The following is a 144,179-nucleotide window of genomic DNA, read 5'->3' as shown; positions in this document are numbered from 1 at the left end:
GGGTTGACTCATCGCAGGCACAGTGCAGGGGCCTCCATACTTTTAGGGGCCCATGAAAATGGCCCACTGTCTTTTAAAAATTGGAAGAAAACGAGGGCATCCCTTTTAAGTCACATGATCTGGCTTTAAATCAGTCATACGCCCTTAAGTCACATGACCTGGCTTTAGGTCCGATCCCCCTAGAAAGGGGCGGGGGGAGGGAAGAGGAAGAGGCTCAGATGGGAAGGGATGGGAAGGGAACACTACCGTTTTTGCCTGCTCCATGTTCACGACCACAGCCGCGTTTTCCAGATGCCAATACGCACGCAGGCCTGTAGCTTAGAAACTGCAAGCCCAGGAGTCAAGCCCAGTATTTCTGGGCCGAGCCCCGCCTCCGGGGAAACAAAGGGCAGTCACACCGCAGGCTTCCTCTCAGGCTGCCCAACCACTGCGCCACCCGACCAAGCTGGAAGTGTCCCCATCGGGTGCTGAAGGTAGACCTCTGGGCCCTCTGTGAGGCGAGGCAGTTTGGGCCGGGGTAGAAGTTCCCGGTACCCAACCCCTCCTCTCTGGGCACGTCCCTGGGATTCCACCCGCCCCGGCTCCAGCTCCTTTCCCAGCCTGGAGGGCCGGCCCGAGAGGCTCTGCCGGCGCTCTGGCGCCCTCCAGTGACCATCTGCTCTAAGGCCCGCTCTCAGCCCTTCCCCCTCCCTCCCCAGCCCTTCCCTCTCCCTCCCTCCCCAGCCCTTCCCCCTCCCTCCCTCTCTCCCCAGCCCTTCCCCCTCCCTCCCTCCCTCCCCAGCCCTTCCCCCTCCCTCCCTCCCTCCCCAGCCCTTCCCCCTCCCTCCCTCCCTTCCCAGCCCTTCCCCCTCCCTCCCTCCCTTCCCAGCCCTTCCCCCTCCCTCCCTCCCCAGCCCTTCCCCCTCCCTCCCTCCCTCCCCAGCCCTTCCCCCTCCCTCCCTCCCTTCCCAGCCCTTCCCCCTCCCTCCCTCCCTTCCCAGCCCTTCCCCCTCCCTCCCTCCCTCCCCAGCCCTTCCCCCTCCCTCCCTCCCTCCCCAGCCCTTCCCCCTCCCTCCCTCCCTCCCCAGCCCTTCCCCCTCCCTCCCTCCCTTCCCAGCCCTTCCCCCTCCCTCCCTCCCCAGCCCTTCCCCCTCCCTCCCTCCCCAGCCCTTCCCCCTCCCTCCCTCCCCAGCCCTTCCCCCTCTCTCCCTCCCCAGCTCCGGGCAATCTGCTGCCTGATTGCTTCCTCATCTCCCTCCAAGCACAAAGAAGTGACCTGCAGAGGGGGGCATTTCTCTTTCAAAGCCTCCCAGGTCACTTGCCCCTCCCTAGCCCACCCCACTACTTTAAGTCAGTCAGCTTTAAATCAATCAGCATCCGCTGAAATCACATGAGCTGGCTTTAAATCAGTCAGTCACTATGGAGAACAGAATGGAGGTGCCCCAAAAAACTAAAAATAGAGTTGCCATGGGATCCGGCAGTGATACTCCTGGGCATATATCCAGGGAAAACTCTCATTCGAAATGTACGGCAGTGTTCACACCAGCACTAATTACAATAGCCAAGACATGGAAGCAACCTAAATACCCATCGACAGATGAATGGATAAAGAAGATGCGGTATACAACTAATATGGAATATTACTCAGCCATGAAAAAAGAACAAAATAACGCCATTTGCAGCAATGAGTGGACCTAGAGATTATCATATTAAGTGAAGTAAGTTAGACAAAGACAAACACCATATGGTATGACTTACATATAGAATCTAAAATATGACACTAAAAAACATTTACACGAAAAGAAACAAACTCATAGACATAGAGAACAAACTCAAGGTGAGCAAAGCGGAAAGGAGGGAGGGATAAATTAGGAGTTTGGGATTAGGAGATACAAATTATTATACATAATAAATAAACACAAGGTACTACTGTAGAAAAAAAACAGGAAGAAGGCCCCTCCCCCCAGTGTGTGTGCACACACACTCATATTCTCTCTCTCACACACATACACACACACTCACACACTAACGCCAGCCCAGGCACTGACTCTGAGGTCACAATGAACAGGCTGCAGAAAGCAATTTCACTGCCAGGCATTCTGATAATACAGTTATTGAAACCGCTAGCTGACATCAGTTAATGCAGTAACTAAGATAACTTGGCCTAAAAGCTTTGATTTAAAATTACCCTGGCATGTGTATACTGTCTAATTATTCTCTCCCATGATCTACCCTCTCATTAAAGTCAAATTTCTTTGTGAGAAATTCTACATTTTGCACCACGATTGGGAAGAAGCCACATGCACTCACCTGCTCATGACAGGGGTGGGCTATCAGAGGAGCTAAAGGGGAACGGCGTGTCCTGTCTTCCCAGGTGCGGGGAGATCCGTCTCTGCAACAAACCACACCCTCCTTCCCAGCTTTCCCTTAGGAAAGGACCGATGGAAATCTACTAAACCTGCATCAGCTGAGGACCCCAAACAACTAGGTGCCTAAGTGGGAGGGAGGTGCCCATGGGGCTGGAAGAGGCACCTCAAACTCAGAGAAAACTCAATAAGCTGGCATCCAATTCACTTCTCCACCGGTGAGAAAGCCCAGGCCGACCTGCTGGAGACAAAACACCAAGCCGATGGCAGCGGTGGGAATAGAAACTGTTTTCAGCGCAAAGCTGCTCTCGCTGCACCCGCCATCACGTCTCCTTCTAACTCACGGTTTCCTGGCACATCCCCACCTAGCAGAGCTCCAGGCGTGGTGTGTGGCTCCTGGCATGGAGATGCTGTTGGCTGGACCAGGCTTCTGAGGCCACGCTCCAGGGTGGCCCCTGGCTGTTGGGCGGTTCTCTTTCGTCTGCATCTCTAGCCAGCCGCCTGCCAGGCCCTCGGCCAATCTAGGATTCTGCGATGGGGTTGGGCACCTGACGAGGCTCACCTGTGGGAGGAGGGTCGTGGCCAAGGCTTCTGTTGGCAAGCTCTCGGCCAGTGTCTGAACAAACAGCATCCTTGCTGTGTGTGTAAACCCTCAGAGGTACCGTGATACTGTTTTTTAAACATAAGCCCCACTTGGCATATTTCGGAGATAAAGAAATTCCCCCATTAAAGTTCTGGGATGACATGCATTTAGAATGAGCAGGAAGACACAGTATGCTCACAGATGATCTATTACTTGGGGGACTTTAAAACTCTCACCAGAAATCATTCACCCTCTTCACCCTCTTGGGCATCAGCACAGGCAAGGCTTGGCTGCACTCTGTATTTATCCCTGTGATTTCTCTAGACTCTTTTCTTCCAGGAAGAATCTCTGGCCTCTGCAGGGACTGAGTGGTGACAGGTAACTCTGAGGCTGAAATGCTGGAATAAGAGAGACAAGGTCTGCAAACATTTGGATAGCTGGGGCAAAGGAGATTTCTCCGTGGAGAGGTGTAAACACAAGTACAGAGGCCTGGGCGTGGGGCTGGCATGAAAGGTGCCCTGACTGAGGATGAGAGGCCCGACTCAGGAGATGCCCTGAGGGGCCTTCTGCTGAGGGGCAGGGCAGTGAGTGCAGTTTCCGCCGGGAGGTGGGGAACACACGGGTCAGGCCCTTTTTCTGACCTATCCTGGGAAGCGGGTTAGATCCCGGCTGATAAGCCCAGGGCGGGTCTGGGACTGTGTGGCCTGGTCAGGAAAGGGTGGATCCTGGCAGTCCAGTGGTTGGGACTCCTCACTCTCACTTGGGTTCAATCCCTGGGCGGGGAACTAAGACCCCACATGCTGTGTGGGGTGAGGGTGGGGTGTGCAAAAAGAAAAAAAAAGGAAGGGGATATCCTGAGTTCCAGCAGAATCTTTGTGGGGAAGGTTCTTCACAGGAAGCCATTTCTCAGACACAGAGGGTGAGGAGATTTCTAGACCTTCGGGTCACCTTCAACATTGTTGAAAGGCAATGGGCTGTGGAGGGGACAGGAAGGGGAGACGCTCAGACCCTGGGCTGTAACAGGTTGGAAGGAAACACAAATGCATCTCAGGGGTCAGAGAGGCAGGACTGCTGCTGGCTGGTTGGGAAGTGCAGGCTGCGACCTCCCAGTAAAGTGAAGTGCATGCTCCCAGTTGGCAAGCCTGCAGAAGCCATTAAATTTGGAAAATCAAACTGAAATGGAGCCAAATAACCCATGACTTCTCCAAAAAATAGCTATAGAATAATTAATTGGAAACCACATGCAATCAAAAGACTGTAGACACAAACTTTACAATTTACACCAAAATTCACTAGAAATTGTTCACAAACACATTTAAAATGCAAAACGATAAAAACTGTTAGATGAAAACATAGAAGGAAATCTACATAAACTTGGGCTTGGTGAATTTTAACACAAAACCTCAATAGCCTATTCACAAAAGAAATAAAATTTTGAATGCGGACTTTAAAATTTTTAAACTATATGAAATATTCAGAAAACCGAAAGACAAGTCATAAATTGGGGGAAAAAAATTTGCAAAATGCATATCTGATAAAGAATTTGTACAACTATAAAGCAAACACCTTCATTACAAATGAGTGAAGATTTGAACAGACACCTGGCCAGAGAAGATATACAGACAATAAGTAAGTGGACAAAATCTGATCAGCATCGTATATACCATTAGAGAATGACAAATTAAAACAAGACAGGGGCTTCCCTGGTGGCTCAGCGGTCAAGAATCTGCCTGCCAATGCAGGGGATATGGGTTCAAGGCGTGGTCTGGGACGATCCCACAGGCTGTAGAGCAACTAAGTCTGTGTCCCGCAACTACTGAGCCTGTGCTCCAGAACGAGAGCAGCCACTGAAGCGAGAAGCTCACACCCCACAGCTAGAGAGTAGCTCCTGCTGCTGCTGCTCCTGCTGCTGAATTGCTTCAGTCGTGTCCGACTCTGTGCGACCCCACAGACGCCCCTGCTTGCTGCAAATAGAGAAAAGCCCACGCAGCCACGAAGACCCAGCACAGCAAAAAAAAAGGCACAACAATCTTAACAACAACAAGACAGCCCACCCCTACTAGGGCTGCTAACCTCCTCCCAAAATGACAAGATAAACTGGAGGAGGAGGAACAGCAGCAGCCCTCCTTCACTGCGGATGGGACTCGCATCCGGCCTCTTGAGACACAGGGTGGCAGTATCTTCCAAAGCCAAACAGGTCTCACACCTTGAGAGCCACCCTTCATGCGTCCAGTAATCATACAACTGCTTTGAAAAGCTGTATCCAAACAAAAACAAAGATGCTATTAGGCACAGAACGTCTTCTCATGTCTGAACCTTATAGCAAGCAGGATGTCTTCAGGAGACAATGCATAAGCAAATTGGGGTTCCTCCATGTGAAGGAGAGCAGAATATGACACCCGAAATATGGAATTTCAAGAGAACCTAAAGAGAGCTAAACCATTTTTTAAAAAGAAAATCCGTGTTGGAGTTTCACACTTACCAACCTCCAATGATAGCACACGGCAATACTGAATAAGACACTGTGATACTGGCATGAAGATAACACATATAGATGAATGGAACGGAATAGAGGTCCCAGAGATAAACCCGTTTGTCTCTGATGAATGGATGTCAGACTACAGGCAACAGCAATAAAGATGGGAGGAAGTGGGGGACTTCCCTGGCTGTCCAGTGGGGAAAACTCTGCACTTCCACCGTAGGGGCATGAGTTTGATCCCTGGTCAGGGAACTAAGATCCTGCATGCCACACAGCGCACCCCCCCCCCCCCCGCAAAAAAAAAGAAAGAAAAAAAATGGGGGAAATGGTGTTTTCCACAAATGGTGCTAAGTGATTGGCTATTCACAAGCAGAGGAATGAAACTGGACTCTTCATACCACACACAAGAAGTATCTCTAAACACACAGAAGTCTTAAATGAAAAAAGTAAAATTTCACTTAGTCCTTTGTATCCACGGGTTCCACGTCAATGGATTTAACTAATGCCAGGAGAAGGCAATGGCACCCCACTCCAGTACTCTTGCCTGTAAAATCCCATGGACAGAGGAGCCTGGTAGGCTGCAGTCCATGGGGTTGCAAAGAGTCGGACACAACTGAGCCACTTCACTTTGACTTTTCACTTTCATGCATTGGAGAAGGAAATGGCAACCCACTCCAGTATTCTTGTCTAGAGAATCCCATGGATGGGGGAGCATGGTGGGCTGCTCTCTATGGGGTCGCACAGAGTCGGGCATGACTGAAGCGACTTAGCAGCAGCAGCAGCAGTAGCAAAGCAAAAAATATTTTTTTAAAAATCAAAAAAGTAAAAAAAATAAATAAATAAAAATAAAAATCAAAAAAGTTTCAAAAGGAAAAACTTAAATTTACCACATGCCAGCAACTATTTACATAGCATTTACTTGTTTTACAACATTTATATAGCGTTTATATTGCATTAGTTCTTAAACATAATCTAGGAATGATTCAAAGTATACAGGAAGACGTGCCTAAGTTATTTGCAAAACTCGATTATTTTATATAAGAGATTTGAGCATCTGTAGATTTTGGTATCTGCAGGGTGTCCTGGAGCCAATCCCTCATGGATGCTGAAGGAAAACTGTGTAAAATCTCCAATAAGACATGGGGATAAATCTTCAGAATCTTGGATTTAGCAATGGTTTCTTCAATCTGACAGCAAAGCACCAGCAACCAAAGGAAAACAGCTTTCCTCAAAATCAAAAACCTTTTTTACATCAAAAGATGTAATTTAGAAAGTGGAATGACGGCTCACAGAATGGAGGAAAATAATTCCACATTATATGTCTGATGAATCTTTATCCAGTGTGTATCAAGGACTTTTACAACTCAACAAAGACAACCCAGTTTTAAATACGGACAAAGGATTAAATAGACTCTTCTCCATACAAGACATGCAAATGGTCAACAAGCAGATGAAAAGATATGATGGAAATGCAACTTACAATCACAAGGCAATAACTCCTTCACCCACGTTAAAATGAGTACAGGCAAGAAAATTAAAAATAACAGACGTTGGCAACAATGCAGACACACTGGAGCTTTTAAACCTTATTGTGGAAATGGAAAACAATGCAACCTGTGTTTACTCTATGAATATGCAACTGCCATATGGCCCAACAGCTCCACCCCTGGATGTAGAACCCAAAGAACTGAAAACAGATGTACCATCTATTGAAAGCAGCGTTGTTCACAATAGCCAAGAGAGATCAACCACGCTAATGCCCACCAATGGTTAAATGGGTAAGCGATACGAGGGCTGAGCCATGTTATTCTGCCAGAAAAAGAATCAAGTGAAATGACATCACCTCAGTCGAAAATAGTATGGCAGTTCCTCAAAAACTTCAACATAGAATTAACATATGATCCATCAACTCCACATGAGGGTATATACCTAAAAGATTGAAAGTAGGAATGATATGGGTACACCCATCTTTGTAGCAATATCAATCACAATAGCAAAAGGTGGAAGTGATCCAAGTGTCCATCAATCAATAAATACACAAAAAGCACTGAAAATTCAGCCTTAAAAACTAAAGAAATTCTGACACAAGCTACAACATATATGAAAAATGTTATGATTCCACTTAAACAAGGTATCCAGAGAAGTCAAATTCAAAGGCAGAAAGCAGAATGCAGTTGCCAGGGGCTGAGGGGAATTAGTATCTAATGGCTACAGAGTTACATTGGTGAAAACGGAAAAGATCCGAATATGGACGGTGAGGAAATTTGTACAACAGTGTGAGTGTGGTCAGTGCCATGGAAGTGTGCACTTACAGTGGTTTAAAGGGTAAATGTTGGTGCATTTAATCACAATAAGAAAGGAAGTACTAATACACGGTACAGTACAGAAAAGGCCACTTGCTGCTGCTAAGTCGCTTCAGTCGTGTCCGACTCTGTGCGACCCCACAGACGGCAGCCCACCGTGCTCCCCCGTCCCTGGGATTCTCCAGGCACGAACACTGGAGTGGGTTGCCATTTCCTTTTCCAATGAAAAGGCCACCCAGATCTTACTTATTTTGTGCACTTTCAATCCATCAAGGTTGCGATAATGAGGGAAAAGTATCATGATGGTTCCAGAAGAACAAACAGGATCAGAATGAAGAGAGACATTTCCCCAGAGCTGGGGCAGCTGGTGAAAGTTGCAGTGGGCCTGAAGATTGGATCACAATGTGAAACCACAATAATTTCCTTACATGAAGGCCTCGTATTGGTGCCCTGGAAGACTGTCCTCATTCTGGGTAAGGCACACTGGCATGTTTTGTGTGCAGTGGCAAGAGTCAGTACTTTGTACTGCCACTGAAGATTTCCTGTACATTTGAAATTCCTGGTAAATAAATTACCTTTCAAAACGATCGTGTCAATAAAAGGACAGAAAACAACAAGCTTTGCTATAGAGGCCAAGGCCTGCCCAGATCCTGCTCACCCAAAATGATGACGTCATTCACCTTTATATGATTTCACATATTTTAAAAGGGCACTGTGGGAAGATTATATCAGTAGTCACTGTGTCTTGGGTGTTGTGGACGAGTGGGATGTGGTAGAAACAGTTTTCCAGCTTTCCACATCAAATCACCAAAAAAATTTGTTAGGACCAATAAATGAATTCAGTAAAGCTGCAGGATACAAAATCAGTATACAAAAATCACTTGTAGTGTTTCTACACACTAACAATGAACTATCCGAGACAGAAATCCAGAAAACAATCCCATTTACAAAAACATCAAAAGAGCCAACTACCTAGGAATAAATTTAACCCAAGATGTGAAAGAGCTGCACATTGAAAACCTTAAGATGTCAATGAAGAAATCTGAAGACACAAATAAATGGAAAGATATTCTGTGCTCATGAATGGGAAGAATTAGTAATGCTAAAATGTCCATTCTACCCAAAACAGTATGCACATTCAATACAATTCCCACCAAAATTCCAATGGATTTTTTCACAGAAGCTGAACAAACAATCCTGACATTTGCATGGAACCATGTTGCTGCTGCTGCTGCTAAGTCGCGTCAGTCTGTCTGACTCTGTGTGACCCCCATAGACAACAGCCCACCAGGCTCCCCCATCCCTGGGATTCTCAGGCAAGAACACTGGAGTGGGTTGCCATTTCCTTCTCCAATGCATGAAAGTGAAAAGTGAAAGTGAAGTCACTCAGTCATGTCTGACTCTTAGCGACCCCATGGACTGCAGCCTACCGGGCTCCTCCGCCCATGGGATTTTCCAGGCAAGAGTACAGGAGTGGGCTGCCATCACCTTCTCTGGCATGGAACCATAAAGGACCCTAAACAGCCAAGACGATCTCGAGAAAGGAGAACAGCAGCTGGAGGAAACTCACGCATTGACTTGAAAACGCATTACGAAGTTACAGAAACCACACCCTGGAAACGGCACAAAGAGGAGCACACGGGCCAGAGGAATAGAGACCCCGGGAGAGGATCGCTGTGTTGGTGTCTCGGGGACATCTGGAGGAGTTTCTGACAGTGGGGACGCAATCTGTCCACCTTTTCCCTCCTTGGTAGAAATCGCCATGTGACATGAGCCTCTAAGAATCCTCCCTGAATTGGCACCTGCGGGAACCAGAGGTGAGATTCAAGCTGCCCTCACAGACAATAACACAAGTGTCACTTCAACAAGATAAATTTAGATGCTTTCATCGGGAATTCCCTGGCAGTCCAGTGGTTAGGACACTGCTTTCGCTGCCAGGGGTGTGGGTTCAATCCCTTGTCAGGGAAGTAAGATCTCATAAGCCCCTTGGCATGGTGAAAAGAAAAAACATGCTATTATTGCCCTCTATTCCAAACATGAAGAGGGGGAATGTCAGCAGGGCAGGGGCCTAGTGTTTAGAGCTGTCTGATTTGACTGGACCTGTTCATTTGCCCTCAACTGGCCTCACACCCATTTGAGTTACTGGCGATGACCAAACTGAATCCAGACTTGCCAGTAGGAAGGACATTGATGGAAACTTTCCTATTGCCTGTCTTTTGGTTTCTCTGCATCTGCTGGTCAGTAGGTTGTGTCACTCCCTATGGTGCCTGGGTATCAGATTTTTAATATAGTTATCACCAATTATGAGGATGAACAGAAATCAGCTATCCCATGAAATCTCTCTGAAACTGGAGGACAGTCACTTTATTTTCCCAGTTTAACAAGTCAATTAGTCACTACTCATTACTAACTAGCGCTGTTTTACCATCACACCAGGCGGTCAACTGAGATTTAACCATATTTATATTTATACTAGTTCTACTTCAAAGAGCCTCCTGGATCAATCAAACGTGTGAGCAATGTCGCCTCAGTGTGGAAATACTGGAAAGGCAGAATAAATTCAGTTTAATGTAATTGATATAAATCATTTCTTATAGGGTAAAGGTCTTCATGGTGAGGGCCAATAGTTGTCACCTAGTTAGAATATGTAATGCCAATCTGATCTCAAGATTGTGCTTGCTATATACACACATACCAACACAGGCACACTGGCGTGGACTCATACATGTGCACACGGTCAGACAGACCCTGGCTAAAGTTATCAATAGCTCAAGTTACCAAGGGCTTCCCTGGTGGCTCAGCTGGTAAAGAATCCGCCTGCAATGCGGGAGACCTGGGCTCCATCCCTGGGTTGGGAAGAGCCCCTGGAGAAGGGAAAGGCTGCCCACTCCAGTATTCTGGCCTGGAGAATTCCTGGACTGTACAGTTATGGGGTCCCAAAGAATTGGACATGACTGAGTGCCTTTCACTTTAAAGCCAGTGAACCCCACAATTATGAGCTAACGGTGCGTAAGGAGCTGCATCTGGGTTCAAATCCTGCCTCTGGCTGTGTGACAGCACTTCACCTCCCTGCATGGCTTTCCTCTGCTATTGAATAGCACCCACGACAGAAGGGTTAATGTGAGAATCAGATGGAATAGTGCCCGCTAAACTGATGCTTCTCAAACTCCAGAGCACACACGAATCACCAAACTTCCTGGGAATCGTGTTGCAAGGCTGATGCCGATTCAGATTCTCAAGTGGGGCTTGATGTTCTAAGTTCCTCGGTTATGCTGTTGGCCCACGGAACCAGACTTTGCATTGCAAGGCACAAACTGAAACTTCACAAAAGGGAAACCGAAACCACGATCCAGTGGTCCTGCCAGTCAAGGAGGAGAAGCAAGTTGAGCAAGGATTGTTTTTGGTGCTCAGTGTGAGCTTGGCATGAACTCAGTTCCCCTGGATGTGGAGACGATAACACGTAGGCTTCATTCTGCCCCCTCCTTAGCCTTAGCATGACTCAATTTCCCTTCTTCCACACAGGGTCATCCAGGGGCCATGGGAACCCACAGAGATGGGGAATCTCATACCTGGCAGAGTCCCGGCAAATCTCCCCCGCAGCCACCAAGGCCTTCAAATACTTGCTGGGCCGCTGGTGGTGGATGTAGTGTGGAGAACAACTGTTCCTGGGGTCCCCGTTCAAGGCAGTAGACTCTATAGCTACCTGGAAGGAGAGATAGGCAAATGAGTGGACTTAGAGTGAATGCATCTTACAGGAATTACAATCAGCTCTGAGAGACACACGCGGCCTGGTGGGAGGAAAAGCAGCATTTTACACACCTGCTGATAATATAAACAGAGTTAGAGAAGAAATTCATTACACCTTTAAAACTAGTTACTAGATCATACACTGTAAAGCAATTTTCCTCCAGTTAAAAAAAATTCTCTGACAGTCCAGTGGTTAGGACTCAATGCTTTGACTGCTGTGGGCCTGGGTTCAATACCTAGTCAGGGAACTAAGATCCTGTAAGCCCTGCTGCTGCTGCTGCTAAGTCGCTTCAGTCGTGTCCGACTCTGTGCAACCCCATAGACGGCAGCCCACCAGGCTCTGCCGTCCCTGGGATTCTCCAGGCAAGAACACTGGAGTGGGTTGCCATTTCCTTCTCCAATGCATGAAAGTGAAAAGTGAAAGTGAAGTCGCTCAGTCGTGTCCGACTCTTCGCGCCCCCATGGACTGCAGCCTACCAGGCTCCTCCGCCCATGGGATTTTCCAGGCAAGAGTACAGGAGTGGGGTGCCATCACCTTCTCAGGCAAGCCATGAGGCCTGGCCGAAAAACGAAAAATGAGCAAACAGAACACAACCAGTCACTAATTTACTCATCAGCTTGAGGTCACTTCTGTCATCTTCAGTCTCCCTCTCCCCCCATGCCCACTCATCTCTGTATCCAAAATGGAACTTGAGGCTGATGTTCGGGTAAGAAAGCCCAGCCGCTGCTGATCAACAGCGTCATCAGGCAGCAGAGCTAAGGGCAGAATATTGTAATGCACTAAGTCTTCTGTGCTCTCCAGGCAGGATGACTCCATCACTAGGGCCTAGATAAAAACCCCCTTAAAACTCAATTCTGTGTTAAAGATGTGTTCTGTGTAACAAAGCCATTGTTACTCTCACGAGTGGGCACTTGCAGAGAATAAGGTAAAGTGGTTATAAAATTTCTGCCAGAAGTAGCTCTGCGAAAGGCTCCATTTATGTAAAAACTCATGCCCATGCTGGAGAAGACGCCTGAATGCTATGGCATTGTCTGTGGCAAGTGGAGAAGAGAAACCTCTGGCCACGAAGTCGTCATTATCCTTTAATTTCTTAAATTTTTTCTCACCCCCAATATTATCATCATCTAAATAAAAGTTGACTCACTGGACACTTCTTAACAACAACAAAATGCCCAAGCCTTGGGGAGTGTTGCTAAAACAGAAAGGCATGTCTCTTCTGATTTTTAACATCATCACCATTTCAATAAAAGTTATCCCAGCAAACACAGCTCCAAAGAAAAGCTTATGTTTAGCGGTGGCAAGTGGAGAGAGAAGGTTGAGGTCTGGAGGTGCAGTGGGGAGGAGGGCCTTCTGGTCTGAGGGGTCAGGGACAATGTGGGGTGCAGGGCAGTCTGCAGAGGCCCATCCCTGGCGAGGGCAAAGGGGTCCCTGAAGCTCGTGCTGGGGTCAGCCTGGCTCACTCAGACAGGGAAGCAGATCAGGACTGGGGGTGAGACCCTGAGAAGGTGAGGAGAGAGCCCTCTTTCTCATTGGTTCTGTATCTAACCAATGAGGAACGCAGGCGGAAACTCCCAAGAGCAAAATCTGCACATAACCTATTTCATGCGGTAAGTGATGCTCTGAGGATAAAAAAACTATCTGAAGCCTGTCCACAGGGAGCCTTCAGGTGTTCACCCAACAGACTTTCCTGAGAGGTGCAGTCCCAGGTCCTGGGCTGGGGGCTCTGCGCACCCCGTCACAGGATCCTAGCTGGCCTCTGACAGCTAGATCCAGGCTTGGGGTGGCCCACTAAGTAAACCTGTGCTCTTTCCTCAGGAATGAAGTGAAACCAGGAGAAATCGTGAGAAGAGCAGCCGGTGCAAGATGGGGGCTCGTTTTCTGTGGTTCACCACCCAGAGCAGAGCCTGGGGTGGGAGCTGGGGATGAGCGGAATGAGGCTCACCTCAGATGGGGCTGCACCGACCCACTGCGCTCAGATGTTTTCACTTTTGCTCACCTTAAATGAAATCTCTGTGGTTAAGGCCAATGCACGAAGCTCATCACAGCTCCTACCAGCTACTGCAGAGGCCTTTGACTGATAATAAATGATACTGTAAGATAATAGATAATACACACTTTGGTAGACAAAATCTTTCAGAACCTGATACCCATGGAGCAAAAATATAGAGGGTTTTTGTTTTTTTTTAATGATGGGGGTGGGGTTTTATGGGTGGTTTCGTGGAGGCTCATGCAGAACTGAACTCAATTTGGGAATTTTACTTCTAGGCAAAGATAATTCAGGGTCACTCCCAAATATAAAGATGAGCAGAATGAACAAATAAGCCTCCTCCTCACCTCCCCCAGCACCCCATCTCCATGCCGCCGCCCCCACTCCCACTTCCCCCAAGTAGCTTCCCAGTTTGTCATCCCGGGAATCTGGAATAAAGTTTGGGAAAGAGGTGTTCCCTTCAAATCCAGGCACGTGCTCAGAACTCCTGAGTCCTGTTAATAAGTCCTCCCTGTAACAGTGACCTCTCCGATACATGCCTGTGCCTGGCCCAGTGCAGCCCTGCCCCCCTGCGCTCCCTCACCTTTCCGAGCTCTCACTGTGGCTCTGAAATGGTTGGAAACTGGCTTCACTGTTTAGGATTCCAGGGACACTCAGGCTGTAGGCTTCTCTCCCTGGAAGGGCCTGCAGTTTAAACCCTTGTCCACCAGGTGGCGCAAAGCCTCTTGTGTTGGTGTTTGGGTCAGGAATCTGCAGAGTGTTCTGAGACAAAAGGCCTGCCTTCTCCTACCAAGATGTATGTAACTCTCCAACTCAGGCATGCTCTGTAAGGAGACATCCAGCCCCCGCTTGAACACTTCCAGTGATGGGGCGCTCACTACCTCTCAGGGCAGAGTTAGTAGCAGGAGGGAGGGTGGAACTGCAGGCACCAGAAAGCTACCTGTTCAAGGATGTCACTTCTCCTTTCCCAGCCAGCCGGACAATGGTGTTTGCAATTCCTAGCTTCCCAGGCTCTTTCCTGGGAATAACTTAACTCCTTTTCTTATCACTTTATCTTTGAGTAGGTCACCAACTCGCTGAGCAGAGGCCCAGATGAGACCTGTGTGGGGCACATGCCTCCCTACCTTCGACCCATACCCTCAGCCGCTGATTAGGAATCAAAAGGACTGAGCTCCCTCAGTTCCCTGGTGACTTTAGTGAAGTCAAGCATCTGAGCCTAAGTTTCCATATCTGTAGAATAAGTAACAGCATTCTTTGCGCTACTGGCCGCATTTTGTGGAGAAACTTCAAATGAAATCATGTATTTACTTAACAACTATTTACTAAGTACCTACGATATACTACCCCATCATGGATCATAGTCTTGTCATGGTGAAGGGGCTTCATAACTCAGTGAAGCTATGAGCCATGCAGTGCAGGGCCACCCAAGACAGATGGGTCACAGTGAAGAGTTCTGACAAAATGTGGTCCACTGGAGAAGGGAGTGGCAAACCACTCCAGTATTCTTGCTGCTGGAACCCCATGAACAGCATGAAAAGGCAAAAAGATATGACACGCCCAGGGGAGATGAGCCCCGCAGGTCGGAGAATGTCCAATATACTACTAGAATGTCCAATATGCTAGAGCGGAGGGCTATTACTACAGATATTATTACAGCTCCAGAAAGAATGAAGCAGTTGGGACAAAGCAGGAGCGACGCCCAGCTGTGGATGTGTCCGGTGGTGAAAGCAAAGTCCGATGCTGGAAAGACAATACTGCATATGACCCTGGAATGTGAGGTCCATGAATCAAGGTAAATTGGACATGATCAAGCAGGAGATGGCAAGATTGAATATCGACATCCTAGGAATCAGTGAACTAAGTAAAGTGAAGTCGTTCAGTCGTGTCTGACTCTTTGTGACCCCGTGGACTGTAGCCCACCAGGCTCCTCTGTCCATGGGATTCTCCAGGCAAGAATATTGGAGTGGGTTGCCATTTCCTTCTCCAGGGGATCTTCCCGACCCAGGGATCGAACCCAGGTCTCCCACATTGCAGGCAGATGCTTTAACCTCTGAGCCACCATGGATGAGAGTGGGTGAACTTAATTCAGATGACCATTATATCTACCACTGTGGGCAAGTATCCCTTAGGAGAAATGGAGTAGCCCTCAGAGTCAACAAGAGTCTGAAATGCAGTACTTGGGTGCAAGCTCAAAAATGACAGAATGATCCTGGTTCATTTCCAGGCAAACCATTCAACATCACAGTAACCCAAGTCTACGCCCCAGTCATTGATGCTGAAGAAGCTGAAGCTGATTGGTTCTATGAAGACTTACAACACCTTCTAGAACTAACACCGAAAAAAAAAAAAAATAAGATGTCCTTTTCATCACAGGGGATTAGAATGCAAAAGTAGGAAGTCATGAGATACCTAAAATAACAGGCAAGTTTGTCCTTGGAGTACAAAAGGAAGCAGGGCAAAGGCTAACAGTTTTGTCAAGAGAACACGCTGGTCACAGAAAACACCCTTTTCCAACAACCCAAGAGACGACTCTACATGTGGACATCACCAGATGGTCAGTACCAAAAGCAGACTGATTATACTCTTTGCAGTCAAAGATGAAGACACTCTATACAGTCAGCAAAAACAAGACCTGGAGCTGATCGTGGCTTATATCATGAGCTCTTTATTGCAAAATTCAGGCTTAAATTGAAGAAAGTAGGGAAAACCCCTAGGCCATTCAGGTATGACCTAAATCAAATCCCTTATGATTATACAATGGAAGTGATAAATAGATTCAAGGGACTAGATCTGATAGACAGAGTGCCTGAAGAACTATGGACGGAGGTTCGAAACATTGTACAGGAGGCAGTGACCAAAATCATCCACAAGAAAAAGAAATGCAAGAAAGAAAAGTGGTTGTCTGAGGAAGAATAGCTGAGAAGAGAAGAATGAAAGGCAAGGGAGAAAGGGAAAGATATACCCAACTGACTACAGAATTCCTGAGAATAGTGAGGAGATAAGAAGGCCTTCTTAACTGAGCAATGCGAAGAAATACAGGAAAACAACACAATGAGAAACACCAAAGATTTCTTCAAGAAAATTGGAGAGATCAAGGGAATATTTCAAGCAAGGATGGGCATGAGAAATGGTATGGACCTAATAGAGGCAGAAGAGATTAAGAAGAGGTGGCAAGAATACACAGAAGAACTATACAAAAAGTTAATGACCTGGATAACCATGATGACGTGGTCACTTACCTAGAGGTGGACGCCCTGGAATGTGAAGTCCAGTGGGCTTTTGGAAGAATTTCTATGAACAAAGCTAGTGGAGGTGACAGAATTCCAGCTGAGCTATTTAAAATCCTAAAAGATTTGCTAAAATTTGTTGTAAGATTTGTAAAGTAAATTTTCTAAATTTGTTGTAAAATCCTAAAAGCTTTGTAAAGATTCGTTGATGTTAAAATTCTGCACTCAATATGTCAGCAAATTTGGAAAATTCAGCAGTGGTTACAGGCCTGAAAGAGGTCAGTTTTCATTCCAATCTCAAAGAAGGGCAATGTCAAAGAATGTTCAAACTACCGCACAATTGTGCTCATTTCACATACTAGCAAGTTTATGCTCAAAATCCTTCAAGCTAGGCTTCAGCAGTACTTGAACCAAGAAATTCCAGATGTACAAGTTGGGTTTCAAAGAAGCAGAGGAACCAGAGATCAAATTGCCAACATTCACTGGATCATGGAGAAAGCAAGGGAGTTCCAGAAAAACATGTATTTCTGTTTCATTAACTATGCTTAAGCCTTTGTCTGTGTGGATCACAATAAACTGTGGAAAATTCTTAAAGACACCTTACCTATCTCCTGAGAAACTGGTATGTGGGTCAAGAAGCAACAGTTAAAACTGGACATGGAACAACTGACTGGTTCAAAACTGGGAAAGGAGTATGATGAGGCTGTATACTGTCACCCTGCTTATTTAATTTATATGCAGAGTACATCATGTGAAATGCCAGACTAGGTGAATCACAAGCTAGAATCAAATTGCCAAGAGAAATATTAACAACCTCAGATATGAAGACGATACCACTCTAATGGCATAAAGTGAAGAGGAGCTAAAGAATCTCTTGATCAGGGTGAAAGAGGAGAGTGAAAAAGCTGGCTTACAACTCAACATTTAAAAAACTAAGATCATGGCATCCAGTCCCATCACTTCATAGCAAATAGGAAGGGAAAAAATGGAAGCAGTAACAAATTTTATTCTCTTGGGCTTCAAAATCATGGCAGATGGTAACTTATACTTGCTCCTTGGAAGAAAAGCTATGACAAACCTAGACAGCTATTAAAAAGCAGAGATATCACTTTGCTAACAAAAGTGTATATAGTCAGAGCTCTGGCTTTTCCAGTAGTTGTGTATGATGGACCATAAAGAGTTGGATCGTAAAGAAGGCTGAGCGCTGAAAAACTGATGCTTTCTAATTGTGGGGTTGGAGAAGGCTCTTGAGAGCCCCTTGAACTGAAAGGAGATCAAACTAGTCAATCCTAAAGGAAATCAACCCCGAATCTTCATTGGAAGGACTGTTGCTGAAGCTCCAATACTTTGACACCTTGATGCGTAGAGCTGACTTATTAGAACAAACCTTGATGCTGGGAAAGATCAAAGGCAGAAGGAGAAGGGGGCGGCAGAGGATGAGATGGTTGGATGGTATCACCGACTCAGTTCAGTTCAGTTCAGTCACTCAGCTGTGTCCGACTCTTTGCGACCCCATGAATCGCAGCATGCCAGGCCTCCCTGTCCATCACCAACTCCCAGAGTTCACTCAGACTCACGTCCATCGAGTCCATGATGCCATCCAGCCATCTCATCCTCCGTCGTCCCCTTCTCCTCCTGCCCCCAATCCCTCCCAGCATCACAGTCTTTCCAATGAGTCAACTCTTCGCATGAGGTGGCCAAAGTACTGGAGTTTCAGCTTCAGCATCATTCCCTCCAAAGAAATCCCAGGGCTGATCTCCCTCAGAATGGACTGGTTGGATCTCCTTGCAGTCCAAGGGACTCTCAAGAGTCTTCTCCAACACCACAGTTCAAAAGCATCAATTCTTCAGCGCTCAGCCTTCTTCACAGTCCAGCTCTCACATCCATACATGATCACCGACTCAACGGACATGAACTGGAGCAAACTCCAGGAGATAGTAGAGGACAGAGGAGCCTGGTGTGCTGCAGTCCACAGGGACGCAGAGAGTCGGACACAACTTAGCCACTGAACAACAACAATAACGATACCCGCAGCAGCAGCAGCAGGCATCGTTTTAGAGACCAAGGAGTACGGTGGCAGCCAAGACAGACAGGCAAGCGGGAAGCACAGCATATGATGTCAGATGGTGATAAGCGATACGAAGGCGAACAGAGTCAGGTGAGAGTTTATAAAACTGAGCCGCCAAAGGTATGAAACGCTTGTGAACGTAGAAGCACGTCATCAATGGCCTGCATCAGCTTTCCCCTGTAGACTACCTGTCCCCCTTCTATCTGACCTGCGGTTCCCACCCAGGAAAGTCATGTCTGAGATAGACAGTGTTGTTAGTCTCTGTTACGTGCAACCAAGTGCGATCCTAATGGATATGAATTATGTAGACAGGAAACCAGGAGACGATCAACATAGCACAGAGCTCTCCTTTTTCTACCTCCCTCCTCTGCCCATGGCGGAGCCGTAAGATAAGATCAAAGAGATCATCAAATCTACTGAACAGACCTCAGCACTCCAGGTTAGGCCCATCTAAGCATGCCAGCTCAAGGAAGTCCTGTGCATTGTCCACAGTGATCTGGTTGGAAAGCCCCAGAGTTCTAAATACAGCCCTTGAAATCCCAGCAAGTCTGATCAGGAAGGGATTTCCCCTGTCAGATGCTCGTCCACTTCAGCCAGTGACAGGCTCAGGTTCTGAACCCACGGCGTGGGATGAAGGTGTACATATCAGATTCCCGGGAAGCGAGCAGGCACAGGGAGGGAATCGCCAAGAGATTCTGAAGCAACTGACAAGGCACTTTTCTTCCCACCAGCCCTCAGGAGCATCAGAATCTGGCCCAGTTTAGGGATGGGGAAACTGAAATCCAAAATGTGGGGGGGAGCTTGAAGGTCTGGAATCTGGATTTCCTCCAGAACCCCCTCTCCAAGCTTTGGAATACACCATGTCAACTTGATCTCTCCACAGACTCTAAGGTGTTTTGGAATATTTCAAAAGTTATGTTTCCCTGGCTGAACAGCGAATAATTCACCAACCCAGGTCTCAATTGGTATCAGAAAGAGAAAAGGGACTTTGACAAAGCAGAAGATCTGAACTAACAGTGCAAGGCCCTCAAAGAAATAACAGAAACGGAAGCTTGGTGGTTCAACCACATCTGATTTTGAGCAAAATAATACAAATTATTTTATCCGACTCCACAGTGAGGAAGACATGCCCAGATGAAAACCCAGCTCCCTTTCAAAGGAAGCCAGGCCTGATGATTCTGCTCCTATTGTTTTTAGTTAAGGTAGCTACTATATCAGTTACACCCATAGTATATGAACTGAAATCTCAGTGGCTTAGCATGGCAAACATTTTGTTCTCTTTTTGACTATGTTTAGTTTTATTGAGATATAACTGACATACAACACAACAGAAGCTGAAGGTATACAGGATAATGGTGTGACTTACACATATTGTGAAATGATTATCACAATAGGTTCAGTGAATATCTGTCATTTCATATAGATACAAAATTATGAAGAGATAGAAAAAGACTTTTTCCCCTTGTGATGAGACTCAGCATTTACTCTCAACAGTTTCGCATATAACATACAGCAGTGTTCATCATATTTATCGTGCTGTACATTAACACCCCTGGTACTTATTTATCTTTTAACTGCAAGTTAGCACCTTTTTACTACCATCTTCCAATGCTTCCCCCACCCCCGACACACTGTGCCTCTGGTAACCAAAAATCTGATCTCTTTGTCTACAGCTTTGCTTGTCTGTTTCTGAAGTACAGCTGACCTACAACTGTATGTTAGCATAACACAGTCATTTGGTATTTCTGTACCTTTTGAAATGAGCATCAAGATAAGCCTATTTACCTTCTGTCACCATACAAAGATACTATGTAATTACTGACTATACTCCATGACTCATTTATTTGTAACTGGAAGTTTGTGCCTCTTAAATCCCCCTCACCTGTTTCTCTCCTCCCCCTAGCTCCCTCCCCCCGGCAGCCGCCTGCTTGTTCTCGGTTATCTGTGACTCTTAGTTTCTGCTTAGTTATGTTTGTTCATTTCTTTTGTTTTTTAGGTTCCACGTAAAAGTGAAATCATACAGTATTTGTCTTTTTCTGTCTGATTTGATCCACTTTTAGCATAATACCCTCTAGGTCCATCCATACTGTCACAAATGGCAAGATTCCATTCTTCTTTATGGCTGAGTAATATTCTGGTGTGTGGGGGGCATCACATCTTCTTTATATTCATCTGATGCTGGGCACTGCGGCTGATTCCTTATCATGGCTATGGTAAATAATGAATATCTTTCGCCATCCCCTTTCAGTCTGTTGTCTTTTAGATCTGAAGTGAATCTACTACAGGCAACATACTTATGAGTATTTTTTTGTTTCCATTCACCCACTGTATATGTCTTTTGATTGAAACATTTAGTCCGTTTACATAAGGTAACTATTACTAGGAACACATTTATTGTCATTTTAAAAACTGTATTGGGTTGTTTTTGTAGTTCTTTTTTCTTCCTCTCTTCTTTTGTTCTCTTCCCTTGTGATCTGATGACTATCTTCAGTGTTACGTTTGGATTCCTTTCTCTTTTTTGCGTTGGTATCTATTATAGATTTTTGGTTTTTATAAATCTATAATAAATATATTCATTTATAATAAATAGTTTTTATAAATCTATTTTTGGTTCTATAAATCTATTATAGATTTTACCATGAGGTTTATATATAACTATATACATAATTTTATGTATACACAGACAGGTTGTTTAGTCACTAAGTCATGTCCGACTCTTTGAGACTCCATGGACTGCAGCACACCAGGCTCCTCTGTCCTACACTATCTCTTGTAGTTTGCTTAAATTCATGTCCACTGAGTCAGTGACGCTATCTAACTATCTCATCCTCTGCTACCTCTGGGAGTATCAGACCACCTTACCTGTCTCCCGAGAAACCTGTATGTGTGTCAAGAAGCAGCAGTTAGAACGGGACATGGAGCAACTGACTGGTTCAAAACTGGGAAAGGAGTATGACAAGGCTGTATACTGTCACCCTGCTTATTTAACTTCTATGCAGAGTACATCATGCGAAATGGGCTAGGTGAATCACAAGCTGGAATCAAGATTGTTGGGAGAAATATCAACAACCTCAGATGAAGATGATATACCACTCTAATGACAGAAAGTGAAGAGGAACTAAAGAACCTCTTGATGAGCGTGAAAGAGGAGAATGAAAAAGCTGGCTTGAAATTCAACATTCAAAAAACCAAGATCATGGCATCCGGTCCAACAGCAGACAGAAGTGGGAAAAGTGGAAGCAGTGACAGATTTTATTTTCTTGGGCTCCAAAATCACTGTGGACAGTGACTGCAGCCATGAAATTGAAAGACACTTGCTCCTTGGAAGAAAAGCTATGACAAACCTAGAGAGCATATTAAAAAGCAGAGACATCACTTTGCTGACAAAGGTCCATATAGTCAAAGCTATGGTTTTTCCAGTAGTCAGGTACAGATGTGAGAGTTGGACCATCAAGAAGGCTGAGTGCCAAAGAACTGATGCTTTTGAATTGTGGTGCTGGAGAAGACTCTTGAGAGTCCCCTGGACTTCAAGGAGATCAAACCAGTCAATCCTAAAGGAAATCAACTCTGAATATTTATTGGAAGGACTGATGCTGAAGTTCCAATACTCTGGCAGTATTGGAGGAGCTGACTCATTGGAAAAGACTTTGGTGCCAGGAAAAATTGAAGGCCAAAGGAGAAGGGGGCGGCAGAAGATACATATACACACAGGCACACAACCCTGAGTGATCCGTGACCTGCCATATACCTTCTAACTTCCTCTTATAGATTGAATTCCCCCAAATTCCTGTACTGAAGCCCTAACCTTCAATACTTCAGAATATGACTATGTTTGGAGAGAGTGTCTTTAAAGAGGCAATTAGGTCAAAGGCCCTAATTACAGTGGGCCCTAATTCAGTCGGACTGGTGTCTTATAAAAAGTGGAGATTTAGGACAGTCAGAGAGACACCAGGGATACGTACACACACGGAGTAAAAACCATGGTAGGGAACAGTGAGAAGCCAGCTGTCAGGAATCAAGGAGGGAAGCCTCAGAACAAACCAACCCTGCTCACACCTGCATCTTGGACTTCCAGCCTCCAGAACTGTGATAAACTAAATATCTGTTTAAGCTACCCAGTCTGCGGTACTCTGTTATGGCAGCCCTAGCAAACTAGTACCTGTTCTGTCCTTTAAGGCTTCTCTGTGTTATGGTTCAGTACCTTGATAAATTAACCTGTGATGACGTTTTAATGGAGGTGATGTATGCACTCAGCTGTTCAGTCATGTCCAAGTCTTTGTGATCTCATAGACTGCGGCCCACAAGGCTCCTCTGTCCATAGAATTTTCCAGGCAAGAATACTGGAGTGGGCTGCCATTTCCTACTCCAGGGGACTTTCCCAACCCAGGCAATGAACTCGTGTCTTCTTTGTCTCCTGCACTGGCAGGCAGATTCTTTACCACCTGGGAAGCCCCATGGAGGTGTTGGAGTCCCTCAAATTTCCCTCAATAATGTATCTAAACTTAAACACGAATCTTTAATGCCTAACCCCTAAAAGAGACTGGCAGTGAGGTAATATAGGCATTAGCTCAGCACCCCTCTTGCCATCTCCCTGCTAATAATTGATTTTGCCTCTGGGAGCAGCTCCCCTTCTATTCCATCATAGTCTCTTGATCCTGGCAATGGGGGAGAGCTCTGTGACCTCGGCAGATTCACTGAGAGAAGTTCCCTGACCACAGTGACTGTTTCAGAGATTGCACATGACCCAGGACAGGCCATCAGAGACCTTCCCTAGGATTTTTCTAATTGCGGTGGCAAGGAAGTTATCCTCAAGCTGGTGGTGCCCATGTCCTCTGCCATGAGGGGATGCCAGGGAAGCAGGAAGGGGATGTGGGTGCCAGCACGGACTGGTCTCTCACATCCAATTGGCAGGATTTCTGAGCTGTCCTAATCCCTGTGGGTCTCCCTTCAATTCTTTTACAAACTTAATAGCTTTCTAATAAGTCTCTCATTTAAAATGGTTTGAGCTGGTTCTGTCTTAGGTAAATAAGAAGAATAGGACTATATTTTGAGGAGAAGGTGTACTTTCAGTCAAATGATTACTTGGAACCTTCCAAGTTCACACCCAAGCCTGCTACTTTTCTCTTTCCTAGAAGGTAAGGTTTTCAAGCAGAGAAGGGATGTTCTTTGTCTGGGATGAATCAGAGGGCATTATTGCACTGGAGTTCAAAAGATTTAACTGGGTGGCAAGAATATTCCCAGTAAAATCATTGATCCTGCTGTGTACAGAGTTCTCCTCTTTTCTCTTGAAAAGAAAATCAAAGTTGGAGGATCCCCACATCCTAATTTCAAAACTTACCACAAAGCTACAGTAATCAAAACAGTGTGGTCCTAGCATATGGATAGACATGTAGACCAATCAAATAGAATTGAGAGTCCTGGAAAAAAAAAAAAAAGAATGAAGGGTCCTGAAAGAAACCCACACATTTTCAATAAGGGTGTCAAGAGTATTCAATAGGGAAAGAATAATCTCTTCAGCAAATGATCCTGAGAGAACTGGATATCCACATGTAAAAGAAGGAAGTTGTACCTTTATCTCACATCATATATAAAAGCTAACTCAGAATGTATCAAAGACATAAATTTAAGAGCTAAAACCATAAAAGTCTTAGAAGAAAATTAGGAGTAAATTTTCATAACCATGGATTAAGCAATAGTTTCTTAAATATGACACTAAAAGCATAAGCAACAAAAAATTAGATAAATTAAACTTCATCAAAATTTAAAACTTTGGTGCTTCAAAGGATACTATCAAGAAACTAAAAAGATAACACAAAAATTGAAGAACATATTTCCACACTGTATACCTGACAAGGGACTTATATCCAGGATATACGAAGAATTCTTACAACCCAATAAAAAAAAAGACAAATAACCCAATTCAAAATTGGGCAAAAGACTTGAATCGATGTTTCTCCAAAGAAGATGTACAAATGGTCAATAGCACATGAAAAGATTCTCAACATCACTAATCGTTAAGAATGTGATCAAACCACAGTGAGATACTATTTCACATGTACTAAAATGGCTGTAATAAAAAAGATGAACAGTAACAAGTGTCAGAGAGGATGCAGAGAAACTGAAATCCTCATATATTGCTGATATGCAGCTGCTATGAAAAACGGTTTGGCATTTTCTTAAGCTAAAGCAGATTTATGATATGCTCCAGGAATATTATTTTTGAGCACATAACCAAGAGAACTGAAAATTTATGGATATGTATATTCATACACAAATATTCACAGTAGCATTATTTGTAAAGCCAAAAAAAAAAAAACCCAACACAAAGAAACAAATAATGGAAGAATGGATAAACAAACACGGCAAATCCATACAATGGAATATTATTTGGCTATAACAGGAAGAAAGTTCTGATACACGCTGTAACATGGATGAAGGTGGTAAACATTATGCTATGTAAGAGAAGTCAAATACAAAAGGTTTCCTATTGTATGATTCCATTCACATGAAATGTCCAGCACTGGCAAATCCATAGAAATAGATGGCAGATTGGTGGCTGCCAGGGGCTGGAGGGAAGAGGGAATGGGGAGTGACGATTAATGGCTATGGGACTTCTTTGAAGAGTGATGAAAATGTTCTGAGGAGCTGAATGTCTTCTTCTCGTGAATATTTGATTCTTATGGAATCAGCTGGTATTTATTTCATTCTTTGCAACTTTTCTGTCATTTTCAAATTTCTTTCGGGGGTGAGGTATCTGATTAAAGTGCTATTAGGAAAGTCATAATAAGCATGATTCACGGCTGCACTGCCCTTTGCCTACCCTTTTCTTCCTTGTATCTCACATGGCCCTGTCAAGTGTAAGTATAATATTTGTGAGTTTTATCAGTCTGGGTTTAGCTGGAGGAAAACAGAAACTCCATCAGCTAATTTTAGCAGGAAAGGAAGCAGGGATTCACAAAGTCATTGAAAGGGTTGGAGGAGTAAGTTCCAGGTAGGACCTCCAGGAATGTTCCAGAACACCACCACCAGACAGCAACATGCTGGAATCTTGCTGCTACAAAGAACACAGCTTCTCTTTAACCCTGCTTTGTTCTAGCAGCATCTGCATCCACAGAAATTTGCCCTTATCTCACTTGCTCCTTCCAAGTCATGCGCCAGGGCACGTGAACTGTCAGATCTGAACTCAAACCGGAAACTCGAGCTGTTGTCTGGGAAACGTACTCCAGTTTTCCAGCCTATGAGGTAGAGGAAGAGACCCTTGGAGGAGGTTGGAATACATGTGAATGGGGTCAATCCATCAGGACAATCAAGACCTTAACATTTAGGGACTTCCCTGGTGGTCTGGGGAGAAGGCAATGGCAACCCACTCCAGTACTCTTGCCTGGAAAATCCCATGGATGGAGGAGCCTGGTAGGCTGCAGTCCATGGGGTCGCTAAGAGTCGGACACGACTGAGCGACTTCACTTTCACTTTTCACTTTCATGCATTGGAGAAGGAAATGGCAACCCACTCCAGTGTTCTTGCCTGGAGAATCCCAGGGACGGGGGAGCTTGGTGGGCTGCCGTCTATGGGGTTGCACAGAGTCGGACACGACTGAAGCGACTTAGCAGCAGCAGCAGCTGGTGGTCCAGTGGTTAAAAATCTGCCACAGGGCACATGGGTTTGATCCCTGGTTGGGGAACTAACATCCCAAAGGTCACAGGGCAACTAAGCCCGGGAACCACAACTACAAAGCTCATGAGCCACGAACTACAGAGAAGTCCACAGGCCGCAATGAGTATCTCCTGTGCTGTGATTAGGACCTGACGCAGCTAAATAAATATTTTTAAAAAGACCTTCACATTTACTAAAATTTAAATAAATTTAACATTTAATACATTAAATTATATTTAACATGGTTCAATACTTATTTGAGCTAAATAACTGATGATCCTTTTTGTATGTGTCTGTGTAAAATTTGTGTTTGTTTTGTGAAATGACTTTTTCCCATCTGTGGAGTCTAGAAATTGACCCCTAAAGCAGGTCCTTGGAATCTGGAGACGTGGTTTCCTTTGAGAAGTCCTCATATCTGACTCTGAGTGCTTTGCATGGCTGATACTGAAGTGAATAACTGCTTTCTCTACAGGAAGTGAGACACTCCTGTGCATAATAGATGGGAAGCAAGAGCTTCCTTGGATTCTCTTGAGCATAATGAGCACTTCCTGGAGGAAACAATACAACTTGATAAATTGAATATTTTTTTCAATTAAAGAACCAGCTGCTCATGAATAAACTCAGAAGCCTAGAAGTATTTGAGAAGATGCTTAACTTCATTAATAATTGAATAGTTCAAATGAGAGTGGCTTATGGATCGACAGCAATGAACAGGCTCAGGGGTGTCAGGAGTGGGAAGAAGCAGCCATTCACAAACCACAGCTGGAGGTGTGAAGAAGTGCAAAGTTTTGGAAGAGAATTTGGTAGTCTACCAAAGTTTTAAATGTGTCTTCCTTGTAACCTAGCCATTCTATTTCTAAGGATATACCTTTCAGAAATATTCTCACATAGTACAAACATATATTTAAAGAGAGATTCTCTGAAGCACTGTGATATTGTCACAAAAGCTTAGGAAAAATCCAAGTGACCAGCAGTGGGGTTTGGATAAATAAATACAGTGAAATACCAGGCAGCTAATGTAAAGACAAGTAGATTCGTAGGTAGTGACGTGAATGGATATGCGGACACTTCTGCAGGCGCAGGGCTGGGGGTCTTGTTCTTTTGTCAAATGGTGATGCTATCCTGGTCTATGAATATTTGGAACTGGTGAAACCCCGACTCAGAAAACATGGCACAGCAAGGCTTGGGTTGATTTTGTTATATAAGACAGTTTATAAAAACTGTATCAAGGAATTAAACTGAAAGCATGGGATATTTGCCAGTCTTTATGTCTTCCACTAAGTCATGAGAATTTTACTTACCTTTCAGCACCTCAAGTGAGAAAGGAAATGTTCAACTTGGATCTCCTTATTGTCAACCATCTTGGGTTAAAAGTTGAGGGAGTGTTACCTTGGGGAGGCAGGTGGGGACCCAGCTGTGAGCAAGCTGATGTAAGCCCACCTCCTGGGAGATGGCCTCCTGGTCTCCTCCCCTCTCCCCTGCCTGCCTAAGTTGAGCTGGGAGTTCCAACTTTTGAAAGTTTCAAGGAGAAAAGTCATCCACAGAAGGCTGAGGAGCCAGTGTGGGTAAAATGCAATTTTCTTCATGTCACCTTGCATGGGAAATACAGGGACACTGCTGAACACCCCTCCAGAGTACTGACTGCTTCTTGGAGTTCTTAACATTTTCATATACTAAGTTTACAAAAAAATTATCTGGGGTTTAGAAGGCAGAAAGGAGTCTTCTTTTCTCTTTTGCCAAGAACTCCTTTAAGACAGTTTATTTGTCTTTGTGTTTATTGTAGAACCACCACAAGAACATCTTAAAACAAAAAAGCAAGTTGTGGAACAGTATACGATGAACAGTAACAACAACAATGAACCATGGAAAACAGCAGATGCTTTTTGCTATTAAAAGTACCCCATTCTGGAGAAGGAAATGGCAACCCTCTCCAGTATTTGTGCCCAGAAAATCTCATGGACAGGGGAGCCTGGTGGGCTACAGTCCATGAGGTTACAAAAAAGTTGGACACAACTTAGCAACTAAACAACAAAATAATAAAATTGGTTCATTACTTGTAACAAATTAGTATTGCATCATATTAATGTGATACATTAATAGGGGAGACTGAGTGTGAGGTATATGGGAACTCCGTACTATCTTCCCAACTTCTCGGTAAATCTAAAACTTCTAAAAAAATTAAGTCTAGAAAAATTGAAAAAAAAAATCCAGGAAGAATATATTCAAAATAGTGACTGTCTCCCACATGTGGGGGTGTTATGGGGTCCTGGTATTTTAGGTCATACACAGATAAGTATTATTACACAGTGCAACAGCTCTGCTCCCAGCAAAGTTGGCCCAACAGGCTTGCCTCTCAGTATGGCTTTTGTTTTGATAAGACCTTCAAATTCTGTTCTGGATAGCTCCCCGGTGAGTGGAGTGACCTTCCTTATCAACTAAGAGTGCAGTCACCTGCTAATACTAAGGTCCACCTATTCCTTGAAACATAGCTCCTTCTCGGTTGGACCCTAGTACCTGAAATCCCACCATCTGATAACTCTCCCAGGGGAATTTCAGAAGCGTCAGAAGAGGCTGGCTCTCAAGTTTCACCTTGTGGGCAACCTCTGCAGGTGGAAACCTGGTCCTACCCCAGACTTCCATAGAAAGCCAGCGCTAAGAACAAAAGTCACTAAGGACAGAAAAACCTGTGAGTAATGCTTTAGGGATCAACCTTAGGCTCACTTTTTTCGATGTTGGTTTTGCATTTTTTATTTCAAGATGAACTATTTTCTCTTTCATTTCATTTTATTTGCTTATTTTTTAGAGTCCATGAAGGGAATACTTTGAAAGTAACAGGATGGTACTATCATCTGCCTGGCACGCACCCCTTCTACTGGACAGTCAGGCAAATAAAGTCAGTGCTCCTGAGGGCTTCCTCTAGGAGGAGGGGGAATCTCAGTGGGTTCGTGACTCAGAGCAGACAGACAGCTGAGTCGTGAACCTGGACTTGAGTCAGCTGGGTGGGGGTGTCCAGACCTGGAGACCTAGATTGCTGAATGACTGTGTGTGAGAGTCTGTACTAGTTCCCTGTAGCTACCATAACAAATTGCTACAAATCTAGAGGCTTAAAACAATAGAAATTTATTCTTGCACAGATCAGAGGTCCAAAATCAAGTTATCAACAGGGCTGGTTCCCGCTGGAGGTTCTGAGGGAGAACCCATTCCATGTCTTTCTCCTAGATTCCAATGGCAATCTTTGGCATCTCTTGGTTTACAGATGCTTCACGCCAATCTCAGCCTCCATCTTTACACGGCCGTCTTCCCTCTGTGTCTCAAACAGCCTTTTGCTTTTCTCTTATAAGGACATCTGTCATTGGGTTTAGGGCCCACTCTCAATCCGGGATAATCTCATCCTGAGGTCCTTAACTACACCCCAGACTTTTCCCGATAAGGTCACATTTCATAGACTCCAGGGGTTTAGACTTGGACATAGCCTTTTGGGGGTCATCACTCAGCCCACAAAAGAAAGGAACACATCGGGGCGGAAGATAGCTGCTGCTCTCATTGCCCTTCAAGCTACTGCCATTATTCACGGCATGTTGCAAAACTCTCTTTGCCTAGTAATTTGCATAACCTCCTATCTGTAAAAGAGGTCCCAGCTCCTAGGGACTAAATTGCACTGTTTCAAACAGTTCAGACCTGGCAGGAAGATGGGTGTAATGAAGCCCATTTGCAGAGGATGCAGGGATGCTGAATGGAAGGAGAAATAGACGGGTATTTGCGGGTGGGTGGCCAGCTCCTGAGGAATAGGGCCTTCTTGAAACCCCTCTCCTCCCTTCTGCTTGTTGTCAGTCCCAGGCCCTTCTGCTGGTGGGGATCTCTCTCCTCAACAACCTCCCAAATGGGAAGATTTGATTTGGGGTTTATTCAGTGGCCAGAAAGCCAGAGCCACTGCTTGGCATTCTTTTTGGGAGGGAGGTAGTGACAGAGAGGGCCTGGCCTGCAGCCAGAGTTTCTCTGTGAAACTGAAGCCCTGGGTGATATGTCTGAGGTGCCAAGTGAACAGGAAGGAAGCTTTCTGTGAGACACAGCAACCTGGAAGCTGTCACTGGGGGAGATACTCCAGGAATCCTCCCTTTGAACCCCCATTGATAAAGGGGCAGGCCATTTTCTCACTACTGCTGGTTTTTATGCCAACATTCCTTTATCGAATCATGTATACTACTGAAATGTAAAGAAATCACAAGAGTTTACAGGAAGATTGCCAAGACTAATGTTATTAATTCAACATGAGGCTTAATGTACTGAAACAATTCACCTTCATTATCAGCACAGAAACGTAAATCTTTGAAAAGCTAAATAAAAGTTCTACTTAACTTCAAATCCTGTTCCATGAACATCCTTAACAATCATTTGACATAATTTTAGGTGCCATACGAATAGCAAATAATTTAACAATAACTTTAACAAAACGATTTCATTTAACTAAATTAAAAGCATAAAATTCTGGTCATACTTTTTTTTTTAAGTCAGATGGTAAAAGCTATAAATTATTGAGTTCCCTGCCCCCTAAACATCTGGAGTAACCCTGTATACAATAAAAAAATGTAAGTATAAAATTTTATTGTTAAACTATTAATTGTATAAGGAAAAAATGTAGACCTCACCATAGCAAAGGTGACTACTAGCTTTGGTTACTATTAGATTCAACCACCATTCAGTCACTGAGTTTTCTGAGTACCCACAACAAGCCTGGCACTATTCTAGGCACTGGGAGACAATGAACAACAAAAATTAATAGTTTTTAATCATCATGGGACTTCCATTCTGCTGCGGGAAATAGACAAAAACAAACACAAAATAATAAGAATCATAAGTGTGGTAAATTCTAGTAAGGAGACAAACAAGACTTTGCCACAGATTAGTCCTTGAAAGCTGAACTGTGGCATTCTAAAACCTAACAATAAAAAATTCATGAAGAGTTACATCAAGATGACATAGACTCTGGACCTTTGCTAACATATTAGAAAACTACAGACACTGCCAGCAGAGAGAGAGATCAATCTTTCACTGTCAAAGCTATGAATGGCAATACTCAGCAATATAGTAGCCTCATAAGATAATTAACCAGTTCCACAGTTAAAAAGTTTGTAAACACAATGTTAAAAAAAAATAAAATTAACAGGTGCTCAAGGAGATAGGACAACCAAATGTAAGGTGGTATCCTAAATGGAGGGACTCCTTGGTGGTCCAGTGGTTAAGACTCCATGCTGCCAGTGCAGGAGGCCCAGGTTCCATCCCTGGTTAGGGAACTATATCCCACATGCCACAACTAGGGACCAGGAATGCCACAACTAAGACCTTGTGCAGCCAAATAAATACATTTTTTAAAAAGAAGAGTAAAAAATATCCTGAACGGAATACTGAAACAGGAAAAAAAAAAAAAAAAAAGGAAATCTGAATAGGCTACAGACTTTAGTTAATAATGTATCAAGATTGGTTCATTCATTGTAACAACTGTACCATCCTAATGTAAGATGTTAATAACAGGGGAAAGTGGGTGGGACGATCTGCATGATCTTAATTTTTTGTAAATTTAAAACTGTTCTAAACAAAATCAACTATACTTTTAAAAAACATATATAAGATGGCTTCAGGAATTATGGTGGAAGGAAGGGAAGTTAGTAAAAGACTTAAATTAAGAAATGATAAGCCATAAAACTCTGCAATGTGAATTAAAATATAACTCCAAAGGGACTTCCCTGGCAGTCCACTGGCTAAGACTCTGGACTCCCAGTGGAGGGGGCCCCAGTTTGATCCCTGGTCAGGGCACTAGATCCCACAAGCCACAACCACGAGTTCGCAGGCCACAACTAAAGATCCTGCATGTGACAGTGAAGATGGAAGGTCCCTTGTGCAGCAACTAAGACCCAGCACAGCCAATAAATAGATATTAAAATACAACTCAAGAAATTCAAAGGAAATGCGCAGATACTTATGATCTCTATTCATTCTAAAATCTTTCTAGGACAGAGATCAACGGATTTTTTCATACAAACTAAATAGCTCTGCATCAAAACACAAGGCAGGCAATAATACCCTTGGAGTACACAAGTATTTTAGATCCCTATTTAATAATGACTAATAGACTATATTTTATGTATGGCACTGTCTTGAAATTGTCATACAATGCCTGGACAAGGATCAACTTCATAGGTCTAACTACATTATTTCCTTTAAGAAACAAGTTTACTTGCTCTGTTTTCCAAGTCTCCTGTAAATGTATCACACTGTGATAATTTTTTAAAAAAAAAGCAAAATGAAACAAGCTTATATTTACTTCAGGGGAAAAAAGCAGAGGAGACCTAGTAAGGGGGCAGGGAGAAAAGATTATGTATGAAACGAGAAAAATGATTTCCCAGGTCTAACTGGAAGGAACTGCATAAGGCAGTACATACTTAAATCTGAGATAACGAAATGATGAATCTATTCCTTTTGTATTACTCCTAACCCCAAAAGAAATCCTACAAAACAAAGATGTCCCTTATTCTAAAGTCTTCTCTCACAGAAATCTTAAATATATAATTGTAAAATACTCAAGAAGAAATGGAATAATTAACATTTCCCCAGTAATTCTTGTTTGCACCACTCTGAGGAGAATCAGACACTGCTTCGTGCTGAGACAAGAAAAAGGAGAGGAAAGGTGTGAAAAATTCCAAGTAGGCCGAGGAATTACACTGCATCACGACTTCCCCTGTGGTCCAGTGGCTAAGACTGCACACCCAATGCAGCGAAGCTGGTTCAATCCCTGGTCAGGGAACTAGATCCCACATCCCTTGCCACAACTAAGACCCAGCGCAGCCAGGTAAGTAAAATAAAAATAAACATTTTTAAAAATTGCATCTGGCACAGACTGGGAAAAGCATCAACGTTGCCAAAAGAACTGTCAAGGATGCAAGTCAAGAGAAGGAAAGGAGGTTTTCCAACAGGCCACAGCCTAACCCAAGGGGTACAAATCGCCACCGCCCCCACCGCTCCCTCACTCCCCAACCACTCCATCTTCAAGTCGCCTCCAATCCAAATATACATCCTCCATGCTTGGTGGTTTTAGTCGCTAAGTCGTGTCCGACTCTGCATTGCAGGCAGATTCTTTACCGACTGAGCTACAAGGGAAGCCACATCCTCCATAACCCACACCAGCTCCACATCGAGGGGGAAACAACCCCAAGTAGCACCCAGGACCTCCACTTCCCTCCTTCCACAAGATTCGCACGTCTGGGGGCCAAGGCTCTGGGGAAAGCAGAGCCCAGACCGCAGCCTCCCTGAAGGACGACGAGGCCGGATCCGGAGGGGGGCTTCCCGGGTGGGCCTCACGGAGCTGACCAGCCGGGATAAGAGCCAGGAGCTGGCTGGGGTTCGAGCAGGGAGCGGGGGTGAGTGAGCCCACGTGCCCCGAAGGGGCGCTCAGGCGGCGGGGCCGGGCGGGGAGAGGGCCGGGTGGCGGGAGAGGAGCCGGCGGAGCCGGGGACGCGAGGTCGAAACCCGCCCGCGGCCGCGGCGAAGAGGAAGCGGCGGCCGAGAGGGGTGGGTGAACGCGGGCGGCGGCTGGGGGTGGGGCCCGGCGCGCGGAAGCCGCGCACTCACGGCTCTGCGCCCCCGCGAACGCCGCCCGGAGTCTCCTCAGCGGCGCCCGGAGGCCTCCGCCCGCGGACGGGAGGGGCCGGCGGGGCTGCCGCCGCCTCAGCCCGCGAGGCGTCCGGCGCCGACGCCGCGCCCGCGCGCCGGCGGAGAGGCTCGCGGAAGGGCGGGCGCCGAGCTGCCGCGGCCCCTGCAGGCCCGGCGGCGGGCGAGGCTGAGGGCAGGGCTCCTTCCCAGGCCGGCAGCCCTCGGCGTCGTCCGGCACCGAGCGGGGCCTGCGGCTAGGAAAGGAAGGAGGCAGCGGCTGGAAGCAGCCAGGGGCGTGCTCGGGGTCCCCGGGCTGGAATCGCTGCCTCCTCAGCGTCCGGTCGCGAGACGGCGGTGTGGGCGGCGGGGCCTGAGCGAAGCCTCGGCTGCGGCCGCCAAGTGCGCCCCGCGAAGCGGGCGTCTGGTTATTATTTCTGTTCTTACAAAGTCTTTCATCCAAATTTAGTTATCTACCTTTTTTTTTTAAGTTCTTTTGTTTGCTTTTTTTTTTTAAGTGGAATTATTATACGTAATGCTTTAATGCGTCTGGAAAATATTTTAAATTACAGTATAAAATGTAGACCTAAAACGATCCTCTGATTTCCGGCCAGTTTCTCCAACATCATTTACTACATCATCTATCCCTCTTCTTTTTGGTTTGTGAGCTTGCTTTCTCAATAAATTTGTATGTTATTTTGTATGGCTTCAGAGCTTATTTTTTTCTTGATTGATTTGCCCATTAATTCTTCTGGATGCAGCCTGACTTACTTCTTTGTTTATAATACATTTACTGTCTAGCAGAGAAAACATCCCCTCCTCATCTTAATTATTTTTCTTTTCCAAAAATTTGTAAACTCACTTGCACATTTTCCAGTGATATATAGCTAGGGAAATTTTTGTCAGTTTTAAAATTCTGTGTCAATTTCTTTTGAATTTTAACTGGATAGATGATGGATTATGAATTAACAGAGTTGAAATTTTTTCATGGATGTTTCTAAATTTTCTCATCTTTTGTGTCATTTATGGATCTCATGCATTTCTTCTTGGGGGTAACTAGAATATTTAAAAATTGCTGTCATGGCTAGGATGTTTTCTGCTATCATATCTTCTAATTGGTTATATAGAAATACAGTAAATAGAAAAATGACTTTTTTGTGAACATTTATTTGGCACAGACTCTTGTGTTATTCTGAGTTTTTAGTAGGTTCCAATTTTCTGGCTGTATAATTATATTTTTACAAGTGATAACAATATTGCCTTCCTATATCTATATCTGTATCATCCATATTTATAAAGGATTTCAATATAAAATGAATGAAAATATGAAATGCAGAATCTCACACATGTGCCCTCAGAATAACAACTTCAGAACAGAGAGACTGGGACTTCCTGGTGGTCCAGTGGTTAAGAATCCACCTTGCTTTGCAGAGGACTCAGGTTTGATCCCTGTTTGGGGAGCTAAGTTCTCACATGCTGTGGAGCAACTAAGCCCACATGGCAACTGCTGAGGCCACACCACAACTAGAGAGTCAATGTGCCCCAAGGAAAGATCCTGTCTGAACTTAAATATTTTTTTTAAAAAAAGAAAAGAGAAATCGATTTCCATTAAATGTCTGATTTACAGGAGACTGAGACATCTTACCAGTGAACATTTGTCAAGAATCTCTCCCCGTTCTCAAGCCAATGAGCTTACTGCTTAGTCTCTGGCTGGACTTCCCCATGTTTGCACTCCTTGCCCATAAATAGACTCCTTCCCAAACCGTCAAATAATTCAGGCTACAGCATGCATTTCCCAAATTGCAATTCCTCTGCTACTCTCAAATCTAAAATTTCTGGTAATTTGAGATTGCCTCAGTTTACCTCCTTATTTAGGTTGACATTGAATGGTGTCAGAAGTGGGATCCAAGGGAGAGCACCTCAGGAGGGATAGTGACTCTCATCAGTGAGCAAGGTACCTGTGCTCAGTGCTTCTTAGAGTCACTTCTGGCTTGATGAGTCTGCTCTTGGATTTCAAGCTCCCTCCCTTAGGTCAAACTCTCCATATCTATTTAGGATTTGGATAAGGACAGATTGTCCTTCCAGTGAGTAATCTTTTAAATTTCTGAATTAGAATACACTTGGATTTTCCTGAGAGCAAACCAAAAACTAAAATTGGCAGACACAGATTGAACACCTAAATGCTGCCAGAGTGCTCGCCACTTGTATATGAGAGGCAACCATCCTCAAGGCACAAGACCCCTGTGTAAGAATAAAGTGGTCACAAGTGAGCAAATTTCCCAATAGGCCACTTACCACTCACAAGAAAATTCCATGTAACAAGGACACCGGGGCACAGGTTGGACAAAGAGGCAAAGGCTGTCTGCCAGAAAAAAGAAGTATCCCATGAAACGCACACTGTGAACAAAACTCAAGCCCCAGCCCTAAGCATATCCCTTTGGCTATCTAGGACTTTGTGTGTTTGCTCTTGGAGAAAAACTCCAAAAATGGGATCCTAGTCATCTAAACGCTTTAAGGCTTTAAGGTTGGTTCCTCTTTAGGAACCCTAGCCAGTTTTATGTTTAAAAAATTACAGTGTCTCCACATGTGAATGGACTAATCTTACTGATGACAACCTAGAATTATACTGGCCATTATGAAGACTGTTCCAATTAGACAAGATCATTCAAGAGATGTGCTTGAAGGCAAGCGTTCCCAAATCAAATAGGATAGATACATATTATAGTTGGTATGCAGACGCCTCCAAAAACTTCAAAATTCCAAAATTTCAAAACTTCACTGAAAGACTCATTATGAAAGGCTAATAAAAAATTAAAGATATAAGAAATACCTATAACAAAAGACTATGAGACTGATGTAACGCCTACTGCTGCCCTCTGTCCTCCTTGACTTGGGTACTCATTCTACTAATTCTCATCTGAATTGCCTTTCCACTCTGAAGAGACTGAAAGTGAAAGTGAAGTCGCTCAGTTTTGTCTGACTCTTTGCGACCGCATGGACTGTAGCCCACCAGTCTTCTCCATCCATAGGGTTTTCCAGGCAAGAATACTGGAGTGGGTTGCCATTTCCTTCTCCAGGGGAATCTTCCCCACCCAGGGATCGAACGCAGGTCTCCCGCATTGCAGGCAGATGCTTTACCCTCTGGGCCACCAGGGAAACCCAAGAGACCTACTGTAAACAAAAATCCACTGAATCAGTTATGCACCCTCAAAGAATGGCCCCCACATGTGTCTGTCCCAGATTTGACAGGATTCTGAGGGGTTTTCTGGTAAACTGCTACCAATTATTCCCTTAAATAGCCAAGGGGAAACTAAATTTAAGAGTAATGGAGGGAGTTCCCTGGTGGTCCAGTGGTTAAAACTCTGAGCATCCAATTCCAGGGGCATAAGTTCGGTCCCTGGTCGGGGAACTAAGAGCCCGTATGCTATGTGGCATGGCCATGAAAACTAACAAACAAAAGTAATGGAAAACCTTGCCAAATGTTGGTAAAGACCAGAATTACACTATATTTTAAACCCCACTCACTTTGGAGCCTACACACTGGATCCTGGGAAAACTGGCAGAGGCCAAGTGAAGGATCAGAATTCTTTTAGAGTCAACTCTTCTGAATCTGTCTATCATAAGAAAGAGAAGAAAATAGAATTTCATGTTGTGCCTTCCTTTTGGAATCCAGATCCATTGGTTATTGATTTTTCTCTCCTGAGCTAGCTGTTACCTTTTTGTTTGTTTCATTTTGTGTCCTGAGAACTTGGCTTGGCAATCATCAGGTTGGGGATCCCAAAATATGGCCAGACAGAAATGTCTGTTGCACCCCATTTATGACTAGGTATGGCTAGTACTTTGGCCACCTCATGCGAAGAGTTGACTCACTTGAAAAGACTCTGATGCTGGGAGGGATTGGGGGCAGGAGGAGAAGGGGATGGCAGAGAATGAGATGGCTGGATGGCATCACTGACTCGATGGACGTGAGTCTGAGTGAACTCCGGGAGTTGGTGATGGACAGGGAGGCCTGGCGTGCTGCAGTTCATGGGGTCGCAAAGAGTCGGACACAACTGAGCGACTGAACTGAACTGATGGCTAGAGAGAGATGTGGATTCCACTGCATTTGCAGCTAGAATCCTTTTGCCAGCCCTCAGGAGAACCGTCTTTCATTTATGTGGTTATCTTTGGGGATGGCTCTGGATCCTGGGAAGACGATCCCTTCTGTGCTCTCTTTGGGGATGCCTGTATGTGTTTATGCCGTATATGTCTTTCTCCCCCTGAGGAATCCTGCTTACTGCTGAATGTGTATCTTTTTGCATGTATTCTTACAAAGCTGGCATTGTTGTCTTTCCAGTTTGTATTTTTAATTTACATAATATTATTTGGTACGTCTCATTCTGTTTTTCCCTCCCCCCGCCCCAGCCCTGGTAAACACTAAATCTCTAGGATATTTCCATATTGCTATTGGTTGTTTCTAATGTGTAAATAATTCTCCAGGGTGTCCATCCACTACCTCTTATCTGTCCTCCAGTTTAGTTCAGTTCAGTTCAGTCGCTCAGTCGTGTCTGACTCTTTGCGACCCCATGAACTACAGCACGCCAGGCCTCCCTGTCCATCACCAATTCCTGGAGCCTACCAAAACTCATGTCCATTGACTCAGTGATGCCATCCAGTTATCTCATCCTCTGTTGTCCCCTTCTCCTCCTGCCCTCAATCTTTCCCAGCATCAGGGTCTTTTCAAATGAGTCAGCTCTTCACATCAGGTGGCCAAAGTATTGCAGTTTCAGCTTCAACATCAGTCTTTCCAATGAACACCTAGGACAGATCTCCTTTAGGATGGACTGGTTGGATCTCCTTGCAGCCCAAGGGACTCTCAACAGTCTTCTCCAACACCACAGCTCAAAAGCATCAATTCTTCGGCATTCAGCTTTCTTTATAGTCCAACTCTCACATCCATACATGACTACTGGAAAAACACAGCCTTGACTAGATGGACCTTTGTTGCCTCTGCTTTTTAATATGCTGTCTAGGTTGGTCATAACTTTCCTTCCAAGGAGTAAGCGTCTTTTAATTTCATGGCTGCAATCACCATCTGCAGTGATTTTGGAGCCCCAAAGATAAAGTCAGCCACTGTTTCCCCATCTATTTGCCATGAAGTGATGGGACTGGATGCCATGATCTTAGTTTTCTGAATGTTGAGCTTTAAGCCAACTTTTTCACTCTCCTCTTTCACTTTCATCAAGAGGCTCTTTAGTTCCTCTTCATTTTCTGCCATTAGGGTAGTGTTGTATGCTTATCTGAGGTTATTGATATTTCTCCCAGCAATCTTGATTCCAGCTTGTGCTTCACCGAGACTGGCATTTCGCATGGTGTACTCTGCATGTAAGTTAAATAAGCAGGGTGACGATATACAGCCTTGACGTAATCCTTTCCCAATTTTGAACCAGTCTGTTGTGTTCCATATCTTGCTCTAACTGTTGCTTCCTGACCTGCATACAGATATCTCAGGAGCCAGGTCAGGTGGCCTGGTATTCCCATCTCTTTCAGAATTTTCTACAATTTGCTGTGATCCACACAGTCAAAAGCTCTGGCATAGTCAATAAAGCAGAAGTAGATGTTTTTCTGGAACTCTCTTGCTTTTTCTATGATCCAACTGATGTTGGCAATTTGATCTCTGGTTCCTCTGCCTTTTCTAAAACCAGCTTGAACATCTGGAAGTTCTCGGTTCACATACTGTTGAAGCTTAGTTGGAGAATTTTGAGCATTACTTTGGTAGCGTGTGAGATGAGTACAACTGTGTGGTGTTTGAACATTCTTTGGCATTGCCTTTGGGATTGGAATGAAAACTGACCTTTTCCAGTCCTGTGGCCACTGCTGAATTTTCCAAATTTGCTAGCATATTGAATGCAGCACTTTCACAGCATCATCTTTTAGGATTTGAAATAGCTCAACTGTAATTCCATCACTTCCGCTAGCTTTGATCATAGCAATGCTTCCTAAGGCCCATTTGACTTTGCATTCCAGGATGTCTGGCTCTAGGTGTGTGATCACACCATCATGGTTTTCTGGGTCATTAAGACCTTTTCTGTATAATTCTTCTGTGTATTCTTGCCACCTCTTCTTAATATCTTCCGCTTTTGTTAGGTCCATACCTTTTCTGTCCTTTATTGTGCCTATCTTTGCATGAAATGTTCCTTTGGTATCTCTAATTTTCTTGCAGAAATCTCTGTCTTTTCAATTCTATTGTTTTCCTCTCTTTCTTTGCACTGATCCCTGAGGAAGGCTTTCTTATCTCTCCTTGCTATTCTTTGGAACTCTGCGTTCAGATGGACATATCTTTCCCTTTCTCCTTTGCCTTTTGCTTCTCTTCTTTTCTCAGCTATTTGTAAGGCCTCCTCAGACAACCATTCTGCCTTTTTGCATTTCTTTTTCTTGGGGATGGTTTTGATCACCGCCTCCTGTACAGTATTTCAAACTTCCATCCATAGTTTTTCAGGTGCTCTATCTATCATATCTAATCCCTTGAATCTATTTGTCACTTCCACTGTATAATCGTAAGGGATTGATTTAGGTCATACGTGAATGGTCTAGTGGTTTTCCCTACTTTCTTCAATTTGAGTCTAAATTTTGCAATTTTTGGTTCATGATCTGAGCCACAGTCAGCTCCTGGTCTTGTTTTTGATGACTGTATAGAGCTTCTCCATCTTAGGCTGCAAAGAATATAATCCATCTGATTTCATTGTTGACTATCTGGTGACGTCCATGTGTAGTGTAAAGTCATCTCTAGTGCTGCTGGAAGAGGGTGTTTGCTATGATCAGTGTGTTCTCTTGGCAAAACTCTGTTAGCCTTTGCCCTGCTTCATTTCGTGCTCCAAGGCCAAACTTGCCTGTTACTCCAGGTATCTCTTGACTTCCTACTTTTGCATTCCAGTCCCCTATGATGAAAAGGACATCTCTTTTGGGGGTTAGTTCTAGAAGGTCTTGTAGGTCATCATAGACCTGTTCGACTTCAGCTTCTTTGGCATTAGTGGTTGGGGCATAGACTCTTATTACTGTGATACTGAATGGTTTGCCTTGGAAATGAACAGAGATCATTCTGTCATTTTTGAGATTGCATCCAAGTACTGCATTTCGGACTCGTTTGTTGACCATGAGGGCTACTCCATTTCTTCTAAGGGATTCTTGCCCACAGTAGTAGATATAATGGTCATCTGAATTAAATTCACCCATTCCGGTCCATCTTAGTTCACCAATTCCTAAAATGTTGATGTTCACTCTTGCCATCTTCTGTTTGACCACTTCCAATACCTTGATTCAGGGACCTAACATTCCAGGTTCCTATGCAATATTGTTCTTTACAGCATCAGACTTTACTTCCATCATGTCACATCCACAACTGGGCATTGTTTTCACTTTGGCTCCATCTCTTCATTCTTTCTGGAGTTATTTCTATTTCTCCAGTCTTTTCCAGTAGCATTGGGCACCTATGAACCTGGGGAGTTCATCTTTCAGTGTCCTATCTTTTTGCCTTTTCATACTGTTCATGGGGTTCTCAAGGCAAGAATACCAAAGTGGTTTGCCATTCCCTTCTCCAGTGGACTGCATTTTGTCAGAACTCTCCACCATGACCCGTCTTTCCTGGGTGGCCCCATACGGCGTGGCTCACGGTTTCATTGAGTGAGACAAGGCTATGATGTATGTGATCAGTTTGTGTAGTTTTCTGTGACTGTGGTTTTCATTCTGTCTGCCTTCTGATGGATAAGGATAAGAGGGTTGTGGAAGCTTCCTGATAGGAGAGACTAACTGTGAGGGGGATCTGAGTCTTGTTCTGATGGGCAGGCCCATGCTCAGTAAATCTTTAATCCAATCTTCTGTTGATGGGCAGGGCTGTGTTCCCTCCCTGTTGTCAGGCCTGAGGCCAAACTGTGGTAGGAGTAATGGACACCTCCTTCAAAAGGACTTATGCCTGCCCGTACTGTTGTATTCAGTGCCCCTGACCCCACAGCAGGCCACTGTCAAACCATGCCTCCGCTGGATACTCCTGGACACTCACAGGCAAGTCTGGCTCACTCTCTTGTGAGGACACTGCTCCTTTCTCGTGGGTCCTGGTGCAAGGTTTTGTTTGTGCCCTCTAAGAGTCTGTTTCCCCAGTCCTGTGGAAGTTCTGTAATCAAATCCCACTGGCCTCCAAAGTCAAATTCTCTGGGATCACCCTCTTATGCCCCACTTTTCCCTGCACCATTATTGCTCTGGGCTTCCCAGGTGGCGCTAGTGGTAAAAAAAAAAAAACCCACCTGCCAATGCAGGAGCCACAGGACCACAGATGTGATCCCTGGGTGGGGACGATCCCCTGGAGGAAGAAATGACACCCCACTCCAGTAGTCTTGCCTGGGTAACTTCCTGGACAGATGAGCCTGGCAGGCTACAGCCTATAGGGTTGCAAAGAGTTGGACAAGACTGAAGCAACTTAGCACGCATGTGCCATTGCTCTAAGTGATTCTGCTGCATCCCTGAGAGTAGCTTGGAAAACCCGAAGCACATGACCCTCAGTATTACCAGGGTCAGCAATCTATCATTTGTCACCTGTTTTTGTATGGCCTGAGAGCCTTTGAGAGTGGCTGTTACATTTTTCAGATGGTTGAAAAAAGTGTTTTTAAGAATAGTATTTCACAAGATGCTCAACATCACTCATTATTCAGTTCAGTTCAGTTGCTCAGTCGTGTCCGACTCTTTGTGACCCCATGAATCGCAGCACGCCAGGCCTCCCTGTCCATCACCAACTCCCAGAGTTCACTCAGACTCACGTCCATCAAGTCAGTGATGCCATCCAGTCATCTCATCCTCTGTCATCCCCTTCTCCTCCTGCCTCCAATCCCTCCCAGCGTCAGAGTCTTTTCCAATGAGTCAACTCTTCGCATGAGGTGGACAAAGTACTGGAGTTTCAGCTTTAGCATCAGTCCTTCCAAAGAAATCCCAGGGCTGATCTCCTTCAGAATGGACTGGCTGGATCTCCTTGCAGTCCAAGGGACTCTCAAGAGTCTTCTCCAACACCACAGTTCAAAAGCATCAATTCTTCGGCGCTCAGCCTTCTTCACAGTCCAACTCTCACATCCATATATGACCACTGGAAAAACCATAGCCTTGACTAGATGGACCTTAGTTGACAAAGTAATGTCTCTGCTTTTGAATATGCTGTCTAGGTTGGTCATAACTTTTCTTCCAAGGAGTAAGCATCTTTTAATTTCATGGCTGCAGTCACCATCTGCAGTGATTTTGGAGCCCAAAAAAATAAAGTCTGACACTGTTTCCACTGTTTCCCCATCTATTTCCCATGAAGTGATGGGACCAGATGCCATGATCTTCGTTTTCTGAATGTTGAGCTTTAAGCCAACTTTTTCACTTTCCACTTTCACTTTCATCAAGAGGCTTTTTAGTTCCTCTTCACTTTCTGCCATAAGGGTGGTGTCATCTGCATATCTGAGGTTATTGAGATTTCTCCCGGCAATCTTGATTCCAGCTTGTGCTTCTTCCAGTCCAGCGTTTCTCATGATGTACTCTGCATAGAAGTTAAATAAGCAGGGTGACAATATACAGCCTTGACGTACTCCTTTTCCTATTTGGAACCAGTCTGTTGTTCCATGTCCAGTTCTAACTGTTGCTTCCTGATCTGCATACAGATTTCTCAAGAGGCAGCTCAGGTGGTCTGGTATTCCTATTTCTTTCAGAATTTTCCAGTTTATTGTGATCCACACAGTCAAAGGCTTTGGCATAGTCAATAAAGCAGAAATGGATGTTTTTCTGGAACTCTCTTGCTTTTTCCATGATCCAGCAGATATTGGCTATTTGATCTCTGCTTCCTCTGCCTTTTCTAAAACCACTCATTATTAGAGAAATGCAAATCAAAACCACAATGAGCTATCATCCCACACCAGTTAGAATGGCTGTCATCAAAAGTCTACAAACAATAAATGCTGGAGAGGTTGTGGAGAAAACGGAACCCTCTTACACTGTTGGTGGAAATGCAAACTGGTACAGCCACTATGGAGAACAACGTGGAGATTCCTTGAAAAACTGGGAATAGAACTGTCATATGACCCAGCAATCCCACTACTGGGCATACACACCTAGGAAACCAGAATTGAAAGAGACACGTGTACCCCAATGTTCATCGCAGCACCATTTACAATAGCTAGGACATGGAAGCAACCTAGATGTCCATCAGTAGATGAATCGATAAGGAAGTTGTGGTACATATATGCAATGGAATGTTACTCAGCTATAAAAAGAAATGCATTTGAGTCCATTCTAATGAGGTGGATGAAACTGGAGCCTATTATACAGAGTGAAGTAAGTCAGAAAGAGAAACATAAATACTGGATATTAACAAATATATATGGAATTTAGAAAGACAGTAATGACAATACTATATGCAGGGCAGCAAAAGAGACACAGATGTAAAGAACAGACTTTTGGACTCTGAGTGAGAAGGTGGGGGGGGGATGCTTTGAAAGAATAACATTGAAACATGTGTATTACAATATATAAAATACATGACCAGTGCAAGTTCAATGCATGAAGCAAGGCACCCAGAGCCAGTGCTACGGGACAACCCAGAGGGATAGGGTGGGGAGGGAGGTGCATGGCAACCCACTCCAGGACTCTTGCCTGGAGAATTCCATGGACAGAGGGGTTGGCAGGCTACAGTCCATGGGGTCACAGAGAGCCAGACATGAATGAGTGACTAACACTTCCCCAGAATAGTTGGAGTAATCCTCCCACTCATCAGCCTATGAAATTACCCAGCCCATAAAATCTAACCACACCACATTTTGAGGCTGCACTCACCCTCTGTGATGGTCCACACTCCGTGGAGTGTTTCTCTCTGAATAAATCCACTTCCTACCTATCACTTTGTCTCTCACTGAATTCTTTCTGCAATGAGACATCAAGAACCCGAGTTTCATTAGGTCCTAAAGGTAGGTGTGTGATCTCAGTTGGAAGACCGTGGGTTTTGGCTGGGTTTGAGTCCTAGCCATTTGGGTTAGAGTCTCAAACTGGGTTTTTGCTGGGTTCAAGCCCTGGCACGTGGGTTCAAGTCCCAGTCTGAGGTTAAAGTGTTTCAGTTCCATCCAAACAGAGGCCTACAAAGTGAGAAGGAATGGGCCATGTGAAGACGAATAAAGGCAGGTGGCAAGAAGAACATTCTGGGCAAAGAGAACAGCATGTCCATGGCCAGAGGGATCAGATCATGCTGTTGGAGGAACAAGATGTTTGCATTGTCATTTGCATGATAGGTTTGTGCGTGCTAAGTTGCTTCAGTCCTGTCTGACTCTTTGCCCGCCAGGCTCCTCTGTCCATGGAACACTCCAGGCAAGAATACTGGACTGGGTAGTCATTCCCTTCTCCAGGGGGGGCAGTCTTCCCAACCCAGGGATCAAACCTGGGTCTCCTGCATTACAGGCAGATTCTATACCACCAAGGAAGGCGTGATAGGTTTATTTGTAGTTACACCAATTTAGTTTTCACATGAATAACTGACTTAGTGATATTAGCAAGGAAGAGAGAAGGTCTTATCATTGATTGATTCACTTGTTCATTTATTTGGTCATTCAACAATTGATTGAGCACCTTTGTAGTGCTGGGGCTTCCAAGATGGTGCTAGTGGGAAAGAACCCACCTGCCAGGGCAGGTAGCCGTAAGAGACATGGGTTCAGTCCCTGTATGGGGAAGATCCCCTGGAGGAGAACATGGCAACCCACTCCATTATTCTTGCCTAGAGCATCCCATGGACAGAGGAGCCTGTAAGGCTGCAGTCCATAGGTTCCCACAGAGTTGGACACAACTGAAGCGACTTAGCTTGCACTCACGTAGTGCTGAGGATACAGAGAAAGACCTGAGGAGGACTCCACCCTAAAGATGCTCACAGTCTAGTGTGGAGAGCAGACAAAAAGGTAATTTCCACAGGTGTGAGGAGTGCCCATACTGCCATGTCAGGGAGGGCTCACTCCATTTCCAACCCCTCCTCTCTGGCCACCTCGTCTTTCTTCCAACTTCCCATGCAGCTGAAAGTGAAGGTGAAAGACACTCAGTCAGGTCCGACTCTTTGCGCCCCCATGGACTGTATAGTCCATGGAATTTTCCAGGTCAGAATACTGGAGTGGGTAGCTGTTCCCTTCTCCAGGGGATCTTCCCAAGCCACGGCTTGAACCCAGGTCTCCTGCATTGCAGGTGGATTCTTTGCCATCTGAGCCACCGGGGAAGCCCGTGCAGCTAGGCGTGGGCAGAAAACTAGTTTTGGCCAATGAGACATAAAAGAGATCTGCTGAGAAGCGTCTGGGAAAACGCTTCAGATTAAAGGTGAAGCCACAAAGGACATGATAACTTTGCCCCTCTGGTCTGCCTTTGAATGGGATTGTGACGCTGGTGCAGTGGGGTCATGAGGTGATAAGCACCAGCACAGACCTGATCCCTATTGGTATCACTAAGTTGCTGCACCAAACCCAGAACTATAGCTACCTTCAGGGACTCCTGATTGGGTTAGATAATTACATATCATTATTGTGGAAGCCAGAGGTTCTCAGCTGAGGGTAGTGACATTCAGTGGCCCTTTGGCAATGTCTGGACATTTTTGGTTTTCACAACCAAAAGGAGTTACTTCTGGCAGCATCTAGTGAGTAGAGGCCAGGGATGCGGCTAAACATTTCACAATACGCAGGACAGTCCACACAACAAATAATCATCTAAAATGCCAACAGAGTCAAGGTGAGAAATGCTGCCTTAAGCCACTGTTGACCAAGAGCTTTCTTCTTTGATACAGAGAGTTCAAGTGCCTGCCAGAGTCACAGAAGGGTGAGTTAAGAGCAGAGCAACGTCTACCTTAGTTCACAGGAAAGAGGAGTGCAGGCTTATTCCAGCTGGCTTCAGTTATACTGTTTGGCTTGGAGCAAGTTCCATGAGAGACCTGAGGACTTGAGTCCCTCAGGTGAGGCCCCACTGTGGGCTTCTCTAGATCTAACATTGCCTGTGCCCACGTGCCTGCGTGTGCCCTGGGCTAAGTGCACACGTGAATTGCCTCCTCGAAGTTTCCCGGTGATCCTGAAAGGTCAGTATCACTTATTCCTGATGAAATAAATATTCATATTCTAAGGCAAGTCAAGGAAAATTTAAACACAAATAATTTTCTCTGCCCTTTGGCCACCTCTCTCCCCTCTACTGTACATTGCGCATCAGCCAGGCCTCCCCATTGGCAGAAATACCTGTGAAACAGGAGGGCAGGGGCAGGGCACAACCTTTAAACGAATGACATAGCCAGAAAACACAATGTAACTGACTAGAACCAAGTACGCCCAAGATGGTGGACACGTGGGCTTCCACTAGGTCTTGAGCCTCAGTATACTCTCATTGTAACACAGCGAGCTAAGTAACACACCCACAGGCACCACGACAGTTCCAAAAAGTGAAAAGTGAAGTCTCTCAGTCGTGTCCAACTCTTCACGAACCCACGGACACCAGGCTCCTCCGTCCATGGGATTTTCTAGGCAAGAGTACTGGAGTGGGTTGCCATTTCCTTCTCCAGAGAACTTCCCGACCTAGGGATCAAACCCAGGTCTCCCACATTGTAGACAGACGCTTTCTGTCTGAGCCACCACTTGATCTTAGCCAAAAGGCCAAGATCCAAGGATGACCATAAAGGTCAAAAAGTGGGCAGTGGCCCAACTTCTGGAAATTCTCACCCCTTTCCCCATATAGTTGGAATATTCCTCCCACTCATTAGCCTGTGAAATTACCCACCCCTATAACAACTGACAACCCCATACTCTGGTGCCACTCCCGCCTTCCGGCATGGTCCACACTCTGTGGAGTGTTTTTCTGTCTAAACAAATCCGCTTTTACCTATCACTCTGTCTCATTGATGGAGAAGGCAATGGCACCCCACTCAAGTACTCTTGCCTGGAGAATCCCATGGACGGAGGTGCCTGGTGGGCTACAGTCCATGGGGTCGCTGAGGGTCAGACACGACTGAGCGACTTCACTTTGACTTTTCATGTTCATGCATTGAAGAAGGAAATGGCAACCCACTCCAGTGTTCTTGCCTGGAGAATCCCAGGGATGAGGGAGCCTGGTGGGAGTCGGACACGACTGAAGTGACTTAGCAGCAGCTGTCTCACTGAATTCCTTCTGCCGTGAGACATTGAGAACACGAGTTTCATTAAGTCCTGACACCAAGTGTGTGATCTCAGTGAAAAGACCATAGGTTCAAGTCCCAGTCTGAGTTACATGCTTTCACCTGCTCAGCCATAAAGAGCAACATTCTCCTAACACCAAGACAACTCCTTAAAAGATAACCTTCCTTTTTGATCTTATAAGGGGCCACCCTGACTCAAGACCTACCACTTGTTTTGTGTCACCCATCAATAACGCGTTATTAATGTACACCTGTGTTGGCTCAGATGGTAAAGAATCTGCCTACAATGTAGGAGACCTGGGTTCAATCCCTGAGTCAGGAAGATATCCTGGAGAAGGGAATAACTACCCACTCCAGTATTCTTGACTGGAGAATTCCATGGACAGAGGAGCTGGTGGGCTCCTGACTGGTGGGCTGTGGGGTCACAAAAGAGTCAGACATGACTGAGCAACTAACACTTACACTTTTCTGTCTCAAAAACTTATATAACTGTGCTTTGACCTGTAATGGGTGGAACAGTCCCCAGAGCTTTGCAAGAAGCTGTTCCCGGGTTATAATCCTCAGTTTGGTTTGAATAACATTTTCCATTTCTTTCTTAGAGTGACTGATTAATTTTTTTGTTTAAATTCCCATTGTACAGCTGTGAAAATTGAGGTTCGGAAGAACAATGGAGTGCCACGGTTAATGACATGTTCTGGAGACAGACTGATTTTAATCTGCCATTTAGCACTGTCCCTTAAGCATTTTATCATTTTGAGCATTCACTGTCCATATCCGCAAAATAACACTATATACTTTATAAACATTGTTATGGAGTAAAAATAAATAATCCATGTAAAAGCTCTTATTACAAGGCCTGACAGATGGTGAACATTTCACAGATGGCTGTTGTTCTTACTATTCTCAATATGCCCTCTGGGGCCGAAAAGCTGGGCTGTAGAGCAAAGATCAAAGCCAGGTCATCATCATGACCACCTGAGTCAGCTACTTGCTGTGGAGACCTAGAAACAGATGAGGGAGAGGAGATTCTGGGAGCCACTGAGGGGAAAGAAAAAGTAACTGAGACAGGGAAGTGTAAATGGAGATTGAGATTTCACTGAGCACTTCAGGTGCAAGACCTAAATTCAGTCATTTTGCACAGGAACCCAAAGAATTGATATATGGTTATATATATATTTATATATATTAATATATATGTATCTGCATATATATATATATGCAGATATTTTGCAGATATTTCACAGCTGTACAGTATTGGCCGTGCTGAGCAGCTTGCAGGATCTTAGTCCCCTGACCATGGATCGAACCCAGGCCAGGGTGCCACAACAGGCAGCCAAGTCCAAATCGCTGGACCGCCAGGAAATCCCCCAAAAGATTAAGACCTTCTGACTGCAGGACTTTGGTCCTTGGTCCTTACCTGGCTTGAGAAAGAGTGAGGTCACAGTCTCTCAGGGACCTCTCATCGAGGAGAAAGAAGAAGACATCCCTCCAGGAAACTCCAGGGCTAGACTTTGCCCTGGTTGATTCCAGGCAGAGGGTGTGGCTCTGGGAAGGAGGGTATATTCATGTACTTGCTCTTTGCTCTTGGGAATCACCAAAGGCACATGCACAATATTTCCATAACTCAAATTCTCTTGCCAGGTTGGGGGCAGATTTGTGGGAACTGAGTTTCCAAACATAGACAGGTGTGAGTGTCTCTTGTGAAAATTCTTCTTCTTTTAAATACGTTGCTTAGAGCTGCCCTCCCAATAGTTCCTGAGACTGGAGCCCTCAGTCCTATCCGTCTCTCTTAGCATGTAATACCTGCATTTTCACTCAAGACGAAGTTTATCTTCTGTGTCTCCGTGTTGCACTCCCAGGCCACACAAGAGGGTAAATAGACTTTCTAAATAAACAAATATTCAGACTCTCAGAGGGCAAAAATAGCCACGTTGTGAATATATTACCATTTATTTATTTACTCATCTCATTGTTCTGGGGCATCTGAGTACTTTCAAGTTTTTGAGTCTTTGGCTATAACAAATAGTACTGATGAAGGAAATGGTAACCCACTCCAGTATTCTTGCCTGGAGAATCCCATGGACAGAGGAGCCTGGCAGGCTACCATCCAGAGGGTCACACAGAGTTGTACATGACTGAAGCAACATAGCACACACACAGGGTAGGTTCAGCTCTCAGTTTAGTTATCATGGCTCATCTGGTCATTTAAATGGTCCAAGGGACTACTCGATAACAATTGATGAGACCCTTTATGTCCAGGTCCTAGGGAGAGCTTAATCTTAGCTGGGGAAGGAAGGACTTATGGAAGAGGTGGATCTTCAGCTGTGCTTTGTAAGCCTTGTTTATACCAGGAAAAGAATGAAAATTCCAGTGGAGAACCTAGTGGATTAAAGGTTTAAAGTTAGATACTAACATATATGTGTTCAATAGATAATATAGAAATAGTCACCCAAGCTGGTAGTCGAGGTTGGAAAAAAGTGACTTGTGAGGTTGCATAGACGGTGTGAATCTTAGCAACTCCGCTGTGTTGCGTTATAGACATTAACAAGGCTTTTTTAAGAAGTGATGACTTAGCTGTCATAGTTTGGTGTTTCTGTGCAGAGTGTTAGTTTAGTAGCAGTTTCAGACATTCTTTTGCCCATATTCATCAGTTAACTGTTGACTGTTATGTCCTTCCAGGAACTTTGGGTTTTGTCCATAGTGAACAGAGAGCTAGGGGCTCCTCTGGTGGCTCAGTGGTAAAAAAGTTCACCTGCAGTGCAGGAGACACAGGAAATGCAGGTTGGATCCCTGGGTCGGGAAGATCCCCTGGAGGAGGGCATGGCAACCCGCGCCAGTACTCTTGCCTGGAAAATCCCACGGACAGAGGAGCCTGGCGGGTTACAGTCCATAGGGCTGAAAAGAGTCGGACACGGCGGAAGCAACTGAACATGCACGCATGCGCGAACAGAGTTGAGGTTCATAGTAAGACTATCACACAGTGCATCCAGGAGTTATGAAACAGTTGATGAACCGAGTGCTAACTCCGTTGTGGGTCAAGGATCCTATCAGACCAGGGGAGGGCTCAGTGAGGACCAAGTTTGCATAGCCCTAACCTGAACGGCAAGTGGACCGTATATTGCTACAGCTGAGAGAACAGAGGTGCGGAGATGGAAGTGACCCTGGTGTGGTCACAGGCGGGTAAGAGTAGAAGATACACATAGAAAGGAAAAAGGAGAGAGAAACGTTCGGTTACTGAGTCCGGGTCACAGCAGCCTTGACAGCCAGGACCGAGTACAGGACAATATTAGTGACCCTGAGAACTGAACCAAAGACCGAAAGGCAGCACATATTTTTCCGTACATTTTGCTCTTTTATCACGGCTTTCTTAAATGGGCATCAAAAGACTTTTTTTTTTTTTTTAATTTTTGACTGATTTTCTATAACTGTTGGGGTAGCTTTGTGATTTTATGAGGGGATCTGGTTCGGAAACTGACAAAATGAATAATTCCTTCTTGTGTCCTATTTCATTTTATTTGGTGTAATAAGTTAGTTTCATAAGACTGTTAATATCAGCTTATATTTAGATATATAATATAGATAGCCTGAAAGTATAGAAAAGGTATTTTTCATTTAGTTCATCACAAACTAACTGTACTTAGGGATACTTTGGTTTTGGATAGTTAAGCTACTTGTCTCGTCACTGTTGCCATAAGCTTAACCTAAGATGTTAAGTGCCATGAACCCCTTAGCAGTTAGTTGAGATCTCAGGCTGAGTTCTCAGAATACTGATTCAAAATGTCTAGTATAAGTAGGATTACAAAGGGAGCCAACTGTATAAAAATAGCTACAACAATATAGTTGTTAGTCACGTCCGGCTCTTTGCAACCCCACGGACCAGGCTTGTCACTCCATGGAACTCTCTAGGCAAGAAAACTAGAGTGGGTAGCCGTTCCTTTCTCCAGGAGATCTTCCCAACTGGGGTCTCCTGCATTACAGGCAGATTCGTTACTGTCTGAGCCACCAGGGAAGACACAATATTTAACAAGTTGAATGATATATTTACTTCTTTATCATATGATGCATGAGATAGAGGCAGTTTACAAGCCATCAAAATGAACGTAAGCAAGATACTGAGAGCCTAACATTCATAAAACAACATGAAAAGACATGATTTCTGTTAGTGATTAAATCACAGAAGTGTGGTTAAGTGTGGTTTGTTGCCTACAATAATAATTGAAGGACAAGCTAAATTTCATGACAATAAAGATAATTTTACCTGCCCCAGGTACAAAGGTCTGGGTTTAGGAACCTTTAATTTAGGGTAATTTGAAATGCTCAATGATACTGCTTTTCTCATTTTCTCCTTATTGCTTTCTCTTTAATCCTTAAAAATACAGTGAACAGTTCACATAAAACATGTTCATACTATTTTGGTTTGTGATGCTTGAGCAATATCCTTTATTTTAATAAATAGCTATGCAATTATCTATATTTACCTAAGTATGCTTTAGGAAATTATTAGTAGGTTTCATTATATTGCAAACATATGTAACAGAGTCCACAGTTAAGATTAAATTGGTAATCAGGTGTATTAATCTGGTTAATTATTGATGTTCTTTATTTAGGGTCCAATTAATTTAAAAATAATCTAATAATACAATTTTTACTAAATTGTATACTGAGATAGCAACCCACTCTAGTATTCTTGCCTGGAAAATTCCACAGACAGGGGAGCCTGGCGGGCTGCAGCCCACGGGGTTGTAAAGAGTAGGACACGACTGAGCAGGCACACACAGGTACTAAAACTCAAACTTGTTAAGCACGGATTTTTAACAAAGAAACAGTGCCCTGAAAATCCTGGTCAGATGGGAGAAGAAATTGACATACTTTTTAAAGTGCTGTAGTAATTTAAATGTCCTTCTTACGAGACCAAGTGTGCACCTGGTTCTAATATATGGGTGTTTAAAATTCTTGGCTTTCTTTTCAGTTTATAAATGAGAGGAAGATGTATTTGGTCAGTGTCATATGTACATCGCTGTTACAATGCTGGCTTTGGCTGGCAGTTAGGTCAGTTGAAACTTTCATTTGTTGTTACTTGATTTTGCTGAAATTTTAGAAGATTATCTTTCTCAAAACATATTCATTTGCTTGATGGAAGGATATATTTTGTTTTTTTTCTCACCTTATTTAGAAATCATTAATTTTGGAATCAGATTCTTCATCTGCTAAAGAAGTGTGAATTTTTTCTTTTTTAAAAATTTGGCAGCATAGTTTGTATGTACTTGTTAAACCAAAAATCATTGTAATTATTTATTGACTTTTGCAGCCTTTTGAGCTTTCCTGGTGGCTCAGCAGTAAAGAATCCACCTGCCAATTCAGGAGACATGGATTCCATCTCTGGGTTGGGAGGATCTCCTGAAGAAGGACATGGCAACCCACTTCGGTATTCTTGTCTGGGAAATCGTATAGACAGAGGAGCCTCGCGGGCTACAGTCCGTAGGTTCTTAAAGAGTCGGACACGACTGAGCAACTAAAAACAGCCAACAAAGGGCAGGTACGTGCACTGTACCCCACATCGCCCTCTGCCCCGTGCTTAAAAAACAAAAATTGTGATAAAATAGACAGAACATAAAATTGACCATAGTAACTATTTTTAAGTCTGTAGCTCAGTGGCGTTAAACACATTCACATTGTTGTACAACCATCTGCATCATCAACCTCTAGAACTTTTTCATCTTCCCAACTTGATACTTTGTACCCCTGAAACACTAACTCCCCATTCTCCCCATTCTCTTCCACCTGCTTTTATAATTTTTTTTTTCTTGTTTGTGTCTCTTCCCAGCTGCATGTACACTCCGTGGACTGTAGCCCACCAGGCTCCTCTGTCCATGGGATTCTCCAGGCAAGAATACTGGAGTGGGTTGCCATGCCCTTCTCCAAGGGGATCTTCCCGACCCAGGGATCAAACCCAGGTCTCCTGCATCACAGGCAGATTCTTTACCATCTGAGCCACCAGAGAAGCCTGCAAGAGGGCCCGGAGGGGGCGCTGTCTTCAGAATAAAGACGAGTATGTATGATGCACCCAGGACCTGGAAAACACGCTTATCAAAAAGCTTTGTTAAATAAAAACATGGGATATAATTTAACCCTTGTTTGAAATCTGGGCTGGTTCTTGGACTAATAAATTCTCTAAATTCAGTGTTGAGCCAGTAGCCAGGCAAAGTTGGGTCTAAAACCTCTTTGCTGATGGAGTAGATAAAGCATTAACTCTGCTCCACTAATAAAATATTGACTCTTTGTTAAGTACTTACCAGGGACTAGGTACTCAATACACAGAAAGGACTTAGAAAAGTACCTGTTGTTGTTGTTCAATCACCCAGTCATGTCCAACTCTTTGAGACCCCATGGACTACAGCTCAATATATTTTCTTTTTTCTTTATGAGAAGTATCACATTTGGCTCTGCAATCATCCTTTAAGGTGGTTATTCAGTTCTGAGTGAGAAATAAATTCAGAGATGTTGTGTCCCCTGCCAGAGGTCACAGAGCTGGCAGATGGTTCCAGGTCTGGGTGATTCCAAAGCTCAGTGCATTCAGCATTTACTCCGCAACGCTTCCCCATGTCAATTAACCAAAACAGGATTTCTGACACATTTTCCTTTCGTTTGAATAAAACTAGTTTTTCTTTTCTGAGTACAAGCATGTATAAGTTCTTTTTTTAAAAAAAATTCAAGCATGGGAATTCCCTGGGAGTCCAGCGGTGAGGACTTGTTGCTTTCACCATGGAGGCCTGGGTTCAATCCCTGGTTGGGGAACTAAGATCCCACAAGCCACAAGGCATGGCCAAGGCATAAAATAATTTAAAAATAAAATAAAAATTTTAAAAATTAAAACATTCAGGCACTACAGAGAATGAAACTGTTAATTAAGACTTCTTAGAATGTTCTGTCAAGACTCACAGTGACCCTACCAAGGGTAGCAGGATTTGGAAAGCACGTTCCTCATCAACTCCTCCTTCCATGTTTTGTCTCCAAGTCAGGGATTTTATGTTACATTCAGTGACCTTTCTTTCTTTATCATCCCCTCCTCGGTGGCCTCTGGAGAGAGCCGAGGAGGGCGTGCAGATGCTGAATCTATCTCCTTCTGTCTCCCCATTTGTATTTCCCATAAGAAATTCTTGTTTTCCATTCTATGCACTGGCCTTCCTCCAGCCAGGCCTAAGTTTGTTTTTCTGAGCATTGGTTTCATCCTGGGTGTAATAAGGAAGTTGTCGAGCGAAACTGTGTTTTTCCGGAGTAGCTGCAGTAAGCCTGCTATCTCTGGGGGAGCAGGAAGCAGCCCTTGGGATAGGATGGGCAGGTGGCGGGAGCGGGGGCCCGGATTGGCTGTCCATGAGCTCACCCCTGGCCAGCATGATATATATGGTTCTGACCAAAGCATCTTCTGAGACAGCCTGGAAACCGGCAGCATCTTCTCCCTGGGAGAGCTGGGACTACTACACCTCACTGGATACACCTTTCAGCAGACAGGGAGTGGTGCCCAGACGTTGTGGGAAGTACCTGATGCAGAGACCCTTGATTGGGATCTCCCGATCAAAAGTGTTCTGGGACAGGAGCGACTTCCATGCTCTGAAGCTGATTGAATGATACTCTCCTTAGACGACTGGAGTAGTAGGTGGGTATCTTGGGGTCTGGAAAGGAGGGTAAACCCCGAGTCCAGTCCCAGCACTGCTTCTAGCTTGCTGATCTCTTCATCTCTAGAAAAGTACAAAGTTCAATGACATGATTTCAGCCAGGTGTCATGCAAGGAGCTGGGAACTCACCTGGATTTAGAAGCTCTGAACTCAAGTCTCAGCCCTGCTGCTTACTAGCTTAGCAGTCCTGAGCAGGGAACTTCACTTCCCTGGGCCTCAGTTTCTTCATCTGTAGGATGGGGGCAGCATTACATACCTCTCCTGCTCATTTCCCTGTTGGATGTTGTGGAGGTCAAGTGATAGCTTGATGTGAAGGTACGTAGTAAAGAGAAACTTTGCATAAATGGAGGTGTCATTACCGATGGCTGGACTAAGGTTTTATCACTTTAGTTTCTTGGAAGCTAGTCCAAGGCAGGGAGATCTTATGAAAAGGGTTCTGGGGGCCTGCTGCTCCAACAGAGGTTTTAGGGGCGATTATAACATTGCGTGGCCTTTGGTCTGTGGTCATGGATAGAGGACAAGATGGGGTGAGAATGGGATGGGGGTACCTGCGCAAACTCTAGTGCTGGATGGAGGGGTGCTGTGGTCGTTTTTGAGTTCTCCTGCTCTGTGTTGATGACCCTACTGCCCACACAATCTGCCTCACTGCTGTCTAGGGGTCTGAAGGTCCACTGTTAGGGAGTTCATTGTTTTCGGTTTCAAAAGATCCTTAAAAGATGCAAATCCCAACCTTTTGGAAAATAGGTACCAGGTGATGTGTGTTTGATGGTGACAATCAGATTGGGCAGATGGTCCAAGTCTAGCTCTTGACACTGAGCTGCAGGTCGGCTCTGGCAGAGCTGACCCCAACTTTCCAGCCCCAGGCTCAGATGCCTCTTTAATCCAAAGTGAAGTGAAGGCACTCAGTCGTGTCTGACTCTTTGCAACCCCATAGACTGCAGCCTGCCAGGCTCCTCTGTCCATGGGATTTTCTAGGCAATAGTACTGGAGTGGATTGCCATTTCCTTTTCCGGGGGATCTTCCCAACCCAGGGCTCGAACCCGGGTCTCCCGCATTGTAGACAGAGGCTTTACCATCTGAGCACCAGGGAAGTCGAAGCTTCATGCAAAACCCCACTGGGCTCTGCTGTGGTCAGGCCGTGGCTGCAGCCCTTCATCCCTGCCCAGCCTCACATTTTAAGGTGGACAAGGACCAGCTGGAGAGTTCTCAGGGATGGATATCCAGGCAGGAGAGGGTTCCAGAAGCAATGAGATATGAGAACACATCTAGAGACCTGGGCCGTCGGGTGATGGGCTAGCTGGAGGGACTCGGGGTGAGGCAGCCTCTCCTCAGGGCGTGAGGGCCTGCCACTAGCCAGGTCAGCTCTGAGGAGTGTGCATGTGCCAAGTCCCTTCAGTTGCATCCAACTTTTTGTGACTCTATGGACTGTGTAGCCCACCAGGATCCTTGGTCCATGGGATTCTCCAGGCAAGAATACTGGAGTGGGTTGCCATGCCCTCCTCTAGGGGATCTTCCTGACCCAGGAATTGAACCTGCATCTCTTATGTCTCCTGCAGTGACGGGCGGGGGGTGGGGGGGTGGTTCTTTACCGCTAGCACCACCTGAGGAACCCCCTGTTTAAGGAGGACTGTCCTTAATTCCCGCGGGCTGACAGTGGGACTATCTGCTTTGAACGGTGCTGAGCCCCCATTGCAGGAAGTGCTCCAACAGGGGGTACGAGTGTATGAAGGCATCCTACACTCCTCAGGTCTCTCCCAATTCTAGGACCCTCCTAGGGACCCCACGAAGGAGAAGGAATACCTGAATTGTTCCCACTTAACACTTGGGAGGCGGGTGTGAGAGCAGGACGGGTCCAGTGTTGAGGGAAGAGATGACCACCTTGCCCTCCACTTCAGTCCTCCAGTGGTTGTCGGAGGTGTCCTCCCAGAGGGTGTGGGCTCTGGGTGTGGACCAGTCATCTTGAGAGCCCAAACGGAAGACTTTGACCTCAAACAGGCACTGACCTTTGGCGTTCAGAGTGGCCATGGGCTCACTTGTGCTGATGAGAAGGAAACATGAGCTGAGAGTCAGCCCTTGATTCTCCTACTCACTGACTGGCTTCCAGCCAAGAGTCTGTGAGCCCCACCCTGTGTCTACAATCTTTGCCTCTGGGACAGAAATGTTAATACCTGGGCGCACGTGAGTGTGTGACTCCAGGCATACAAGTCACAGCAGGCACGTGTGTGGACGTGGTTATCAGTGTCAGCATGAAATAGCAGATTTGGTTACCCCTAGTGTGTGTGTGTGTATGAGTGTGTTTATGGGAGGCCACTGAGTGCTGGAAAAAGAATTTAAAATCCAGAGAAGTGGATTCAAACCCCATCTCCCCCTGCTTCTGGACTGTGAGACTGTGGGGAAATCTCTTAATTGTCAGAGCCTCAACCTTCCACTGCCAGCCTGGCTCATTGCCAGGCTGGGGCCAAGTTGAATTGAGAGCTTGTGGATGGAGGATGTGCTGGGTGCCCTGTGGCTGGTAAGCTGATTGTGTTTGCATATTTGTTCCAGAAACACTGAGAGCCTCCCAGGCAGTGTGGACACAACAGAAACCAGACAGACTCGGGCCCTTTTTCTGGAACTTGGATCGAGACAGGGAGGGCAGAGGGCAGACGGATACCCGGGGAATGAGGCCCTGTATTTATACTTGGGGGCCCGGGAGGGAAACTTTAGGGTGTTATGAGTTCTCGTAGGTTGAGGGTACGAGAGCATGTGTTGGGGTCACACGAGTGTCTTAGCCTGTCTGGGCTGCCGTCACAAACTCTCGTAGACTGGGTGGCTTAGAGGCAGCAGGGATTTGTTTCTCACGGTTCTGGAGGCTGAAGTCCAAGACTCAGGCGCCCACAGGTTCGGTGTCTGGTGAGGGCTTCCTGGTTCCGAGACCGGGTCTCTCTGTGTGCTCACACGGTGAGGGAGCACTCTGGGGTCTCTTGTATAAGGGCATTAGTCTTTTTCATTCGGGCTCTGCTCAAATGACTTAATTACCCCAGAGGTCCCCACTTGTACTACCGTCCCACTGGGGATTACGTTTCAACATATGAATCTGAGCGGGACGCAAACCTCGTCTATAGCAATGAGAGTCTGTGGATATGACCCTGGGTCCACACTACGCTCCCTCGGAGTGGCCGGCTGTTCGTTGTATCTATTGTTTGTAGTCCAGGAGTGGAGAAGGGGAGCAGCTAAACTCCCTCTAGGAAGCGGTGATAGAGCTGCTGCCGAGGAGCTTGGCAGGTGCGTGAATTAGAGAATGATGTGTAGGTGAGGTCAGCGTGTAATTGAGAAAATAACCCCAAACGCCAGCACGCTTGTGAAAAGTTGGCCAGTTTCCCAATTGGCCAAGGTCCGCTCTGGGCACTTTCTCTGGTGTTTCGCTGCTGTTGTTTTTAAATATGTCATCGGTGCATGTCAGAAGTCCTGCGATCGGCAGATCATTGGGATGTTACGGGTATTTCTGAGCAGACTAGGACTTTGCTCTGAAATCCACTTTCTGTCAAGGCAATCAACAAGTTTACGAGAGCAGCTGGGTTTTCGCGCAGCCAAGGTCTGCGGCTGTCTCAGGGTTACCATCTGGAGGCAAGACCAGGACGGGGTAGAATTCCCCGATCGGCAGGCAGAACTTAGATAATGTCCCAGGCAAAGCAGGGATACAGGACAACAGAAAAAAAAAAAAAAAAGAGGAAGGAAAAAGATTTGCTTTGATGAATTCTGGATAGGCAGAATTTTATAATTAGAAAGTCTGGAAAGATCTAATTTCAGCACACACAGAATCTGTGTGTGTGTGTATGTATGGTGTGGGTAGTGTGTGTGTGTGTGTGTGTGTGTGTGTGTGTGTGTGTCGAGGGGGTGGTTAATATTAAAACACAATCTTCTCAGGCAGGGCTCTGAGACTTTAAAAGTCTGAGGATACATCTGCCCCACAGATCTTCCAGGTGCCTCCTTGGAGGAGCTTAGGCTTTTTTTAAAAAATGTTTATTTCTTTATCTGGCTACACCCTGGAGTTTCTCCTCCCTGGGGAACACTCTTGGAATGCCAAGGTCATGCTCTCCGCCCCCTCCCCCGCCCCCCACCTTGCCCTACCCCTGGGGCTGCTGCAGCTGCTCCTCCTCTCGGCCTCCCTCCCCTTCCTCTGGGCTCGGGGGCGCTGTTGTTTCAGGAAAGCAGGGGCCAAATCTAGGCAGTTTTCTTGAAAAAACTGCACGAAGGAAAACCACTGTCAAGTGGAATTGTCTTGATGCTCTGATTAGAAGTAGCAGAGTGTCCTTTGAATGCAGTAGGAGGACACTGCCACCATCAGCAATGGGGGAAACCGTTTCCATAGCAATGACAGGTTTTTTCCCTAATAACAGCGTCTCTTTTCTCTTTCTTTGGAGGAAGATGTCAGGCCCTCTGTGTGGGGAACCCCCTCGAGCCAAGTTAGTGCAGGAAGCAAAGGGGCTGGTTTGATGGTTCTGTTACTGAGCAGCTTCTCTGCCAACCTCATCCAATTTGCCCGATCACAGGCACATACAGCGCAAGCAGAGAGCACCCTGACATCATTCAGTGAATATCTCTTTTTTTCCCCTCCTTTTTCTTTTTGGCCAGAAGCATGTGGGATCTCAGCTTCCCCACTAGGGATGAAACCCAGATGTAGCCTCGGCAGTGAAAGCGAATCCTAATCCCTGGACTGCCAGGGAAGTCCCTCAAGGAATATTTCTGGCTCAGCTAACTTTGATCTTAACATCAAATAGAACTTTGACCTCAACTTATCTTCTCTTTAAACCATGTGCTGCTAAAGAGAGAGAGTAGGGACTTCCCTGGCGGTCCAGTGGTTAAGACTCCGCCTTTCCAGTCCTGGGGGTGGAAGGTTCGATCCCTGGTAGAAGAACTAAGATCTCGCATGCCACAGGGTACAGGCAAAAAAAAAACTAACAATAAAGTTTAAAATAACTAACTAAATAGTGAGAGTAGCTATCAGGGGAACAGAGCATCATTGCCCTCACTGCGTGCACCCCACCCCCCGCCCACATGAGCGCTCCAGCCGCATTTCATTCCCTGGCACCGAGCAACCTTCCTGGCACATAGCGGGTGCCTGTTAAAGCTTTGCCGAAAGAAATTAATGAGAAGAAAGCAAAATATTTTCTTCTATGATTTCTCTTCTTATCCCACTTAATGCCACATCTTGGAGGCATAACTGTAAGGCAGCTTCTGAGGCTTTCAAGAACATTAGACAACTTTCAGATAAAATAACATTGCTAAAAGTTTTCATGTAACTCTATTGCTTCTTTAAGGAACCTTGAGCAACAAATAAATCCATACAAACTGCCTGTTTCCTCACCTCATTTCCTCCAAGACTCCAAGCATGTGGATGCCTTGCCGGGTGGAACCCACTGGCTTCTGGCCATCCTCCCTACCCTTCCTCCTGAAACTCATGTTTGAAGGAAGAAAGGCATCCTTAACTGTTAACTCTCACCTTCAAATCTCTCTGTATTTCCCTGTGCCTTTTCTTCCCTCTCTTTATGTATCTTCCTCACATTCACAAGGATCCCTGCACATCTGAAATAGCAATTACAGCTTCTCATTTTTGTCTCTAAGCTGGACATAGTAACAGAATCCATTTTAAAGTAATGAATCAGTTGGTAAACACAGAAGATATAATGTAGATACATTAATACTTAATACACTAATAATAGTAAATGCATGATGAAGCTGTATTGCAAATTAGAGTAGGCAACCCATAAATCTAAATTCCATAGGAATCTCTGGGGAACTCAGGACTGAGATTCCAAACCATATTTCCTTTTTCTCTTAACTTTCACCAAAGGGCAAAGGGTTTCTGAACAACTTCAGAAAAATTGGAAAGCCTCAGGAGTTTCAGATTAAAGACACACAAATCAAGTGTACTGCCCACACCCCAGCCTGGTTAAAATGCTGCCCAGAAAGAGGAGGTTGTTTTTTCTTTTCCATGAGTAGTTGCTTCATTTTGGAAGGAGAACGGAAGGGTCCCGGCTGCTTTAAGATGGAACGGGTCCGAATTCATTTATTGTATGTTAACTACACACTCTTAGGTATTGTTCAGTTTACTAAACGCTCATTATACATTTATTCCTTTGTTTAATAAGTACTTACTGTGTGCCAGTGATGTGCGGCATCTTCGTAGATATTCAGGAAACAAGACCCAGCAAAACAGACAAGGGGGGAGGCAGAGAGGCTCAGGCAACAAACCGCTAAACATGTGAAGAAATCTTGCCGATAGGAGGGCCCCTTTGGGTAGGTAGAGCTTTTCTGGTAGCTCAGACAGTAACAAATCTGTCTGCAATGAAGGAGACCCGGGTTTGATCCCTGGGTTGGGAAGATCCTCTGGAGAAGAGAATGGCATTTCAATATTCTTGCCTGGGAAATCCCATGGACAGAAGAGCCTGGTGGGCTACGGTCCATGGAGTTATGAAGAGTTGGACACAACTGAGTGACTGAACACACACACACACACACACACACACACACACCAGTGGTTAGGACATGGCACTTTCAATGCTGAGGGCATAGATTCAATCCCTGGTCAGGGAACTAAGATCACCAAACTCAGTTTCGGTGGACTACAATCCATGTGTTGGCAGGGTGGTCCTCCTGGAGGTTCTAGGGGTCCAGCTGTGAGATCTGGGGCATGACCTCCTGTGGATCGGTTTCCTCCTCTGGGACATGGGACAAGGATACCCATCCCTCCCAGGGATGCCGAGGAATTTAAACAAGACAATGGCTTTGAGAGTTGATAGTACTCATATGATGGGTAGGTTGGATGGGCACATGGGTCAGCACCAGTAGCCCACCTCGCAACCTCCAAGGCCTCTTCTAAGGGAACTGTCTGTTTCAGTTGTAGTGCAATGGAGCCTCCAAGGGGCCCGAGGAAGCCTCTGTCGTGGAAGAGAGCCAAGTCTCTGGACAGGCTGCAGAACGCCCAGAAGGATTCAGAGTCATGGGACTGCCAGGGCCCTTCCCTGCCCACCGGCCCCTTCAGGGAAGGTCTTTGTCGGACGGCCAGTGATGGGACCAGATGTCTCAAGAGTCTAGTTCAGTCTGTGGAGGCTCAGGACACCACAGCTGCTGCCCCCAGCCCAGAGGAGACCAAGGACCTTCTCAGTGAGCAGAGGCCTCAGCAGGACGCCAAGAAGGACAAGGCCCAGTGGCAGGCCCCGCAGGGGTGGCTGAGGTTTGTGGTGAACTTATTCTTCAGGATGAGCCCTGAGGAGCCCAAGGAAAAGACCAACAAGAAGGCAAAAGGGAAGGAGGGCCCCCCTGAGCCCGCAGAACCCCCCGAGAGCCTGGGCGAGCCAGCTCCCAGGAAGAAGGCCCACAGCAAGAAGGCCAGCCGCAAGAAACACAGTCAAAGGCAACACGGTGTGGAGGAGGCCAGGGGGACCCGAGACCAGGAGGCTGAGAGCCAAGAGGCCAAGGCGGCTGAGGCCTCATGCGGCGAGGGGGCTAACCTGGGCCCAGCAGCCAGGGGTGAGCAGACTCTGCCTGTTTCTATGGTGACCCCACCCCAACCCCTACCCCAAGGGCTGGGGTGCTCTGAGCTGCTTCCTCAAACCTCTCAACAGAAAGGGACTCGGAAGGTAGGGCCACCATCAGGAATAGCATCGCTTCTTAGAGGTAGAGCCTCACGGGGGCTGAGAACCGGAGGAGAAACCCCAGTTCCACCACTCACCGGCTGGGTGACCTGGGGCTGGAGGCTTGCCTCGCTGAGCCTCAGTTTTATTTTCCCTTTCATTGATACAACAGAGACTATAACAGGCAGCCGTAGTCCAGAGCTGGCATACAGCAAGGGCTTCATAAGTGGCAGATGGTATTATTGTTAAGTACTCAGGGTTGAGGAGCACAGCCAGGGAGAAATATGAGGGCAGAGGGGAAGCTGAGCAGGAAGCTCTATCCCCCAACATTAATCTATGTGTGAGGCCTGGGGTAGGTGACAGGGAAGTAGAAACAGCTGGCTGCTGGTTCTAGACTTGATTCCACCAAGTTTGGGATAAGTTTGCTGTGTGACCTTGAGCAAGTTGCTATCCCTCTCTGATATCTCTTTGATTCTCACTTGTAAAATGAGTGAGCTGGTCCCTAAGGGGCCTTCCATTTCTGATGTTTCGTGTCCTAGAGTTGAATGTCCCATAGGCAGCTGGAGGAAGATGGAAATTTGCCCTACAGGACTCAAAACTCACCATGTTTTTCATGGGGAGAAGAGATCCAAGGAAGATCCAGGATACTTGGGAGTAGGGGAGTGGAGAAAGATATCTGGACTGAGGCAGCCTCTTTTCAAATGGAAACCTTGGAGGGTTTCTGATTTTTTTGGTTAAGCCTAGAGCTGGCTCCAGCAGTGCCTGGCCTGCTGTGAATTCCATGCACTGTGTTGATTAACAAAGTCAGAAGAATCTCACTGACACCCACACGCAGTCCCACACATTTGGTTTCATCTTTATTATAGGCGGAGAAGTCTCTGATCTCCACCAGTTCTTGCTCCTCGAAGGTGAGGGTGCTGGAGTCTGGAAAGTTTCTTTCCAAGCTGTAGGTCACCAGCAGGAAGAGAAGCCCACAAAGCTTGATATTTCTGTTAGCAAACAAAATGGATTGCTTCAGGCGACTGCTTGGACCTTGGATGTTTAGACCTCACAAAATGCCTGTGCTGACCTTGGCTCTTCTGGTGCTTCTGGTCCATTTAAGTTAGAATTTCACAGAAGGGAGTCTCAGGAATTAGACTGGCCTCTGGAAAATGCTTCTGCCTTATGTGTTGATGAGCATGGGAACTTTTTAAGTCATTTAAAATTTATAGAAGGAATATATACACACACATATATATATAAACACCCACATACATATACATAAATATTTAAATGTATAAAAGAGTGGAAAGAATAGTTCTGTGCACATTCACATACTTAAAATTGTTAATAGTCAGCCATCCTTGCTTCATTGTTGCTGAACCCCTGTAAGTAAAGTGATGCTTCATCCTTAAATACTTAGACACACATCTGCAAGAAATAAGGACAGTCTCATACACTACCCCAGTCTTGTTGTTGCCCTTAATAAAATCCATAAGGCTGTATGAATCTAAGTTCCTACCAAGAAGGGGCATATTTTAAAAGATATGAAAATAGAGGCGCTATGCATCTGTGAAGGAGTAGCTAAGAGGCATTTAATTGGTTATTTTGCAGGAAATTTGCAGCATGATTGTTCTCTCACGTGAGAGGGAGATGGCTGGTAGACTGAGTCAAGGAACAAAAGCCTAACAGGGTTTATAAATGAGAGGCAAGGGGTAAGGACATCTGCAGACAGTCTGGGAAGAGGGAATCTAGTCTGCATCTTCTTTTGTGTAAACTGATCAGCTGGCAACTAGCGGAGGCCACTCTGGGCACACTGTCTTTGGGTAGGTCGACTGGAATATCAAAAGAAAACCATTTACATCGTTTGGGCTTCTGTGTAAAGACTTGGCAGTGTGGTTGGGCACCAGCGTGGCAGGCTCTCTGTGTCCTGCCTGCTGGAGTGCCTCTGTCCACCTCAGATGGGCTGGCGTGCCATCATTTCCCTGGCTGAAATTTTGTAGGTCGAATCATCTCTAACCTTGTAAGGTATTTCCAAACGCAGTCTCCTTTGATGGCCTGACAGCCTCCTGAGGGATCCAGGATGGGACTTATGATTCACATTTCACAGAGGAAGTGACAAAGGCCCAGAGAGGTTAAGAGACTTACCCAAGGTCACACAGCTTGGGTCACAAACTCAAAGTAGATGTTTACAGATCTGCAAAGTTCAAAGGATATTGTGGGGTACAAGTTGAATGCCCGAAGGACTGACTCAAAATTTCTGCATAAAATTGCATGCTTTGGCCTAGTACCCTTCACCTGTGGATCTTCCAAGCATTTCTTAGAAGGACCAGGCCCTGGGATGTGTGCTTCCCCATCCCCAATCTGTGGCCTAAAGGAGCTGTTTTAAGAGGACCCTCACTTAATCCAGAAGTCCCAAGTTGGTCTCAGAAGGCCAAGGCAGTCATTAAAAAGAGTCCTCTCTGCGCCTACAAAGATTAACCCGGTGTATTGGTTTTCTTCCAGAGGATATCATCATCGAGAAGATAGTGCAGCTGCTCCAGAAAGTGGGAGACGAGTGGGAGGAAGAGGTGAGGCGCGAACCGTCCACGCCGATGCCCACGGGCACACTGCCCTCCCTCCTCCTTGCTCAGACCCTACCTGTCCTTCCAGGCCTTGCTGCTCCCCTGCTCCGGCCTCTGTCACCAGCCGTGCCTGGGGCCACCCTGAAGCCCTTGGGTGCTCCTCAGCTGCTTCCTGGGGAGCTTTCCCCTCTCCTGGGGGTCAGGGACCTGACTCAGTTTCTCTCTCATCTCTCCCATAGCAGCATCAAGCCCTTCAGCCTGTGGTGACCCCACGAAACCGAGCACCAGTCGTCAAGAAGAAATCCCAAGAGAAAATGTCCAGCCTTAAGAGAGCGTTCTCTTTTAAGAAATATGGCTCGGAGGAACCCAAGAGAGCAGGGGCCACCCATGTTTCCAGCCCAGGGTCCCGGCAGCCCAAGAGGCCCAACTTTCTGCCCCTGTGTGTAGGCGGCCATCGGCCCTCCAGCTCCAGCCTCCCCGGTGAGCAGGCTCACGGTTACCATAGCAACACTGCCTCTCACGCTGGAACCTTCCCCATGGCTTAAATTGGTCATGTGTAGAGCTGCCGTCCCAGTTCTGAATTTCACTCTGCCCTGAGCAGCATGGGGAGGGCAAAAGGAATGCCAGAGGGTTACCTCCACACACCACACCTCATCGTCTAGGCAGCCCAGCTAAGCCCCTGGTGGAAACTGTGTTCAGAGAATTCCACCAACTATCGTGGTCTCTCTGCAGCCTCAGCTTCCACACCCTGGCAGCGGGTAGCACATGTAGGAAGGAACTGGAGCCTGGCAAGCAGGAGATCTGGGTGCTGGGCTGTATAATCCCGAACTCTGTGCCTCAAATCTCACCTGTAAAAATAAGACATTTTCTGGCTGTGTATCTGTTGGCCACCAGTCCTCATCTTAGGAAGTACATCTTATTATCTCTACTTCACAGATGAGGGAACTAGGGTTTCAGGAGGTAAAATCATGTTTGTGGTCACGGGGCCCATCTCGATGGAGCCAGAGTTACTGGGAGAGAGGGTCTTCCTGGTGTCAGGGAGGAGCAGCCTAGCAGGTCATCCTGGCCGGAGGAATTCACATTTTAAGAAGGAGGAAGCTATGTTGAACACCAAAGAGTGGATCCCCAGTGGTGGGATTTCAGGCCACAGGGGAGATGTTTTCATGTAGGAGGAGCCTGGCTGTGATGGGTCTAATTCGGGCCAGGGCATCAGGCATCTACTCTCCAGTTCGCAGGTGAAGCCGAGATGGTGGAGGGATGAGCTTCCAGGGGAAGGAGGAGGGGTGGCGGAGAAGCCCAGAACAGGGACAGCTATACGGATGGACGTGCAAAGGGGCGAGGAAGCTTGGTCTTCAGTACAGCGCAGCCAGGGCCCTGCCCAGCAGCCCCCTGCCGCCCCCAAAAGGCCTCTGCACGCGCTAGCCTTGGAGCTCACCCTGAGTCTCCGCCGACTTCTATGCGTTAATCAACACCCTCAGGCTGGTGAAACTCACCCACCGGTTCCTTTTGCTTTTTAGGTGTGGAAGAACCTGAAGTCCAAGAGGCTCTACCTACAGATGGTGGACATCCAAGTCTCTTTGAGCTTCGCACCCCAGCAGAAAGTGGGGGACGCGATGAGGACCTGCAGGACAGAGCCGCAGAATTCAGTCAGTACCCACTCTTCTCTTCTCAGAGGCCCCTCGGAAAATGTCTGAGCTGAGCCCTCTACTTCCAGAAGAGAAACTGAACCAGAGACAGGCAGTGAGCTGTCCTTTCCTGCCTCTGAGCACTGCGGGCTGGGGAGGCAGCTCGGGGTCCAGAACATAGACCCTAAGCCAGACTGAGCCTCAGCTGTAAAACCACAAAAGTAATAATGCCTTCTTTGGGGAGGCCAACACTAGGAGATGCAAGGAAAGCATTAGCCCATGGCAAGGGCTCCGTAGAAGGGATATCTTCAGAACCTGGATTTGAACCTGAGCTCTGACCTCTCCAGCTGAGTGATCTTGGACAAGCTCCTTCATCTCTGGTCTCAGTTTCCTCATCTATAAACTGGGGATAAGAATCGTACCCACTCCCTAGAGTTGCTGGAAGTTCTCAATGAATTAGTGGTGATGAAGCATTTAGAGGTGTACCTGGGAACTGCTAAAAAAATATCAGCTGCAGTTTATTGTGACTATTCGTGTGGTCATGTAGCCCAGCTTGAGAGCAGAGCCTCAGGAGAAATAAAGAGGATAGGAAGAGGGGGAGAAGCCTTAGGAGAGAAGCTGAACCGGTGGTGGCTGCCACCTTTATCATTATTATTTTATCATTGGTGGAGCCAAGACTATAATCATGTAATCACTGTCCCTTCTGTGTGTCTGCAGATCCTCTCTCCCTACCTCTCCCATTCTGCCGCCTTTGCTTTTCACAGAGGCCGTGCCTTGAAGGAGAATTGAGAAGGGCCCCTGATCTACCTAGAAGTGGAGGAAGGAGCAGGGAGGGGGGATTTGGGACCAGACGGCCTTGAGACACCTTCCCCTGGAGGCAAGGGTCTCGGCTGTTTTCCTAAACATAGCAAGGCACATCTAGGCCCTTCCTCAGCAGTAAATGAATAAGTGAATATGTTCCCATGGTTTGAATAAGTGAATTAGTAGATGAATATGTTCTTGGGGCTTCCCTGGTAGCTCAGCTAGTAAAGAATTCGCCTGCAATTCAAGAGACCCCGGTTTGATTCCTGGGTCAGGAAGTTCCCCTGGAGAAGGGATAGTCGACCCACTCCAGTATTCTGGGGCTTCCCTGGTGGCTCAGATGGTAGAGAATGCATCTACAGTGTGGGAGACCCTGGGTTCAATCCCTGGGTTGGGAAGGTCCCCTGGAGGAGGGCATGGCAACCCACTCCAGTATTCTTGCCTAGAGAGTCCCCATGGACAGAGGAGCCTGGCGGGCTCCAGTCCATGGGGTCACAGAGTCGGACACGACTGAGCGACTAAGCACCTGTTCCCACGAAACCAGCTCTGCCCTCAGGCCACCTCTGGGGAATCTGTGTCCCCACCATGGGTTGGGCCAGGAATGACCTCAAATGCAAGCTCATCAGCCCACCCTGGAGGCCTGTGAGAATCACCCAGGGAGCCACCAGGTCTTAGGAAATGAAGACTAACCACAGAAAAGCTTTTCTCAACACTTTAGGAAATGAAGACTAACCACAGAAAAGCTTTACTCAGCACTCAAGTGTGAGCAACCCCTTTGTTCTTTTTTTTTAGAAGAATTCGTCCAGAAGGTCATTGCCCTACTCCAAGAAGCAGAGGAGCAGTGCAGAGACAAGGTGAGGAAGACGTTCCCCACATAGACCCTGACCTTCACTTTGGACACCGCCCCCCAGCCTGACACTCCCCTGCCCCTCCCCTAGTCCTACATCTTGCCAGAGCCTGGCTCCATCTCCCCTCCTTCCTGGAGCCTCCCCTAATCGCTGCAGGCTGTGCTTGTCTCCCCAGCTCTGAGCATCATCACCCTTCTGCCCTAACCACACCATCTGGCCCACAGTGGGTCTCTGTTTGTTTCTGGAGCTGCTGGTCTCAGCTGACTTGTAAAGTCAGGGGCCCTGACTCAGTTTCCCTTATCTCCCCTGCAGCAACTTCAAGTCCAGGAGCCGGAGGTGGCTGTAGAAAACTTGGCCCCAGCCTGCAGGAAGAAATGCCAAGAGAGAAAGTCAAACTTCAGAAAAGCCTTCTATAAAAAACACAGCTCCAAGGACCCCAAGAGAGCGGGGGCTGCAGGTGCTGCCAGCCCAGACTCCCGGCCACCCAAGAAGCCCAGCTTTCTGCCCCTGTGTGTCGGTGGCCATTGGCCCTCCGTCTCCAGCAACTCTGGTGAGCAGACCCGGGGTTGCCATGGCAACAGAGGCTGCCTCTGGCCCCGTGGCTTCCTCCAGGGCAGGGTTGGCCTGATGTGTGGTGTACCATTCAGTCTTGACTTTCACACTGAGCAGAGTAGGGCGGTATGGGGGCTCAAGAGGAGAAAGGAGTTGGTTGATGCCAGGATTCACCCCCCACACTCTCCCCCACCCATCATAAACCCCTGAAAACATAGTATGACAGCATCGCCATACATAAATCAGAATCACCTGGAAAGGTGATAGAAAAAGAGAGACTCAGGTTTGATGAAGCAGGACATGTCCTGGGCCTCTGTTTTTTCACTGCACTAAGGTGTGAGGACCACTGGGGTACAACAATCCCCCCAGCATTGGCAGAGTGCCCGCTGCATGTTGCGTTCACACATATTATCTCATTTAATCCCCCTCACAACTCTCCCAGTTGACAGATGGAGAAAGTGAGATTCAGACAGACTAAGGGACTCAGCAAAGGCTTGCCAAGTTAAAGGGGAAGGGGGCTCACTTGCTGAGACTTGTTGGCAGGCCTGCTTGCTTTCCTCCCAGATATAAGGAGGCAAAGGGGTAGGTGGAAGAGAGAATGCGATGCCTGGAGGGACAAAGAGCACTGTGAACTCCTCTGAGGCAGGTCCAGTGGGGCTGGGGGTTCCCTGAGGAGCCTGGGAAACCAGGACCCGTCTTAAGCCAGAGTCTTTGGACAGCTTCTTGTCAGAACCTGGGTTCAGTGACGTGCTGGTGGATTTGAGACAGGTGCAAACACATTCACACCAACTCCTCTTTGCCCTCAGATCTGGAGGATCTCGAATTCCAGGGGTCCCCACCCACAGAAGGGGAGCCAGTTGGAGCCCCAGAAGCACCCTTCCAGGCCAGAAGCCACAAGCCAGAAGTGGGACCTCAGCCGGATGGAGCAAATGAATCCAGTTAGTGCCACCCTGCTCTCTCCTGGGACAGCTGCCCCGGGGCTTCCCCTTTGCAGGGCTTTCACAGGCTGAACCCTAGTAGGGAACTGGGAAGGCAGCTTTACAAATATCCCAGGAGACTCTAGAAGGGCAGAGAGGACACAGGGTTGACCTTCGAACTGGGGCAGAGTTGCAGGTGGACAACCTTCTTCAGGTGGAGAATGCCTGTCCGCTCTGTGGGATGTACTTTCACCCCACCGCGTGCCACTGCTTCGCATGAATGTTTCATGTAAAACTCCTAGCTTGCTCTGGATCTCATAACCATTGGCCTACTGCAAAGAAGCTCCAGTACACCAGGGGCACGGGGTCCAGGGGAAGGTAGCCTTTGCAGATTTCTGAGGTATAAAATTCCCACCTTGGCTGATTTCAAGTTGCCAACAGTTTATAACAAACGGGTCTCCAAATATTCTGAATATTCATAATTAAGTCTTGGTAAGAGCCGCCACCTGCACACCATTGTTTACAACCCAGGCTGATGGTGCAGGCTATTCTGCAGCCTAATAAGGTCTCAGTTTCCCCATCTGTCAAAACGGAGCTGAATGTGGCGGCAGGTGAGGCTCGGCAGGTCCAAGTGCCTTCTTTGTCTATAAAGCAAAACGAAACAAAACCCTCATGCTCCAGCTCTAGTTTAGGGGAAGATTTTCCTTGGTTCTTCATAACTAATCTGTGTGCTGTGTTTTAGAGGCAAAATACTTCTGGGATTGATGGATGGGTTATTGCAGAACTTGTCAACAGTCCCTCAATCCTTCTTTATTTTTCTTAGAGGAGCTGATCATCCAAGAGCTGGTGGCCCTTCTCCAAGAAGTAGATGGCCAGTTGGGAAAGCAGGTGAGGAGTGCTCAGTACCCCCAAGGACTGAACCCAAGTTCAGGCCCCATCTTTGCATCTGGGTGACCGTGGCCTGCCCCATAACTTCCGTGGGCCTCTGTTTTCTCTTTTCCAAAATGGGGGATAAATACCTACTTGCCAACTTTAGTGCTTATATAGAAAATGCCGGACACATAGCATAGGAGATCAATGTTAATTTAAAATAACGTAAAGCTCTGTGTCTCCACTTGCCAACCACGACTTCCCCCTGTCCAAATCATCCTTGAAGTTCAGCTCAAGGAAGCCTCCTTCCCCAAGTCGCTCTGATCTCGTCCTCTATCTGCCCTTTACTCTGTCTTGGCACACGCTTCAGCAATTATAAGGCCTCCGATTCTTTCAAGCTTTTAGAGTTCCCTCTATTGCTAGATAGCTTGTAACATAAGGTTCCTCGCCTTTGAAAACCTCACAGTCTACTTGGAGAGACAAACACAGATCACATACAAAGAAGCAGGTCATAGATGAGTGATCAGTGTGGTGGTGCTGGTTTAGTCACTGAATCATGTCTGACTTTTGTGAACCGGTGGACTGTAGCCCACCAGGCTCCTCTGTCTATGGGATTATCCCAGCAAGAGTACTGGAGTGGGTTGCCATGCCCTCCTTCAGGGGATCTTCCTGACCCAGAGATCAAACCAGCATTGTAGGTGGGCTCCGGTATTGTAGGTGGTCTCCAGCATTGCAGGCAGATTCTTCACAGCTGAGCCTGTAGCCATTGCTATTGGTACCTCCTCTGGCACCACAGATCACCTGGCCCAGCTCCCGACTGCCAGCACTTGCATCCTTTTGCCTGAAGACTGGCCTCTCCAGAGCCGTTTACACCCACACAATAGGCCAGCGTGACACTCTCCATCTTGCAAGGAGCAGCCCTCAATCATCGGCTGACATACTCCAGCTCCCTCCCCCCTTGGGGGGATAACTCTGAGGCTTCCAAATTGCCCCAAGGGGATCAGGCTCAGCTGCCAGCCTGAGGGGGCTGCTTCCCATTCTTGCCCCACTGTCTCCACTCCCCCATCCATGTCTGCCCGGATCACTCACCACAGAAGTGAGCTGCATTTGAGTCCTAGTCTTTGGATCTGCCTCTGGGGGAACCCAACCTAAGACATTTAGGTATTAGGAGGAGGAGGCTTAGGGCAGGAACTGAAATTCACCCAACATCCACTTTTCACAAAACATTAAACTATCTCATTAACCCCCTCCCCCCAACAATAGTGTGCTGGAGGAAGGTATTATTACCCCCATTTTACATGTGACAGAGGCTCAGAGAGGTCACACAGCTAGTGAGTGCTGTTTAAGCATCCATTATCTGAATCCAAAGACCTGCATTTTGTCTTTTGTTTTTTTTTCTCCCCACTTTGTTGTGCTGCTTGGAGCTGTACCTTGCAGAGCAGATTCTGAGAGGCCAGGGAAGGTGGAGGAATTTAACAAGGCGTTCTGTCCCAGGGACAGGGAGGCGCCCAGCCTGACTGCGTGGGGTTGATGGAGGAGGGGTGCTGTGGGGAGGAGAGTACCTACCTGCAAGCCGCACTGATGGCCTGCCTTCATTTCTGCCTCCAGATCAAGCGACACCCCAGCTTTAAGAAATTTTTCTACGAGCCCTCAGCCTCTTCCCTCAGAAAGCTGGTAGCCACGCTGCGCAACCAAGAGGCCCACACCACTGAGCCCAAGAGAACCTACCCATTTGTCTTTGGCTTGGGAAACCAGGGTCCTGGCAACAATTACCACACCGCCCTCAGTCTCACAGGCCTACACTACAGGAGCCCCAGTTACAGCCAGTTCCCGTACGAGGAGGCCCAGCAGGTGAGAACCGGCCCCGTGGCACGAGGGGGGACGGACTCAGATCACAAGGACCTGCTTCGTGTCTTCTCCCCTCCCCTGCTTAGTTCAGGACTTCTGGGGTCCAGCTCAAATGCCACCTCCTTGTCCAGGCCTTCTGAGACAATGCTACACCACAGCGGTCTTCATCTTTCCCAGCCTCCCCGCCTTACCTGCTAGTAAGCTAATTAGCATCCTCTTTTATTTGGCTCTGGTCTTCAACAGGAGGGGTATTTTCATACTTCTTGATGTATGGAATACCTGACCGGCTCCTATCTTAGCTTCACCCTCTTGCTGTTTCATGGGTTGTGCTGCTTGGCTTGCCAATTGAGACGATCATAAAATTTAAAGAAAAAAGTACAGTAAGATTACATATCAAATAAGGGATGGTGAGGTAGTTGAGAAGGCTCCCTGGGGCTGTTGGGTTCTGAAAGGCTTCTCAGAGGACATTCTTCAAGGACCTTGCCTTGACTGATTATGAATAGCTTCTCTTCTGCCATCGCTCACTCTTTTGATTGGTTTCAGGCTTTCCCTAATAATCCTCCCTTCCCTGAGACTCTGGGATGGTCCCTGTAGAGAGAAAACTTATTACTGATCTTGTTTAAAATCTGAATTTTCTGGTGGACTCTAAGTTCTCCCCTCCCTTTTCAGATTCACTTAAGATGACCAGCTTACAAACATTCAACCACATCTAAAGTGCAGAAACTACTGAGTGGATTGTGATTTTAAAGCAATGAAACGTTCTATTGCTGTTGGACAAATAGGACCAGAACTTCCAGATCCAAATGGTTCCCTGGGGAACCAGACCTTTATTGCGATGATATCACTCTTACTCAAACTCTTTGTCTCCCCCTGGAATTAACTTTAGAAGCCATGTGATAAGTCTCTCAAGAAAGCAGGCCCTATTTCATGATACTTGTACCTCATCATTTCAGTGGCTTTCCTGGTGGGAAGCCCTTATGACCTTCGACCTCTCTTTTCTCAAACTCACTGTCTTCTGGAGACTAGGGACAATTTGCCCTCTAAGGTGGATTGACTTAGCAGCAGTAGCAGCAGCAAGGTGGATTAGGTAACACTGGATGGAGTGATCTGAGTTCTTTGTGGAAGATATTTTAGAGACATCAGTTCTGACATCCTCAGTAGCCCTAACACTGTATCTTCTGGTTTTGCTAGCCATTCATTTATTCACGCATCCATCCAATCAGTACATATTGAGAGCCTCCTATTAGCCTAGCTGTGTAAGATGCTCTGAGGGCCTGTGAAAGGTTCTAATGGAAAAAGACAGACTGTTTATTGATAATAAAAGTAAATATCAATTAAATGCCAAATTAGCACTAACTGTGGCCAATAAAGCAAGTTGGTTCTGGGAGCCTTCCAGGAGGTAGCAGGCATTGATTTTGACCTTTGAGGATGGAGAGGCTGTCGATGGGGAGAAAAGACCAAGAGGACACTGCAGGCAGGAGGTCCTCTATGAGCAAAGACCCAGAGGTGGGAGCTAGTGGGTTAATGAGAAGTCTGTTGTTATCCGGGTGGGACCCATATGTAATTGGACTATGACTAAAATCTGTGTTCTTTTTCTCCTCCCAGAGCATCACAAGTTTTCAGATCCAGAGTCCAGATTGAAAGCTGTGCTTTGCACTCAAGTTCCCTTGAACTATGCAAACATTGGTAGCTTCAGCCAGGAAACCCTGAAAATGCTCCACGTTTTCCCAGTCCAGTGCTTCACAGACACGACTGAGGACGAGAGTGGACAGCCATTCTGTGTCCGTGCACCATCGTGGGCTCATTGAGACAGAGAATGAACACGGTGTTCGTCTACAAAACTGGAGGCAAAGGCCATGGGGGAAAATGCACTGGACTGGGAATTAGGAGACCAGGACTCCACCTGCTGACCTACCTCCAAACTTGCTGCAAAACCCTGTACGAGTCCCACGTCCCTTCTCCCCTCCAGACCTTGGATTCTGGGCTGGATTAGTGACCCATCAGACCCCTTCTGGTTGTATTATGCTAAAATATCTCTAAAGAGAGACAGCAAGTGCTTTCACTCTGTGGCTAAATATACCCACCCCACATAGCTGGAGGCAATCTTTAAGTACTGACCAAATGAATGAATGAATGGAACGCCTGAGATTCAGGCAATTCTGCCAGACATTCTCTGGGAGGTCCTCAACTGGAATTGTGAGACCAACGGTTCTCCTCTGAATTGGTAGGTAGAGAGGAAATGGGGGAGTTACCTCAGTAGGTGTTGGTCTAGAGCCTTGGACCAGGAATAAAGGCCTCTGCATTCTGGGGCCAACCTTAGGGCCTAGTACTGACTCATGTGCCCTTGTTTGCTTGTTTATCGTGCGTTTTCTTGGTTCACCAGGGCTAAAAATATGCCCATGCCATGTAGAAGAGCTGCTGATACCTTTTTTCAGATGTTAGTTTTTTAAATAAGTCTCTTGCTTCCCTGATAGCTCAGCTGGTAAAGAATCCGCCTGCAATGTGGGAGACCCCGGTTCAATTTCTGGGTTAGGAAGATCCCCTGGAGTAGGAATAGGCTACCCACTCCAGTATTCACGGGCTTTCCTTGTGACTCAGTTGGTAAAGAACCCGCTGGCAATGCGGAAGACCTGGGTTCAGTCCCTGGGTTGGGAAGATCCCCTGGAGAAGGGAAAGGCTCCACACTCCAGTGTTCTGGCCTGGAGAATTCCAGGGACTGGATAGTCCATGGGGTTGCAAAGAGTCAGACATGACTGAACAACTTTGACTGACTTTAGTTTTAAAAATACATCTATGCTTAATCTCTGACCTGAACATCCACATGCACATAACAGATGTGCAGCTACAGGTCTCACACAATCTACTCGGCTTGCCGACAGTACTTAGTGCCCACATGGATCTGTAGAACCTCCCGGGAACCCTGCAACCTCTAGATGGGGCCGCAGCAGGGTGGGGACAGCTGGTCTCTCTTAGGATCCTCTCAGCCCTCTGTCCTGTAATTCTACAGCCGAGAAATGAAGCTGATGCCTTTCAGCTCTGCCATCTCATGTTTTGCTTATTTAGTCGCTAAGTCATGTCTGACTCTTTGCGACCCCGTGGACTGTAGCCTGCCAGGCTCCTCTGTCCATGGGTTTCTCCAGGCAAGAACACTGGAGTGGGTTACCATTTCCTCCTCCAGGGGATCTTCCTGACCCAGAGATCAAACTTGCGTCTCCTCCCTTGGCAGGCAAATTCTTTACCACTGAGCCACTTGGGAAATCCAAATAATCCATGCAATGATATCTAAAAGTAAATTTGGAAATTGAATGGGGTTCAGTCGTGGGGATTTGCCAAAAGTCACTAAGAAAATCAACACAAAGAGTTCTGAAATTACATAGTGCTGTGTCTATATAAGTTGCTATTCTTATGATAGCTACAGTCTGGGTAGTTTTCAGGAAATGGGGGAGGGCTTCAAACTAGATTGCCAGGGACGGTTGAATGAGTGTGCACTGCTCAATAGACCAAACTGCAGGAGACATTGACTTCTGAGACATTGTGGATTTATAGACTTATGATGATGATTTTCCAGCTGATGGCAGAAAAGTATCTTGAGAAATGGGCTTTTTGTTTTTGCACCAAGGCAAAGTTTTGTCTTCTACACAGCACAACAGTTCCAACACATGTGTCTCTTATCTGCATGAATGCCTGACAGGGCTATGAACGCAGCCCTCTAACACTGCCTAGAGCACGTGGCCATCGGGGAGAGGGTGTTAAAACCTGGATGGCCAACCCATCCTTGTTATCCTTGGTGGACACTGTCTTGCTGTTGTGACGAGCCCCATAGGGTAGAGCTGAGGAGGGGGAGACTTGGGCACTTAGCAGGGACTGGCCTTAAACTTGAGGCAAAGTTTTAGATTCTGAAAGTCATTTAGTGTTATTGCTGCTCCCAAGAAGTGGAGGAGGTTTATTTATTTTATGGATTCATTTTAGGCAGTGTTCAGGAACACAGCACTAAAATGTGAAAGATCGGAATCAGTTTTGAGAAGAGGGTCAGGCACCTTCTGTACAGAGTTTCTTATTTGGAATGATGTTCTTTAAGTTATGTATTTGGTATGAGTTTTTGATGCTGGCATCTGAGTCTCATTTTTGTACTGTGTTATTTGAGCAAATAAAGAAACTGATTTGCACAGAAGTCTGACTTGCATTGGATTATTCACCACGGAGGCAAGATGGAGCCACTTGCCACGTCTAGGCTAGTCCAGAGCCTGCAAGGTTGTGGGGGTCTGCCTCCTTTTTCCTGCCTGGGGGCCCTGTCCAGATGCTATTCAGGTGTCTCATCCTTGTGGTACCAACTTGCTGAGGCAGTGGGGAAAAAAAAAAGTGCCCTGTCTTGAGCATCGGGTGACCTGGATTTTAATCCAGCTGCCTTCAGGCCAATGACCTTGGAGACAAGATACTTGCCTTCCAGACCTGCCATTCTACAACTGCGATTCTTCCGGTGGCAGGGAGCTGTATGTCCAGGGAAGTCTGGGCCAGTCCTAACGCTGCTTCATCTGCCCTGTTGATTCCTAAACTCTGGTACCCAAACTCGGTCACTCAAACCAGGAAAAAAATGGACAGAATACAGGGCCTGGTTTTTGGTCCAGAAAATGTGGTCTCCATTGAAAGTCATCTAAAGCCTCCTTTCCCCTGTCTCAGATAACACGTGAGTTCTTCCAGCGGCAACCTGAGGAAAGGGAATGTGTATGCATAGCTGGTCTTCTTTCAAAAGTTAAGCCTCCTTTCCCCAGCTCTTGAAGGTGGGCCTTAATGCTCTGAGAAGGGCAGGAGACAGCCGCACTATCATTGTCTCACGGACAAGGACGCTGGGGCTGGGAGTGCTCCAGGCCACACAGCCAGCTGCTCACAGAGCCACCAAGGACGCTGCTCTGAGAGCCACTGCAGCGCCTGCCCTCCCGCAGCCAACATTTATCTTTGTGTCTGGTCTAGTGCCAGCTCTGCAGAATCCACAGAGGCAAGACACGACCCCTGTTCTCAGGACACTCACAGCCCTCACTGGCTGCGGTGCCAGTCTTGTGCCAAGAGGAATACAGGACTGTGGGACATGGTGTGAGAGTGGGGTTCCCTCCACTCACCTTGGAGGCCTCAAGAGCACTGAGGCGCATGGGAGACCCTGCTGCTTTGAAAGGCTTTTGAAAGGTGGGCAAGTGACAACAGGACGTAATGACCTAACCTCTTAGTGTCCTGACAAGTCAGGAGGCTAACTGGGTGGGTCAGAGATACAGGTGGGAATTCTCTGGTCGTGCAGTGGTTAGGACTCTAACTTCACTGCCAAGGGCGCAGGTTCAATCTCTGGTCAGGGAACTAAGATCCTGTGCAATCTGGGTGGCAAGAAAAAAAAAAAGAAAAAACCAACTCCACAAAAAAACAAACCCAGAGATAATGGGGTAAGGGGGTCAGCAGAGAACTGGCTGAGTTTGGGTGTTAGCTGGGCTGCAAGAGGTGCTGCGCTGTGGGCGTCACTAAGATACGCTTGTTTGGAAAACTAGTAAGTGTTCTGGCCTTGGCACCAGTGACACCTTCTGATTTCAAAACACAACCCATTCCTGTGGCTGTTTTTTCTTTTTCCAAGGCATAAAAAGGAGAGAGGAACTATTAAGGCTGCCAAAATTAGCAAAGAAAAATATGGGTGGCCCAGTTAAATCTGAACCTCAGATAGACAACAAATAATTGCAATGCTGGGGGTACCCTTACATGAGGTAATTACTCATTGTTTATCTGAAATTAAAATTTAACAAGGAGTCCTGCATCTTTTTTTTTTTTTTCTCTAGCCACCCTGGAATTCAGGCAAGAACAATTCTCTAACTACCTTAGAGCATCTGAGCTCAAATACAGGCTTTGAGTTAGAGCAATAGTTAATATTATATTCAGTTCTCCTTTTCACACTAGGGAATAAGCATTCCTGAGTTGTGCAAGATTGAAACCCTCCCTCCCTGGCTCACGTGTCCCAGGGCCTCTGGGCACACAGTTACTTGCAAACAGCAAGACCTTCTTAGGGAAAGGCCTGAAGGCAGCAGGGCCACTCCACCTGACTCCTGGGGCTCTTCTCTTGACTGGCGGAGCCACAGAACTGAGCAAGGCAGCAGATGCTAGAACACCTGAGGTTTGGTTCTTCTCAGGCCTCTCAAAGGTACTTTGATTCCTTCAGGTAGATCCGTCTGAAGAGGATGGATGTAGACTCTTGTTCCCTCACACGGTCCTGTTCAGTGTAGGGTTCACCCGCCTGCATGCCATAGCCTCCCACCCACCTGGGCTTAAATTTGCATGCGTCCTTCTCAGGGGCCACAGTGCAGGGCTTTCTTCCACCTAGTCTTCTAGGATTTGCATTCTAGGATTTGTTGAGCAAATGCATCTGAGGCCTGTGAACAGCCTGTTTTTCCTTACTGGGTCTGGCTGGAGCCAGAGGTTATCCACAAGCAGTGAGTTAATTTTATTTTATTTTTCTGGACAGGCTGCAAAAATTGAAGTTAAAGACCTCTTTCTTGTGGATCGTTTTCACTCAGGTGTGAACAGCAGACAGAGTCTGCCCTCATCTGGGCTGGGAAAGGGGAGGGGAGGGCACACACGGCCTCCCATCCCCTCTGTCAGCACAGCAGGACTGGCGGAAGGCCGGGGCCGCCCGCTCCCCCAGCTGCACCAGTAATCCCCAGGGTAAAAGCTGGTTAGTGCCTCCAGGGGATTCCCATGAGTGGCCGAGATGGAGTCCGCTGGTTCCAGGTCAAGCCTTTTGTGTATTGTGTGAACAAAAAACAAACAGCAGAAGATGTGGTCTCTTGACACTGCAGGAAACAGGAAAGGGTGTCCATGGCTCAGCTCTGCCTGACCCCCGACAGTTTTGCCCCATGGATGACCTCCTGGGAGAGGATGAGGGTCTCCAAGAAGCAAACTCAGGCTGGCTTGGGAGGAGGACTCAGAGCCCAGCTGCCTGGGAGGAGGCTGTGCTGCCCACTCTTACTGTCTGTTCTGATGTCCATCTGTCTGTCCAGAGTAGAGTAGCAGAAGGACCAGAGGGAAGCTGGGAGGATGTTTAGACAAGAAGGCTCTTGCCTGGGGGAAGCAGGATCCTTTACCCCAACAGGCTTGGTAGTGGGTGGGACCCCAGTCCTTGCAAGGCCTGGGGTGAAAGGAGGGCGTCTGAGAACAGTGAGAAGGTTCAGCCTCGCGAGCGTCAGGTTCTCTCCCGTTTCAGCTCAAGTTTCCTCTCTCGGCTCACAGTTTCCTAGAAAAAGGACACAAATTCATCATCGCCAAGTCCCAAATCTAGTACTTCCCTCCCCTTATATCCACCGAGACCACTGCTCACACCTTCATATGCTTTGGGCATCCTGAGCAAATAGCCACACTGATATGTGGAAATAGGAAATCTCAATTTGTATCAAAAGCCAGTTCAAGGGTTTACTTTTGTTATACAAGTAGTCTTCTGCAAAAGCAGAGTTCCATTTGCAAAGCAGGAGTTGGTGAAAGCACGTTTGCCATATTTTTTGACTTACAAAGTCTGGTTGATATTTGGTTTTTCAGGAAGAGGTGGAGTGGTCTCCAGTATGCTGAGCACAGTTGTGTGGACTGCGTACTGCACAAGCATGTGCTGCCAGTACAAAACGGCAGGCACGTCACAGACATGTTTATGCGGCCATTCATGCAGTTTTCAAGCAGTCGGTCATCAATTGTTCAAAAAAAATCAGCACATTACAACAACTTTCCAGCAGGTGGCAGTCACGTTCTCAAGGAAAGGGTGCTCTTTTCTTGGTGCACAAGGCTTTCTACAGGCTAGTGTTGGCCTTGACCCTGACCAGGAAGAGGCAGGTGGGGGCAGAAAGAAAGATGGGCTGACGGGGCTCAGAGGTCACCACAGCGTCCTGGCACAGGACCGGCAGTGTCTGGCCCCCAGGCACACCCTGGGGCGTTCCACACCTCAGGGCAGCTGTATTCCTGGATGCGGCTGGGATGAGGCTTGTAGGCGACCCAGACTGTCTCAGAGGTGGAGATCAGAGAGAAGTCAAGTGGACAGGGGGCAGACCTGGATGTGAGAAGCCGAGGAAGCACATGTGAGAGGAAATGAGGCCAGAAGGGGGAACTGGGAATCCTGATTTTCAAGCCCTCTTCCACTTGCTGTGTGACCCTGAGCCAGTCACTTGCCCTCTCTGGGCAGGGAGACACCTGCAGAACTCATCTTGGAGAAATGCTGGGATGTGGGTTTGGGGTACTCGCGGATAATTTTCAAATCTGACTGTGTCATTCTGTCGTTTAAATCCTCTCATGACTCCCCAGCAACACAGACGAAGTTCAGCCTCTTTAGCGTGGCACCCAAGCCAGACTGACCTTCCCCTTGCCATGTGTCCGAGTGGCTCTCCAGGCCTCTCCCTGCCCAGATGGAGGAGCTACACTAGACCCTGTGACTTCTGACTCTCACTCCAGTGCTCCTTCTACCCTGGAGGCTGGGTCCTGGCGACAGACGCTCTGGATTCAGATCTTGGCTCTGCCATCTACCAACTGTGTAACTTTGGGCTTGTCACTTAACCTGTCTGTGCCACAGTGCTTGGAATATAATAACTACGATGTACGTTTTAGCCATTATTAAATTCACCTATTACAAATTTTTCATTGGATTATCATTGATTTCCAAGGTTGTATAAATTTACCTTTGAATAGGGGGAGGTTCCATAGTAACTCAAAGGAAAGGTTCTCTAATAGCAGAAATTTGGGGAGTCTGACAGACTTGGTCTGTGGTTAAGAACCTGCTTGCTTGTGCACGGGACACAGGTTTGATCCCTGGCCTGGGAAGATCCCACATCCTGCAGAGCAGCGAAGTCGGTGCACTGCAAGAACCAAGCCCAAGCTCTAGAGCTCGTGAGCCGCAACAACTGAAGTCTGAGTGCCTTGAGCCCATGCTCCACACGAGAAGCCACCACAGTGAGAAGCCCCGGCATTGCAACTAGAGAGTTCCCCCGCTTGCTGCAAGTAGAGAAAGCCCACACACAGCAACAAAGACCCAGTACAGTCAAAAATAAATAAACATTAAAAAAAAAAGAAGGATGTGAGTAACAATCAGCAAGCCGGATCTCCTCCTTTTCCATCTGCAGCCTGTAGGCAGTATTTCAGTTTCTCAATCTGTCTTTCTACTTTGAGGCCAGTTATATACCCTGAGTCAGATGACCACTGAACTTTTACTAGAGGAGAGATAAGGCCAGCAGAGGAAAGCCAGGCTGATACATGTATCTAGCCATGCTCCAGGAGAAGAACAGATCTGGCATTACTGCTGGTCCTGAATAAAAGGGACAGGGACAGACTTGACCCCAAGCTGTAAGCCTACGCATAGCTATCGTAGCCAATTCACAGACCTATGAAAGAGAAAAGTAAAATGTTTGTTCTGTATTCCACTGAGATCTTGGCTGGGGTGGTACAGGAGAGAGTGCTGTCTGTTATACAGCATTATCAAAGCAGCAATAACTGACTAATACAACCTATGCCAGAGTATAGATTGAACATTTGATTTAAAACATACACAGACACAGACACAGACACACCCAGAGTAATACATAGAACATCTATCCTGAGCTTTTATTCTAGACTCTTTCCTCTACCAGGAGACCAGGAGTTTCCCCAGGACTAGCCAGTGGATGTGGCAGTGTCTCCTGTGACTGTAGTTTCGGAACAGGTCTTTTCTCTTGCTGGATCACTTCTATTTTTCTATGCCTTATATATATATATTTTCCCCCCTCCCCCTTTACTAAAGATTTACTTTAGGGTAAATCTTCAAAGTTGGGGATCAAGTTGAATTTATTGTGCTTTTATTCAGCCACACCATGAGGCATGCAGGAGCTTAGTTCCCTGACTAGGGATTGAACCTGTGCCCCCTGCATTGAGAGCACAGAGTTAGGGACCACCAGAGAAGTCCCCTAACCTTGTCTTTGCAACTCAAAGCAATAAATCTGCAAGGAATTGCTTAAGATAAGTTGGTATATTGCCTCCCAGTAGTTTCATTAACTTGTTCTATAAAGGAACACTGCACACAGGATGTGTGACTCACTGACAACAAGGTTTCCCACAGCTTATGAAAATCGTTTTGTTTGTTTTTATCACATCCTGCTTCTTTGTACAACACCTTGATTCCTAGAAGTTTATCAACCAAGGTAGCTCTGGTTGAAGTGCACGGTTCCCACTCTTCTGAGCACGGCAAGAGGTGTGGCTCTGGAGTCAGAGAGCCAAGTCTGGACCTGGCTCCCAGAGAGCACCCCAGCTGCAGGGAGGCTCCCCACACCCAAGGCAGACCTTCTTACATCCTCATGACCACACCTGACCCTGAGCTCCTAGAGATAGACTGAAAGGTCAGGGAAGTGTTTAGGCTGGAGACCAAGGAACAGAGTGACTAATTCCAGGCTGCATTGATCCCACCCATAAGTTCCAGAAACCAGCAACTTCCCTATGAGTCCTACACCCTCGCTGTGTACTCAGTTGCTCAGTCACGTCCAACTCTTTTGCAGTCTCATGGACTGTAATCCACCAGGCTCCTCTGTCCATGGAATTTTCCAGGCAAGAATACTGGAGTGGGTTGCCATTTCCTTCTCCAGGGGATCTTCCCAACCCAAGGATTAAACCCATGTAAATCAAACTTTAGGGTAAATCTTCAAAGTTGGGGATCAAGTTGAATTTATTGTGCTTTTATTCAGCCACACCATGAGGCATGCAGGAGCTTAGTTCCCTGACTAGGGATTGAACCTGTGCCCCCTGCATTGAGAGCACAGAGTTAGGGACCACCAGAGAAGTCCCTTATACTGCCATGGCAAACATTTTTGGCCGTATCAGCCAATATCTTATTTTTTTTTTTTGCAGAGCTTCCCTGACAAGGGATTGAACCCATGGCCCCTGCTGTGGGACTGAGGAGTCGTAACCACTGGACTACCAAGGAAGTCCCTGAATTCATCTTTGATCTCCCCAGAACCTGGAAGAGTGCTTGGCATTTGTGCTGTGCTTAGTTGCTCCGCTGTGTCTGACTCTTTGTGACCCCATGGCATTTAGCAGATGCTCAGTAAAGTTTGACTAATTAAGCCAAAACAACCTAATAGAGTCAAGAGCAATTAGAAGCAGGCCTACACTGGTCAGGACTTTTAGCTGTAGGTTGGCAAGAGTTAGGAACGCTACATGGTGAGTCACACGAGCACCCACTGGTTGGGTTTTTAAGAACAGTTCTTTTTTACCCCCCTCTGGGATAAGGAATGGGCTTTCTAGGTGGTGCTAGTGGTAAAGAACCTGTCTGCCAAAGTAAGAGATAGAGGAGACATAGGTTTGATTCTTGGCTTGGAAACATCCCCTGGAGAAGGGCATGGCAACCCACTCTGGTATTCTTGCCTAGAGAACTCCATGGACAGAGGAGTCTGGGCAGGCTAGAGTCCATAGGATCACAAAGAGTCAGACACGACTGAAGTGACTTTAGCACGGGACAAGGAATAGCAACTTTATTCCGGAAGATAGCAGATGGACTCGTGGACTAGTGGACAACTTTATTCCGGAAGATAGCAGATGGACTAGCGTCCCAAAGAACCATCTTCTTTAAGTAGAGTTCTATTCAGAAGCTAAGAAGAAGCTAGTTAACTTCTAGGAGTTATAACCATAATATCTATTAATTATTGACTGCTCTTACACATCTTGCACTCTGCAAAGCAAGTTACACAGCTGACCTAATTAAACCCTCACAACAGCCTTACAAGTTGGTATTAGCCCTATTTTACAGATCAGGAGATAGAGGCTCAGAAAGACCAAGAGTCCTAAGCAGGCTCCCTGGGTAAGACTGTGGCTGAGCCAGGGATTTTATGCTGGGTGCATCCAACTCCGAAGCCCAGCTTCTCATTCTGATCCTTACTGACCTCCCTTGTGCTAAGTCGCTTCAGTCGTGTCCAACTCTTTGCGACCTCATGGACTGTAGCCTGCCAGGCTGCTCTGTCCATGGGATTCTCCAGGCAAGAGTACTGGAGTGGGTTGCCGTGCCCTCCTCCAGAGGATCCTCCCGACCCGGGGATCCAATCCAAGTCTCTTCTGTCTCCTGCATTAGCAGGCAGGGTTGTTACCACTAGCACCACCTGTAAGACCCTAAGGATCCATAAGTTAGGGGATAAACTCAAGAATATCTGCCTTTTTTCCCCTGCCCTCCCTACCCTGCTCTCATCTTCAGAGCTACATCCCTTATTAAAAAACTCAAGAAGAGTCGATTTCAGAATGTCTTCTTGACTCTGTTCCTCATAAGTGTCCCCAGTAATCTTAGACCCTTTATAAACTTTATGAACTTATAAATAAGCCACTGTGCTTTAAAAATTATATTGCAAATAATTTAGTTCATTTACTCTAGTTCCTCTTTCAGAATATGAACTTCATGACATCTAGTCTCTCCCTGTTTTTCTCACTACACCCCCATGTTCAAGTTCCAGGAATGATTCAAAGTGACCCCCCTCACTACCCCTGTAATCTTCCTGAAGACCGTTCCCTTCCTGTGGAATTAGAAACATTAACCAGGCTCACTGCACTTTGCTGCCTGTTTTCTTGGCTCGTGGATGTCTTAAGTAGCCTTTTCTGGTGCCACTTGTCTTTTGCTTGCTCTTCTTGAATACCTTGCTCACCCAGTTGGACTCTTCAGCAGGGCTCTCCCTGGACAAAGAGATGACGTGATGGTTGGTTAATGACAGGGCTCCACTCCATCTCAGAAGGGAGACAGACACACCAATATTATGATTCTCAACCCTGGCTGAACTTTTGCTTTGTAATCAATGAATGTTTATCTAAGGAACATCATACCCACTAGTCAAATGAAACTCAAACTGTTATAGTTACACATCAATGCAATAAAGTAAGCGATCATGTGAATAAAACGCATAATTTACGTCCAAGCACAAAATTATGTATGTAAACTTTTTCCAAAATTTTTATAATTAAAACTGTACTTAATGTGAGAAGCAGGTATGTTTTAATATCCTGGGTATGATATTGAGTGAGAATATAAAAAATAAAAGTGCCTTGGGCCCTTTTCTCTGTGGCCATAGGAAAACTCAGCCACTGCCAGAGCTACCCCAAGGAGGGGAGGGATGAGGTTGGTGAACAGCAACACCCTGATTTACTCTCTGATCTCCTGCTGGTGCCTTCCACCGGCCAACCCCACTGGCATTCGGTCAGCAAGGGAGTCTGGGTATTGTGATTCCCAGAGAGGTTAAAGGAAAAAAAGCTTCCCCGGCCGTCTCGTAATAGCTGCAAGGGTAACAACAGAGCACACGTTACGCAACCCAGACGGTTGATGTGCATTATGAAAGCAGATTTTCTGGAGACAATCTGCAACATAGCAGTATTAGCCCCTTTCTTATGCTATTAGAAAATAAGTTGGATTAAGGGAGATTTGGGGTAGAGTCCCCTTAATTATACTGTGCAGGACCCACCCAAGGCTAGGGTGCAGCAGGCCTGCCAGCTCTCTTGACCTGAGACATCCCCGAGAATCAGGTGTGAGGAAGCGTGCACACTCCCCCACCGCACCCAGAGGACGTACACCCCCCCAGTGCACAGAGCAGGGACTGGGGGATGACGCTGTCGGCAGGAACAGACTCGTGTCCCCGTGTCCCCCCACTGAAGGAAAGAAAAGGGAGGCGGTGGTCTGTAATCACATCCAGAAGAGGATCCCCAGGCAGCTAAAGTGATGGAAAGTATTATTTAGCTGGGCCCCCTCCCCGACCGAAGGAAAGAAACTGTCCCCAGTCGAGGAGACACTCACACTGCGTGAGGCTTGCTGGCGGTTTCCTTCACATTAGCCAGAGGCACGGTGCTTTTCGAATTTGAAGAGGCAAAGGGAGCTGCAGCCAAAAATAAAAATATAGAAGACGTGAGTGAGATGGGGACGGGGAGGAGGAGTACTTAAGTCATTTCTGAAATAACAATAAGAAGAAGGTGAGAATGTTTAGAAACTCTTTTTCTTAAATTCTCATATTTGGGACCAGAATCATATTTGGGGACTTGACTGAGATCCAGGGCGGCAGCGGCATCTGCGGGAAGGCCTGAAGCTAACCCTTGGCGTAATTCTCTCCTAAAAAGCAGCCAGTTGTGTTAGGGAAAGTTCTCAAGAAAATCCCCCACAGGGGCCTGAACCTTCCATCACCTGCCTTCTGTGATGCTTTTTTTGTCTTCTTTACCGGAATAGGAAATACAAATCATTTCATGACCAGTATTCTTTTCAAAATTTTTTGGCCATGCTGCAGCCATGTGGGATCTTAGTTCCCTTGATCAGGGATCAAATCCACTCCCCACGCGTCGGAAGCGTGGAGTCAACCACTGGCCCACCAGGGAAATCTCGTTATGGCCACTATTCTTAAGTAAGCTCTTTGCATGTTTCCGACGAGTATGGGGATATAGAATACATGAATATTAAGGTGTAATTATGTAACACATGTAAATGATAATAATATGGAATAGATTAGCACGTTCGTCTATCTGAGGAACTTGGAGATCTTTCATCTGGGGACCTGCTGGCTGTCCCTCACTTGCCCAGATCTGTTTGTGGTTCCTTTGTTTATGGATTTTTCCCAGGACTTTCTGCAACACTCCCACCCCCAACAATAACATGGCAAAACAACAAATAACATGAACCCCTGAGGGCAGCATTCTGTCCAACTCCCCCTGATGGCCTCAGATGTCACCGCTGAGACCCAGCAGGGCTTCTCGACCGGAGAACTACTGACGCCACCAGCCAGGCTAGTCTTTGGTGTAAGGGTTGAGCACTGTAGGATGTTTAGCAGCATCCCCGGCTTCTCCCGACTACATTTCCCATCAGGTGGCAACCAAAAATGTCCCTGGGTGCTGCCGAATGTCTCCTGGGGTAATATTGCCTCTAGTGGAAAACCACTGGTCTATCTGTACTCTCTGCCCACCCCCGATACAAGTGAGGATTGCCAACTCCAGACCCATGATTATTCAGGCCCCTGAAGATGGCCGGCTTTAAGCACTGGTGTGATAACATAAAATAAATGCATTTTATTTAACTGGGAATAAGAGAGCAAGTGAAACACTTTGAACAACTTTCTGACTCCTAATGTTCTGGTATGTTTGTCTTGTGATTAAAAGAATCAAACTGAACCTATTCTAAAAAAAAATAAAAAGGAAAGAAAGGAAGACAAGAAAAGAAAAAACAAAATAAAAGGCAAAGTGAACCTATTCCCAAAGAGAGAAAGAAAAAAAAGGAAAGAAAAGGAAAACAGAAAAGACAAAGTGAACTTACTCCAGAAAAGGAGGGGGTCACACCTGACCCGGGGCGGAATCACAAAAAGGAAGCCTTGCCAACCTGTGCTCCTATTTATCATAATAACTATGAAAGCCCAGCCGATGGACCATGAAGACCCTACAGCCTGGCCTCATTCCATCACTTGGACCTTTCTCCCTTGGTCACCACCCAGACCATCTACAGTGGCCAAGCAGGTGTCCTCTTCACACCGAAGGTGCCTTGTACCTTCCTTCTCTGCACCCAGACCTCTAGAATAAACAAAATCTGAAATGTTCTTTCTACTTGGTCAGATCCCACAAACCACAGTTGTCAAAATCCTGCCCCTTTCAAATTACCCCTCACCTCTGAGAAGCATTCCTTATTTCCCCCAGAGAGAGGTGATCTTATTCTCTGTAAGTTCCCTCAACACTGTTTTTGCTGGTTACACAGTACTTAAGAATTTCTTTTTGTATTTTTGAAGTTAGCATCCATGCCCTCCCCTCTGTTGGAAGGGACATTTCCTGAGAGTGAGGAATTGAGAACAGTTCATCTTTGAAGCCCCCAGAGAGGTGCTTCTCAAACTACTTGTCCTGAAGAACCAATTTCTAAAAATCATACTTACAATCCATAATGGACTAGTACTTTGGTAAAATGCATTACAAAGGAACTAGTAGAAAATGATGAAACTCTTGGATGTCACGGCTCTATCTTATTGCTATAAACATTTCGAAACGCTTGCTCTCACTTTCTGTACTCATTTCATTGTACACAAGTAACAGATATTCAGAGACTGGCACTGGTCCACAGACTGCTCTGTGAGTACCACTGCCCTGGCACAGTGTCTTTCAAATAAAAATCTACTAGAATTGCAGTTCTCAAACATGAGAGGGCAAAAGAACTTGGAGGGCTGGCAAAAAATGCAGACAGCTGGATCCCACCCCTAGAACTGTTGATTTAGTAGGTGTGTGGTAGGACCTGAGAGTTTTTATTTCTAACAAGTTCTCAGGTGAGGCTATTGCTGCTGGTTGGGGACCACACTTTGAGAATCACTAGACAGGAACTAGCAGTAAAGAACCTGCTTGCCAATGCAGGGGATATAAGAGACACAGGTTTGATCCCCGGGGTGGGAAGATCCCCTAGAGGAGGGAGTGGCAACCCATTCCAACATTCTGGCTGGGAGAATGCCATGGACAGAGGGTCCTGGCAGGTTATGGTCCACAGGGTCGCTAAGAGTCGGACACGAATGAAGTGACGTACGCACAAACTAAAGGAAAAAACAAAAAGTCAAGCACACTGCCCTCTCGCGGTGGCCCCTCCTCATAGCCAGTAGAGCCACTGATGCTAAGGGCTGACTAACCAGTGCACCCCTCTAAAGCGATGGCTATAGCTACCACATCATTACACACTTGCCAATGGGCTCCGGATGTGAGGCAGCTGGGAGAGGCCAGAAGGGTCCATACCTCGGGGCTGTTCTGGGCCCAGTTCCTCCACAGGTGGCTGTGCAGGTGATGCTGAAGAAGAATGTCGGGGCGACACCGGAGGTGGCCCCGCAGTGGAAGGCCCCAGGGGTGGCCTGGGGGACGCAGAGGCCTGGCGGGGTGGGGACTTGGGTGGTGATGCAGTCGGTTGTATCTGCTGTGATGGTGATGCAGGGGACAGCCCAGGTGTTGAGCTGGGGAGTAAGGGCACAGCTGGGAGTGGCGCAGGTGGCAAGTCAGTTGGAGAACGTGATGGTGATGGGGCTGGTGGTGGTGCAGGTGACGAAGCAGGTGCCTCCACCGGCCAGTCACATGCGGATTCGGGCGCCTGCATGGGTGGGGACGGAGGTGCACTGCGGCCAGCCCTCCCATCCCCTTTGGGAGCCCACTGTGTGTGAAGCTGTCTGGATTCTTCTGGACTGGCCGGCTCTCTTCGGAGGCTCGGTTGACAGCATTCAGGACACTGGTTGCCAAGAGCGAGTTCTATCTGGCAGTACACTTCTACCCGGGGGAAAATCACTCTCTTGGAAGGAGAATTAAGATAAGCAGCATCTAGGAAAAACAACAGCATGGGGTCACAGGTGGCATTTCTAACCCCTGACATCGGCATGGGGTTTGCAAAAAATGGTTTCCCAAATTATCCTCGTCAACAGGATGAGTGCTTGTCACTGGTTTTGTTTTGCTTCTGCCATGTGTCTGGAGGGATCTCAGTTCCCTGACCAAGGACCGAACCCAGCCATGGTGGAGAAAGCCCAGAATTCTAACCCTAGACCATCAGCGAATTCCTGGATTAGTGCTTTTCAATAGCCTTTCTTTACTTACTTGAATTTATATTGAATGACTGGGTATTGATAGAAGGCTGGGGTAGATTTAAACATTGCTGGTAAGGATCCAGTTGAGAGATTGAGGTTGGAGAGAAAGGGGAATGATGAGAAACTGGAGAATTCCGAGACAGGAATGGGGTCTGAGCCCAGGAGGGTGGGTGAGCTCTAGACATATGCAAAGAAGGGTCAGTCTGTATATTTGGTGGCGCAAAGTCGAGAGAACTCCCCTCTGATGGCTTTGGTTTCCTCTGTGAAGTGGGAAGCCAGGTAGAATAGAAGACTGGAGGTCAGGAGCAGAAGGTTTGAGGTGGTAATTACAGAGGATGAGAGAGTTAGTTGACAAGAAAAATATAATGTGATTGCTTTCAGTGTAGAAATTCACAAGCCATTTTAAAAATTCAGATGAAAATGCAAAGGACCTAGAATAACAAACACAACTTTGAAAATGGAACAAAAGCTGGAGAACTAAGGCTACCAGGTTTCAAGATTTATTGTAAAGCTATAGTGATCAAGACAGGATGGTCCTGACATAAAGATGGGTAAATCCATCAGTGGAATCAACAGGAGGTCCAGAAATAGACCCATCACATACATAGACACCTGACTGTAGCCCAAGATGCAAAGTTCTTTCAATGGAGAAAGCGAAGTCTTTTCAACAGACAACACTGGAATAACATGATATCCATTCTTTATAAAGAACTTAGATTTATATCTTGTACCTTATAAAAAATTAACTCAAGATAGGTCACAGACGTGAATGAAAACCTAAAAAAATGGAAAGCCTCTGGAAGAATGGTGGGGAGTGAGAGAAATGGGGGAAGGGGTCAAAAGGTACAAACTTCCAGTTATAGAATAAATAAGTCACAGGTTGGAATGTGCAGCCTGGTGCCTAGAGTTAGAAGTAACAATACTCTATCGAATATTTGAAAGTTGCTAAGAGAGTAGATCCTAAAAGTTCCCATCAAAAGAAAAAAAAAAGTTTTTTATAACTCTGTGTAGTGACGGAAGTAACTAGACTTTTTGTGAGGGTTGTTTTGCGACATACACAAACTTTTAACCATCATCTATACACCTTGGTGGCCCAGACAGTAAAGCGTCCGCCTGCAATGGGGGGGACCCGGGTTCAGTCCCTGGGCTGGGAAGATCCTTTGGAGAAGGAAATGGCAGCCCACTCCAGTACTCTTGCCTGGAAAATTCCATGGACTGAGGAGCCTGGTAGGCTACAGTCCATGGGGTCACAAAGAGTCAGACACGACTGAGTGACTTCACTTTCACTTTGTACACCTGACACTAATATAATGCTCTGTGTCAATTATATCTCTAAATATATTTCAATTAAAAAATAAAAAGGAAATATTGCTCTACTAGGAAAAAAAGAACCAAGTCTTTTGGTGCAAGCAGAGTGACTCTTTGGAGGACACATATCCTTTCTAACCTAATTATTAAAACACTGAATTTTTAATAAAATTGCAAAAATAGCTCTATTTAATTTGGGGGTCATTTTTTTGTTTGTTTTGTTTTATAGACTGAACATTTCCTTTTCCCCAGACTCCTTCCAATCACTAATGTCTCTAAGAAATTAATTGCCTATACCTGTTTTTCTTACTGGTAAATGTTAATCTCCTTGTATACTGTAATTGCCTAAAATAATTGAACTGAGTTCACCATGACTCAGTTATTTGATTTTTAATAATAAAACCTTTGTATTTTAAAACATTAAAAATACTCTAGAAGAAAACAAAGGAGAAAGATTTTTGGTTAATCTTGACTGAAGCAAAGATTTCTTAGATAAAGACACCAAAAGCGTGATCCACAAAGGATAACAATTAATACGGACCCTACTGAAATAAGAAATTTCTCCTTTTCAGATGACACTCTTAAGGAGTTGGGTAGAGAAATCATGGACTGGGAGAAATTATTTGCAAATAGTATTTCTGAAAAAGGGCATTTATAGAGAACACATAAAAGCTCTTAATAAGAAAACAACCAATTCCATTTTGTAAATGGGCAAAGAGCCAATTGAAAGAGCTCCCAGTGGTCAAAACTGGAACAATTTGACTAACAAAATAAATAAAGTAGGACTGAATAATAACTCACAGTGAAAAATAAGTACTCAAGAGTCCATAGTGATATAAACAGATGATTGAATAGGTAAGTCAATGGGGAAGAAAGAGACAAATCTCTCATGCAGAATTCCCAATAATTTCAGTGGATACTTCGGCCCTTAAAGAAGTGGGAAACAGTCTACTCCTTCCATGGGGGCTTTGCATAGTGACTTCCTTCCGAAGAGCACAGTATGGAAAGGAGAAAGAGCAACTTTAGAGTGGAGACGCCAGAAATCCGACCCCAGCCAGGTGACCAGGGGCAGTGTCATCAGTGATATGTCACGTAGGCAGCACGTATCCTTGATACAAGGTCACGGGAATGGCACTTCGAATCAGTTGTCTTCCTCCCTCAAATCTACAACCCCGGTCTAACCATGAGAAAAAACATCAAGCAAACCCCAACCGAGGGACATCCTACAAAATATCTGGCCGGTAGCTCATTCAAAGTGCTTCCCTGGTAGCTCAGCTGGTGAAGGATCTTTGCAATGCAGGAGACCCTGATTCAATTTCTGGGTCAGGAAGATCTGCTGGAGAAGGGATAGGCTACCCACTTCAGTATTCTTGGGCTTCCCTTGTGGCTCAGACAGTAAAGAATCCACCTGCCGTGAGGGAGACCTGGTTTCGAACCCTGGGTTGGGAAGATCCCCTGGAGGAAGGCATGGCAACCCACTCCAGTGTTCTTGGGTGGAGAATCCCCGTGGATGGAGGAGCCTGGTGGGCTACAGTCCGTGGGGTTGCAAAGTGTCAGACATGACTGAGCGACTAAGCACAGCACAGTTCAGTCCAGTCGCTCAGTCGAGTCCGACTCTGCAACCCCATGGACTGCAGCACGCCAGGCCTCCCTGTCCATCACCAACTCCCGGAGTTCACTCAGACCATGTCCACTGAGTCGGTGATGCCAGCCAACCGTCTCATCTTCTGCCATCCCCTTCTCCTCCTGCCTTCAATTTTTCCCAGCATCAGGGTCTCTTCAAATGACTCAGTTCTTTGCATCAGGTGGCCAAAATACACCGGTCATTAAAATCAAGGAGAATCTGAGCAACTGTGACAGACAAGAGGAGCTTGAGGGGACAGAACAACTAGGCGTGACATGGGATCCCGGAGGGGATACTGGGTCCGAAAAAGGACGTGAGGTGAAAGCTGAGGAAATCCGAATACAGAATGGGCTTCAGTCAGTAACAGTTTATCAGTGTTGGCTCATTGATTATAAACAACACACCATAGTATGCACTATGTACTATGCTATAGTATCTAACAAGTGTGAGACATAAAATACTAGGGAAACCTAGATGCGGGGTATATGGAAACTCTCTGTAGTGTTTTCACATTTTTCCTGTAAATCTAAAACAGTTCAAAAAAATAAAGCTTAACAAATAAAGGTCTAGGGGGAAATTGGGCAAAAGAGTGAACAGACACTTCACCAAAGAATATACTTGAACAATTAATTAGCAAATGAAAAGATGTTCAACATTATTAGTCATTAAGGAAATGCAGATTAAAATCACAATAAGATACCACAACACACCTATTAGAATGGTTAATGTTAAAAAGACTGACCAGGGAACTTCCAGTGGCTGGGAATCCAGTGGCTCAGATTCCACACTCCCAATGCCGGGGGCCCAGGTTCAACCTGTGGTCAGGGAGCGAGAGCCCACATACCACAGCTGAGTTCAAATGCCGCAACTAAGAGATTCCACATGCTGCAACTAAGATCCAGTGCAGCCAAATAAGTTTTTTTTTTTTTAAACACAAAAACTAAAAGAGATTGACCATACCAAGTGTTGGTGAGAACGTGGAGAAACTGGAATCCTCATACACCGCTGGGAATGTAAAATGATACAATCACTTTGGAAGGTAATTTGGCAACTTCTTAAAAAGTCAAACATACATTCTGGGTATGTGTCTCAGTCTATACATATCTAAAAGAATTGAAAACAGGATCTGGAAGAGATATCTGCACATCCATGTTCCTTGCCGTATTATTCCCAATAGTCAAGAGGTGCAAGCAACCCAAATGTCCATTGATAAATAAATAGATGAAGAAAACTTGGTCTATATTCACGGTCTATATTATCCAGCCTTAAGGAAGGAAATCTTGTCACATGCTACAACATGCCTGAATCTTGAGGACATTATACATGAAATAAACCAGTCACAAAAAGACAAATACTGTTGCAATTCCACTGACATGAGGTATCTAAAGTATTCAAACGCATAGAAATAGAATGGTGGTTGTCAGGGCCTAGGGGAAGGGGGAAGTGGGGAGGTGGTTAATCAGGATAGACTTTTAGTTTTTCAAGATGGAAAAGTTCAGGAGATTGGTTGCACAACAATGTATGTTTAACACTATTGAATTGTACATTTATACCGGTTAAGATGATAAATTTTATGTGTGTTTTACTACTATTATATACATTATATTTTATATTGAAATACTATATATTATACATCTATTTGCATACATACATTATATATTAAGCATATATCCACCATATGATCTGGTCATTCCACTCCTGTGTATTTACCCAAGAGAAATAAAAGCTTTTGTCCATACAGAAACTCAAGCGTGAAATGTACATGCGTTCATGCTAAGTCGCTTCAGTCACGTCTGACTCTTTGCAACCCTATGGACCATAGCCTGCCAGGCTTCTCTGTCCATGGGATTCTCTAGGCAAGAATACTGGAGTGGGTTGCTATGCCCTCCCCCAGGGGATCTTCCTGACCCAGGGATCAAACCCATGTCTCTTATATTCTCCCGTATTGGGAGGCAGGTTCTTTACCACTAGTGCTGCCTAGGAAACCCAGGAAATGTACACAGCAACTTTATTCATAACAGCCCCAATTTGGGTACAACCTCTATGCCCATTAAAGGGTGAATGCATAAATGAACTGTGGTATATTCACACAGTTGATTGGAATGCAAATGGGAATGAACTATTTATACCAAGCAATGACACAGATGAACCTCAGAATAATCATGCTGAGTGAAAAAAAGCAGACAAAAAAGAATTCATACTATAAGACTCTATCTATCAAAAAAAATCTAAAAATGAAAATTGATGTATAATGACAGAGAGACATCAAGGTTTGCTTGAGGGTGGGGGAATGAAGGAAGGTGGGAGAGATCCCAAAAGGGCACGAGGAAACTGGAGGCTTGATGGATTGTTCCCAATCTTGACTGTGGTGCTGGTTTCACAGGTGTGTGTGTGTGTCTGTCTGTCTGTCTGTGTGAAAACCTATCCAATTGTGAGCAGGAGGAAGGGAGGCAGGAAGATCAGTCTGGCCAGGCATGCTTGGATGTGGGACGGATATTTCAAACGTGGCAACTTCTGAGCTCCAGTCTCACTCAGCACCCATGTCCACGCATCTGTGTAGGGAAGGCGGATTTTCAAGGATGCCAGCAAGCAGTGTCCTTTGTTTTGGCAAAAGGCGACTGGCAGGGGAGACCAAGGGTGGAGAGGGAGGCTCACCTGCTAGCAGAAATAATTAAGTCAATGTGAGCCTTTAGGAGAGGGGACACTGAGGATGCCAGGATGTGAGCTGAGGAGTTGAGGGTGACACCTTGCAGGTGTGGCTTCCTGCCGGAGCTGACCCCCTTTCAGAAAACAGGCAGGAGGCTGGAGCAGACTTCCGATTTCTGCTCCCAGATGGTAGGTGGGGATTAAGAGAGTGTAGCTCTGGGCACCAACCACAGTTTCTCAGGATATGTCAGTATTTCCTGCCTGCATCTGGTGCCAGGAGAAAACTCCAGGCCTATCAAACCCAAGAGGGTTTAGGTGCTGGAGCTGAAGCTTGCACTGAGAAAGCCACGCACACACTGGCAAATTGGAAGAGGAAGCCAAAACAGCTGGCAGCCAGCATGAGACATTTTCTCCCTTATGAGTTGTGTCTGTTCCTACTTGGAGTGATTCCAGCACCATTGGGGAAAATCTGCCATCCTCCATATACTGTCCCCAGTTCGGGAGTGGATGGCTGCAATGCTGCTATTAGAGTTTCATCTTTGGGTTTAAGACCGCCATTCACACCGGTGAGAATGTCCCAACCAGCTAAGGGTGGAAGGGGGAAGGGTGAGAAGTCACTGGGTTCCTCCAGAGGGTGAAATACGGGGTTCCTGAGAAACAGGGGAGACAAGAGATGCTTAAAACTCCACTTTGTATCTCTCCCTGGGGCTTGCCCCGAGAGGGAGATGAAGGAAAATTCTAAGGGAGAGACAGGCATGGAGGCAGCCTGGTAGCCAGGCTGTAATCTGAGCCGTAGAGGGATTCCCTGAGGTAGGGAATTGGTGTCTGCTCCAAGATCCAAGAACCAAACAGGGGATCCCCAAGCCCCAAGTCCTCAGTATACACCGTCACTGAGGAAAGAATGCAGGGACTCCCCGGCTGGTGGTGGGAAGGAGCCTGGCCCTAGCCAGACCCTCCTGTTCCTGGGGCGCGGGAGGTGAGACCTCATCTCCACCACCACACACCCTCCAGGTGGTCCTCCTTTTGGATACTTGCGGTTCAGCTTCCCAGCTGTCCCCTGTGCAAATGTGGAGGATGGAGGAGTTGTCAGAGGACAGTCAGGATTAGGAGGTGCCTGTCTGCAGAGAGGTGAGAGGAGGGGCCTATCTCTGAGGTCAGAGCAGGCAGTGGACTGGACTGACTGTGGCTAGGAGTGGAGATACGGTCCACCACCAGCCATCTTGTACAGATGAGAAACAGGCCCCAGGAGGTGAATTACTTACTCAAGGTCACACAGTTGGTGTGTCGAGAACCAGGATCTAAAGAAACCCTTCGTACAGATTAGGAACCAAGACTCAGAGAGGTGGAGTGATTTCCTGGAGCTCGCGCAGCTTGGGGGATGGGGGTTCTGGCCCAGGGCCACTCACTTCCAGAGCTCACATTCCCTGCATCCTGCTCCCCATCCTTCTAACTGGGAGAAAGGACCCAGGAGAAAGTAAATTCTGGACAAGGGAAGCTTGGGAAAGCAGGAGGCAATTTTGAAGGAAAAAAATTTTTTAATGCATATATCCTAGGGGGAAGAAAAACCACATTCAATCTTTTAATCTCACTCCTAAAACACATATTTTTTAAAACTACATACAGAAAAAGTTCACCATGATTCCACAGGGCCCTAGAGGTTCCTAGGCACAAAGTCTTGCTGTGTCCCGTATTTCTTTGATTATAGGAAACAGCCTTCATTCAGCCGCCTCAACCTTCCCTGAGTTCAAATGGGCAGGTTCAAGCAGTTGTTAATTAGGGAAGGGAGGGAATGGGAGACCAAGGAGAAACAGCCAAGAGCAGCCTAGGGGCAAGGTCGTGTTTCCCATCAAAGGATACACACAAAAATATCTTTGAGATATTCTGCAGATATCTGCAGAACCATTAAATTTCAGCTTCTTTGGCATTAATGGTTGGGGCATAGATTTAAATGGTTTGCCTTGCTGAAGAAGCTGAAGTTGAAAGGTTCTATGAAGATCTACAAGACCTTCTAGAACTAACACCAAAAAAAGATATCCTTTTCATCATAGGGGACTGGAATGCAAAAATAGGAAGTCAGGAGATACCTGGAGTAACAGGCAAGTTTGGCCTTGAAGCACAAAATGAAGCAGGGCAAAGGCCAATAGAGTTTTGCTAAGAGAACTCACTGGTCATAGAAACACCCTCTTCCAGCAACACAAGAGATGACTGTATACATGGATATCACCAGATGGTCAATACTGAAATCAGATTGATTATATTCTTTGCACCCAAAGATGGAGAATCTCTATACAGTCAGCAAAAACAAGACCAAGAGCTGACTGTGGCTCAGATCATGAACTCCTTACTGCAAAATTCAGACTTAAAATGAAGAAAATAGGGAAAAGCACTAGACCATTCAGGTGTGACCTAAATCAAATCCCTTACAATTATACAGTGGAAGTGAGAAATAGATTAAAGGGATTAGATTGGATAGACAGAGTGCCTGAAGAACAATAGATGGAAGTTCAAAACATTGCCCAGGAGGCGGTGATCAAAACTATCCCTGAGAAAAAGAAATGCAAAAAGGCAAAATGGTTGTCTGAGGAGACCTTACAAATAGTTGAGAAAAGAAGAGAAGTGAAAGGCAAAGGAGAAAAAAAGATATATCCATCTGAATGCAGAGTTCCAGAGAATAGCAAGGAGAAATAAGAAAGCCTTCCTCAGTTATCAGTGCAAAGAAATAGAGGAAAACAATAAAATGGGAAAGACTAGAGATCTCTTCAAAAAAATTAGAGCTACCAAAGGAAAATTTCACGCAAAGATGGGCACAATAAAGGACAGAAACGGTATGGACCTAACAAAAGCAGAAGATATTAAGAAGAGGTGGCAAAAATACACAGAACTATACAGAAAAGGTCTTAATGACCCAGATAACCACAATGGTGTGATCATTCACCTAGAGCCAGACATTCTGGAGTGCAAAGTCAAGTGGTCTTAGGAAGCATCACTACGAACAAAGTTAGTGGAGGTGATCGAATTCCAACTGAACTATTTCAAATCTGAAAAGATGAGGCTGTGAAAGTGCTGCACTCAATATGCCAGCAAATTTGGAAAATTCAGCGGTGGCCACAAGACTGGAAAAGGTCAGTTTTCATTCCAATCCCAAAGGCAATGCCAAAGAACGTTCAAACTACCACACAATTACACTCATCTCACACGCTAGCAAAGTAACACTCAAAATTCTCCAACCTAGGCTTCAACGGTACATGAATTGAGAAATTCCAGATGTTCAAGTTGGATTTAGAAAAGGCAGAGGAACCAGAGATCAAATTGCCAACATCAGTTGGATCATAGAAAAAGCAAGAGAGTTCCAGAAAAACATCTATTTCTTCTTCATTGACTTATACTAAAGCCTTTGACTGTGTGGATCACACTAAACTGTGGAAAATTCTTAAAAAGATGGGAATACCAGACCTTAACTGCCTCCTGAGAAATCTGTATGCAGGTTAAGAAGCAACAGTTAGAACCATACATGGAACAACAACTAGTTCCAAATTGGGAAAGGAGTACGTCAAGGCTGTATATTGTCATCCTTCTTATTTAATGTATATGCAGAGTACATCATGTGAATGCTGGACTGGATGAAGCACACGCTGGAATCAAGATTTCTGGGGGGAATATCAATAACCTCAGATATACAGATGACACCACACTTATGGCAGAAAGCGAAGAACTAAAGAGCCTCTTGATGAAAGTGAAAGAGGAGAATGAAAAAGTTGGCTTAAAACTCAACATTCAAAAACTAAAATCATGGCATCCAGTCCCATCACTTCATGGCAAATAGATGTGGAAACAGTGACAGACTTTATTTTGGGGGGCTCCAAAATCTCTGCTTCCCTGGTGGCTCAAACGGTAAAGCGTCTGCCTACAATGCGGGAGACCTGGGTTCCATCCCTGGGTCGGGAAGATCTTCTGGAGAAAGAAATGGCAACTCACTCCAGTATTCTTGCCTGGAAAATCCCATGGATGGAGGAGCCTGGTCGGCTACAGTCCATGGGGTGGCAAAGAGTCGGACACGACTGAGTAAATTCACTCACTCACTCAAAATCTCTGCAGATGGTGACTGCAGCCATGAAACTAAAAGATACTTGTCCCTTGGAAGAAAAGCGATGACCAACCTAGACAGCATATTAAAAAGCAGAGACATTACTTTGCCAACAAAGGTCCAGCTAGTCAAAGCTGTGGTTTTTCCAGTAATCACATATGGATGTGAGAGTTGGACCATAAAGGAAGTTGAGTCCAAAGAATGGATGCTTTTGAACTGTGGTGTTGGAGAAGACTCTTGAGAGTCCCTTGGACTGCAAGGAGATCCAACCAGTCCATCCTAAAGGAAATCAGTCTTAAATATTCATTGGAAGGACTGATGCTGAAGCTGTAGCTCCTATACTTTGACCACCTGATGCAAAGAACTGACTCCTCGGAAAAGACCCTGTTGCTGGGAAAGATTGAAGGCAGGAGAAAGGGATGACAGAAGAAGAGATGGTTGGATGGCATCATCGATTCGACGGACATGAGTTTGAGCAAGCTCCGGGAGCTGGTGATGGACAAGGAGGCCTGGTGTGCTACAGTCCATGAGGTCGCAAAGAGTCAGACACAGCTGAACGACTGAACTGAAGTGAACGTTTGGTAAACATCCTTTGATCCAGGAATCATTTTTTTTTCCTGGAAATATGCCCCATGGAATTAATTCTAGATATAGAAAAGCATTTTTCTTTCCTTTTAACAGAGACGTTTGCATGGAGTTAGAGTGTGTAATAGATGCCATTGAAATCACACAATGCACAGAGGATACACAGGGATGGGACCATGCTTTCCAAACCAACATAGGGTGAGGGCTCTTCTCTCTCATTTGTTGATCAATATGTCACTCAAAGTCTCACACAAACATAAACTAGTTATATTTAGTTCTATATTAACACTACTGTTTCACTGGAAAGAGAATAAAATACAAGAAGATGTAATGATATGAAAATGGAATTCTCCAAGGAGATACAAGGTATATATTTCCTAGCTTTCACTTTTCTTTACTTATTTTTTAATATATTGACTTTTTAAAAGATTTATTTTTATGTGGACCATTTTTAAAGCCTTTATTGAATCTGTTACAATATCGCTTCTGTTTTATGTTTGTTTTTTGGGTCACGAGGCATGTGGTATCTTAGCTCCCTGACCAGGCATCTAACCCACAACCCCTGCTTTGGAAGGTGAAGTTTTAACAAGTGGACTGCTTGCAAAGTCCCAACCTAAGCATAGTTTTTAAATCCAGAAAATTTATCTGTACAAAAACTGTAGATATAGTCTGATCAGTAAGCCCCCTTTCCACAGAGACCATAATTTCTGGCCACAGCGGCCTGTCCTCGACAGTGAAGACAGCCGGGTTCTTGAACTCATTTCCGGCTCTCCTGCCTGAAGGGCACCTCCAGTTCACAAACTGGGGGAAACGCTCTTTACTCAGCTCTTCTACTTTCTGTCTTTGCCCTACCTACTGCCCCCCACCTACCGCCCCTCACCCCCGCCCCACTTCCTCCTGACCCCACATGGTACTCACTCAGCCTCCTCAAGTACAAAACAGCATCTTTGTACCCTCGGTAGTAGTAATTGTGGAGGACCTGCAAGGTGGAGCACCAGGAAATAAGTGAGGGTGCAGCAACGCAGAGCCTGGCGGCCCCCTGGCCTGAAGCAGCTGCTTCCACTGCTCTTCAGCTTCCCTGGATGGGCTTTTCAAAACGTACTCCTCCCTTGCTATCTGCTGAGAAGTGGGGGGCAGTTCCTGACCATGTGTCCATAGTGATGCTGCATGAAGGTGTTAAACCATTCACAGCTGATCATCAGTGTCCCCTGGGCCGCAGAGCGTGAGAGGTCTCTAGCAGAACCAGAGAAGGTGCATTTGGACAGTGGGAAGAGCAGAACTAGGAGACGGGGCTCAAATCCCAGCACAGCCACTTATCGGCTTGCTGGCTGTCTGAATGTGACCTCTCACAGCCTCAGTTTCTTCACTTGTAAAATGGGAATAATAACTGTATGTATTACAGAGGATGCTGCCGGATTACCCGAGATATTGCCCATAACACCTTTTCTGTAAAGGGCCAAATAGTAAATATTTGGGGCTTTGCAGGTCACACATAGTTTATGTCATTTCTTTTTTTTTTTTTTTAACAATGCCTTAAAAATAGAAAGTCCATTCTTAGCTCACAAGCGATGGGCTGGATTTGGCTCCTGAGCCATAGTTTGCTGACCCCAAACTGCATGTCAGAGTGTGAGAGTTCAGCCAACATTCCTATCAGCAGTTCTGACACAGTCAGGGGGAAAGAATCAAGGCTGGAAGCACCTTGGGCACTTGTTCATTCCTGGGTAGCAGCAAGGCCAGGATACAGGTTTACAAGGGGGTTTAAGGGACCAGTGAAGGGGGAAAACACAGATGGACTGAGTGGGGCCCCCCGGCTCCCCCATCCCAGTCCTCCTCCCCACCCGACCACCCTCCCTGGCTCTCCTTGCGCCCACTTGCAGATCCCTGTGTCTCTCACCATCAGGTCTGGGGGGAACAGGGCATGGGTCATCCTGGCAATGTTCTCCAGGGAGAACTGGAAGGAGCAGTTGAACAGGCGGAAATCGTGGAAGATGGCGGGGCAGTCCCGCGGGCAGATGTCCTGCTGCCCGCTGAAGGTGGAGATGGTGATGGAGTCGGTCCAGAAGGAGCAGGGCTGCATGCCGGTGAAGCCCCCATCGATGTACCGCTGTGGGGCAGGGGATGCTCGTGAGAAATGCTCATCTGGGGTCAGAGGCCCTCTCCCCTACTCAGGTCATCAAAGAAATGGGTCTTGGGACTTAACTAATGGTCCAGAGGTTAAGACTCAGCCATCCCAGTGGGAGGGGAGAGGCATGGGGGCATGGGCATGGGTTTGATCCCTAGTCTGGGAACTAAGATCTCAAAGGTCACGTGGTAAGGCCAAAAAACCAAAGGAAATGGGTTCCTCGGGAGAAGCTCTGACACCAAGGCTCGGGGGCATCCATGCTCTGGGTAAAGTTGGCACAGTCACTGTTTGTCAAGTCCCTCAACGGCTGAGGGCAGGGCTGGGGAATGGAACCCATCCCCTGGGCCTTATGAGAAGGTGTACATGCGGTGAGTCTGAGCAGGTTGTGAGATATTCCCCCTCTAGGCTGCTGCAGGGCCCAGTTGCCTTCTTCTGTTGAGGTCAGACCTCCCCCCACAAACCCTTCAGAACCCTCCTCACCACCAAGTGTCCACCCTCAAGTCCCTTCCTCTCCTGGGGCTTCTGTTCCCTCAACTATGAACAAAGGATCACAGACACAGAGGCTCCAACTCTCTGGGCGCCTGAGAATTACATGGATGACATGCAACAAGGGTCCATCTGCTAGCTGACTCTAGTCTCTGGATCTCATTTTCTCTAGATGTAAAATGAGGAGGAGATGCAGGTTAAATCCTCTTGCTCAGAGTGTGGTCTGTGGACCAGCAGCATCTGCATCAGCTGAAGCTGGTTAGAGGCGCAGTCTCACCCTGACTGCATTTTCCCACTGGGAAAATCTGGCAAACCTGTGGAGCCTTGACTTGCCAGGCTTAGTAATGGGTTGGTGGGTGCAGAGAGAAGCCCAACCCACTGGGGGAAAGGCCATCTTAAAGCCCCAGAAATCCATCTACATTGGGAATTCTAAGTAGGAAAACGCAAGGGCCTTTTCAATTCTTGTGCTCTTCCCACTGAATTCTGAGACCATCCCTCACAGATGCGGGTCACAGGGGCCCCCCTGGATCCCAGCTCGCCCCCTCCCACACTGAAGCACGCACCACGCCACGGTAAGTTGGAGGAATAAGGCCGCAGTACACAGGGACAAAGCAGCTGCAGTACAGGGCCTGTGGGGAGAGAACAGGGCTGACACACCCGAGGCCTGGGGGCTGCGTGGGGAGGACGGACCTGCAGCCTCTGGGCCACCACTAGCCTGGCCCTCCTTACACCAAGGTGGAGGCCTTGCCCAGGGAAGTGGGGCCCCAAGTCAGTTACCCTGACTGGGTCCTTGGTAACCTCCTTGGTTCGTCTGGGCAGGGTGTCCCAACTTTAAAGGGAGAGAGTGGCCTCAGTGATATCCAGGCTTCCTTCTGGCACCAAATTTCCATGAATCCAGTGGGATTCAACAACCATTGTTATGTATCTGGCCTGGGCCTTTCGAATCTGATCCTTTGGAATCAAAGGATATGCCCACCCTTGGGAATGTTCAAAGAGGGTGGTGACAGATGCTGTGATGGAGGTAGGCATGGGCAACGGGGCCCCAAAGAAGCACCCAACTCAGCGGGTGCGAGGCCGGCAGGTAATGAAGGCAAGTTCCCTGGCAGGAGTGACTGGAGTCTGATTGCGCAGGTGAAGTGGGGTGGGGAAGGGCATCCCAGGCAGAAGGAACAGCAGGCGCAAAGGCACAGAAGCCTGCTTTGTGTGACCTGCTCTGGCTGGTATGGGCAGGAGGGGGAAGTGGTGGAAGGGGACTGGGGACACAAAAGTCTTGAAGAACTGGGTGCTAATAAACCCAAGGGACATGAGGCGGCTGGAGGAAGTGTCCATGCCCACCGTCTATTCCTCCCTCTCACCGGGATCAAAGCCATGCCAGTGTGGGGAAGTGAGGATGGGTGGCAAGGGCCTTGCATTCAGAGGAGGGAAGGGGAGTGGAAATAAGTGTGGAGGGGCATGTGCTCAACCCCTTTGTCCTGAAAGAAAATTGGGGATATCCACAGCACTCTTCAACACTAACAATTCCTAACTAAAGTCTACATTAATGGGGGCTTCCCTGGTGCCTCAGTGGTAAAGAATCCACCTGCCAATTTATGAGAGATGTGCTCATCCCTGGTTTCCAAAAAGGTCCTACATGCCTCGGAGCAACTAAGCCCGCACACCACAGCTACTGAGTCTGTGCTTTAGACCCCAGAAGCAGCAACTACTGAAGCCTGAGCACCCTAGGGCCAGGGCTCAGCAGCAAGAGAAGCCCTCGCACCTCAACTAGAGAGTAGCCCCCACTCTCCGCAACTAGAGGAAAGCCCGTGCAGCAACAAAGACCCGCGCAGCCAATAAGTAAGTAAATAAAATTATTTTAAAAATTATATTAATGAGCTTAGAAAAGTGCACTATCAGAGCCCCCTTTCCATTTCGTGATAATGCAATCCTTTTTATCAAGGACCAAAGGAAGAGAAAGGGCGAAGGGAGGCCGTTCCCACAAACTGGGAGTAACTCAGTGGGGAAACACTGCAGCCCAGGCCGACAGGAGCCACAGGACCTCTGTTGATAACACAGACGGGCCTCTGAGAAGCTGCAGGATCAAATCAGAGGGCAAGGCAGAGGCAAAACGAGCGGGACTCTGAGCGCTAAAACGTGGGATGGTGACCAAGTCTGATTCGTTTTTGGCGTCTCTCTGTGTCCATCTCGTTTAACAGCGTGCCTGACACAGAAAGGCGGTTGGCAGGAGGGCGAAGGGAGGGAAAAACTTGGGAAGCAGAAAACAGAAGGAAGTGAGGCAGACAGGTGGACCGTCCCAGAGGCCTGTCAAAAAACCAAGACCAATGACATTCTAACATGTATACTATCATGTGAATTGAATCGCCAGTCTATGTCTGACGCAGGATGCAGCATGCTTGGGGCTGTTGCATGGGGATGACCCAGAAAGATGTTATGGTGAGGGAGGTGGGAGGGGGGTTCATGTTTGGGAATGCATGTAAGAATTAAAGATTTTAAAATTTAAAAAAAAATAAAATAAAATGACATGAAAAAAAAACAAAAAAAAAAAACAAAAAAAAAACCAAGACCAGCCTCTCCTTTTCGGCCCCAGCTCCCCGGCCCGCTCTCATCCCCAGCCCCGCCCACCCAGGGCCCGCCCACTAGGCCCTGCCCTCATTCCGAGCCCCTCCCTCCCGGCCCCGCCCTCACACAAGGCCCCGCCCTTTCCCGCCCCTATTCCCCGCCCCGTCCCCATAAGGCCCCGCCCTCACACCCAACTCCCGCCCCCTTGCCTCAATGAGCTCTTCCTTGGACTTATACTCTGACACCACCACACTCTCTCCATCCGTGAACCTGGTGAGGGCCACGTGGAGCTTCCCGGTGGTGACCTTGTAGGAGTCCTCAGGCAGGACCCGGTATAGAAACTGCCTCATCATCTGCACCATCTTACAGGACGGCGATAAGGGACCCAAGAAGGACTTCTTCACCTCGGCCACACCCACATTGAGGACTCGAAGGTATTCATCTGCGGAGGAAGCAGAGAGGAGCGGGTTCTCAGCAGCCCTTATGGCATAAAGAGGTCAGGGACAATTATGCCATCTCATCCTGCATCCAATAAATAGAAAAACCTGTAATTCTGACACAGGAGAGGTCTCAGGCATCAACCTGTCATTCAGAGGAATGAAATCACTGGCTCCCGAGAGCCCATCGCTAGTCAGGCGTCCTGACTCCTTCAACTGAGGGCGAAGGACCACGTTTCTACCCCACCACCAGACTGCATTCTTTTGAGTCTTAGAGGCTTTTTGCCCTCTATGAGAGTCCCATTAAGTGATATAGTTGAAAGGCTTCACTCAGTGACATCCTGGACCGCATGCTTAGTGCCTGCTGTGTCTGTGGGCAGGAGGGGTTGCTAACATTGAGGCAGGGGAGTCACAGGGAGGGTAAACTTTGTCTTGAAGCCATTGCATCATCTTCCTTTTATGGCCCCTGGCTTAGGCCTGAGAGGGAGAAGGCCCTGAAATGCGCACACAAGGCTGTGTTGCAGGGGTTCCCAGGAGGGCGAGCAAGGTGAACCTTCTGCCTGCTTCTGAGAGGGGCACAGCTTGGGCACATAAGAGCCTACACATGCCAGATTGTGGGGTGGGGGGCGCTCAGAGGTCAGATGTGTTGTCCAGGGGGTGGCAGAGGAAGGTGTGCCCTGCCCTGCCCCCCGCCACCCCCAGAATTCCACCAGGGAAATTAGAGTTGTGCACTGAATAAGAAGTGCTGTCACAGCAGTAATACTGTGAAGTAGGTAGTTCTGGCCTCATTTTACCAATCAGGAGACTGAGGCTCGGAGAGCTAACATAAGTTGCCCAAGGGCAACCATCTGGTAAGTGAACAAAGTGGGATTTTAACCTAGAGTGTGTGACCCAGGAACTCATCTCCTTCACTACATTAAGCTAAAAGCTTTCAGAACTGGGCCTGTACCTGCTTCTTGCCAATTGCTGCTAATTTTTATCTTGTGCAAACCTGCTGGGAAAATCAGGAATGGAAACAGATCTGAAAAGGACTGCTAATTTTTACAGCAAACATTTAATTGTAAAACAACCTATACTGGGACTTCCCTGGTGGCCCAGTAGTTAAGAATCTGCCTGCCAATGTAGGGGACAGGAATTCGCTCCCTGGTCTAGGAACTAAGGTCCCACATGCCGCAGGGCAACTAAGTCCATGAGCCACAACTCTGAGTTTGTGCGCAGCACGTGCTGAAGTCTGCCTGCCCCAGAGCGGGCACGCTGCAGCCAGAGAGCAGCCCCACTTGCAGCAACTACAGAAAGCCTGTGAGTAGCAACAAACAGCCCGTACACCACAATGGAGACCCAGCACAGCCAAAAATAAAGAAATTAATTAATTGAGTGTTTCTTTTAAAGCAAAACCCAAAACATCCTATACAAAAGAACTTTCTTACAATTAGCATCATGTATCAATGGCTACTTGGAAAGCTGTGCAGTCGTAAGCTCCTGCCACTTTAGGTCATCAAGCAGAGGTAGGACAAGTACCTCAGCCAAAGAACTCATCAAAGGGATTCCTGCATGGGTGGTAAGGACCAAGATTCCTTCCAACTTCTGGGAATCTCATGGCCGCCTGACAGTAAATCTGAGAAGCTATCACAGGGGACATGACTATCCTATTTACAAACAGAGCATCTGAGGCACAGAAAGGTTAAGTGATTTGTCCAAGGTCATACACAGCGATTTGGGGACAAACCAAAGCTAGGGGTGCTCTACTCCTCTCACATTTTTACCATTCACAGATTATTCCTCATTAATCCTGGAAGCAGGTAAGATAAGGAGCTTCCGTTTCACTTTACAGATGTAGAAACTGAGGCAGAGAAAAGCGAAGAGTACTGCCTGAGGTCAGACAACCAGGCAGTGTTTCTTCTGACTCCAGACCCCACCTCCTTTCTCTGGGTGTTGGACTGATCCCAGAGGCTGAGCCAGCCTGGGTTGCCATGGTGACGGCCTTTTCTCTCCAGCATTCAGAATCACAGCTGCCTGGATGCAGTTGGGGCTGACCCGATCAACGCAACATCTTAGCCATCACCCCCTTACAGGGGAGGATCCTTCTGGCGAGCTGGGAAGGCTCTGCAATTTTAGCAAGATTAGCCTTTACCAAGTACCAATTTGTACAGACTGTTTTCCCTTGGGGGCAGGGAGCGGCCGCAGCCAACCCACCAGTAGGTTATGAGGCAACCAAGCATTTTGATATCAAGGTGTTATTGGGTCACTTGAGTTCTTGCCCATAAGACCAATCAGGTTGGAGAGTCAAGTTAGGGTGGGGACTCGGTTTTTGGCAATTCTTAAAGAGCAGCTTGAAGTGGCCTCACAGGGTTGGTGGCCTTTCTCACAAGCCTCAGAGTCAGGAGTACCTAGCTCAGCTTCCCCCGCCGCCCCCCCACTCCTGGACGCCTAGCAGGAGGTGCTCACTAGGACTGCTGGAAGGAAATTTGTTTTCACTCCACAGGAAATACATATTCATTGTGGAAAAAAGAAAATTTTTTTAAATGCAGATGAGCAAAAGGAAAGTAAAATTAATGTCTTGGAATTCCTCCACCCAGAGGTTAACATTTGGTTTGTGTCTTCCTAGACTATTTTATATACTTATTCTTACTTACAAGAATACTTACATAGAGTCATACTACACACACTGTTTTGTAACTTGCTTTTTTAACCTAATCATGTCTTTCCACATCAGTAAGAACCCATTTATAACCTAATTCATGAGCATCATGGACAGCTATTTGTAAAGATATATCATTATTTATTGAGCAGGTCCCCAAGACGGGTTGCCTTCTTAGTTTCCTTGCTTTTTCTAAACAATTTTGCAGTGAATCATCTCTTGCTAAATTCTTTGCCATGTCCTTAATTATTGTCGTCAGGATAAATTCCTATACATGGGAATACTAGGTCAAAGGCATGCATATTAGTCTTGTAATACTTAAATCATTGCTTTGGTATATTATCCATTTACAGTCAACTCTCAGTTGTATATGGTGGTGGTTGACAGGGACAGGGCAGTGGCCAAGATAACATAGATATCTCCTATATACTTACATACGAAAAACGGTGCTATCTGGAAATTAGGAGGGTAGCCAGGTTGAAAGGCGGCAAGAGGTTGTCTGATTTCTCCCACTCAGGTGCCCAGTTTAATATTTTTTCCTACTGCTCACTAGGATGGCATCCCAAAGCGTGCAGAGTTATCTCTGTCTCACCTTGCTTCTCTTCAGGTCTCACTCTCTGCATCTCTTTCTCTGTCTTCTCAGAGAAAAACACCTAATCTTCTGGTTAAACTAGTCTCTATTGGTAGAAAATCAAGTGTTAAGCATAGCGATTGCTGGGTGCTGCAAGGAGGGATAAATTCAGCTGGCTTCTTTATGCATCTCTGTTCTTTCTAGCACCGTCTCCCATTTAAAGGCCTCCTTCCAAGCTGCAGACTGCTGGGCTCTGAAACATAGTGTCCCACAAGGAGCACAGCAAGATGGATCTAAAAGCAGCTCTGTGGGAAACTCAAGGGGGGCTGCTGCCACCCCCAGCCCACACCCGCCACAACCACTTCTGTTCCTTCCCACCTCCTTTCCCACCTTTGTCTTCACTCTAACTGTGGGTCTGTCTCCGAAATCAAGGAGACTCTCTGAGGGCTGGTCTCTGTGGTCCTTCCCTCTCCATGACCTCTCACTGCACTTTGCCCATGGAAGACCCTTCAGAGACTTTGCTCTACGCTGGGCCCTCTCCATGACCTCTCACTGCACTTTGCCCATGGAAGACCCTTCAGAGACTTTGCTCTACGCTGGGAACTCCTCAAGGATGGGATGGGCCACACTCACCTACACACACCAAGCCTCCCACAATACTTGGTGGGTGCTCGGTGTTTGTTCAGAACATGAACAAAGGAAAATGAAAAGCAAACAGAGCAAGCAATGGAAATGCTTACAGGGAAGAGTTACTTGACTTAATTAGCCAATAAAAATTGGAAGGCAAGATCATCGCAGATGGATAACAGTCAGTCATATTGATAAGTATGGCCAATTCACCAGGTTTTATGAGTGTATTGTACCAAAATCTTCAGTTGAAAAATAAATAAGATCCTGGGACTGGGCGGTTTTGAAGAGCATTTGGAAACCACTCCAAGACTTAGCCACTCGGAGACTCTTTTCTGTGACCAGATCCAGTTCTTAAAAAGAGGTTAGGCTTTGGAGCCAGGGAGATTTGGTTCAAATTCCAGCTATACCACACACTACCTGGGTCACCTTGGCAAGTCAAATAACTTCTTCTAGCCTCAATTTTTTCACCTATAAAATGGGTATAATAATAATTATATACCTTACTGGGTAGTTATGAGGAAGATCTTTTTTTTTTTTTCATTCTTTTTAGGAAGACAGTTTTTTTTTTAAAAGAGCCTGCACATAGTAAGTGCTCAATACTGGTTATGCTGGTAATTCTCCATGTGACCGTGGACAGTGTTTCTTGATGTCTCTGGCTTTCAGCTTTCTCACCTGAACATGGGACAATGATTCCAACCCACATCTTCATCAAGGTGCACTCAGGCTCACTTAGGGGTTCAAGAGAGCAAAGGTACAGGCACTGTGGAGATGCGAGGATGTACCCAGTTTCAGGGCACGCTGAGGGGATGGGTTGGGTGTAATGTAGTTTGGGCACAGTTGGCAGTAGCACTCCTTCCCCTGTCAACTTGGGGGACCCTACAGATTTAGTAGGGAAAAGGGGGTTTTAGTAAAATCACTGAAGAGGAAAGAAAGAATTAGATGCATGTTTATCTTATTTATTTGCTTAAGTGCCTAATGTTTCTCCCTTCATGTGGGCAATGATGGTCTCCACATCGTTCATCCCTTTGTCCCATAGTGCATGGAACATGCACTTAATAAACACAGATGCATCCATGAATAATGAATATATGAGTAAACCCAGAATTCAAGGGAGGAGGCTCAAAGAAACAGCTATTTAAGGTGACCCAGAGTATAAAAACAGAAGGCTTCTCTTCCCCTCCTTCACATAGCCTTCATGCTGAGTGTTAAATCCTAGAAAGATGGGCGCTTGGCAGCTGACAATTTAAACTGCTGGGGATCCCATTCACAGGGTGCCCGAATTAACTCGGCTGTGCGGGATGAATTTGTGGTGGAGGATGGGACTAGAGGCCCCAGCCTCCCGCGGACTGGTAGCCTAGCAACAACTTCCAACTCAGCCAATCACTGTGAGGCTCCCTGCAGCTGAGGGAGCGGTGGGCAAGGGTGTGGGGGTGGGGGGTTGAAGTAGGGGGCGCAGCAGCCCCCCTCCCTCCACCCCAGGAGGCACTGGCGAGCAGGCTCGCATTCCCAGGAAAGCCATGCAATTCCCCGAGTCCCTGAGTGGAGACCCTGGGAGCCTACTGCTTTTACCTGATCCCTAATTGTAGGCTGAATTATAGGCTGTATTTCCCTGTGGGTATATCTTGATTGCCCGACTCCACTGTAATAATTATTATTTGTATTATCTTAGCAACAGTCGTTTACCCAAGCAGGTTTTCACACTATAATCTCAGTTTATCCTCACAGAGACAGCAAGCCCCCCGGGGCGGGGTGGGGTGGGGGGTTGGAGTGGGGAGGGATGTGGGGGAGACAGGTTTATTCTCCATCTTATATCTGTATCCTGCACTGCAGGGGCACTGATTGAAAAACAATTGGCCTGAAGCTGCAGAGAGTCACCACTGGAAGGTCCATGGAGACTCTGATTTTTCAGTCAAGAAGTCTTTGTTCAAAACGAACACGGGGAGGAAACCCACTAAAGAGGGGATACATGTATATGTATGGCTGATTCACTTTGCTGTACTGTAGAAATGAACACAACATGGTAAAGCAGCTATACTCCAATTAAAAATAAATAATGAGAAAAAAAGAAAAGAAATCTCAATATGTAAAACAACTAAACACAGGGCTGTTCTGGGCTGAAGGCAAGTAGGGTCTCAGGCCCTGCCCAATCTCCCTAGCCCATCCTGGGAAGGAAGGTCCTGAAAGCACAACCCTGAAACTCCTAAGGATCTAGGAGCTTAGGTCAAAAATGCTAAACCAGACTCATTCTCTCATTTTCTATAAGAAATCCAGCAGGACAAAGGTTGAGCTCAATACATATGGCTGAATGGCCGCTGGCTGGTGGGCTAAATGGAGAGATGAATAAAGAATGGATATATCCTAGGTCATACTGTCTATGTTAGCAGAAACTAGAACTAGAATCTATGAAAAAACTCACATTTTCATTCTCTGTTCTGAATGTATTATTGGCTTTAGGCAAGAGCAAAGCAACTCTGACCTAGTAAGCACTTAAATAAACAACTCCCCCCCCACCAAAAAAAACCCCACAATACTTCTTAAGGATAATGACATTTTCCACACAGACCTTTTTTCTGACCCTAAGGGTTTACCAAAGAATTGGCATTAAGTTCAAATCATCCTATATCAGGTTGCCATGGAAACAGCAGTGCCTGCCACTGGTACATCACGTGGATTCCTACCAAGTTGCCTGTGGTGCTTTTTCCCGGGGCCTGGGGCCTCACACAGCCCCTGTGTGCTTCTTGCCCAGAATGCAGGCATGATCTCCACAAATTTCCACTGAAGGATCTACTGATTACCTCGAGATGGAACAGGCAAAGAGAATGTGTCCCAGCTCTATTCTTTCTGTTTTCTTTGGTGGATCCAGAAGTCTATCTGGAATTCTGCTCCGAGGTAGAAAAAAATACTGCCCTCCTTCCAGGCTGTGGCCTGTCCTGCCTTACAGGCTCTCCCTTCACTACTGTGGGGACACTGGGATAACGCAAGAGTTGTGAACTAGTCACCCTCCAGGCTTTGTGTGTGTGGGTATGGTCAAGGGACTTCCAGGTGAACCTCTGCTATAAAGAGAAAAGGTCATCTCAGAGCATCTTCTCATTTGAGATTTCCCCAAATTAGGCAGCCACTGCAGAGGAATGCCCAAGCCTCCATCTTTCAGAACCATGATAATTGAAGTTCACTTCTGCTGACTGGCAGTATCCATTGCCCCAGCTGTCTAAGACTTCACTTAGTTGGGTCTGTGACCTACCTACATAGACTACCATTATGTTATGTGAGTTTTGAGGTTCTTAGGAAACTACAGGGTTCATTCAATCCCACTCTGCTGTTTATGGAGGAACCAGAGATCAAATTGCCAACATCTGTTGGGTCATAGAAAAAGCAAGGGGATTCCAGAAAAACATCTACTTCTGTTTCATTGACCATACCAAAGCCTTTGACTGTGTGGATCACAAAAAACTGGAAAATTCTTAAAGAGATGGGAATACCAGACCACCTTACCTGCTTTCCTGAGAAACCTGCAAATCAAGAAGCAATAGTTAGAACTGGACATGGGACAATGGACTGGTTCAAAACTGGGGAAGGAGTACGCCAAGGCTGTATATTGTCACCCTGCTTATTTAACTAACATGCAGAGTACATCATACAAAATGCTGGGCTGGAAGAAGCACAAGCTGGAATCAAGATTTCTGGGAAAAATGTCAACAACCTCAGATATTCAGATGATACCACTCTAATAGCAGAAAGCAAAGAGGAACTAAACAGCCTCTTGATGAGAATGAAAGAGGAGAGTGATAAAGCTGACTTAAAACTCAACATTCAAAAAACAAAGATCATGGCAGCCAGTCCCATCACTTCATGGCAAATAGATGGGGAAAAAGTGGAAACAGTGACAGGTTTTATTTTTGTGGGCTCCAAATTCACTGCAGATGGTGACTGCAGCCACAAAATTAAAAGATGCTTGCTCCTTGGAAGAAAAGCTACGACAAACCTAGACAGTATATTAAAAAGCAGAGACATCTCTTAGCCGACCAACATCTGTATAGTCAAAGCTATGGTTTTTCCAGTAGTCACGTACGGATGTGAGAGTTGAACCATAAAAAAGGCTGACTGCCAAAGAATTGATGCTTTCAAACTGTGGTGCTGGAGAAGACTCTTGAGAGTTCCTTGGATTGTAAGGAGATCAAACCAGTCAATCCTAAAGGAAATCAACCCTGAATATTCATTGGAAGGACTGAAGCTGAAGCTCCAATACTTTGACCCCCTGATGAGAAGAGCTGTCTCATTGGTAAAGACCCTGATACTGGGGAAGATTGAGGGCAGAAGGAGAAGGGGACGACAGAAGATGAGATGGTTGGATGGCATCACTGACTCAATGGACATGAGTCTGAGCAAACTCAGGGAGATAGTGAAGGACAGGGGAGCCTGGCGTGCTGCAGTCCATGGGGTTGCAAAGAGTTAGACACGACTGAGTGACCGAACAACTGGCTACCATTCTTTGGTACCTCTTGGTGCCACGCCCTATGCCAGGCTCTGAGACCTCCTAGTTTCATTTAATCTTCATGGCACCCCTTTGAGGTAGGTACTGTGGTTATCTCCTCTTTAGATGAGGAAACAGAAGCTCAACCAGCAGCTTGGCTAAAGTCACGCACTGGAAAGCAGAGCTAGGCCTTGAAGTCTTAAGGGCCCCAAAGCCAGTGTTCTTTCCAGCGCAGCCACTGTCTCCACCAGGGACATGCCCTTCATCTCCAGAGCCTCCGGTTCCCACAGTGAGGCGGGAGGGTCGGGGTTGGGGTGGGGGTGTGTGGGGGTGGCTGGTTCCACAGAGGCTCTTGGGATCCGCTTTGTTAGGGTTTAGTTTAGGCATAGCTCCTAAGGGCTCAGTTATCCCTGGGAGACAGGAAGAGCAACAGAACTCAGATCACATCTTCAAACATACGCTCCCCTATCTGCAGACCCAGTCCTTTCTCAAGCCCGTCTCTTCTCTCATCAGTAAACAGAGTGCACAATCCCGCTTTTCTTCCCGATACACAGACTTCTATTTATTTACTGACTTTTTACTATCTCTGCAGACTTCACCCTAAAGCCCAGCTGAAGATCTGGGCCCCTTCCTGATCATCCCCGCTGTTAGCTGTCTCTCCCCCACTACTGTCTGCACCATTTATCTCGGGCTGCCTTGAGTAGCCCATCCTGTCTCTGTGGCTAGCACATTCCTTGAGGGCAGGACCTGTATCAAGAACACCCTCCTCCCCCATTATTGCCTAGCTCAGTGCTGAACACTTAGTAGGTATTCAAGAATGAAATGAAAGCACTATCTAATGTTCCCTTATTTCTGTTTTGCTCCTCCTTATATCCCCAGCCCTTAATTCAGTACCCGGCACACTCTGGGGACTTAATAAATGTGGAATAAGTCAATAATGAATGGTGAAGGCCTCCTCTGATGGTCCGGTGGATAAGAATCCACCTGCCAATGCAGGGGACATGCGTTCGGTCCCCGGTCCAGGGGTCCAGGAAGATTCCACGTGCTGTGGGGCAACTAAACCTGTGCTCCACAACTACTGAGCCGGCTTTATAGAGCTTGTGTGCTGCAACCACTGAAGCCTGCACCCAGAGCCCGTGTTCCACAACAAGAGAAGCCCCTGCAATGAGGACCCCTTGTACTGCAACCAGACAGCAGCCCCCACTGGCTGCAACTAGAGAGAACTGACACGCACACCAATGAAGACCCAGGGAAGCCACAGATTAATCAACTTTAAAAAATCATGAATGATGAAGAATGAATGAATGAACTGAAGGAGGCGATCAAAGAGTATCTTCTCTATTGGACTGTTGGGACTCTTCCCGACTGCTGGTCAGGAAGGCGGAATTCTTCAGTGACTCAGCCGGACTTGGGGTTTTGAGGGGGCAAACCACAGAGCAATTTGCTCTGTCAAGCCTGGTCCTAACTCTTGCCCCTACATCCATAGACACAGGAGCCTGAGCTGTGACTGAAGAGGAGATTCTTGTTTACGTGGTGATCTCAGGAGGATAGAGGTGGGTTACCCTCAGGACTGATGAGTCAATTCCCAATTCAAATGTGAGTCAAACCAGTCTAGGTATTTGTTGATCGTTGGTCTGCCTCTTTTTCCCTGTAGAATTGGAAATAGAACTCAAACCAAATTTGATCCTAAAGAGAAGCAAAGAAAACATCGCTATTTTAATACTCTCTAAGTGAGTGGGTCTAAGAATGGATCCACCAAATGTAGTGTAGGATCCTGGATTGGATCCTGGGACAGAAAAAGGACATCAGTAGAAAAACTGGCGCAATCTATAGCTGATGGTAATGTTTCAACGTTAATGTCTGAGGGTTGGCAAATGGACTGTGGTTATATGAGAGGGTAACACTAGGTGAAGGATGGGGGCTTCCCAGGTGGTGCTAGTGGTAAAGAACCTGCCGGGCAATGCAGGAGGCACAGGAGATGCAGGCTTGGCCCCTGGGTTGGGAAAATCCCTTGGAGGAGGGCATGGCAACCCACTCTAGCATTCTTGACTGGAGAATCCCATGGACAGAGGAGCCTGGTGGGCTGCAGTCCCTAGGGTGGCAGAGCGTTGGATGCGACTGAAGCGACTTGACGTGCACACGTGGGTGAAGGATATACGGAACTGTCTGTACTATCTTTGCAACTTTTCTGTGTATCTATCATTATTTCAGAATAACAAGTTTATCATTATTAAAGTAAAAAAAATAACGAACAAAGGTTGCCCAAGGCTGTTAGACACACAGTGCCTGCCACCCAGCAGGGGCTCAGTTAACATCTGCTAATATTGAGGGGACTGAATTAGTATAGGTCACCTGCGTGAGCTGCTTTCCAAATAGATGTTTCCACTGCATAATCAACACATTCAGAATTTTACCCAGTTTTCCATTCAGCTGTCTTCTACTTTAGTCCAAAGGCTTGTTTGGAGAAAATAATTTTTTGTCTATTTGGTTGGAGAAATTAAACATGTAAAATACAAATTACTTTCTATTCAGTGAATTGAAAGATACTAATTCCAACACGACAGGGGGAGTTACAACCACCTCCACCCAGTGATGTCATTTCTGTACATTTTACAAAAAGGTTTTTTGTGTTTTTTTTGCATACATCATGTCATTTGATCTCACTTTCTTAACCAATGTGCAAATGATTGCTTAGCCCATGGAGTTTGGTAGGAGAGCTGATGTGTTGCTTGCAAAGCAACTTCTGAAATCATTAGAGAAGATAAAGAAATATAGGAATGAGGAGAGTCCCAGTCTTGGCTCATTGTGGTAGCTAATCTCTCTGAACACCTTTTTCCCACTTTGTAAAATGGGTATAAATATAGGACGGTGAGAAGATAAAAGTAAATGATTCATGCAAAGCTTTAGGCATAATACCTGGCACATTCCAAGGGCCTGATAAATAGTATTATTACTGTGAGTCAGAGCAGAGTTCATGTTACAGAAAACACTGCCATCTCAGGCAGATAAAGAACTCTGGGGATGATTTTTGATGAGGACATTTTGATTCTGAAAAGTGCACCCAGCAGCCAGGGCTGAACTTCAGGTTGTTTCTGGGCAACAATACGCACATACTCACACTCACTGGCAAGAGGGGGAAAGAGTGGTTTAAAGAACTTTGGAGAGGCTTCTAATTCCACTAATAGAGCCCTGAGCTGAACAGAAAACTCTCCAGCTTTAGTAACAACATTGTCTTCATCATCAGTGACCACAACAGAACTGTGGTTGACTTCACAAGTTAGAAAGAAAACAGAAATGAAAAAGGAACTGAAAGCCAGTGCCGGGTGAGAGAAAGCTGTTGCTGTGATTATTGGACCAGAAACTGGCAGCGACAGGGCCCTTGGTTCTGGGCTGTGTGAGGGTCAGTTGAACCAAGACCTTGCTTAAAGCCAGGGCCATCCAACAGCTGCTGGGTCAGTGAAACATGACAATGGCTTGCCTCTGTGTAGGGCTCTCAGTGAAACAATACAAAGTCTCCCATAAACATGCAAAGCCCCCAAGCCGGCATTACCTGTGGCTTAGAGCTTGAATTGACACAACCTACAGGGTAATCACCATAAACACTGGTCCTGAGTTGCTGATCACCCTGGGTGCCCGGCCAGGGCCAAGGCAAACCAGCTCAGACAGTCAGTCCTTCCACTGCCACACAGAATTCCCATAGAAAAACCAAGTCCTTGTGCAGATGAGTTCACAACTAAAGTATTAAAAAATATTAACCAGACCAGGTTGGAGTCCAGGTCTCTGTTTTAATAAATTTAACAACCTCTCTAGGGTGTTCTTTTAGTTAAGTTTGAAAACTGCCGCATGACCTCTGCTTTTCCATTTCAAGATCGTTTTCTTTTCCCTTGTTCATCCATTCATTCAACATTCATTCATCAAAGACTTATTTTGTGATGACCGTTTGCCCAGGACATTCAGGATTTCTTTTGTCTCTCATCATAACGTCCTAGGAATGTGATCCCACCCCCAGGTTCCAGATGGGAAAACGAAGGAAGCAGCAGGTCACTGGTGGGCTGAGCCTAGCCCCTCATTCCTGGGAGCTGCGTTCTCCACCAGCCCTGCCGTGTCTTGTCCCTTGACTGAACCACAGAGGCAGGCCCGTGGGTGAGCGAGGAAAGAAGTCTCCAGAGCCAAGCTTCTCACAGAGGCGCTGCGGTCCTCTCGGCACCTGCCCCTGAGGCCCCCGCAGGGCCACTAACAGGGCCACACCTGAGTCACCTGCCAAATGCCAATACCTTCAGCCGCCCACGGCTCCAGGGCCTCAGGAGGGGTGGCGGGGGCTGCCCGAGGCGGCGGCGACCAGGCACGGGAGGCACACTGAAACACCCGTCTCCACTGCAGGAGTCAGGCCGGGTCCTGCTGTGCCCAGGCGTGTGGGGAGGGGCCCCAGCTACTCCTCTGGGCCTCCCAGGGGCTCTGCAGGGTCCTTTTAGAACCCATATCCTGTCCGGAAGGACAGCTTGCCTTCCTTCCCAACAATGCAAGCCCGTCTGTTGCACCTGCGAATCTCGCAGCCTGAAAGACTCTTCTCTCAGAAAACAAAGCTCTCCCTCCCTTCCTTCGAGAGGCCTCCCCGCCCAGCCCACCTGACACCGCACCCTCTGATCACTCACCACACCCTTCGCTGGCTTTATTTTCTCCTTTGAGCATGCCTGTTGGTGTTTTTCTATGTTGAGTTATTTACGGCTCAATTTCACCGGGGGAGTGCCAGCTTCATGAGGGCAGAGAGCTGTTTTGTTTGAGGCTGGATCCCTAGGGCCTAGGATGAGAGACAGGGCAAATGGCCTGTCTTATCATCGTACGTTCAGCCAGAAACTGGTCCTCAACTTTTTTGTCTGCACATTAAGTAGGTTAGACAAGAACAGTGACTTTCAAACTTAAAAAAGAAAAAATCATTGGAGATTAGATTGAAAATCATCAGGGGAAAAAAAAATCACTGGAACACTCTCTTGAAGTGAAATTTTATGAAGAATGGAAAATAGCAGGGTTGTACTCATTGAAGCTGGGGGAAGGCCACCGGGCGGGGGGCAGGGGGTGGGGGTGGGCTTCAGTGCGTATCCTCTCCCTGCTCTTTTCTTCCTAGCCCCACCTCGGCCCCCCGCCCCAGAGTCCTGGGGTTCCTTAGAACACAGTTTGGAAATCACTAGCCTGAGTGAGGTCCACCTTCAATCAGTCACTTCCACTTCCAAAGTATAAATACAATCATCCATAAAGTTGAGGAGTTGGAGTTGCTGACCTTCCTTCTATGGCATTCTGGTATTATAAGTCATATTAGGTAAACCCCAAAGTAGAAATTGCTGACACATTCAGTGTCACGCCTGCCAAAGGCTGGCAACTGTCAGGAGTCTGTCAAGCAGTACTTGCTGGACCAGTAGTCTGTGGGAGCCACGGGGCCAATAAGACCTCAGATTGCTCAACCAATCTAGTTGATGGGATGAGACACAACGTCTGAAACAAGACAGGATACCATCAAGTGGACAGATTCTATGGGTGAACTTGAGATCCCAGAAAGAGATCCAGTGGGGTAAAATGGGAGGGTGTATCAGGAAGAGGTGTTTTCTCTGGATAGGACACCAGAAAGTCTAGGCAGGGGACACAGAAGGACTGGGGGGCGGCGCTCACATGCCAGCTGCCAGGAGGGCAGCCTGCTGATGGTTCAGTGCTGAGCCCCTCCTCAGCCCACACATTGGACTTGACCTGGTGTTTATGAAATCCAGACCTTGGTCCCAGGAAGGACAGACTTCTTCCATCATCATCATCATATATCTCAGATATCAAATTATAACTACTATGACAATGGCTGCTAGTTGTCCCCAGTATCCATTCTCCCCTTCTTCCTTAGTAGTTGAGCCTTCGATTTTTAGCTGGACACATGGCATTCCAGAATAGAGTCCACATTTCCCAGGCTCCCTTGCAGTCAGGTGTGGTCATGAAAATGACTTCTGATCCGTGGGATGTGAGGTGACATGGTGTGTGTCATCTTCGAGGCCTGCCCTCAGAGGGAAGAGATGTGCCCCCCTTCCCCTCTGGAACTAGCTGGGATGCAGACGTGGTGAGGAGCCCTCTCGGACTGTGAGCAACACGGTGGAAGGAACCTGGCTCCTAACCTGGAGCCACCACACCAGCCTTGGGGGGCCGGGGTGCAAAGACCACAAGAGCGAGCAATGCTCTTGTGTTTTGTTGAAGCTCTGCGTCTCCAACCAGTGCAACTGCAGCGTCAGTCCGAGTTTGCAAAGCTCATTCCCAGGGACCACTGCTGATCCCGGAGCAAGCTGTGGGGAGGGATAGGCAAGCATATTCCCTCCCACTACTCAGTAGCTGAGCTGAGTCTCAGGGTGGCCTGGCCAAGGTCACTTGCTGCTGAGTGGATTGCTGGGACCAGAGGAAAGAGAAGGTGGACAGAGTTCGGACTTTGGGTTCAGACTAGCTCTAGTTTGAAGCCTACCTCCCTGCTGCCTAAACCCTGTTCTGAAAAACCATGTGAAAATAAGGTGAGTGGCAAACTAGACTCACAATGTGACTGCAGAGGCTTTTGTTCTCAGAATCCAGAGAGCCTGCTTCCTAGACAAGTGCTCTTTCCCACGGGGATTCCCATCTCTGAGACAAGCGCCCTCCGAGAGCCAGCTGTGGGAGCACCAAGGGATGAACGGGAGTGAGGAGACTCTCAGAGGGGTGATGTCTGCGGTGGGACTTGGAGGATGGAGAGACGGGACACAGGGAGAAAAGAAAGGGGCCGGCACCCGTGGGAGAGGGGACAGCTTGAGCAAAGGAATGGAGGCAGGACACATCCTGAGACTGCTATGCACTCGAAGAGGAGAACTCTCAATTCCAACCCTCAGCCTCAGCTCCCTCCTTTTAATATTTTACTTAGTGGTTTCGGTGTTTAGTGGGTTGTCACTGTGAGAAGGCAGTGGAAGAGATCTTGGAAAATAATTACTTCTAGAGGACAAAACAGAGTCACCTGATGAGTTCAGCTAAAAGGCAGCTAAAAGTCCCCTGCCCCTGTCCCCCACCCAGCAGGGGAACAGCCACTGAGGCTGGTACCCACCCAGCACCATTCTGTGCCAGGAGACCAACCAGCCTCACTCCCCCTGGGCTTCTCAGACTCACAGTCCTTATCTGGAGAGATACTTGTTGTGAAATGTTCCTGCAGAAAACAAAGCCTAGGGAGGCTACATGCAACTTCTATGCAGATTCAAAATTGTTTCAAAATGATATTAAAAGAAACAGAACAAAGCAGGGTTGGGAATATGCAGATGAAGCCCCATTGGTAAATACTGATAAGTGTTGAAGTTAGATGATGGGTGGGTTCTTGAGGGTGCATTATATTATTCTCTCCAAGACACTTGAAAATTTTCCACTTAAAAAGGTTATTTAAGAGCTTCTCTGGTGGCTCAGTGGTAAAGAATCTGCCTGCCAATGCAGGAGACACAAGTTTGATCCCCAGGCCAGGAGGATCTCACATGCGACTGAGCAACTAAGCCTGTGTGTCACAACAACTGGGCCTGTGCTCTAGAGCTTGGGAGCCACAGCTACTGAGCACCTGTGCTGCAACTAGTAAACTCTGAGATTTAGAAGCTGAGGAGCTAGTTTAGTTGGTTGAGTAGTAGTGTAGTTCTCTGTGCTCCGCAACAAGAGAAACCACCGCGATGAGAAGCCCACGCACCGCAGTTAGAGAGTAGCCCCCGCTCGCCACAACTAGAGAAAAGCCAGGCAGCAACGAAGACCCAGCACAGCCAGGAATAAATATATATATATATATATATATATATATATATATATATATATATATATATATATATATATATATATATTTTATTTTATTGAAGTACTTCCCTGGCAGTTCAGTGGTTAAGACCCACGCTCCCAGTGCAAGGGGCACGGGTTTGATCCCTGGTTGAGGAACTAACCACATGCCAAGCAGTGTGGCCCAAAAAGAAAGTATTTGAAAGTTTAAGAAATGCACATGAATGTTCATAATGACATCATTTATAATAGCTCAAACTAAAAGCAACCCAAACATTCCCCGACAAATGGATTTTAAAAATGTGTTATATCCACGTAAGGACATATTATTCAACGATAAAAAGGAGTGAAATACTGACATGTGCTATAAGGGATGAGTTTAGAAAACCCTACACTAAGTGAGAGAAGCCACACACAAAAGGACACATATTGTATTGTATAGACTCTATGTATATTAAACGTCCAGAATAGGCAAATCTATAGAGACAAGAAGTAGGTTAGTGGCTTCCAGGTAATTGAATGGAGGAATTGAGAGGTAACAGCTAAGGGATTTGGCATTTCTTTGGCAGATAATTAAAATGTTGTATGATTGATAGTGATGTTGGAGATACAACTGTAAATATACAAAAAGCCATAGAAAAAGAGAAACAGCCGGCAGAGGCTCCGAGCCATGAGTTCTCATAGGCTTCGATGTGAGCTCGGGCAAAGGGTGAGGTATGGACCAGCCCCTGAAACAAGGTCTGTCTGCCTCGTTTACGGCTCACCCAGAGGAATTCACAGAATCTAGCCCAGTCTGAAGCCTCTGGAGCAACACCGTTTTTCTCTATTCTGGAAAAATCCATGCCCCATTAATAAATATGGAATTTTGTTAGTCCTCAAACGCCTGACCCATTTCCACTGCCCGGTTTTAGTTTTGCCAAGTGCACTGGGGCTTAACTGAGGCTGCACACCAGGATCACCTGGGAGTTGAATAAACACTGGTGCCGGCTTCCGCCCCAAGAGATCCTCATTTAATTAGTGTTGGGGAGAAGCCTGGGCAGTGGATGTTTTCAAAGCTCCCAGGTGATTCAGACGTGCAAGACTGAGAATCACTGACTAAGTGAAGAATTTTTTAATGAGTAGGAAAAAATATCAAAAGTATAGCATGGAGTATGGTGAGTATTCGGTCATGAAACTTCTCTTTTAGATTTATGTTCACACTGGGTCACAATATGAAAAGTACTTCTTACTGTAACTTTCAGCCTAGGAGTTTGGAAACCCCAGTTTGACGGGTCCTGTCAGTCACCAAGCTAAATGAAGGGGACCCACCAGCAGCAATCAGGTGCCCCCCAGCCTCTGCGTGGGCCTCTCCAAGGACAGATGCTCCCCTGCTTCCAAATAGCCCTTTCCCACCTTGGACAACTCTTGCTGAGTCAAAAGCTGCCTTTCTGAAACTCTCACATCAAACCCTGACACCAGAGGACTGAGGTCTTTACCACCCCCTGAAGGCATGCTCTGTTGTCAAGCAGAGTCCGGCTAGAAGCTGAGGGTCCTGCCCAACCTGTCTCTACATGTCAGATTTCTACTCGTCTTTCAAGCCCCTGGACTTCCCTGATGGCTCAGACGGTAAAGCGTCTGCCTATAATGCGGGAGACTGGGTTCAATCCCTGGGTCAGGAAGATCTCCTAGAGGAGGAAATGGCAACCCTCTTCAGTATTCTTGCCTGGAAAATCCCATGGACCGAGGAGCCTGGTAGGCTACAGTCCACGGGGTCGAAAAGAGTCAGACATGACTGAGCAACTTCACTTTACTTTTCAAGCCTTATCTCGAATGCCCCTTCCATGAGGTCCTCCACTATGGGATCAGTTTCCTCTCTCCCTCTGCACTCTTCTGCCTTTTAATTTTCTAATATACAGTTGGAACTTATTATACTATAACTAGTTGGTTACTGCCTTTGAGTTTGAATAAACTGTAAGCTCCTTGAGGGCATGGGTAGAGCTTCATCTTGCGCTATATCTCTGTGTCTTCTGCAGGGCCCAGTATATGCTCCATACACAATCATTGGTTGAATGAATGAACAATTGGCTTACCATGAAGTTTTTATAGGGAGGAATGTACCAAGTAGCAGCTTAAGTGGGGACGGGATTTTAAGTTCACCAAATCCTCATTCTTTAACAAGAAAAAAAATGCATAACTTTGGCATTTGAGCTAGTGCTTGAAAGGTAAGTTGAAATTTGACAGGGAGAGACAGGTCGAGGAGTAGTTTCTAGCCTCCAGTTGGAAATCCTGAATCCCCCCCACTGGTTGTCAGGGAAACCATCTCTCCTCAGATGGGTAAATGAATGAACCTTCATTCTCTAATGCAGTTCTAGTGAAAACCAGGCTCTTGTGTTAAGTGTTTTGCAAACATTTTCAGGTGCCCCCAAATTGCCCCTAATGCAGAACTAGGCTCATGTTAGCAGAAGATGGACCCACTGCTGTCTCCGCTTCCAGTGAACAAAACACAGTCTGAGGACGGAAAAGCCCAGGCTGGGAACAAGAGGACAGGGGTCGGCCTGGAGGAGAGAGGCTGGGGGGCGTGTGTTGAAGTAGTCTTTTTAAAAGAGACGAGCCTGTTGTTTGTATGCAGATAGTACGATTAGTTACACATAAAGTATAGGATAATCTACCAAGGAACTTTTAGAAATATTTGAGGATGTTCATGAGGTTGCCCAAGACAATATCAACAAACAAAATCCATCAACATTACTTTATATCAGCAATAATCAATTAGATTAGAAAATGCTGTAGAAAAAGGATCTTGTTTCCTATAGCAACAAAAGCTATTAAATCTCGTAAAAGACACAAAAAAATCTTTTCTGAAGGACAAAAAAGGTCAGAAGAAATAGAGAGATGGGTAGGCTATTAATATATTATAAATGAGAAGCTATAATTTCAATCAAAATCCTAATAGAGCTCTTTCACATGGGGGAAAAGGGGGTCAAGAATAAGAGTCAAGGGATTTCCCTGGTGGTAGTGGATAGGAATCTGTCTGCCAACGCAGGGGACACGGTTTTGATCCCTGGTCTAGGAAGATTCCACGTGCCACGGAGCAACTAAGCCTGTGCACCACACACTGAGCCCAAGCACTGCACCGTCCGGAAGCCCGGACGCCTGGAGCCCACGCTCCACAGCAAGAGAAGCCACCGCAATGAGAAGTCTGCAGACCACACCTAGAGAGTACCCCCTGCTCACTGCACTGGAGGGAAAGCAAAGACCTAGGGCAACAGCAACAAAAACAGCCAAAAGGAGTAAGAGAGTCAGTAGTTGAAGAAGAAATTTAAAAAAGGAGAGGGCTGCCATATACACTATATCCCTTATTATAAGACTATCATGGTCAAAATACTGTGGTATAGTGCAGAAATAGACAAATTCACCAATAGAAGAGAAGAGAGACTCCAGGGATTACAGGAACTTGAATAAGTCAGAGGCAGCATCGCAAACAAGTGTGGAAAGAGTTGCCTATAAACAGTGTCGGGTATTTGGCTACCGCAATCAAAATCTTCTATTTCTACCTCAAAAGAGCTACAAAATAAATTTCAGATGGATGAACTTAAATATGAAAGAGCAAAATTTCCAAACTCTTGAATGAAAATACAGAAGTAATCATCTTTAAAGTAAAGATATTAAAAAACACAAATTATAGGCAGAAAAGATTTGATATCCCTGACTGCATCAAAATTGGAATTTTCTGAGTAACGAAAGACATTGTCAGATAAAAAGGCAAGCTATGGAATGAGATGAGATAGCTACAATGTCCATAACTGACAAATGATTCATGTACAGCCTATATAAAGAACACCTACATGTTGAAGAGAAAAAGATTACCAGGAAAGGGTTATGAGCAGGTAAGTTACAGAAGAGGAAACACAAGTGGGGATTTCCCTGGTGGGAAAGATTCCAGTGGCTAAGATTCTATGCTCCCAATGCAGGGTCCTGGGTTTGATCCCTGGGCAGTGAACTGGATCCCACACGTCACAACTAAAGGTCTCCCATGAACTAAGACCCAGCACAGCCAAGTAAAACATTTTGGTTTTTTTAAGAGAAAACATAAGTGGTTGATAAATACATAGAGATGCTTAACAGCACTAGTAATCAGGGTGTGCAGATTAAATAAGCAAAATAAAATGAGATATAACGTCACACTCATCCGATTGACTTAAAACTCTTCAGTCTTGGAGTTCACTGGTGGCCTACTAGTTAGGATTCTGCACTTCCACTGCCGTCTCCCAGGTTTAATCCCTAATCAGGGAGCTGAGATCCTGCCAGCCACCTGGCCTGACCAAAACAATTAAAAAACTCTGCAACCTGATAGTCCCAAGGGTTGATGATGACACTGTGGGGAAATCAGGAGCTGCTAGTGGTTAAATATATGGATGTGAGAGCTGGACTATAAAGAAGGCTGAGCTCAGAAGAATTGATGCTTTTGAACTGTGGTGTTAGAGAAGACTCTTGAGAGTCCCTTGGCCTGCAAGGAGATCCAACCAGTCCATCCTAAAGGAAATCAGTCCTGGGTGTTCTTTGGAAGGACTGATGTTGCAGCTGAAGCTCCAGTACTTTGGCCACCTTATACGAAGAGCTAACTCATTTGAAAAGACCCTGATGTTGGAAAAGATTGAGGGCAGGAAGAGAAGGGGACGACAGAGGATGGGCTGGTTGGATGGCATCACTGACTCAATGGACATGAGTTTGGCTAAACTCTGGGAGTTGATGATGGTCAGGGAGGCCTGGCGTGCTGCGGTTCGTGGGGCCGCAAAGAGTCAGACATGACTGAGCGACTGAACTGAACTGAACTGAATTGAGTGGTTAATTTGGTACAACCGCTTTGGCGCATAATTTAGCCCTAGTCCGGTAAAGTTCATGTGATATGTATCCTAGGGAAACATTCCATGTGGACCTGAGAGACTCAAACAAGGATGCTCATTGCAGTGTTGTTTATAACAACAAAAACTTGGCCATGTCCATCAACAGAATGGCTAAATGAACCACGATACAGTTTTAATGGAATAGACATAGAAAGAGGTGAAGAGGATTAAAGGAAATCAGGAGACCCAGTCCTGGTACTTGCTCTGCTTCTAACTGATGACAGGATGGGACAAGTCACGTGTCCCTCTTCGCTGAGTGCTCTCCCCAGACGTTCTCGTGGCTCACTCCCTCCCCTCCTTCAGGGCTTTGTGCAAATTCCACCTATTCAGAGAGGCTTCCCTGACCCTGGTGTCCATACAACCAGTATCCATGCCCCCTGACACTGCTTTGTCAAGAAGCAGAGTGGCGGGATTTCCCTAGTGGTCCAGTGACTGAGACTCTGAGCTCCCAATGCAGGGGGCCTGGGTTAGATTCCTGGTCGGGGAACTAGATCCCATGACTAACTATCCCTCATGCCACAACGAAGATCGTGAGTGCCACAACTAAGACCTTGGTGCAGTCAAGTAAATAGATATTTATTAAAAAAAAAAAAAAAGCAGCAGCAGCAAAGTGGCTTAAAGGTCACGCTAGGTTAAAACACCAGCTTTACCAACTACTGTTTGCATGACCTTAGGCAAGTGATTTAAGCTTTACGTGACTCAGTTTCCTCCTCTGCAAAATGGAGATAATAGTAGTTTTCAACTCAGAGGGTTGCTGTGAGGACTGAATGAGTTAATACACCAAAGAGAACAGCGCCTGATTCGGGGGAGGGCTGGTTAGTAGTAAATTGCACGGCAGTTAAAATGAATGAAGTACACTTGAGTGACGGTGGCTCAATCTCATAAACACGCTGCTGGATGAAAAGAGCACAGCCCTCTCCCTTCCCTGAACTTCCCTCCCAGTCACAAGCATGTGGCCAGCACGCAGACCAGCCCTCAGTCACACCACCGTCAGGGGTCCTTCTCATGAGTCTGAGTCCCTGTCCGCTGGCATCCACGTCCCTCACAGCCTGGCCAAGTCAGTTTTCAGTTCAGTTCAGTTCAGTTCAGTCGTGTCCGACTCTGCGCCCCCGGGGACTGCAGCACGCCAAGCCTCCCTGTCCATCACCAACTCCCAGAGTTTACTCAAACTCATGTCTATTGAGTCAGTGATGCCATCCAACCATCTGAGCAGGGTTTATTGACTGAACTGGATTAATTCTGAAAGTTCTCAAATGCCTGAAGACAGAGACACCACTGACCCTTCTGGCTGGTGTGTTTTAAGAAGTTGAACTAAAGACATGAGGAAGTGGGGGCGATGGAATGGGTGAGTGACCCGAGTACCTGGAAAGAGAGAGAAATCCCAGGAAAGGGAGTGTCTCCAAGGGAAGGGAATCTGTGACTCCAAGACCAGGGAGTAGGGGAACCTCACCCCTTTCTGAAGGCCTGTCCTAGGGTCCACTGGGTGACTGAGGATGAACTGCTACATTCACAGAGGACTTGTCATTAAAAAGAAAAAAAGATCTAGAAGGATCCCAGCAGAGTCCTTCCACAGGCTCTAGGAGGGGAAGTGGGATTGGGGGCAAGTGGGGAGGCGAGTGAAGGCTTCTTTTCCCTTTATACTCTAAATACTTTTGCATTGTTTGAATTGAGAAAGAAGTGATTACTTGTGAATTATGAGAAAAGAAAATTTTAATCTTGCACGGAAGGGGTACTCAGGGAATGGGTATTACAATTATTCTTTAAAACAGAGAGAAAGACATCTCACCCACCACAGATCCGCAGGCAGGAAGGGGCCCTGCTCGCTCCCCTCCTCACTCTGCAGCCGGCCCCTCATCCCTGGCCCTTCCTCCAACCTGTACCCTAAAGTGGATGTCCTCACTGCTCTCACCGCCCAGCCCCCTGCCTGAACAACCGCCTCCTACTGCTCTCCCTGTTTCTTTCCCCCCTTTTTTATTGCTCTTTCAACTTATTTTTTTATATTTATTTATTTTTAATTGTCAACTTTATTATTTTTTGTACTTACTTATTTTTAATGGGTTGATGATTGCTTTACAATATTGGTTTGATTTGTATCATATATCGACATGAATTAACCATCAGTGTACATATGCCCCCTCCCTCTTGAATCTCCCTCCTTCCTCCCACCCATTCCCACCCCTCTAGGTTGTTACAGAGCCCCAGTTTGAGTTCCCTGAGTCAGAGTCTCTTGGACTGCAAGGAGATCCAACCAGTCCATCCTAAAGGAACTCAGTCCTGAATATTCATTGGAAGGACTGATACTGAAGCTGAAACTCCAATACTCCGGCCACCTGATGCGAAGAGCTGACTCATTTGAAAAGACCCTGATGATGGGAAAGATTGAGGGCAGGAGGAGAAGAGGATGACAGAGGATGAGATGATTGGGTGGCATTACGGACTCAATGGAGATGAGTTTGGGTAAACTCCGGGAGTTGGTGATGGACAGGGAGGCCTGGCGTGCTGTGGTCCATGGGGTCGCAAAGAGTTGGACACGACTGAGCGGCTGAACTGAATTGAACTGAACTGAGTCGTACAGCAAATTCCCACTGGCTGTCTATTTACATGTGTTAGTGTATGTGGCTCCACGCTACTCTCCCCTTCATTTCACCTCCCCTCGCCTCCCCCAGCGTTGCTCTCCTTGTTTCTGCCCTCCCTGGTCCGTCTCACTCTGCACAGCCCGGCAGTTGACACATACCAACTCGTTCACTCACTCAGGCGATTAACCCTCTAACGTAACCTGAGAATCTCAGCTGGACAGAGTAGAAACTGCGGCACAGAGCATCCAGCCGCATGCCCCAGGCCCACACCATGAAGCACCAGCGTGGGGACTCAAACCCTGGGGGACTGGGCCACCTGTCCACTTTGCCTCCTTCCTTCCTCCCCACTCCCCAGGAGTGAAATCTGTTCTCCCCGCTACAAGGTCCATGTGACCTGGCCCTTGCCTGCCCCTCCAGCTTCACCCTCCACCCCCCTCCTCACTCCCCAATGCCGCGGGCTCCCCGGCTGGTCCTGTACCCAGAACAGTCTTTTCTTCCCAATCATCAAATGACTTGCTCTCTCGCTTCACTCAGATTTCTGCTTGAATGTCACCTCCTCCAAAAGGGCCCCCCGACCACCGTTTCTCAAACAGTCCTCACTTTATTCTCTGACCCTTCCCTGCTGCGATTTTATTCATAGTTCTTATCACTTCCTGATCTGACGTTAGGAGACTACTTGTTTGGAGGCTTATCGTGTGTCTCCACTCTCTCTAGAATTTCTGTTCCGTGGGGGCAGGGACTTTGTCCCCAGTGCCCGGATCACAGGCTCACATAGAATGGTAGTGCAGCGAATGAATAAATGCTCCCCGCCCCGCTCCCCAGGTGAGGCAGCCCACGTGGATCAGCCTGCTCCGGGACCGGGTCTGGGCCTACCGTGTGGGCTGCTCGGAACGGTCCACTCCCCTTTCACGGGATGGTGCTCCTGCCTGTCCGTGTGCCGCCCCATCCTTCCCCCCGGGCCTCCTGGACAAGTGGGGCAGCAGGCAAAGGGAGGCCTCCCAGATTCCTTCCCAGTTTCCCCCCTGCCAACCCCTCTGTCCATCCCTCCAAGCCCAGGGCTTTCACTCCCAGCCGCTTGGAAGCTGGTCTGATGAATCCACCTCCACCAAGATGTCAATTTGTCCTTCCCAGGATATTTGCATTTTTAAATGAGGCCAGGCTGGAGCAGCTCTTCGCCCAGTGTATGCCTCTGTCATGGTGTAACTCCCAAGACGGGATGTTTCAGAAAGATACAACCTTTCCCTCTCCCAGAGCCCGGGAGACAGTGTCAGGTCAGGGTGCTGAGGGAGAGGGAGACAGAGCTCCGAGCTCAGCCAGTGGGTCAGAGACTGGGACCCAGCAAACCCTGACCGCAAATGCTATCCCACTCCACCTACATCTTCCCTTCCCACCACCCAGACGACCTGGCTTTGTTCCCCAAAGCATCCCCAAGCAACCCTCAGGCTCTGCTTTGTGGAACCCCTCCAGAGGATCCCCAGGGAATCCAGAACAAAAGCCTTACCCATTTCGATCCCACAGATGGCCAAGGCTGCCACCACCGCACCTGCCGACGTCCCAGCGAAGCGATGGGCTGTTTCCAGCATCCGGGGTGCCAGGTCCCGAAGGGCGTCCACCGCCCCAGCCTGGTAGAAGGAGAGGAACCCGCTGCCCGAGAAGGAGATGGAATGAGGGGTGTCAGGGTCCCCCTTGAACACCTGTTCTTCCATCTCCTCAACCTGGGACCTCCCAGGGAAGGGAGGAAACTCTCAGCGCCGATGTGCCTGAAGGCCAGCCACTCTCCTGTTGAAACTTGCGGCCAAGCTTCCCTGCCAGCCCGGAGCCTGGAATGTGGCTGTCGCTCCCCGGGCGGCAGCTGGGACACCCACAGTGGCTCAGGCAGCAGCTGCCTGGGCCTGTTGAGCTCGGTCAGGAGGCAGCCCCAAAGCCTGGTAAAGGCCCCCGCGGGCAGCGTCCTGGCCCAGTGAGCGCCCTCCTCTGCACTTGCCTGGTACCCCTTGGATCGCAGGTGGCCGCCACGCAGGGCCGGGCCCAGGAAGAGGTGCCGCTCAGCCCTGAGTCCCAAAGGGTTCACTCATCGGGTTGCTAAACCTCCACAGATGGGTATGGGATGGCACCTCCCTCCCCCGCACGCTGCAGCTGTAAAGGGAATAAACGCTGGCCTCCCTCCAGGAGAGGGTATTCCTTTCCCACAGCGACAGGGCTGCCACGCCGGCTCTGGTTTCTGAGGGAGACTCGGCTCACAGCACCCATGCCCCCACCGCAGCGCCCCTCCCTGGGATCCTGCTCCAGGCTCCGGGTGGCGTGTGTGAGGTGTGATACAATTATTTTTATTTGTTCTTGCGTAAGTGCCCCTCTGCTTACTCATCTGTTTATTCACGTGTTAGGACTGGCCACCGGTTAAATTGTAAGGGAAAAGAGTTTGGGCTCCAGGGCCCCCACCCCCGCCTCTCCAGCTCTCACCTTCTCTCCTCTGCCCTTCGCCAACACACCAACTCTTAGCACTCTCTGTCCAAGCCTTGAATCTCTGTGCTGTGTCCTAAGTGTCCCGCAAGAAGTCAACCTGGAATCTCCATCATTCTGTGTTACCGCATCACACTGTATTCTCACTTTGAAATGAGAGGTTTGAAATGTCAGTATTCATGACATGTCATGTCATGGCGTCTCATGTTTGAGATGTCAGTAACCCCAAGGATGAACAGCTTGGGACCTCAGGTGTGGGGGCATCTGGGTCAGAGCAGAGAGATGATTTGGAGCCTAAGGGGAAAGGCATGTGGTGGGGGAACCAAGGGTAGCTCCAGGGAGCCCTGGTCGTGCCAGTCTGGAGCAGTGCAACATGCCCTGGCAAGGAGAGTCTTCCTCACTACCAGCAAATGTCACCGCCTAAGGATGTTGCAAGACAGCAAATTGGCCGGCGTCCCCCTTCTCTGTCCCCCCAGGGCACACAGAAGCTGGGTCAGAATTGGAATAGAGACACAAAGTCTCCTGCCCAACGCTCAGTCCAGCTCCATACTCTGCTAGGATGTGATAGCCGCACTGAGCCCACCAGGGGAAGTGAAGTGAAATGAGGTGAAAATCACTCAGTCGTGTCCGACTCTTTGTGAGCCCATGGACTGTAGCCTACCCGGCTCCTCTGTCCATGGAATTCTCCAAGCCAGAATCCTGGAGTGGGTAGCCATTTCCTTCTCCAGGGTATCTTCCCAACCTAGGGATCAAACCCAGGTCTCCCACACCGCAGGTGGATTCTTTACCATTTGAGCCATCAGGGAAGCCCAAACCCACTAGGGGACGTCCCGCCAACTCTGCTCACCTTCCTGATATAGTGGAACTTTGCACTGGGGAGCAGTGCCCAGGGTTCGGTCAGAAAGGGGTTTTCTGTCTTGGGTAGGTAGTTCCAGATATTCGAGAAGGGAACTCCTGACTAAATGTGTCTGCAACAGAGAAAACGCATGCGCACCTGTGTCTGTGCTTGTGTGTATGTGTGCAGACTCACACACACATACACAGATCTGAGGCCACCGACAGGCTGGGGTGAAGAGTAGGGTGAGGCTGCGTGGAGTCCAATCAGCTTTTGGCACATTGAGACCCTGCCTCCAGGAGATGGTAGGGAGTGGAAGCCCTGTCCCCTAACATCTACACTTGGGAACAAGATATGAGAATAACCAGAGAACGCACAAGGCAGTCTATAATTAAGTACCAAATTGCGGAGGGCTGAGACTCCTGCCAGAAAAGTTCAGAGATGAGAGTGAGCAGCATGGGCTGGAACCTTCAGAGAAGCTATGTGATAGAGTTGTGGGTTGGGGGTTTAAAGAAGCTAGCAGGAGGAGGGAAGGTACTATGGCAAGAAGCAGTGTGCAGTCCTTACAGAGGGTGAAGGGGTGTGATGGCAAGCAGTTACACAGGATGGATTAGACAGATGTGGGTTGAAGCCCAGTTCTAATATTTATAGGCAGTGTGACATGTGGTAACCTCTCCAGGCCTCAGTTTTCCTCATCTGTAAAATGGGGACAATAATGCATATACTGTACAGGAACTGTAAAACGTAAGATACGGTTATAAAATGCCTGGCACATGGTGTGTCTCTTATTATCAAAGGGCAATAAGGGCCAAGGCTTCTAGAACAGGTGGAGCTGGGAGCCAAGGTGGAATAGAAAGATGCGGTCAACAGAAGGTGGGATGCACTTGCAATGTGTAGGAGGAGCTGGAAGAATTCTCGAGGGGGAGAGTCTTGGAAAGGCAGTGAGACAGGCGGGAGGATGAGGAAGGAGGAGAGAGCTACATCCTTCTATGGATGTTGGCGGCCGGGTTACAGAGGCAGCTGAAGAAAGATAAGCTAATGATGCCATTGCATCAGAGACTCAGAGGACGTGGGGACCGGTTGGATAGGCCGGATGAGTCATGGCTGATGCCCGTTTTTAGCCTAGTGCTGGGAGGGGTGGGGTGGCCTTTGAGAAAACTAGGACAGAGCTGGGGAGACTGGGTGGAGGGTGAGTTTACGACACGTCTGAGATGATAGCAGGACATTGGAACTTTGGCGGAGGGGCAGGGAAGTCTCCAGAGAAGGGGAGAGAGACCCCTGCCGTTGAGCAGCAGAGAAGGATGAGCAGCTGGAGGTGGGTAGGTGTCATGTTGAAGGAAGACAACCTTGGACAAGTATTTTTCCTGATCATCTTGCTCTTCACTGTGAAAGGAGAGGCAGGGCCACCTGCTGTACATGGACTGTGGGGGCTCCAGAAGGCTGGGACCCCACCACCCTTTCAAAGAGAGCACTGTGGGACTTCTCTGGCGGCCCAGTGGTCCAGTTGCAGGAGGCACAGGTTCAATCCCTGGTCAGGGAACTAAGATCCCATATGCCATGCGATGTGGCCAAAAATGTGAAAGAAAGCAAAGACAGTGTTGAGTCCTGCCTCTGTCCCTGGCCCCTTGCTCCTTGGGTCTGGCTGTTGGATTCGGCCACCGACCTCACTGAGGAAAGACATTCTTCAGTTCCATGGGGATGGTGGAGACCACAGCAGGCACAGCACAGCGTCTATGCGTGCGTGCTAGGTTGCTTCAGTCATGTCCAACACTTTGCGACCCTGGGGACTGTAGCCTGCCAGGTTTTATGCAAACAAGCAAACTAGAAACTCACTGGGAAGGCCCCATGGGAGCTGTCAATGTGTTCCCACACGCTGGCCCCGGCAGAGAGCTCTGCACACCTGACTTGGGCTTTGGGGCCACAGGGTTCCCCCACCCTGTCCCTCATCTCATTTCCCATTGTTCCTGGTGTTGAGCTCAAAGCCCTGAGAACTCCAAGTGGATGCTGTCAGCAAAGGATCACCTCCTGACACCTGCATTTGAGTTATAAAGTCGGCTCGTAATCCTCTCAGGTGTTTTATTCCAAGTTAACTGCTCTTATGACTCATCAGCCTCTGAGGAAATCACATGTAAGAAACTGAGCCTGCTTATCACACATGATTCTAACAAGACAACCCAAAGGAATTTATAGAAGAACCTGGGCTTTCCATAAATATAAAATATGTGGAATCACCCAGGACCCCACTCTCGGGGAGAAAGACGGCATTGAGATTCTGGGTTAGCTTCTCGTTGATGGTATACCACCCTTTACTTAAATCTTATAAAAATGTTTACTTAGTGAAGAGCTTGGTTGTTTCTGGACATGAAAGAATATGACCGTCATAGTACTGTCCTTGAGTAACCTTGCCAATGACGTTTAACCTGAATCGAATGAAGGCCTAGCTTCTAGGTACAGTGAACACACAGTATGAAGGGAAGCCTCTTGCTCAGTCATATCTGATTCTTTGCAGCCCCATGGACTGTAGCCCACCAGGCTTCTCTGTCCATGGGATTTCCCAGGCAAGGAGCCTGCAGAGTACGAAGGAACAAGTTAAATGACGCCATGTGGGAACAAAGACAAACTGAAACCGGGGGAGGTTCTGGTAGATAGCATTGCTAGACAGCAGCCATTCCCAGCCTGCTGCTCCTTGCTCCCCTCCCCGTAAGCAGTTTAAAGGGCAGATACTTGATTTCCCAGCCTCCCTTGCAGCTGGAGACCAACATAAGAGACACTTCTGGTCAACGAGAAGTAAGGGGGAATCTGCTGGAGCTACGGCAGCCGTCTCGTACCCATCAAGGGAAACAGGCAGACATACTAGTGTATTAGTTATCTATGGCCTTGTCACAAATTCCTTCAAAACTTAATTCCTTCAAAACTTAATTCCTTCAAATAACATCTATGAACTTACACAGTTTCCAAGCTTTAGGAACCTGGTAATGGTCTCTCATGAGGTCCTGGTCAAGCTGATAACCAGGGTTGCAATCATCTCAAGGGTCGTGGGGATGGAAGAATCCACTTTCAAATGAGCTCTCATGGTTGTTAGTAGGCACCAGATCTTGGCTGGCTATTGATAGAAAGCTTCACCACCTGGGCCTCTTCACTGCACAAGATAACAGCTTTCTTTTGCCAGAGTGAGAGGTGCAGGGGAGTGAGAAAGAGAAAGAGACAGAGAGTGTGAACCCCCGATGGAAGCCACAGTCTTTCTGCAAGATTCTCAGAAGTGATGGCATTCCTTTGCTATATTCACACCCCTCCCACATTTTACCAGGGGCTGGTCTGTGAGACCAGAAGGTGGGAATTCTTAGGGACAAAGGAGGCTGGCTACTTCACTGAGGATAGCAGGAGAGAAAGACAGAAAGAGCCTGGATCTTTGAGAAGATCGTTGAGTGACTGTCCCAACCCCCAAACCATTTGTACGTTTCCTTTTATATCAGATAATTGAATGCCTTTATTGTTGAAGTCACTGTGCATTCGACATTTGCTGCTGAAAACCTCAGGACTAATGCAAGGACTTCTAGTAAGATGTAGAAATGATCTTGAGAAGGAAAGATAAAAACTAGTCCTGTGCCGTTAGAAGAAATACTTTAAGGTATAGATAGTTATTATAGCTGAAATCTGAACATAAAAATTCTAAAAAATTCAATCTGAAAATTTCAGATGAATTTTATTATACCTTTTGGAAATTGTTTATCAGCTATTTCTCTAGTTAGAAGAAATAGGATATTTTTTTCTTCTTTATTCCCCCTAGAAAACAAGTGGTGTTCTACTAATTAATTGGATAGTCCTCTAACATAGCACTTGACTTTTGAGCTGTGTGACTTGGTTTTTATACACTTGATCAACATATATGTATATCCTCTGTGGGGAGAAAGTGTTTACACCTTTTATGAAAAGTCTGTAATAATGATAGTAAAAGACTTAAGGTGAGAGGAGAAACTTGACACCCTTGAGATGGGGACAGGGCTTGCTAGGTTATGACATAACCCTGCCATGTTGTCCTTTCATATGACCTTGAGATCATTCATGCAAACGAAATTACACCTTCTTCTCATTATGAAACAGCTCAAACATACAGTAAAGTACTGAAAATAGAACAGCAAACAACCATGTACCTGCCAGACAGATCGAACTGATCTTAACATTTTATCACATCTTGGACAAATATTTGCTTGGTTTTAAAGAAATGAAATTTTACAGATAGAGGTGAAACTTCCTTTCAACTCTTTCCTGATTTTGCCCCTACTCTTCCTCCGGTGGGAAACCATGTCCCAGATTAGAAAGTCTTTCTCTTCCATGTTTTCATATTTTTATTACATGAGTATGTTTTATAAACAATATACAGTATTGTTGTACAAATATTTTAAATTTCATATAAGCAAACACATTGACTTACTCTGTAATTTGCTGCTTTCGTTCAGTGTTGGGATACGTGGCTCTAGTCACTGCTCTTGGTAACCTATTTTACGACCATGGGACAATGTATTCATTATTCTCTTCCTGATGGGCATTCAGGTTGTTTCCAGTGTTTTACTGTAACCAACAATGCTGCAGTGAGAACTCTTTATTGTACATTTCCCTTTACACGATATGGGAATTTCTCAGATTACAATGTGGATTTATCAGTAGTATCTGTGGGATTTTAATTTATGGAGGTGACTGAGTGGTGACGTGGAAAAGCGAATGCCAGTGAAAGAAAATTTTTATTACTTACATCCTGGATTCGAGGAGGCTTGCCATGCCATGCATGGCCTCATGGAGAGTACCAGGTTTGGTCAGGAGACAGATGGGATGAGGGGAAGGCATGGCACAGAAGCTTGATTGTATTTTCTGCAAGAAAGGCAAGGAAAGAGCTTAGGACTGACTGATTTAAATAGCGTCAGCAGGCTCTGGCCTATAGAGGTGGTCTCAAGGTGTCTGGAACCTAGTCCTGGGTGATTAGGGGAGAGGAATATTGCTTCCTGGAGTATAACAGCCAGATGGAGGAGGTGGTTCAGAGTAAGGAGGTGGTTCTGGATTGGTTACTGTGCTATGAAAGGTGTGCTTTGAGCCCTTTGCTATCACTAAGAATTGGCCTACCCTAGGAGGAGTGTTCTCTCCTCGGTAGGGAGGCCACAAATGCCAGAGCATCATGAATACATACAAGGGGACATCCCTGGCAATTTAGTGGTTAAGACTCTGTTCTTCTATGGCCAGGGGTGTGGGTTTGATCCCTGGTCAGAAAACTAAGATCCCACGTGCCCGCCCCCCCCCACAATTATGTATATATATATTTATATACACACATATATGTTGTCGTTCAGTCACTAAATTGTGTCCGACTCTTTGTGACCCCATGGACTGCAGGCTTCCCTGTCCTCCATCATCTCCTAGAGTTTGCCCAAATTCATGTCCATTGAGTCAGTGATGCTATCTAACCATCTCATCCTCTGCCACTCCCTTCTCCTTTTGCGTTCAATCTTTCCCAGCATCAGGGTCTTTTCTAATGAGTTGGTTCTTTGTATCACGTGGGAAAAGTATTGGAGACAGCAAGCTCAGCTTCAGCATCAGTCCTTCCAATGAATATTCAATAAGGTTGATTTCCTTTACGATTGACTGGTTTGATCTCCTTGCAGTCCAAAGGACTCTCAACATATATACTAATATATATACACACAATAGGAAAATAGGGCACTTCTTCAGTTTGACCAGTTGTTGCCAAATTACTCTCTGGAGCAGCTGTACCATTTTATGCTCCCAGTCAATAAGAGATCTAATAGCTTCTCTTCTCTTGGTATTACTAGAGTTTTTAAATGTTGCCAATTTGAAGGGTGGGCTACCCAGGTGGCTCAGTGGTAAAGAATCCGCCCGCCAAGGCAGGAGACACGAGACATGGGTTTGGTCCCTGGAGTAGGAAATGACACCCAACTCCAGTATTCTTGCCTGGAAAATTCCACAGGCAGAGAAGCCTGGCGGGCTTCAGTCCATGGGGCCTCAAAGAATCGGACACGACTGAACGACGGAGCAACAACAATCGGAAGGGTGTGAACTCACTGTTGTTCCACTGATATTTTCCTGATTATTTATGAGGCTAGGCATCATCTCATATTTCGTGTCCTTCCAGATTCCTCTTCTCTGAATTACTTATTCTTAGCCTTTCCCCACTGGGGTGAGGGCAGTTAATAATGTGTAGCCACGGATGCTAATATTAGCTCCACTAAATGCATTGTAAATATCCTTTCCCAGTTTGTGACCTGTCTTTTGACTTTTTAATGATGTCTCTATGGTACCAAATTTTAAAATTTTTAATGTAGTAAAATGTATCATTCTTTCCCTTTATGGCTTAAGTGTTTGTATCTTTAAGTCATAAAGATGCCCTCTCATATTAAATAGAGTCTTGGTTATTTTAAATGATTTACGTATCAAGCCTAAGCTATTCATTTAATCTCCCTTGAAAAACTGCCTCCTGGTTTGTCACCATGAGTTTTAAAATATTGGCTTGGCCAAAAAGTTCCTTTGGTTTCTTAAGTAAAAATAAAAGACATTTCATTTTCACCAAGAACTTTATTGAACAATGTGCTCACTGTTTTGTTCCACTACCTCATGCCATTTTTCAGACAGCTTCATAAAAATTCCATCTTCCCAAAATGTTTTATCTTTTCTAAGTGAAGAATTGTTCCACGTGCCTTTTACGGTCTTACAGGAATTGACATATTTTCCATTATGAAAATTCCATAAAGACCGAAATAAATGGACATATGAGTGTGCAGTGTCTGGTGAATATGGCGGATGAATCAGAACTTTCCAGCCAAGCTATTAACAGTTTTTGCCTGGTTATCAGAGAAACATGCAGTCTTACATTATCCTTGTGGGAGATTATGCATTCTCTGTTGACCAACTCCAGAAGCTTTTCATGAAGTGCTATCTTCAGTTGGTCTAACTGGAAGCAGTCGTGGTGGTGGTGCTTGAGTTGCTAAGTCGTGTCTGACTCTTGTGACCCCATGAACTGTAGCCTGCCAGGCTCCTCTTGTCCATGGGATTCTCCAGGCAAGAATACTGGAGTGGGTTGCCATTTCTTTATCCAACTGGAAGCAGTACTTGTTGGAATTAATAATTTGATTTTCCAGAAGGAGCTCATAATAGAGACCCCTTCCTATCCCACATATACACATCATCCTCTTCTTTGGATGAAGACTGGCCTTTGGTGTGGTTGGTGGTGGTTCATTTTGCTTATCCCACAGTCTCTTCTGTTCCACATTATTGTACAATATCCACTTTTCATTGCCCATCACAATTTGTTTTTAAAATGGAACGTTTGCATTTTGTTTAAGTAGAGAATTGCATGTGGAAATATGATCAGGAAGGTTTTTAATCTAAATTATGTGAAACTCAAACATCAAAGTGATGAACATAACCAAGCTGGTGCAAATGATGTTCAGTGCTTGTTGGATATTTTGAGCATGTCAGCTATCTCTCACATAGTAATAACACTGATTGTTCTCAATTAATGTTTCAATTTGCTTGCTATCTACTTCAGCTGGTATACCTGTCTGTGGAGCATGGTCCAGTGAGAAATCTCCAGCACAAAACTTCTCAAACCGCTTTGACACATTTCATCGATCACAGCGCCTTCTCCATACACTGCACAAACATTTTCTTGCATTTTAGTTGCAGTTTTACTTTTCTCATATAAAGCAAACTATGCTGAAAATGTTGCTTTTTCCCTTCTATCTTCAATATTAGAATGGCTACACAAAATTCACCAATTTTGATAATTTTGTTAAAATGCACGCTGATAATGGTAGCTGTCACAATACAATCTAACAAAACTGCTTTGAATCAAGTTAAAGACAACTAAGCGCTACTACAGCCAACTTATGGAGAGAAATGAATGAATATTTTACCAACCCAATAACTGCTTGCAGGGATTTATCCTGCAGAAATACTGATAAGGTTCCCTCCACCTCCTCAGTATATGCACAGGGTAGTTAAATAGAGCACCAAGTGTAATAGCAAACATATAGAAAGTAACCTATCAGTGGAAATTAATTATAGTCAGTATCCATATATCACATAATGTAATTCTCTGCAGCCACAGAAAAGAATAAGGGAGATCTGGATGTACTCACATGGAAAGTTCTCCAAGATATAATTGATAAATAGAGAGCATTAAAAAAAAAATCCAAAGAATAAATATAATATGCTACTATTTATGTCAAAAAAGGGGGAAAAAAGATTCTCTATGTGTGCCCACGTAAAATTTCAGAAACAAAGCTACTGAGGGTGGCCACTTCCGAAGAGGGGGACCAGGGTTTGAGGGTGGGAGGGAAACCCATTTTTCATTGCCAGCCTCTTCTGTTTTCACTGTTACTTGCATTACTGTAAACAAAGAAGAATTGCTGTGGGTGGTGCCATTTGCTGTAAGCTGCTATTTGTTTTGGCATTTGGAATATTCTGAGGTGAAGAAGGCCTTTTGTTCCAATAGCTGAGAAGAAATTGAATTATTAGAAATGGGGCAGGAGACTGGGCATCATTGGGACAGTTTGATTACATGTGTTTTTTCTGCAGCTGGGTCTGAAGACAGAAAGGGCAGTGCTTACAGCCACGTGCTGGTTGATGAGATCCAGGCTTGCCTTTGTCTTGGGGAGGAGGAGTTGTCTGGGAACCAAGGGGAAGTGTTTGGGAGTCTTAGGCGATGAGAGGTTGTCTGTGGGATGGGCGTGGGGTGTGGGGAGACAGAGGGAAGAGGTTGTGAGGCAGTTGGACTTGCCCAGGTCCCTGCAGCCCTGGGACCAGCTGTCTGAGTTGCAGCCTGGGCCACTGAAGGCTGAGTCTCCCAGCTGCAGAGTAGGAACAGACTCCGCATCCCTCCCCTAGGGGAGGAGGAGAGCCCCCACCTCAAAGGCACCGGCAGGCAATCCTTTGGAGAGGAGGAAAAGCTAGGCTCAACCTAGGAAAATTCTCACCCAATCAGTGGGAATTAAAGGCACCCCAAGTTTACCCTTGCTGAGATTTGAGCAGGAAAAGGGATTGGGTCAGCATCCACAGAACAAAGATAAAAGGTACCCCAGGGTCAAGTCCAACGACCTTCCTCAAGGCAGTGCAGTGTAGCTGGGCAGGGACCCGGGCTCTCTGGGTTCAAGTCACAGCTGTGTCAATTCCAAGTTACTTAACGTCTCAGTGCCTTAGTTTTCTTATACATAAAATGGGAAAATAATAGTCACCTCCTAGAGGGTGTCCTGGCTTATGTGCTTATGAAGTATTAACCTTTGTAATTCCTCATTTACCACCTCTGTAAATTTCACTGTGGCTGGCACCCAGGGCAGTGACAGTCAGCATGTTGGAGTGTTGGGTCTGTATCTGAGGCAGATGCCCGTTAACCAAGCTCACAAACCTGACGAATAAGCTGTAACCAACTTGTTCATTCACACAGGCCAGTGCTTGTAGGAGGATCCATCGTCACCTTGATCTTTGCTCTTTTCCTCATGGAGAGCCCAGACTATACTCAGAGGCCCCTTGGGGGAATGGGGACACTTCTGTGCTCTTATTTATTTCTCTGTCTGCTCCCACTGCGTGACTGTCTGCCTCGTAGGGGAGGGCACTTTGGTACATTGGAGGCTGGCAATTCATCGTTGTCAAATAAATACCTGCTGAATGAGTAAACGGTCAACACGTGTTCCCTGGGATAAGCAAACACTGGAAGCAACCTGAATGCCCAACAACAAGTTGTTATTAAATCATGTCCCAGTCACCCCACAAAACCAAAGAGTCATTGAGAAGGATGATTTTAGCGACTGTATAGAAAGAGAAATGCTTGTGATGTAATCTTTGAAAAACAAAAGAAATCAAAATGGTCTGGGAACGATGTGGTGATCTTGATATTTTGTTAAGTGAAAAAGCAAGATTCCAGAAAAGGAATATGATGTGATGCCATTCATGTGAAAATGGAGACAAAGCTTGTAAGACTTATCTTCTAACTGTAAGCACAAAATACTTCCGACCAACAAACCAATTGACTGAAAACACCTGAGCCTCCAGGAAGGGGATGGAGAGGTGGACATCGGGGAACAAGCCACTGACAACTTATGTGCCCTCTGAATGCTGAAGCTGAATGTGCTTCTGATTTTAAAAAAATCAACTAATTTAAAATACTTTCTGGGGGACTTGCCTGGTGGCCCAGTAGTTAAGAATCCACCTTGCAATGCAGGGGACATGGGTTCGATCCCTGTCCGGGGAACTAACATTCCAGAAAGCCCACACACAGCAACTACTAGCCCATGTGCTCTGGAGCCCTCATGCCGCAACTACAGAGAGTGCAAGCGCTGCTACGAAAAATCCTGCCTGATTCAGTGAAGATCCCACCTGGTATTATACAACCAGGACCTGATGCAGCCAAACAAACGAAAAAACCTTTTCTGGTA

General features: G+C 46.5%; 2 protein-coding genes and 1 long non-coding RNA gene across 4 annotated transcripts in view; 1 reads left to right on the top strand and 2 right to left on the bottom strand.

Moving 5' to 3' along the window:
- Nucleotides 1-121, bottom strand: part of LOC138425843 (uncharacterized) — a 1,048-nt gene extending 927 nt beyond the window's left edge. Inside the window, exon 1 of the long non-coding RNA XR_011251416.1 lies at nt 1-121. This exon is cut by the window's left edge and continues 108 nt beyond it. This is a non-coding gene — a long non-coding RNA (uncharacterized lncRNA).
- Nucleotides 122-62,764: 62,643 nt separating this feature from the next.
- BNIP5 (BCL2 interacting protein 5) lies at nt 62,765-73,634 on the top strand. Its single transcript, XM_069564321.1, has 10 exons — nt 62,765-63,386; nt 65,975-66,039; nt 66,273-66,513; nt 67,551-67,679; nt 69,252-69,313; nt 69,620-69,857; nt 70,666-70,797; nt 71,600-71,664; nt 73,255-73,497; nt 73,626-73,634. The coding sequence occupies exons 1-10, from the start codon at nt 62,765-62,767 to the stop codon at nt 73,632-73,634; spliced, it is 1,806 nt and encodes a 601-aa protein (XP_069420422.1).
- Nucleotides 73,635-79,952: 6,318 nt separating this feature from the next.
- Nucleotides 79,953-132,232, bottom strand: PNPLA1 (patatin like phospholipase domain containing 1). 2 transcript variants are annotated; one of them, XM_069564223.1, is made up of 10 exons: nt 131,950-132,218; nt 106,667-106,899; nt 104,465-104,530; nt 103,188-103,397; nt 102,212-102,272; nt 90,217-90,786; nt 87,278-87,356; nt 86,044-86,169; nt 81,445-81,550; nt 79,953-80,752 (listed from the first exon to the last, which is right to left on the bottom strand). In XM_069564223.1, exons 1-10 carry the CDS (start codon nt 132,152-132,154, stop codon nt 80,702-80,704), a joined length of 1,707 nt encoding a protein of 568 aa, XP_069420324.1. In that variant the 5' UTR covers nt 132,155-132,218; the 3' UTR covers nt 79,953-80,701. The 2 variants fall into 2 exon arrangements, with proteins under 2 accessions (XP_069420324.1, XP_069420325.1); XM_069564224.1 differs by lacking the exon at nt 104,465-104,530 and having other exon boundaries at nt 131,950-132,232.
- Between the last annotated feature and the right edge of the window lie 11,947 nt (nt 132,233-144,179).

The sequence above is a fragment of the Ovis canadensis genome, chromosome 20, assembly GCF_042477335.2.
Source record: "Ovis canadensis isolate MfBH-ARS-UI-01 breed Bighorn chromosome 20, ARS-UI_OviCan_v2, whole genome shotgun sequence".
In the NCBI taxonomy this organism is placed as follows: Eukaryota; Metazoa; Chordata; class Mammalia; order Artiodactyla; family Bovidae; genus Ovis; species Ovis canadensis.
This window is presented reverse-complemented; position numbering and strand designations above follow the sequence as displayed.

Bases quoted from the DNA above. Each gene is read 5' to 3' on its own strand.
- BNIP5 (XM_069564321.1), top strand. From the start codon at position 62,765: ATGGAGCCTCCAAGGGGCCCGAGGAAGCCTCTGTCGTGGAAGAGAGCC. The intron at 67,680-69,251 runs GTCAGTACCCAC...CTTTTTTTTTAG, and splicing joins GGACAGAGCCGCAGAATTCA to AAGAATTCGTCCAGAAGGTC. The intron at 70,798-71,599 runs GTTAGTGCCACC...TATTTTTCTTAG, and splicing joins GGATGGAGCAAATGAATCCA to AGGAGCTGATCATCCAAGAG.
- PNPLA1 (XM_069564223.1), bottom strand. From the start codon at position 132,154: ATGGAAGAACAGGTGTTCAAGGGGGACCCTGACACCCCTCATTCCATC. The intron at 104,531-106,666 runs GCAAGGGGGCGG...CTCTCCCCACAG, and splicing joins CCAAGGAAGAGCTCATTGAG to GCCCTGTACTGCAGCTGCTT. The intron at 87,357-90,216 runs GTATGGACCCTT...TTTTGGCTGCAG, and splicing joins GGGCCCAGAACAGCCCCGAG to CTCCCTTTGCCTCTTCAAAT.